Source organism: Elgaria multicarinata, chromosome 10 (assembly GCF_023053635.1).
Source record: "Elgaria multicarinata webbii isolate HBS135686 ecotype San Diego chromosome 10, rElgMul1.1.pri, whole genome shotgun sequence".
Lineage (NCBI taxonomy): Eukaryota > Metazoa > Chordata > Lepidosauria > Squamata > Anguidae > Elgaria > Elgaria multicarinata.
In genome coordinates this window covers 78639898-78784076 of record NC_086180.1, presented here as the reverse complement: position 1 = coordinate 78784076, position 144179 = coordinate 78639898, and the positions used below count along the sequence as shown (strand labels likewise).

Here is a 144179-nt window from a genome sequence, read left to right as displayed (position 1 = left end):
TGTCCATATGGATGCCAAGTTTCAAGGCAATCCCATCATCCCCTGATTTTGGGGGAATTTTTGAAAATCGGGCACCCCATTCACACCCCTTTCCATAACTCCGTCAATTTGCACTTTAGAAACCTCAAACTCGTCACCATGAAAGCTTATCCAGTGATACATACGCACGCCGAGACTCAAGGCAGTCCCATCATCCCCTGATTTTTGGGGAATTTATGAAAATCCAACACCCATTCACACCCCTTTCCAATAGCTCCGTCAATTTGCACATTAAAAAAAAACTTCAAACTCACCACCATGACAGCTTATCCAGGGATACATACGCTGCACGCCGAGACTCAAGGCAGTCCCATCATCCCCTGTTTTTTGGCGGGGCTTAAACCTGCAGACCTCTCAATGGGGCCATTTCAAAGGAAATCCCAACATGCCATGAATTGGGGAGTAGAGATCAACCTATATGAATCTTCTTCCACACTTGAAAAATGGATTTGGAACTTCCAAAACTCCAAGTGAGCGCAGGAAGGACTTCTCCCCTGAGTCAAAGCCAGACACACACAACATCCCTGTAAGGCGGGCAGGGGAGGAGAGAGGGAAGGCAGGCAGGCAGACAGCAGACATTTCTGGGGGCATAAGGAAGTGAGCCAAGGATAAGCCAGTAATGCATATAAAATGGAATAAATAAATAAATAAATAAACGAAGGAGGGGTGGAATTAAAAGCAGCAGTGTTGCTGAATAAACAGCAAGAAGAACTTTTTTAAAAAGGCTATATCTGTCTTTTACCAGCAATAGGGGGACATGCCCAGGGGAGGGGGAAGCAGCAGCTGCCAATTTGACTGGTGGTCAACCAGTCTTTTAAGAAGCAAGGCTGTCAGTTCAACTCATGAAAGCCATTGCTCCACCGCTAAGAAGTGGAACTGTCACTTCAACTCATGATAGGCATCGCTCCACCACTAAGAGAAGTAGACCGCTCACTTCAACTCATGATAGGCATTGCTCCACCGGGTTACTCTCTTTGGAAGGCTCTGATGGCCTTCCAAGTACAGGAGAGAGTGGGGGCACGTCCACAATGAGATGCCCTAGGGGAGCTCATCCCCTTGCACCACATCTTTTCAGTTGTTCCCCAAAGTTAGGGTGGGTAGCAGTGCTGTGTTTCTATCTCTTATTATTGGCTTAGTATATGATTTCACAGGTTGTGTTTGTGCATTTGGTGGGGCTACTGTTTTAAAAAACACTGGGAAAAGTCCGTTCAGACTAAGAAAGAAGTTTCCCAGAATCCCAAGTTACCCGTTTTGCCTATCCCCTCCTCCAACTTTGGCATCATGTGATCATGACCGGGAGTTGACTCTGCCCCTCAGCAATCGAAAAGGTAATCTTTTTCCCGCCTTTACCCTACTTTTTAAAAAATTCTAGCGCGCGACCCGCACCACGCAGAGAGGTGAGAGTAGTCTCAAAATGACCTCCATCCATGACTGTCTAAGCACAAGAATTTTCAGAACGATAGCTTAAAAATCAACCCAGTTATCCCCGATTCTTTTCCGCAATGCAATCCTATGGGCGAAAACCGCCGTTTGACCCGCGCTGTCCCTGTTTGTTGACCCGATTTTAAAAAAAAAAAGCACGCGACCCGCACGACGCAGAGAGGTGAGAGTATTCTCAAAATGACCCCCATCCATGACTGTCTAAGCACAAGAATTTTCAGAACGATAGCTTCAAAAACAACCCAGTTATCTATGGGCGAAATGTTTCAAGATGGTGATCGGAGCGCTCCGCGGAAAGAGAAGCGCTCCGAAAATGGTCGCTTCTCTTTGCCTTGCTTCTAGGGGTCCGTGGTCCGCTTCTACTCTGCCTCTGGGCAAGGCGGAGCAGGCCAATTCGCTCCTGCTTCTGCGCTTCTAATAGGAGCGGAGCACAAGCCTACTATATAAATAACAATAACAATAATAATAATAATAACTTGCAATCCAGCAATGTAATGCAACATTCAAATCACAATTTAGAAACTGAAGGATATACTATAGTGATGGAGAGTGACCTAGAAAGGAAAACCTCAGCCACGGCTCCCAAGTAGCAAACCAATCTTGCTAGCATTGTCATCGTTGCAGAATGCATGTTTAAAAGGAAGGGGCGCCTCCTTTAACAGTTCTCCTGGTGATGAAGGCCGTGAAATCTGTATCACGTGCCTGCAGTTACATCTTATAACTAACATACTAACATTTTTTAGGAAAAAAGTATGGAGAGGCAGAAATAAGAAACCGTCAGATAATTCCTGCCCTGGTTCACAAAACATAAGCATAAATGCTGCTTGATGTCAGACTGAATCACTTTTAAGTCAGAGAAAAGGATAATTAACAAACACTCGTGTGTTAGCAGAAGCTGCTTTGATCAATACGCCACTGGTAGCCAGCCTCGTTCAAAGCCCATTAGATAAAGTTAATGGCTTCTGAGGTAAAACATGTTCTTCAACACTTTTGCTGCGAATTCCTGGAAAAGGAAATTGGAGATGTTTGCCCACTTCTTTAGCCCAGGAGGTGGAAGTCCATAAAGGTGGTCCTCTAAATCTCTTTCGGGTGGCCACCTGCTCTGGCTGCCTAGCATGAAGTGAGAGGTCCTTTCCCTACCTCTGAGAGGGAAGGTGGTACTCTCATTACAAGTAGTGGAGTCAAGGCTCACAAGGAGAACTGCCAGGACCTCCACTACATCACCGGTCCGAGCGGGTGGTGGAAGCTGCCCAACAAAACTTGGGGAGAAAATTCTTGCTGCAAAAGGAATAAAAGGTCCCCCAGTATGGGTCTAACACAATGCTACCCAGAAGAACCAAGCTCCATTGGATCCAAAGTCCTCCACCCCCATGACCTGCCCTTGGCAGGGGAGGAAAAAAATATGCCAGCTAGGAGCCTGCAGCCCTCCCAACCCCGCTTCTGTGTTTCCAGCACAAGCCCAGCAGGGCTTTGGAATTGGTGGCTCCATTACCTCAGCTTCTCCCTCCCCTGCTCCACAGGATCACTTAAAATTCTACTATATGAATAGCAATTCATATAATATAACAGTGATAATATAGCAATTCTACTCTTCTAATTCTACTAGAATGCTACTATCTGGGCTTTGGCATTCTTTTAACTCTCTTCGACAGAATAATAGAGGATCTGAAATATCTATACAAGCCACAGTTCCCTTCATTTTGTTATATCTGTCAAGTGTTAATAACAGTTGTTTGGAGGTGAGAGAGGGAAAACTCAATCCTGTCCAATGGGCACAATTTCCATGATTAAAGTCGCGCGCGCACACACACACACACACACACAAGATATTCATCCAGTGGAACAAAAAATACTGTCTTTGCCTGTGGTGCGAAAACAGTTTTTGGAAGAGCCATTTCAGTTGGGAAAGTGTCAGGGAGGAATGGGTTAAACACACATGCACACATCACTGCTTTAGCCTTTTAGTGCTGATCTGTCCCCACCCTGTGGTCACTAAACACACACACACACACACACAAACTCCTCCAGGTGCCTACTCCGAAGGAAGCTCGGGGGGTGGCGACAAGAGAGAGGGCCTTCTCTGTGGTGTCCCCCCCCCTCAGCTGTGGAACAATTTCCCTGACGAGGGCCTCCTGGCGCCGACATTGTCATCTTTTCGGCACCAGGTCAAGACTTTTCTCTTCTCCCAGGCATTTAGCAATATGTAATGACCGAGGGTCTGTTTTTTGGCTCATCATTTTTAAAGTTGTTATAGTGGTTTTAAATGTTTGTGTATTTTGCTTGTTTTTGTGGTTTTTAATCTTTGTATATTGTTTTTAAGTGTTTTTATCTTATGTGAACCACCCAGAGAGCTTCGGCTATGGGTTGGTATACAAATGCAATAAATAAAATTAATAAATAATAAATAAATATATGGGAGATCCATGCATAGCCACATATCAAGTTTGTCACTGATTCCATTGAAACTTAAAGTGAGTCATGATTAACTCCTATTAGACTGCATTTAATGGGTCTCTGTCAAAACCATCTTTTGGTGGATCATGCCAAGTGGACTTAACAGGTAACGGCTGACAGGTAATTTCCAATATTTCATTTTAAAAGAAATTGCATATACACCAGCAGCCATTAGCACCTATTGAGCAAATAGCTATTAAATGTGCTCTGTTGGAGCACTACTTGTTGAAGCGTGAACCTGTTCCTAATCATAGAGGAATCTTTTTTAAACACTTGCACTTTTCCTATCAACTACTTTTATCCCATCTAAACAAAATGTTCTCCTATACAAGTTTCTGGGGCAAGAGGATCCAATGATGCTCAAGCCCCATTCTTTTGCCAAAGATATTGAGCTTCACCAAGAATTCAGCAAGGTTTAGAGTCTACAAATCAAGACCCCAGCTAAAGGGTTGCAGGGATATTCATCCGTTGCACACTTAAATGAGGTTTTACTTTGACAATGGAAATCAGTAGGCAAAGGTATTGAGCAGATCACTGAATAGACAGGAGGACATGCAGGGCCGGTGCCAGACTATTTTGCGCCCTAGGCAAGGTGAGCTACTTTCACCCACCCACCCCCCAAAAAATGCCAACTTTGATTTTTAAGAACATATGTTCCCTGGAAAAAATAAGAAGCACAAAACTTGAAACTGCTAAATTTATTTTAAAGTGCAAGAAATACGTCATGCCAATTATAGCAAACAAATTGGAAAGGAACATCTATGGGTCTTAAATGCATTATTTAATAGGAATATCACCTCCAAATCATCCCCCCAACTCACACATGCGTGCACACACACACGCACTCAGCATCACTCACTCCAAACAAACACACGTATGAACACATGCATTCACTCAAAGACCCCATGTACCCCGTTCACCCATACATTCTCTCTCTCTCTCTTCCGGGCACATTCCAGAAGTCCGAACGTGGAGCCGCCCCACCCCCACCCCAGCATCCCTGGTTTCGCTTCGGCTGGTCGGGCACGGGGCGCCATCTCACCCGCCCAGGCCCAGCTGAATCCTCGGGCCAGGCCGGCTCACAGCCAACGTGTGTGATGCTGCGCTGCGCCCGGCGCCCCTCTTAGCTTGGCACTCTAGGCGGCCACCTGAGTGGCCTCTATGGTAGCACCGGCCCTGAAGACATGTGGAATAGTGGGGAAACTTGAACCGTGCTTATGTGAACACTTGGGAGAGGGCATCATGGGACAGAAGGAATTTACTTGTGACCATGGTTGGGTGCCTACATGTGTGCCAGCCTCCATTCCTAGGAATTTAGGAAGCTCCCTTATACTGAGTCAGACCATTGATATCTAGCCCAGTATTGTCGACGCTGACTGGCAGCTGCTTTCCAGGGTTTCAGGCAGGGGTTTTTCCTGCCCTACCTGGAGATGCCAGGAATTGAACCTGAGACCTTCTGCAAGCCAATCAGGTGCTTTGCCACTAAACTTCTTCCTTAACAAGTATATAGACAAATTAGAACAGGTTCTGAGGGTGGCAATGAAGATGGTCAATGGTATGGAAAACAAGTCCTATGAAGAAAGGTTGAATTGACTGGGCATGCTTAGCCCATCAAAGGCACATCTGACAGTGGATATGATGGCATTCCACAAATACCTGAAGGGCTGTCACTCTGGATGTCAGAGAAATCCACAATGGAATCAAATGAATTCAGATTTCTATGAATCTGACCCACAGATTCCACAGCAGAGTGGCTTTTCCCAAGTCGCACAGAGTCTGCAGACTTGTAGACCCATTTTTTTTACTTTCCAGAATTTTACACAAATTTAATCATAGAATAACAGGTAAAAAAAAAAAACATGGGTCGAAAATGTGCATTTCTTCCATAAGCTAAAGCATGAAAATGCACATGGGGGGGGGGGATTGTGCATTTGTGCAAATGTAAATTTGCACAAATTTGGGAATTTGAAAAAAAACCAAGTCCAATTCCACCAATGAGAGGGTGATGGAATGAAAGGCACCTGACAATTTATGAGACGCAGACGGAACAGGTTTTACAAAACCTGTGTATCCCTAGCTATTGCACAGAAGAAGGAAAAGACTTGTTCTCTGCTGCCCCAGAAGGCAGCACTGCAGCTACTGGGCTTAGCCTGTTTTGAGGCTATTTTGACAAAGTCCAACTCAGATTACAACACTCAATTAACAGGAGGGGCACAGAAGAGGCAAAGTGCATTTCTGGGGTAGAGGAGCAAGCAGAGCGATGCGTTTCACATTAACCCTCCCATTCCAAAGGATGTCCCTTTCCCCTGAAGTCGGTCCTACAGATTTTGACAGTCAACTCTCAAGTAGGTGTAGTTAGTGTTGCAATGTTATCTTAGCTTCCCCTTAATGATTCAGTTATGATGTGTAACTTTTGTGAGGAGCTTACCTGTGCTCGCCACGCCCTCTGGCACTACGTATAGCCCCTCCTGCTCTCAATCTGCCCCATCGCTGGATAAAATGGTTACATTCTCTAATCCTTTTGTCATCTGGTATGATGATGGTCTCACTCTCCTCCTTATACCAACTGAAAGTGTCAGAATTAATACAGAGCAATAGCCAGCACAACCTTAGGGGTCAGCCACCTCCCAACCTCCCTACTCATCATTATTCATCATCATATGCATACTAATTAGGGCACGACAGAGACTTTTAACTCCTACTAATGGTGACTTTTAACTTGCTTTAAAATGTGGGCCAAACAAAATTCTCCAACATCCCTACCCTCAACAGACACCTGCCTTTAATAACAATAATAATATTTTTAAGAAAAACCTTCTCCACTTTAAGCAGCCACCATCTTTGCTTTTTATAAGTCCCAGAAGTTGGGTGGACTTCTGGAGTGCTGTGTCATGGGGAAAACCCCATGGCCACCAACAGGACCTGCGAGTGTAACCAATGTAAGCCCCCAAGGTCTCCCACGAACCCTACAGGCCCAAGGAGCCCACCCCCTGTGCTTTTGCGTGAGCTGTAGCTCTGGACAGGCCTTCTGATGTACGGATTCTGTTAAGTCCGTTCCATCTACGTTTGCAGGTTGTCAGGTATCTTTCATTTCATCTTCTGCTCATTCATAGAACCAGATTATTATTATTTTTTAGGGATGTACAAGTATTTCGTTCCACTTGCCCAAGGGCACATTAGCACTAATGAATATTAGCGCAAGTGTGCACTTGTGCTGATATGCATTAACGCTCATGCAAATTTGCATAACCCCACCCCAAAAGTAAAAAAACCCAACTTGATCTGCGGAATCCATGTGACTCAAAAATGTAATAAATAAATAAAAAACTGGTCTGCTGCAGAATATGTAGATTGGATTTATAGAAATACAAACTCGTTTGAATCTAGTGCAGATTTCTCCCAAATCCCTCAATCCTGATTAAAATGGGTCAAGCCCCAAAATTAATCCAGAGTTGTAAAGAAACTGTTTACCTCTCAGCAGGTAAATCTGTTACATGTTGGTGTCAGGAGTAATTGAACTCACCCAACGCACAACTACTCCACCTTCCAATGGCGGCTTCCTGAACTGTGGGTAGGTGGGAAGACTACATTATAGAAGCATTGTACATTCTAAAGGGATCTTCAGTGCCGTACTGTAGACTATTCCTTTGTTCAAAATATCGACACAGTGATTCATACCATCCAGACCAGAGGGCAAAAGAAAAGAATAAGAGGAACAAAGCCATGGATTGTCACCAGAAGAGATGAACGATATAGTAGTAGCTCATTATCAATGATATAAACCTCATGTTGTGAGAACAGTGAGCAGTGAAATGACACAAAATCTTTAACTGGGGTGCATAATATAGCTATGCAAGTAAGACCTGCAACTACATCTGCCATCCATTAGGGGGGGTGCTCTGCTCCATTTCGGATCCCCGAATCCGAAGCGAAGTGGGCCACTCTGCACCTCCGATGCCCAGTTCTGGAGCAGAGCAGGGGAGGTGCGGAGCGGTTTGGAGCAGTTTGGAATGGTCCAAAGCAATTCAGAATTGTCCGAAGCTCCGGATCCACATAAGTGGGAGAGGGGAGCTTACCTGGCTCCCCCGTCTGCCGCTGCTGCAGTCCGTGCGGCGACAGCGACAGAGCCAGGTAAGTGGGAGAGGGGCTTACCTGGCACTGCCGACGCTGCCACAGTCCGTGCGGCGACAGAGGCAGAGCCAGATAAGGGGGGTTACCTGGCTCCATCACGGTCCGGGCAGCGACTTCAACTGAGGCCCAGGCCCAGGCCCAAGCCGCCACCCGGATCGCAATGGAGCCAGGAAAGTGGGGGAAGGGGTGCTTACCTGGCGCCACTGCCACAGTCAGTGTGGCGACAGCGGCAGAGCCAGGTAAGGGGGTGGGGGCAAGCCAGCTAAGGGGGAGGGGGCAAGCCAGCTAAGGGGGAGGGGGGCTTACCTGGCTCCATTGTGGTCCAGGTGGTGGCTTGAACTGAGGCCCAGGCCACAGTTGAAGCCAACGCCCAGACTGCGACGGATGCAGGTAAGTGAGGGGAGGGGGGCTTACCTGGCAGCGGTGGTGCTGTCCGTGCAGTGGTGGTGGTGGCAGTGCCAGGTAAAGGGAGGAGGGGGGCTTACCTGGCGCCGCTGGTGCCGCTGTCCATGTGGCAGTGGCAGTGCCAGGTAAATGGGGGAGGGGGATCTATTCAGCCCCCATTTTGTCCCCCCTTCCCCACTTACCTGCCTCTGTCATCCAGAGCAGATTGGTGGAGGGTCAGATCGACCCAAACCAGTTCAGGCCCGATCCAGTTCAGGGGGGGTGTACAGTCCTACCATCCATGCCCTTTTCCAGGATACTCCATATAACCTGCTAGGTTTGGGGGGCTTTTCCCAAACAAACACTTGGCTTTCTGTGGCCATTGAGCATATTCAGTCCTCATTGGGTTGTTTTGACATTTTTTTCCCTCCCTTCCTTACTTATTTATTTATTCATTGCATTTCTATACTGCCCAATAACCAAAGTTCTCTGGGCGGTTCACAAAAAGTTCTCTGGGCCGTTCACAAAGTTTTTTTCCCCCTCATGTGTGTTGTACTTCTGCAAACCTCAGGGTTCCCCCGAGTCTGCTGATCCACCCCTCTCATGAATGAATGGTGTTGTTTTGATTACATAAAGATCAGCCCTCGAAGAATAAGTCCACTAATTGTATATGAGACTAAAGGCAATGAAACTCCTTCGGTGATGCAATAGGTTGCCTCCTCCAAGAGTGGGTCATTCTGTAAGGATCATTACTTCATTGGTGTGTGTCCTTAAAATGGACACTTCGTTTTGGTTTGTTCAGACAGCATTTGCTTTGTGACAAATTCCACTGATTTCCATTTGTAGCTGTTCGTTTTTATTCTCCTGTAATTTCAAAGTGAGACCCAGGTGTTCATGTGCCTGCAAGGTTGGTGGCATTCATCCAATCGGTGCAACGTTTTCAGGGTTTCTACGACCCCTCCAAGGGAACAGATCTGCCAAATCCCAGACAGATAGGTAACTGGGTGTCCGTTTTATAGGCGCAGGCACACAGACTATTAAAAATTGCATCTATTTTTAGTCTAAGTCCTGGACACTATGTACTCATGGAGATGAATTTGTGTTCAGTTTCAAACAATACTAAAATCTCCTCCTACGGAAACCCAACGGAGGCTAATATTTACAGCTTTGTTTCACTGCATGCCTGAGCTAAACCAGAGTGAAGTGGGGAGAAATGTTAATGAACATTTTCATAATTGTCCAAATTATGTGCCTCGTGTGGCGCAGAATGGTAAGCAGCAGTTACTGCAGCCGAAACTCTCCCCACGGCCTGAGTTCAATCCCAGCAGAAGCTGGTTCTCAGGCAGCCGGCTCAGGTCAACTCAGCCTTCCATCCTTCCGAGGTCAGTAAAATGAGTACCCAGCTAGCTGGGGGAAAGGTAACCGTGACTGGGGAAGGCAATGGCAAACCACCCCGCTACAAAGTCTGCCAAGAAAACATCAGCGAAAGCAGGCGTCCCTCTAGGAGTCAGCAATGACTCAAGTGTTTGCATGAGAGGTTCCTTTCCTTTCCTTTTCCAAATCAGCAAGTTTCCAGAGATCAGCAAAGTAATAATTCCTTTCATATTTAGGAAGCAGTGCCTTGATTAGTCTGGTTGACTTCATCAGAAAACAATGACTCTATCAGTTCACCCAGTGATCCCTCATTGGCTAGGATCAGCAGGAGCCCTGTCCAGAAAACATTGCCTTTGCTCTACTTTGGCTTTACGCAGATTATGGGGGTGGGGAGTCCTATAACTCCCAACATGATTGGCTGGAGAATGGTGGGAGTAGCAGGGCCTTTTGTGGGGGGGGGGAGGTCTAAACATACATAGGATTGCACCTTTAGGGTAGAACAGCTATTGGAACATATTTTATTCAACACTGCTTCAAAACAGTTGCTATGCTTATATAAGCATGAATATATTAACATTTTGAGGCAGTTAAATGCTCCTTCTATTAGGAAATGAGCATTTATTCATTTATACGCCGATGTCTTGCTTACAGCACACTGCTGGTTTGGTTTTGAAATGTAACTTCAATTGCCATCGTACTATAAATATTCCCCTGAAAAAAGCACAAATTTAAGGTGGAATCAGTGAAAATAAGGCTCTGAAATTCATCTCTCACAATTATACTAAAATCTTGTTTAATTCATCCTTTCATAAAATATATAAACTTTTTTTATTTGAGTTATACTACAGTTAAGGATATATGGACCAGCACACAGGAATTACTTCTGGGGACCATCCAGCTAGCCCTAATAAATGGCTCCCAACCCAGAATCTGACCCTATGAATGGCAGTTCATAAGCCAGTTGTAGTGCAGTGATTAACATATTGGTCTGGGACTCAGGAGACCCAGGTTCTAGTTCACACTCTACCATGAAGCTCACTAGGTGACTTGGGGCTAGTCATTGACTCTCAGCCTAACCTACCTCACAGGGTTGTTTTGTAGGATAAAATGGACAGAAGGAATCCATCTTGAGTTCCTTGCAAGAGGAAAAAAGGTAGGATATAAATGTTGTTATTATTATTAATTTAATTTGGCCCGTGAGCAACAGCACTAACATTTAACTGTCTCTCTACTGCGGCCTTCCCCAAGCTAGTATCCAAAACCATTTTCCCCCCTGACCATATGAAAATAGCCGGGGAGGGAGAGCTGGTATAATAAAACTTAAGTCAAATTTTTAATTAAAAAGAAATCTTCAGTGCAGGTATCATGATGATCAAAACCAATGCCATGTTATGAAAATTACAGAGCCTAAGTCAGGCTACTGAGGGGGACCCCTTTTAACAGGCATTTTTAAAAGGGAAAAATAATAGAGTATTAGTGAAGTCTGCTATGAAAATCACAAGTCCTAGGCCCTGGCCTTGTTAGCCTATTCAGTAATCTGGCCCTGACCAAAACAGCCTTGATCTCCATCATCAGAGGGGGGGAATAAGTGTTGGGCAAGTATGGATATTCTCAACTGTTTGGCAACACTTCCATGAACCATCTGAATGGAGTTCATAGACCACAGTTTTAGAATGTCTGATCAGGGAACAACTTGACTATTCCTACCCATCTGCCACTACACAGGCTCTGAGCACCAGACCTGGCCGAGGCTACTCCCTGCTCAAGCCAAGCACCACCGCTTGATACGCCTGAGGCAAGGGATAAAACCCACCTTCCTCCAAACTATGTGGAGAAAGGGGTTAAAATGGAGAAGGATTTTAATATATATAATAATGCGCTGTGAGTTATATCTGCTTAGGTGAATGATTGTCAGAGTGGGTGTTAAATGTGTAAACTTAAGATGATAAATGCCAAACAGACACGTGGGATTTTTGTGGTAGTTTTAAAACAAACAATCAAAATTTATTTTTAAAAGTTCACAAGCTTTGTTTCAAATAACAACATTTAAAAACCTTTTTGTAACCTTTCATACAATCCTGTCACTCATTCACATACGTGCTTTCCTTTTTCTCACACAATCACTCTTGAACTTTCTTTATTCTCAGTATTGATTAATATACATCCACTACGTGCACACCACACTCTAAAGACACTACTCACTACACTGACTCTCAAGTTTCCCAGAACTTAAGTACCATAAACACAGACAGCACTACAGACTCTAAGAGTCCCTAACAAGTCCCCTCGAAAAGATCTCCTGAAAAGATCTCTCAATCCCCTCAGTCATTCCCTTATATATCACTTCTCCCCCCTGCCAAGACATTCTAACTCCGCCCACTCAGGCCAACATTCTAAAAACCACAGACTTACAAACCGCAGACATACATTTGGAATTGACTTGTGGGGTGTAACGCCACACCATCCTCCATTGTACTGCTGTTGTCATGGAGATTTTGTCAGTAAAAACCTGCCCATCGTGGCAGCATATGCAGCAAGAGTGACTGGGATGAAGCGGACAGATGGTGGGAGCGTTCAAGATGTTCCTTAGGATGTTCACCACCTATTGTCCAATATGATGCTGCCCATATTGTGAGCAGCAATGCTGCTGAAACTTGTAAATATTCTGTCCAAATCTGGGCTGTTCATAATTCCCGCATATATAAGGAGCCCTAATCTGATCCACCAAAACTGTAATACATTTGTGATTAAAACTGACATTTCTTATATGCTCGTTTCTTTTCTTTCTGTGCCTGCAAGGTTGGCTTGACTAAGCAGCCCAACTCCTCCAGATGGCCTGAGCCTGGTAAATTGCAAGGAGAACTGGTAGGAGCTCCAATGCACCAAGTCCTTTGAAGAATAGGCCATGTTCATGTTATTGCTTCTGCCATTTGTTCCTTCACAGCAGAGGTGGGAAACTGATTGTCCCATGACGCGACTGCTTTCCAGCTCACCCTCGGGGGCTGGATGATGATGATGATGATGATAACAACATAAAATACAAAAATGTTCTAAAATACATAAAGGTGATTAAAACATATAAAACTAATACACTGTTAAAATAGCAGCCAGACTTCTTAAAATTTGACTGGGTAGGCTTGCTGGAAGAGATCAGTCTTTATAGCTTTTCTATATTCAGAAAGACTGTTAAGTTGGTGAATCTCTCCCAGCAAGCCATCCCACAGTCTGGGAGTGGCAGAAGGGAAGGTCCTCTGGGTAACGGTTGTCAGCCTAGATTTCACTGACTGAAGTCAATTCTTCCCAGAGGACCTGAGTGTGGGGGGTGGGTTGTATGGGAGAAGGTGATCCCGCAGGTAACCTGGACCCAAACCATGTAGGGCTTTAAAGGTGATAACCAACACTTTATACTTCACCTGGAAACTAATTGGCAGCCAGTGTAGAGATTTTAAAACTGGTGTAATATGGTCACTCCTATGTATACCAGTGATCAGCCTGGCTGCCATATTTTGAGCTAGTTGAAGTTTTCAGACTAGGCACAAAGGTAGCCCTATGTAGAGCACATTACAGAAGTTGAGCCTCGAAGTTACCAGTGTGTGCACTACCGTCTTTTGGTCTTCCGGCTCTAGGAAGGGACACAGCTGGCGTATCAGCCAAAGCTGATAATAGGCACTCCTGGCCATCGCATTTATCTGAGCTGTTATTTGGAGCGACGGATCCAGAAGGACCCCCAAGCTGCTAATGCAATCTTTCAGGAGGAGTGTAACCCCATCCAGAACTGGTTTACACACCTCCAAACCCAGGTTGGGGCCTTTGACAGTAAGCACCTCCATCTTGTTTGGATTCAGCTTGAGTTTGTTTTTCCTCTTCCAGCCCATTACCGCCTCCAAGCATTCATTCAGAGGAGACACACTATCCTTAGCTGACACTGTTGTCGAAGGCATAGAGAAATATATTTGGGTGTCATCAGCATACTGATAGCACCCTGCCCCTCTCCCAATGGTTTCATGTAAATGTTAAACAGCATTGGGGATAGGATGGTGCCTTGTGGTACACCATACAACAGCTCCTTCTTTGAGCAGCAGCTATCCCCAAGCATCACCATCTGGAACCTCCCCAAGAGATAGGACCGGAACCACTGAAGCCTAGTGCCACCAATTCCCAAACCTCTCAGGCATTCCAGAAGGATACCATGGTCGATCATATCAAAAGACGCTGAGAGGTCCAAAAGCACCAGCAGGGACACACTCCCCCTGTCAATACTTAAGCGTAGATCATCCAGTAAGGTGACCATAGATGTCAGGGATGGACCCTCCCTCCAGAAGCCCTGCCCTCTTCCCCTTGAAGCCCCACCCCCTGTCATACTAGAAAGAAAGTCCAGTAGGGAGATTCAGGAGATTAATAGTAGTAGTAGTAGTAGTAGTAGTAGTAGTAATTGCATTTTTATACCGTCCGATAGCCGAAGCTCCCTGGGCGGTTCACAAAAACTTTAGCCTCTCTCCATAACCTACTGCCGAAAGAGAAAAGCCCTGCTCTTATCTCCATTCAGTGATTGAAGATAAGAGTAGGGCTTTCCTCTCCAGCGTTAGAGAAAAAAATATTTAGATGGATTCAGTAAATCCCGGCCACTCGTGTGGCTCAGAGGGTGGGGCAGCAGCTCGCCATTGTACGGATTAGTCCGAAGTGATCTGAAGTGCTTTAGATCAATCCAACCCACTTCTGACCAATCTGGACCATTCTAGACCCAATCTGGATTTGGACCAATTCGGTCTGAATCACCGTGCTTCGTTTCGGGATTTGGATTTGGAACTGAAGCAGTGCACAGCCCTAATTTTTAGGCACTTTAAGAACTTTTTCTCTCCTGCTTTTGTGTGACTTCCCATGTGTAGGTTTGAGATGTTTGGGCAGGCAAATAAGACTTTGTTAGGCCTCAGGTGTTCAGCATAAATGTTGTAATTTAGATCTGAAAGAAAGCCTAACCTCAAATAGCTTAAAATACTTGTAGATAGATATTTGATGGATACCAGGTCTGCTGGTCCAATTAATATTGGTTTTAGAACGGATATTGCAGGGTTGCTAATGCTAAGTATATGTATGTATTGTTATTTTTTGCCCAACCATTGAAGGAAGGACGTGTATTGTGGTGATTGATGGATGAAATTCTTAGGGCTTCAATGTCTTGGTAAAGTCCAGAGGACTTCTCTTCTGCTGAATAAAAAGCAGAGCCCTCCTTCGCATACTGATTTGCATTTTAACATTCTAAAACAGGTTCCAATCTGGGCTGTTTATGATCCTGTTGGCAACGGGCACATTTGAGATGACAAAATGACTGACAACCATATTACTATGCCCATCTTTATAATCTTCTTTGGCGGAGTACGAGTGACAGCTTACCTAATACCTGTCACCCTTCATCAATTAGTTGTAAACCATTCAGAGACAAAGGTGCAAATTGGATCAAAGCAGACACAGTTTGCGAGGCTCGGACATGCTGTACATTTTGAAAATTCGGGCATGTCTAACAACAGGGCCTTTATGAATTATTTAATTAAGTATTTCTAATGGCTCTTCCTCTAAGGAGCTCTGGGAGGCATACATCTTCATTGTCACAATAACCCCGTAAGTTAGGGCCATAGAAACTAAAATAGTAATTGAAAATAATATATAAACTCTGCCCTTCCTCCAGGGTAGCCTCCCCTATCCTGGGACAGATCTACACCTTCTGTCAAATCCTTATGATCCCATCAAGGCATTGCTATATCCCTTTTCCAGATTTACACCTCGTAGGACACACAATGACATTTGTTGCAGTGTTTTGGATAATGTGAAATAAAACGCAGGAAATAACACTGTGGAAGGGGAATATGCCCCAACAGTTATCAATACACTTCAATACCACTATAAAGCAGTAGTGTAGATCTAGCCCTCATGTTCTCTAGATGTTTTAGACTACAAACCCCATAATCCCTTACCATTCTGGCTAAAGCTTGTGGGAGTTGTAGTCCAAACCATATGGTGGGTTCCATGATGTATATCCATGCCAATAGTGTAAGTTAGTTTGAGTCGTAGGCCTTAGCTAGATGGGGCTTTATCTCGGGGCGAACCCCGGGATTGTCCCAGTGCGTCCACATGACGCAGAGGGGACCCCAGGATCAGGGAGGGATCATCCCTTCCTTGCCCGGGGATAGAGCCCTACAATTTGGGCCTGGTTTTTCCGCAGTCCCAGGCTGATCCCGTGACCGCAGAACATGTGGCCCGTTGCCGTAGGTTGACCTGGCTCTGCACGATTCCTCGCGCGGAGCCACACATGGTGCTCAGCGCTCCTCAGGAGCACTGCGCCCATCGGGGGTGGGGTGGGGGAACATGGGGGAAAAAAATTAATTTAAAAAACCTACCTTTGCGCACGAGCATTCGTGCGCTGCTGTTTATTTTTTAAAAAATGGCAGGCGCGACGCCTCTGCTCCTGAGGTCGTCACGCCTCACGTATAAACGGAGGAGGCTCTCGCATTAAACACAATGCGAGATCTTCCCTCCTCCATCGCGTGATAAGAGGTAGGTCTAGCTAAGGCCCTAGTGACCAGCTCAAAGTCATCCAATGAGCTCCAGGAAGGACTGAGGATTTGATGCCCAGATTGCTCTGTCTAGGACAGCACATCAGCTCTTTCACTGATACCAGTGGTGGTGGGATGCAAACTCATTGCTGGGAATTATTAGGAAAACTATTTTTTAAAAAATAAAGCTACCAATATCATGGTAGCCTTATGTAAATATTATGGGTGCCCAGAGATTTTCTGTGGTCTGCATATATAGGCAAAGCAACCTGATTTGCACCTCCTGCTTTAATACATGGATCAGAAGGCAGTTATCCATTTTTCTTTTTTCTTTTTTACTTCTGTGAACTTTGTGATTCAGCTGTCAGCTCAAAAAACATACCAGGAATGCATAATAGGAATGACCTGCCTAGAGAAGGTGCTCCTGGCGTCTGCATTGTACTCCTTTCAGCGCCAGATGAAGACCTTCTTATTTCCCCCGCATTTTAGCATTCCAGTATTTTAGCTCTGCTGATTTAAATCTGTATTTTATATCTCTGCATTGCTGCTAGTTTTTATTCTGGTTGTACTTTTACATTGTCATTTTAAGTTTTGATATTCTATATTGTTTTATGCTGTACCCTGAGATTTTAAATTTTGTGAACCACCCAGACAGCTTTAGCTGGGGCAGTATAGAAATGTAATAAATAAATACATTATTTGGGATAAAATGCATTAAAAATAAAATCACAGATGGATACAGAAACATGATGATCTTATGATTGAATGAGCACATGCGAAACTGACACAGGCCAGAAATAGGCTACTCTTACATCCCTAGCAAATGCACAGCTGTCTTTGGAGTACAGCAAACAACTATGATTGCCCAATCTCATTTGCACTGGAAAAGATGCAGAAAAGAACAACCAAAAAGATCAAAGGACTGGAAGACCTCCTGTACGAGGAAAGGCTAAAGTGTTTGGCGCTTTTAGAGGGGCCTTGGAGGAGACATATTTATGCATGCATGCAGGTATGTATAGATGTATGCATTAGTAATACGTCTATACCACTTACTATAATAAAATCTATATAAAGTGTGTGTGTGTGTGTGTGTGTGTGTGTGTGTGTGTGTGAGATTTAATTATGAGAGAGAGAGAGAGAGAGAGAGAGAGAGAGAGAGAGAGAGGCCCTTTCTACACCTAAGGGTTATCCCAGGAAAATGGAGGGATCATCCGTGCCTGCTCCTGGGATCCCCTGTGTGTCAGTTGGATGCACAGGAATGATCCTGGGATGATCCCGGGATATAAGGCTGGTGTAGACGTGCCCAGAGAGAGAGAGAGAGATTTCTAACATTACAAAGGTTTATAACATTACAAATTTTATGGAGTGTCAAGAATGAGAGCTTTTCCTCAGTCTTTCATAAACTTCATTTATTTATTTATTTATTTATTTACAATATTTATATACTGATCCCCATTTAAAATTTGGAGTGGTGGACAAAATAAAATAGAATAAAAACACATTAAAAGTACATTTTAAAAGAAACAAAGTGCAAAATAAACCACGGCTGGTCGTTAAGGGAAGGCTTCCTGGAACAATTATGTTTTCAGGTGGCGCCGGAAGGAGTGGAAAGTTGGTGTCTGCCTGACCTCCAGAGGCAGGGAATTCCATAGGAGGGGGGCCCCACCACACTGAAGGGTCTTCCCCTGGTGGACTCCAATTGCACGATAGGTCTATGTGGAACCACCATGCCCTCAGATGACCGTTTAGGGACATGGTCATAAATATAGTGCAGTATCTATAGTCTTGATAATGTGGTTGAGTGCCACACAAAATTGCATAGTATTCTAATTGCGGGAGAAGTAGTAGCAGATTGAAAAGTGACCTGGACGTAGTTGTGTCCCTTCCTGATGCACGTTTGTGCCACGTGTTGTTTTGGAGAGCTTGGATTGCATTAGAAGCGGGAAGGATGAGCTGTTGCCTCTGGATTCTTTTCTTTCTTTCTTTTTGGCTTCTTTTTTCGCTCGGCTGACAGCATGTGCACCATTGATGGTGCGCAGCAATAGAGGTTTAAAAATGACAAGTCAGAGCTCTTGCCACATACACACAAAAAGTCACAGAGGAGAAGGACGGGATCTGCCTTTCAGCTGCATCCATTTCCTTCGCCTCCTCTGCTCATGCCTTCAGCATGCCAACTGGCAAAGGACCTCCACTCACCCTCAATGCCCTCCTCCGTTCTCACTCACTCTTACACAGCAGTGCCCAGCAAAGTGGCCCCTTGATGCACCCACCCACCTCATGCCTCTCTCCTCCTCCTTCCTAATCTTTCCTCAGTGATATTGGTGGCAAGGGTTCATTTTACTGAGCAGCCATGCAAGACAGACTGAGGGCTCATCTACACCAAGCAGGATATTGCACTATGTAAGCGGTATATAAAAGGCAGGAGCCACACTGCTGCTTTATAGTGGTATTGAAGTGCACTGACAACTGTTGGGGCCCATTGACACAGACCATATACTGCTTTCATTCCACTTTCATAGTGTTATATCCTGCTTGGTGTAGATGTGTCAATGGGCCCCAACAGTTGTCAGTGCACTTCATTATCACTATAAGGCAGTAGCATAGATCTTGCAGTGCACTTCAGTATCACCATATATAATAATTATAATAATAATTATTTATTTATTTGTTTGTTTGTTTGTTACTCGCCTCTCCATCTGGATCGAGGCGGGGTACAACACAAATACAAACACCATAAAATACATATAACTAATTAAAACATTTAAAACTAATACATTATTAAAAGCAGCACATTATTAAAAAAGCATCTTAAAATTCAGCTGGCCAGGCCTGCTGGAAGAGATCAGTCTCCCAGGCATTTAACAGCATTTAACAACGCTAATTTTGTTTTCTAACAGCCCCCAGAACTGTTGTTTTTTAAATGGATACTGATGTCTTTATACTGTTGTTTTTATATTTCTGATGGTTTTTAAATTTTGTATACTTTTTAATTAGGGATGTGCTCCGCTTCTAGTCGGACCGGTGAATTAGAAGCGGAGCGGGGGGCTTCACCTGCCCTTAAGGCGGAGGCGAAGAGGATTGGGGGGCCAGCGGAGCGTGGCGAAGAGGATCGAGGTGAAGGCGGATCCTTCGCCTCGATTCGGAGCTCCGCCGGAAAGGTAAGTGGGGTTTACCAGGCCCTGCCGCTATCGCTGTCGCCCATGTGGCGACAGCAGCAGGGCCCAGTAACCACCACCCCCGCCCTCCTCTCCCTTACCTGCCTCCGTCCGCAGTCCGTCCGCGTCTTCAATTGAGCCCGCGGTTCAACCGCGGGCTCAATTGAAGATGCCGACGGACCGTGGACGGAGGCAGGTAAGGCCCCCCTCCCCCTTGGTCCCTTACCGGGCTCTGCCGCCGTCACCGCAGGGGCGGCGATGGCGGCAGGGCCCGGTAAACCTCCCGCCCTCCTCTCCCGGCCTTACCTGGCGCCACTCCCCTCCACTGCGGAGCTCCGATTCGGAGCCAGAGCTCCGCGGCGAAGAGGAGCGGAGTATGGGTGGAGCGGCGCGGAGCGGAGTGGGGGGTCCGTGCACACCCCTATTTTTAATGTTTACAGCTTTAACCTTTGTGAACTGCCCAGAGAGCTTCGGCTGTGGGGTGGTATATAAATGTAATAAATAAATAAATATAAATAAATAATTTTATGGCAGTAAAGCAGTAGTGTGGCTCCTGCCTTTTATATACCGCTTTCATACTGCTTTCATTGTGGAATGTCCTGCTTGGTGTAGATGAGCCCTGAGAAAGGAAGACGACTTTTCTGGAAATGGCCCTTGACAGCCACCATAGTTTCCAATATTACATTTATGACAATAGAGAGGCCCTTATCCTCATTAAAGATGGCAGCTCTCAGGGAGGATGGACACCTGCCAGGCATGAACAGACAGGTCAGGTAAGTCCTGGCCTCTCATGCGGCTCAGCGGTTGGGGAACAGCAGGACACTTTCACTTTGGATCAGGCCAAAGCACTCCATACCCTATCCTACCCACTTCGGGCAGCTTTGATTTGGGATTTGGATCAGGAACCAAAGCAATGCACAGCCCTGGAGAAAAGGAGGTACTGTTTTACACCACACATAGATAACTTAATAACAATTTTTAATTTTTTTTTAAAAAAAACCTCATAGATGTCACTGCCACAAGATGTGGTGGAGGTGACTAGATAGCTTTTAAAAGTGGGTAGACATTTCCATAAAGGGTGGGTTTATTAATGGCTATTAGATATAATAACTAAATGGAACCTCCATATTCCAAGGCAATATACCTTTGAATATCAAATGTTGGGAGCAAACTGCAAGAGAAATTCTTGTTTCCCTTTGGCGCTTTAAGCTTTCAGGAAACATCCCATTGGCTAAATCCTGGGAACGGGATGCTGTTCTAAATAAATCTTTCATCTGATCCAGCAGACAGCTCTAAATTCTAACTGGGGTTTTGTGGGAAGTCAGGGTGATTCAGTTCCCTAGTAAGTTTATAATAGTACAAGTAGGGTGACCATATTTGGGAAACCAAAAAAGAGGACACCTAGTGTGTGTGGGGGGAAGCAGCTTTCTGAGTCCTGCAGAAAGTAATTTATTCCCCCGCCACCTTAAAGAACCCGATTGGAGTGGAGGAGGGGAAAGGATTTCATTCTGCACCACCACCATCCACTCCAATTGGGGCCTTTTCTATAATGTCCACGAATGACCCACTTTCCCCTTTAAGACCTCAATTGGAGCTCGGGGTGGGGGAATGACGTGCCTCAAGAAAGCATGTCATTCCCTCCTGCCATGCTAATGGCAGCCTTAAAGGGGAAGGTGTGTCATTCCAGGACATTATTGAAACTTATAGAAAATCCCCCCTGACACCATGGAAAGAACAAAAACCAGGACAAATCCGGGGAAATCCTGACAGTTGGTCACCCTAGTACAAGACATGTTAAACATTACGGTGAAGGGTTGACTGGAGACTTTCCTCCTGCATCACTAACATTGCTTTTTGTTTAATCACATTTTATCCTGCAAGCCATAAACATTTCCAAGCCATAAACAATTAGGATGACAGAGACATGAGCAGAGATGATCCAAGACATGTTGGTGCCTGCAGCAGAAAAATCCACATTCACACACACATCACCCCATGGGAATGAAGAGATAATAATTAAATAAAGTGATCAGCATTTTGCTATCTTTTAATAGCACCGCCGAATCCGTTGCTTGAAGTGGGTGTCCTCATCCTGGCTAATGACATCATTGGGATTGGTTCAAAACTCAGGATTTATTAGCAGGGAGGAAAAGAGCAATGGCAATTTGCAAAATGAATAAGAACCCAATTGCAGCTGAACAGTGGAACAGGCAAGACTCTGGCCTCAAGCTAATCACAACAAACTATCGCGGGCAGTGACAGAGCTATTATGAAAGTGTCAATTATTGGGGGAGACATGCATTTGGGGTCTCTCATTCTGGAGGGGAGTTTAGAAAGGTTCTGGGAAACCATGTGGACAAAAGTGCAAGGTGTTTAAATATAACACCTCGGAGTGGGGGAATGGGAAGGAACCATTGGCATTTAAAGAACAGCCATTAGATATGGCAGCAGGAAGGCATCATAATGACTGCACCCACCTCCTCTAAGCAATGTGCTATAGACATACACGGTTATGTATATGAGCACTTTGGGAACATATGGGTAAGTAGTAATGAAATCTCTCACTGCAGGGACTCCGCACTCTAATTTAGTATGACTTGTCCACTAACTACGTGACAGCTTTGTAGAATAAATTGGTTCTATTATTACATGCCTGGTTGTCGGTGCTGGTTGGGTGTGTGTTTTATTTAAAGTCTCAGTGTGTGGTCACTTAGATTGCAAACTGTCTTAGATGTTGTACTGTGTGACTTTTTCCCCCCTTTACTTTTCCCACTGCATGGCTGCAATCCTAGGCCATAGCTAGACGGGGCGATATCCTAATAAATTCCTAATAAATCTGGATTTTTTCCTGGCATTTGGACTCTACCATGGGCCTGAGGTTCAACCGTGCTGTGATAAAACAATTTAGTGAAGACACAGATCCTCAGCTGCTTTGCTTCCATAGATATTCTTCTGGGCAATAGAAGGGAATTTTGTCCACCTTAGTTAGATTTATTCATTGAAAACTCAGGCTTGGTTTTATTATTTCTTTTTTTAAAAAAAAAAACCTTCTGCTGCAGCGAAGCCCATGGCCGTTTGGAACTAGATTGACGTCTATCGTTTCACGTTTGACAAATGTTTTGAGATTAAGGAACTCTGGGTTGTTGCTGTTACTGCTAATGTTACTGGCAACATTTACCACCACCACTACCAAACATAATAATACAAGAAAGCTCAGCAAGGTTGAATATCGTATATCATGCCACCAATTGCGCTACAAGATTCCCAATATGCCATTGTGTGTTAACGGTCATTACACAGAGAGAATGAGGCTTGGGTTACATGATTTCTTTGCCTTCTTTTGTTGTCCACTTGGGCTATCACATCACACATTCATCTGGCCCAACAAAACTATCATCTTACAAATTAATCTCCAAACTGAGGTTGTATTTTTGCTTTATTGCCAGAGGGAATTCTCACAGTAGGATTCCCACTTCCAATAGGTTTTTCAGGATTACATTCTATTTAATTGCTACTATAGGACAGATCAGGGGTGAGCAGACTCTTGCCCAAGTTCATGTGACTCTCAAGCTCATTTCAAAAGCCAGTGGGGTCTGGTGGCTCCGATTTCAGTGGGGCTATAAAGAGTTCCGTGCATCTCTCAGCACAGAGAAAGGGACTCTGCTAAGGACTGAGCTGGGGCAGGGAAAGGATGGTTGGTCGTCCCAGCATAAGCCACTTGCAGCCCACATCCCCACTGTTACGTCTGTTCTCAGGAGGATGGTCCCCCAGGTGAGATACCTCCTGTGGGTGGGTCTTAGGGGCCAAGCGCTGCTCCCTGGAGAAACCCAAGGAGGCTCTGTATTCATGTACTACATGATCAGTTAGAGTTAATATCAAACTTATATATCCCAATATAATCAATCCCTTCCAAGATCTAAGAACTGGCCGTCAGTATCCCCTCTGGATGTTCTCTGGATTCAGTTTTAACACATCTGTCATCAGCTCACTCAGTGGCTTCATAGGGATATTAATTGAATAGCATTGGGTTGTAGCAAAAGGCCTGGGGCTGAGTTAGCATCTCCAGCTGTCATCCACTGCACATGTTCAGACAGAAGGAAACAAAACCAGTGGTAAATCAATCCTGACACTCCAGCCAGATGTTCGTTAGGTCAGGTGTGGCTTTGGTTATCTCAATTAATTGGCTTGGGATACAACTAAAATTGTTTAATCAACAGACTGCACAAATAGAAGACAAACTGCTCTCTCTCTCTCTCTCTCTCTCTCTCTCTCTCTCTCTCTCTCTGGTTTTTCTCTTCCTTCAGATGCTGAATAAAATAAAAATAAAGAGATCCATCATCCTATGCATCATTAGAAAGACATTTCCCAATTTTTAAAACTATTTCCATTGGAAATGAAAAGGAGAATGAAATACTGATTTGTAAGGATGTCTTAGGGTGCAATCTTACTCATGTTTAGACAGAAAAAGTCCTACAACTCCCAGCATTCCTCAGGCAGCCTGGCAGGTTGGGGAATGTTGTGAATTGTAGGATTTCTTTCTGTCTAAACATGCATAGGATTGCGTCCTAAATGGATCTCATTTAATGCATACATGTTTGTTGTTGCTATTTTAAGTGTGGAGAAACTGTGGACCTCCATATGCTGTCAAGATTGCAAACCCCATCAGCCCCAGTCAGCATTGGCAGTGGTCTGGGATGATTTATTTATCTTAAAAGACCATATAAAATGTAAACGCTTAAAAATATAAAATACAAACCACATTTTAAAAGCTTAGAATGTAATGTACAAAACACAATAAAACCTAGGAGCAATGCAGAAATTTAAAATACAATAACACATTTAAAACAACAAAGGTAAAAGACTAAATTGCCTTGGAAAATAAAAAGGTCTTAATCTGTCATCAGAAAACACCTCAAGTGGAACAACAGGATTGTACTATAATTGTGGTGGGCATTTTAAGGATGACAATAAATCAGCCCTTGGGAAGGAGAAGGAGACTCAGGACAACAATAAAGAAAAAACAGAAATACAGTGATTTGGGATGGTTTGAGTAAATGGTGTCAAAACCAAGGAAAACCGCTCGTGTTGGATCCATATTTATGTTGGATCAGCTGCACTGGTGGATGTGGGCTTTCCCTCTGCCTCCTTCCCATGGCAGCAACTCCAGCCCCCTGAAAATACTACACAGAGTTGGGAGAGACTCACGAGCTGTAGTCTGGGGTGGAAGATCCCACTGTAGAGTGACCTTCCTCAAGCACAGCCCTTGTTCCCGCAGAAGGCAGATCCTACTCCTAGTGTGGAAGCATGTTCAGTGTAGCTACAGAACCTTTTCCCTAAGACTATAACCCTGGCTGCTCCCACACCAATCTGCCCAAGTCTTTGGTCCTTTCCTGCTACCACAGCGAGCAGAGATGTGGAAGGTGACAATTTTGGGAGAGGACTTTTTCATTGTGGTGCCCCACTTGTGGGATTCTCTGTCTAGGATGGCCCACCTGGTGCAGATCTTTTCGGCAAATGATGAAGATGGGTTTGTTCTAGACTTGGGGGGGGGGGAATCAACCTTCTAAAAGCACTTGATCTGGTTCTTCCACTCCTTTTAACTGCTGTTTTACAGTTGTTTTCCACCTCTGAATGTTTCTCTACATCATCGTTGGTATTGTTGTTTTTAATTTTGTAAACTGCCCTGAAATCTTACAGTATTGGCAGAATCGAAATCTGTAAATACATCAATAAGAGCCTTACTAGATCAGACCAAGGGTCCAGCTAGTCCAACATGCTTTTTGCAGGAAGGGTCGGCCAGTTACCAGGCTCCATTCAAGTTTGAGTTCTTGCGCAAAATTCTTATTTTGGTAAATTCATTTTAAGTCAACAGAATTACTTCATTTTTACACTACTTCACCCTCCAAAGAAAAGTGTGATCCTTTGATTAGTGCAATGGAGCTTATTTTTCCTTCTGATGACACCTCCGTTCATAGCTACGCGCCTTGAGTTTCAAAAACAACTCCTCAGGAAGAAATACTGCTATCTATTTCCCATTTTTGCCAGTAGCAAACGTTAGGCTCGTTTCTTTCCGGGAAGCTATTTTTAAATAATTTACCCAGATGTACACATTATTTAGAATCTGCACGATTTACCACAAAACAATATGCTAAAATGAGGTTTCTTAAGAACGTAAGAAGAGCTGATTGTAAGCCTATGCGGCAGGGCCTTGCTATTTACTGTTTTACTCTGTACAGCACCATGTAAATTGATGGTGCTATATAAATTAATAATAATAATAATAATAATAATAATAATAATAATAATAATATCAGTTCAGACAAAAAGCCTGTCTAGTCCAGTATTCTGCTCCCACAGTGGCTAACCAGATGCCTGTGGGAAGGCCACAAGTAGAACATGACCATCCCACTCATGTTCCCAGCAACTGGTATACAGAGGCCTACTGCCTCTGATATCGGAGAAGCGTATAGCTGGCATGAGTAGTAGCCACTGATAGCTTTGTCCTCCCTCCATTTGTCTAATCCCCCTTTATAGCTGTCCAAGGTGTTGGCATCACTCCGTTATTCATACTCACTTGCAGCATATTACATTAGGGGGTGTGTGGCGTTACCCACATTTCTATTCCCTTAGGTATGTCTGCATGAGTATGTCTAGAGAGTGCGGAATGTTGGACTGAGTGGGTGTGGCTGGTGATGCTGTGGAAAGGGGGGAGGAGTATATATATGGGGAGCTGAGTGGTCTGAGGGGTTCGGTTGGTGATTGAGTTTGGAGGGTAGATGTGTTTAGCTGAGTGATTCCTTGTCAGGAGTTGTGTGAGGAGTGAGTGGAAATAAGATCATAAGGACTAAGGATTGTTATTATTAGATTTGTTTCTACCAGTATTCTTAAGAATAGGCAGGAGTTGAATAGAATTTGAAGGAACTAAGAACTGTAAACAACAATAAACATTTTCTTTATTTTGCTACCATAAAACCACGTGTCAGTTTGGCTGTGTCTCCTGCTCTATTGGTTCATAAATAAACACTTCACATTAAACCTTCAGCCTGCTATAGTCACAGAAAAGCCTTTTCCAAATCTCCTTACCTGTTCCCTCTGCTATAAGGGAAAGGTTATACTTTTCTTTTTACCCCTTCCTCGGGTATTTAAGTGGTGGTGCTTAGCCTGAGGGAGGTGTGTGAGGTGGTGGCGTTGCATTGTGCACCCAGGGAATTTTATTTATTTATTAAAGGCAACCATTTATTTAATATTCAAGACACTGATGTCTTACTCTGTGCGGTTTGCTTGACAGCAGGAGGGCTATTGCGGGTGAGAAGGAGGAACTAGGAGACACTCCTCAAGCCCCAGCATTGGTGGGGCTTTGTGGTGACCCTGGCCAGAGGAAGGGATTACAAGGCAATCTTAGCCTTCAAGCCCCCCCCCCTTCCTGGCCTCTTTGAAGCACGGTTCCTGGCAGAGGGGCTCCCAGCAAAGTGATTCCTTTTCACTCCTGCTGCTGTGAGCAATGGCAGGCTGTTGGGGATGGCAGCAATAGAGCAGCTGGAGGGCATTCCTGCTGTATGGGTGATATTTTGGCACGGTGTGTGCCCAGTATCATTTACACATGCCTCGGTGCGAGGTCAGTTGGCCCAGCCGCTCCAATGGAGGCCAAGTGACTGAGGCACCGCAGCTCCCAGCAGAGCGATTCGTTTTTGTTCCTTCTGCCAGGAGCAATGGCGCTCTCTCAGAGGCAGCGGTTCTTCAGCGTGGCAGTAGAGCAGCCAGAGGGCAACCGGGGGACCATTCCCGCTGCGTCTGGATCCCTACTCAGTGCCCCCCTCAATTTGGCACTTATTGTTTGAGACATTGGGGTGTGCCTCAACACACCCAGCACATCCCATATGCATGCCTATGACATTAGTCTATATTAAATTATAGTTACTTTGTGTGAAATGCACTCCCCCATTACCCAAAATATGTTCACAATACTGGGCCAAAGATGTCATTCGCAAGTGACACTGGAAATATTTCTTTGACACAAGTGTATTTCTCAGGAAATGCATTCGTATAAAGCAAAAAGAGACTATGAGGATAGATTATAAAGTCAAATGTGATGTGCTGGGTGGAAAAGCCCCGTGAGTCATCATTAGATCTGAGTTCACTTTTCTTTTCTTTTTTTAAGTTCAAGGTCATCCCAACCTATTTCTCCTTTCACTTTCAATAAATCTCCAGGTTACTTTAAAAGATCACCAAGCAGTTTGAAGAACTCCTCTGATCAGCACAAGTTTGTCATCACATTTCTGAGGTTAGTAAATTATTTAATTTTATTTCACCATCCGTGTACTTCATATTTTCAGCGGGAAGACATAAGCACTCTTCTTTGACAGCTTTTACTCCTGAATATTTTCTCTTCTCCCAGGCAGTTAACAGCATATGCTGAGTTGTTTTTTAACTGACCCCAGAATAGTTGTTTTAAATGGATATTGTTGTTTTTATGCTTTTGATGGTTTTAATTTTTTGTAGATTTGTTTTTAATATTCACTGTTTTTTAACTTTTGTAAACAGCCCAGAGAGTTTCGGCTATGGGGCGGTATATAAATGCAATAAATAAATAAATAAATATAAATAAATAAATACTCATACCAGGTAGCAATTTCATTTGAACCCTTCAGCAAGACTTATTCCTTGCTTCCAGATTTAGACTCTTGGTAAATTCATATTAAGCTTTTACTCATGAATACCAAAGGTTGAAATGCTTTAAAACCCACCATTTGTGCCATAAGAGCCCTCTGTTAACTAATCTAGCAGCTTTTAAATGTTTTAAATAAAATAAATATGTGGAATTGGTGTTCAGGCCTGTTTTGGGATGCCCATTGAGGATCTATGGTTTAAGATGCAAAAATCTAGTCTTCAGGTCACCGGATCATGTTGTCTGGGAATGATGGGAATTGCAGCATGGCACATTTGTTGGGTACCAGGAGCAGGGAAGTCTGCTATATTTTAGCGTTTAAGCATTGCAATTACCTATCAGGTTGTTTAGATACTATTTCGTGTTTGGTGCTAGGAGCTGCTCTGAGGTCCTGCTTGGCCCTAAGGTGGGATGTAACATAAATAATAAAATTAAGAACTTGCAGAGGTTGCTTAAATAATACTAACATAGTGTGGCATAGTGTGACAGCAAGCCAGTGTTTCTCTTTCCCCTCCGAGAAAGGCATGGGTTTATTATTATTATTTTAGAAAAAGCAGGCTAACTTGTAGTTGCCAGCAGCAGCAAACCTTAGTGAGTCACAGTGTCCTGACTACTCTATTATCAGATGACCCCAGAACCCGGGGGGGGGGGGATTCAACCATCTCTCGAGGAGCTTGTACTGCCCCATCAAAGGTCAAGCATCCACAAGCTTCTCTTCACTGTAAGTTCCTTTTTTCTGAAAAGTGACAAAATGCCAAAACTTTCTATCCAAATTGCTCACATTTCTGCTTCAGGTCTCGCTGGAAGCACATCTGAGGAGATGCCATGATGTGTGCATGTACTGTGCGTCAAGGCTGTCAACTAATTGGCTGGTAATTAAATAGCCGACTCTGAAGTACGTATTTGATGAGCAGTTAAAATAAATACTACACAACTTCAAAGGAGGAGACTATCATTTTGCTCAGTGGGGAGATCAGGGCAGCCTTATCAGCAGAGAGATAGAACACAGCCTGGAAATTTATAGTGGCTTCAGGTAGGGTGGGGATTTTTGTTTAAAACTCTGTGTATTTATGTGTAAACCTGTGTATTCAGCATCCAGAGATGCGTCATACCATAAGGTATCTGTCAACTTTCATCCAGGGCTTCAGGTGTGCGTCCTACAAGATAGAAGTAACAGCCAGAGGGCAAAGGGGAGAAAGATATATTCTTTTATATGGTGATCCTTTTTTCCTCCCAGTTCTCCCCTGAACATACTCAAAATTAGAGAGGAGTAATTTCATGCTTTCACCCTATCAACCTCCAACTATTGCTCCCTTGCATCATCTGTACTCAGCAGAGGAACAAAGGAGGCTGCCTCATATTGAGTCACACCATTGGCCCAGGATTGTCAACACTGACTCACAGTGGATCTCCAGGGTTTCAGGCCAGATCCTTTCCTAACCCTACATGGATCCAAGTCAGGGACCTGGATCCTTCTGCATCCAAACCATGAGGTCCAGCACTGAGGTATTCCCCGTAGCGAATGATCCAGGTGGTTAGAATATAGACAATAGCACCTCCAAAAAAGTTTTGCAACTTGGAATTCTCATGTTCAGTGTTTCAGCCAGGATCTATGCCATTCCCCCTTCCCAATCTGGCATTTCTTCCCTCACTCCTATCAACAGAAACTCAGCAATCTGTGTGAGCATACTTGGTCCTCATTTGCGGGGAGGGCCTTTTTTTAATGTCCTAAAGATATTTTTTGGGTACATCTGTAACCCTCGGAGGTTTCCCCACACAAGCTGACACCTCCATGTTGTTTCTTAGTGACCCTGTTTTGGCTACAATGCTGTTGGCACCTTACCACCTGAGTTTGCTATTAAAGGGAGTGGTGTTGATCTGGCACTGCAGCTTCACCTCTCCCGCCTTGTGTCAGACCCTCGTTCTTCCGAAATAATAAGTTCCATGATTGCTCCTGACAACATCTGGGACCCAATACTGATGTTCCATCAATCTACAAGTTGAAATTGAGACTATTCTTGACTCTGTGATTCATTCTGCTCCCTGGAGCTCATCTCATTTGATGTATACATGTTTCCCTTCCATTTATTCATGGTTTTAAATATTGTGCTCGAAACCCACTATAGTCATACATTTCCCAAACATGAGTCTGCAGCTGCTTTTCAACATGAGAGAAAGAGAATGAGAAATGAGAGAACCTCTTTCACTTAACCCCTGCAGGCCGATGCTGTGACGCATCCTGTTTCTTTAAACCTAAATACTGAGTGAGATAACTGAATGTGACAGAAGAAACCTATGATGTATGGGGGGGGGGGAGATAAATTATATGGTTTTCCAAGGATAAAAGTGTTATTTAAATATTATCATAGAATCCGGTGTTGAAAAAAACACAGCCTGCAGCAGGAACCCAGCATCTCTGGACAGCCATCTCCAACATGGTGCCCTACAGAAGTTTTGGACTACAACTCCCCAGATTCCTGACCATTGGCTATGCTGGCTGCGAATGATGAGAGTTGAAGTCCAAAACATCTTGATGGCTCCAGGTTGCAGAGGACTGCTCTAGATATTAAGGTATAAGAAAGAAAAGAATCACAATGAAACTATTCAGGTAATTCTGCTCCCGCCCTGTCTGTGGCACTTAGGTTTTAATTTTATTTTGTTTATTTACTGCACTAACTGCCCAGTAACTGAAGTTCGTGGGGCAGGGTACATTAAAAACCCTTACTACAAATATTTTAAAAAATAAAAATAAACCAGCACAGAAGAAACAAAAATAGCAAGGAATAAAATGTTTACCGTATCACAAAACCAGATTAAAACCACCAGCAGCATAGAGTATTAAAAGCACTAAAGGCATTCTTAAAATATCTGGGAGAATACAAAGCCAAAATGACCATAACTTAGGCGCCAGTTGTTCCTCTCTGAGGAGAGTGCACCACAAACAAGGGTGCCAGCACTGAAAAGGCCCTCTTTCTTGTAGTCACCTGCCTCATCTCATTTGGCAGGGGCATCTGGAAGAGACTATCTTAATATCCTGGTAGGTAAGACAGTGGCCATACAGGCAGTTGAGACATTGCTGGTCACTGTGTAAGAAAGAATTCACTAATAATTTTCTTGATACAGTTTATTGCATGGACAGGTAGTAGTACAGTCCTAGGTGTACAGTCCCTATAGAACAGGAATGGGCAACCTTTCTGAGCCTGAGCGGTATCTGTAGTGCAGGGTTGGCTGCCACCCACCCACACATATACAACCTTTCTGACCCAGATATACAACTTTTCTGGCCTTGACCTTTCTGGCCCTGAGCGCTATGTTGCAGCTGCATACCCACACATTTACCATGCACATATACACATGCTCTCTCTTTCTCTCTTTCTTCCCCAACATCTCAGTGTACAGGCAGGGGGGAGTTTCAACCTGTCTTCTTTGCCCACTGAGATCTAGGGATGGAATCCATGGGGGTGGGAGAAGCTTTAGCCTCCCTACCCTCCAGCGATGCATCCCAAAATCGCTGTGCCCACGGACCATTAAACTGTGGTCCCTGTTTCTCTGGCTCACTCCCACCCAGCCTGGGAGGGCAGGAACCTGGTTGACTCCAACTACAAAGGATGCTGCTTCTGGTGTTGTTTTGGATTCATTGTCCAAGCAAGGACGGAACCAGTTACCTTGGGGGGTTTGTGGGTTCTCCCACACTAAAGGCATTCAAGAAGCAGCTGGACAACCATCTGTCAGGGATGCTTTAGGGTGGATTCCTGCATTGAGCAGGGGGTTGGACTTGATGACCTTATAGGCCCTTCCAACTCTACTATTCTATGCTTCAAGGGTATGCCTTGCAGTAAACCAACCTGGGCAGGATCTACACTACTGCTTTAAAGCGCTTTATAACAATTATAAAGCGCTTTAACTGCTTTAAAGCACTATAAAACTGTTATAAAGCACTTTAAAGCAGTAGTGTAGATCCAGCCCAGGAGTTTCCCATAGCTTTGGGGTACCTGTAAATTTAACATGTTTGTGCCTAAGGGCAAAAATATGCAAAACCTTAAACATACCTGTAAATTTAACGTGCATAATGTGTGTCTTTTAAGTTCAGCTAGCATTGGGGGTGTCTCCTGCTTTCTCACTTGGGAGCATGTACTGCTGGAAAACCCCTGATGTGATGTCAGTGCCACTTTGTGGGTTTCCCTGCCCCAACAAGGGGTAGCCAGTGAAGTGGGGAAAACTTGTAGTGCCACTGGTTTCAAATCACACATGTTATGGTACTACTAGATGATACGCGAAAGGGGAGTAGAACAGGAGATGTGGGGCTTCTCTTTTCAGCAATGCAGCTCCCACTTTATCTCATTCTAGCCTTACCCATACCTAGTAGGGGTGTGCACGGACCCCCCGATTCACCCCGCGGGCCGATCCAAAAATTTCAGATCGGCCCGCTTCGCTCTGCGCTGCTCCGCGCCGCTCCGCCCATAGTCCGCTCCTCTTCGCCGCGGAGCTCCGGCTCCGAATCGGAGCTCTGCCAGGTAAGCCCCCCCTCCATCCTCTCCCTTACCTGCAGAGACCAGGGGGGGCTTACCTGTGTCCGTCCGCGGTCCCTCAGCTTCTTCAATTGAGCCCGTGGCTCAACCAGGAAGTCTGGGCCGCAAGTGTGGCCTAGACTTCCTGGTTGAGCCGCGGGCTCAATTGAAAAAGCCGAGGGACCACGGACAGACGCAGGTAAGGGAGAGGGCGGAGGGGGCTTACTGGGCCCTGCCGCTGTCGCCGCATGGGCGGCAGTGACAGCGGCAGGGCCCGGTAAACCCCACTTACCTTTCTTGCGGAGCTCCAGATCAAGGCGAAGGATCCGCCTTCACCTCGATCCGCTCCGCAACACTCCGCCGGGCCCCCAATCCTCTTCGCCTCCGCCTTTAAGGTAGGCGAAGCCCCCCACTCCGCTCCTGCTTCTCCAGTTTGAGGAGAAGCGGAGCACATCCCTAATACCTAGTAATATAAAGAGTTCTGAGTCTCTTGAGCAACTTCTTACAGTAATGTCTGTGCATTTAAACTTTCTCCACCTCTCTAGCCTATCCACCATTTTCGATCTATCCTACATTTTAAAAGTGAAGTGAGAATACAATTTTGCATGGTGAAAGAATCTTAACATATCTACGAACATCCACCACCGGCAAACAGAATAACCCATTAGTGATTACAGTGCTGCAGTTTTATTTTCAGTTATTGTGATGGAATGAAGAGGTTGCTCATAATTAAAAGTCCTACACCCAAAGAGTATGAGCCATACCATATCATCGCCCTCTTTGTTCCTGATGTAGTCATGAATCCTTTCCATTCTTCCAGAGCAGCATTATCACAGCACGTGAAAGATACACGTCAAAGACCGAAAGATTCCCGCTGTTCCCTGTGTTTGCTTTTCTCTATGGAACCACATAACTGTGTGGGTGGCATGGCTAACAGAATTCCAATGAAGGCAGAGCGGTCTGCTTTGAAAAGGAGTTACCATACATAACCTGGATGAAGGACTACGATGCAAAACTTGAGGGGATCGCAAACACGTCATGGATCTGGTAAAGTTTCTAAAATAGTTTAATCAACTAGGAAACGGGGCTAAGGACACATACTTTGTTCCACATCAGAAAATGTACACCTGCGGGAAGTGGGAGACCTGCATAGCCCAGATCCTGGCACATTAGTAGCCCTGTCCAGGCATTCTCCTGAACATGTCGGGGCTTAAAGTGGATAGAGGGTCTGAGCCATGCAATCTGTCTCCATGTGCACTAGCTCCACCCACTTCAGTTCACACGTTGCCATGTTGAACCCGCAAAGTCTGAACAGAAGCTCTACTCACGCTCACTTGAACACAAGTAGAACTGTGTGTGATCAGGGACTCTGATAAAGCAAACGAAGGTATATGGCTACTATCGTTCTGTGCAGTGTTATTTACATGCATCTCAAAAAGAAAAAAAACTACTCACCTAGGCTATGAAACACAACAGTTCTTAAGAGAAGTGGAATGAGCAAACCACTTTCCATTTAAATCAGCTTGCTCATTCAGCCAGCTGATTGGCTGTCAAAGGTTGCAGCCAAGGAATATTTGCCTGGGGCTAGTAAGTAGTATTCAGTTATAGCAATTAAAACAAACTTCACACAGTTCTTTGAGATTACAATGGAATGCCTGCTAGAGCTTCAATTTTCCATTTTGATCAAGCCATTTTATTTGACTTTGTTTCAATATGAATAAATCCACATCACTTCAGCTCTTAAGTTAGCTAAGGTGAATGGGATGCGTGGCCTGAATATTCTTATGAGTCATGGTGTTTTGCTGAGGAACGTAGAGACATGGGTCATGACATGGTCTTGCCATTGAAAGGGGACAATGTGTACTGATGTCAATTAGGCTGTTCTTTTTCGAAGGCCACCTTGAATCACACTTAGAGGAGGAAGATTGATCGGCCCAGTTGCAATGGGGAGAATGTTTGTGTGGAGTCTGGGGGCAGTATCCCATACTGGCTGTGTACCAACAGGATCTGCCACTAGTGCAACGAGGAGATAACCCTTCTAAAGCAACCAGAAACAAGCGGAAACTCTAGTTTCACAGAATGGAGCGCTACTAAACAATTTCCAGGGTTGTTTTAGGCAGTGTTAACTCCCCGTTGCGCTAGCAGTAGGTACTGCTGGTGCAACAGAATGAGCAGAAGCCCAACAGTACTGGAAACTGGCCTGTACTTTGGATTTTAGAGGAAAACTGGACTAATATTGCTATGAATCTGTTCCAATCTGTGTGCTTGCTTCTGCTTACACATTGCAGTGGGTTGTTTTTATTGCTCCATTCTTCAGCAAAATGGCAAAATCAGTGAGAATCTCTTGCAGAAATCCAAACAAACTTTATGTGAAAGCAGACCCAAAGGTTTAAAAAGTGTCCCATGCCATATTTTGGGAAGAGGGGGTGAAATAAAAGAATAGCAATGTCTAATCAGAAGTATTCCCCCCTCCCTGCTGCAGGTCTCCACATGCCACCCAAGTCTACTCACCTTCCAAATCTATACCAGTGGGTTGTGGAAGAGTGGTCAAATGACATTGGATTTAAGCCACTGAGTTCATGGACCTCACTCCAAAGTAAACATGCTGAAGAATCAGCAGGGGAAGGGGGAACGGGAAACCCTTTTTTTAAAAAAAAAAACTACCTTTGTCATTGGTGCACTTGTGCGCACATGGCCCCTTTAATCTAAAAAAAAATGGCGGACGCGACAGGTCCTTCAAGCAGCCCATCGCATCTTACGTGTAGACAGGGGCGATGGCCCACACTACTTTTATCGTGGGCTGGCCCCTCCTCCAAACTGGATTCAAAGGTAGGTCTAGCAAGGCCCCCAGAGTTCACAACTAACACCTAACCATGGTTCTCTTCATGGTTAACAACCCATAGTTAAACCATAGTTTCAGATTTGCACATAACAACCCACAATTCAACAACCCATACTGTGGTGTGTGTTTTTAAATTTCATTTCTATACTGCCCAATAGCCAATGTTGTCTGGGCAGTTCAGCCAGATCTACAGTATGTCACATAGGACAGCACAGTTCTGCCTGTCTTTCAAACTAGAAGGGCTTGTCACCAGCTCATTGTTGGGATCGTTACTTGTTCTGTTCTACTGGTGTTTCTGATTAGCACCAGCGAATCTCACAAGATTTAGACAACCCATATAGATAGAGTGGAACAGGTCTACAGAGGTCAGACAAACAGAAGAAAAGTATTGTAGATTTAGATTTCCAACATATCCAGAATCTCAACAGTTGCTGCTCTTGATCCAGTTCAATCTTGTTTACTTACTACCATTTCCATATACTGCTTTATCCAGAAATTGTTTTTTTTTTAAATGTTGCTGATTAAAGAATACTTCCAGCATCAAAAGTCATCATGATAAAAGTGGTCTTCTGTCAAATTGGGCTTGCATGCCAGTGAGTTGTGCACCTGCATCTGAAGTAGTACAGTCTAAGAAGGACTGTACCAAATGATTGTTCCAAATATGTAGATCAATTCCAGCCATCCTTCCTAAGGCATCTAATGGTTAAAATTAGTGAAATATATTCGGGTCCGAATCCAACAAAAATGAGTTGTGACCAAGTCCTAACGAAACCAATGCTGTGGGTTATGTGCAATTCCCATTGATTTTAGTGGGATTGATAGTGCACTTCTATGCATGTTTACTCTGATGTATGTCCCAATGTGTTCAGTGCAGCTTCATTCATTCATTACATTGTAAATGTGGGTTACTTAGTAACTGCTTCCCCCCATTCCAAACGAATTGAATTTTAAACCCATTACATCCATTTTTTCAAATTCAATTTTACAGAAATGTTGGCCACAAGTCAAGTGGTCCAATGACTTTTCAGAGTGGCTTCAGTTTATCTTGTCAAACATATGCTTGCATTCCAAAATCATGAAGATGAAAATTATCTGAAATAACTATAATTGAAATGCATGCTAGTGTGAGGCAGAAAAATGACAATAAACTCTGCTACGCAGTTGGGCCTGCAGAGCAAAAATAGATGGATGACTTCCATGCAGTTGTTGAGTGTACCACTTATTTAGAGACAAACTATGTACAACAGAATTATGAAGTGTGTCACTGTAGCCTGAAGGCAGCATCTGTTGGAATTATTGGGTGTCTCATTTATAATTCATCTGGAACAGATTCTCATTGTTCCTGATGTACAAACTGCAGTCCACATCGGCATTATATATTTATTTGCTTCCGGGGATTTAAAATAATATTTCCATCACAAAACATGCTCTGAATAGCCTAAGGCAGGGGAGTTAAGTTACCCATTCCTGATGGAAACTTGTCCCCATATCTGCTTAAGAATTGCCCAGAGACCTTGGATGAATGAAAATCAGGAGTGAACAAGGTCCTTCACTTATGGCCCAGATATAATCCAGTTGACTGGCTGATCTTTTCTGGATTAGTGTCCAGTGACAACTTTGTAGGCTCAAGACAAGGGCAGATAGAGTGAGGAGGAGCGCACCTTAGTGCACACCGCAGGGCAATTTAAATCTCTCCATCCCTGTGCACTGAGATGGGAGAAGAGTGAAGGGGAGGTGCATGGGGGTTGGCATGTACATGAGGCATGCATGTGGGCACAGCCTTCGAGGGTAGAGAGGTAGCCCACCTCTGATAGATCTATTTATTTAGAAGATTTATATCCCATCTTTCAACCAAATAATCCTCAAGGCAACGGAGAACAGAGTACAATAATACACACACGTATACACGGGGCAGCTGCACTGGCAGCAAGCACCGCCACCCCCAAACAAGGAGCTTGCCACCCCGGTTGCTGGCAGACAAAGCTATCCCCACCATTAAGCAGGGGGAAGTGCCCACATGAGGTGGCGGAGCAGGAAGAACTGTGAATTCAGCTGCTCTCCCCTCACCCTGCCCCAGTCCAGGAAAATGAAACAATAAAACTGCTTCGTCTGCTTGCAGGTTAGTAATATGCCACTTAACTAGCTTTGTTCATCTGTTTGTTGCAATTTTATACCACCTTTCTAGAACAAACCAAGGCGGTTTACAAAAATTCAGAAAAGAATAATAATCAACAAATACAGACATAGTAAAAGTAGGGTGACCATATGACCGGATTTGCCCGGGAGGGGGGAATCCGGATTTTTTTTCAAAGAGCAGTTCTAATGGGAATTAACAAAAATGCTTATAATTCCGTCATTTTTTAAGATAAAGACATGAAACTTGGCATGATGGTAGCTCTTAGGAAGGGCTTTAGTCATGCCAAATTTGAAACAGATCCGTCCATCCATTGATTTTTAAAGAATTTTTTAAAAATTGAGGTTTTAAAAATATTATTTTTAAAATCATCATTTTTAAAGATAAAGAGCTGAAAGTTGGCACCATGATAGCTTATAGGTAGAGCTTTAGCCATACCAAATTTGAAACAGTGTCTCAGAGCCTTGTTTTGGTGCAGGCAGAGGCGGATGGCGGTGGAGTTTTTTTAAAAAAACAAGTCACCGGATGCAACCAAGCTATAAGCTGTTGTCCTACCCCCAGCCACAGGGTACAAGTGCACAGCCTGGCTGGATGGTTGGGAGACTTTGACAGAGAGAGAGAGGGGGTGGGGGATTATTTGAGGCTGGAAATGTTGGCAGGCTGGCATAAGGCAGAGAGAGGCTTAAGGCAACCCAAATGCACCTGTAGCTTGGCCCTGAGGCTGGCTTGCCATGCAGAGTGTTTTAAGAGTGCATCAAAGTTGTGTGGGAGGAGAGGAGGTGTAGGTGGCTGGTGGCAGAGGTTTTTAAAGTATTGGGCAAAATGCGGGAGATGATGATGATGATGATGTAAGAGTCACCAGACATGACCAAGCAATAACCTGCAATAAACAATATCCCAAGCCACAAGTGTGCAGCCTAGCTGGACCATTGGGAGACTTGGGGGGGTGGGGGGAGAGAGAGAAAGAGATTGTTTGAGGCTGGAGGCTTTGGTTTGGCTGCAATGACTTAGAGTGAGAGACAACAGAGGCTGCACAGACAACCCAGAGATATCTATGGTAACTTAGTCCCATGGTGCTAGCATGAAACGCAGGGCATTAGGGTCTCAGAATCACACGTTTGTGCAGGAAGTAGACAGGAGCTCTAAGTCTGGATGTGCGAAGTGGTTCCAACACACAAGCCTTGAGAAGCTAATGTATATAAGTGAGAAGTGTGAATGGGCAAAGTAGTGTTCACTGCCACAACACCGACCCTAATGTTAGAGTAGAGAAACTTGTGACAATTATACACAAGCTTTTTTTAAAAAATGAAATTTTAAAAAGCCAGCCATCCGGCCGGCCAGTAGCAAACCCTGTTAACAACAACAGCAGCTTGCAATGAGTGAAGATACAGTCAGAAAAGATATTTGAGGGAAGGGGAGAATGTAACACACAGAGTACAGCAAAAGCTTCAAAGTACAGCAAAACCTACAAAAGTAGGAGTGAGTGAAGTTAATTTCAGATACACTTGTATCTCTCACTTGTTCTTTATTTCAGTGATTTTACATTAAGGTGTTATGTAGAACAGATTTGTCTTAAATGTGTGCTGTAAAATCAGACATGTGACCAAGGCTATGTTTGGGTGGGCACGCCCCCTTGGTTCTGGACACGCCCCCTTGGGGGGCGACCATGTTGTCCTCCTTTTTGGTTTCCAAAATATGGTCACCCTAAGTAAAAGGTAAAAAAAAAAACATTCAAAAAGGCCAAATTAAAAAGTTATGTCTTCCTGAGTGCAGAGAGAGTGGAGACCAGTTGAAATACCAGAGGGAGTGTGTTCCGGAGTTTGTGAGCATCACAGGTGAAAGCCCTTCTCTACATGCCCAGCAAGCAGGCCTCTGCAAGTCAGGGTGACTTCAAAAGGCCTCTCCTGCTGATTTGAGTAACTGAGCAAGATCATACCAAGATAGCCAGGGCCAGATTGCTACGTTCAGGTAGCCAGGCCTAAGCCATTTAGGCCTTTAAAAATTAAAGTCAACACTTTGAATGAGCCTGAAAAACAACTGGCAACCGGTACAGATCTTTCGGTATTGCAATGAAGTGATGCTGATTCCGTGCACCAGTTCTCAACCTAGCGGCTGCATTTTGGACCAAGAGAACCTTCTGGAAGCTCTGCAGGGATAGGGCTCAAGCAGAGCTCATTGCAACAGTCTAACCATGATGCAACCAAGACTGACTCAGACATGACCGCACCGGGTGCACCAGGCATACTTGTGCAAACATGCTCCTCATCACCGCTTGACCCACAACCATTTGCGATCTCTTGCATTTTAAGCATGTTACGTTCTTCTCCGGGGCTGCTGCATAGAAAATTAGTGTGCTGATTTCTGCATTTTTTAAAAAATGTTGCCTTTTAAAAGATGTGGCAGCATCTTATAGCATTCATGAAGACAAATCTTCTCCACTGGTAAAACTGCCCTTTCAACTGGGCAGCCTGCCCAGCCAGAAAGACTCCCTTCTAAACTATAACTAATGGCTGCCTCTCTCACCTCTTCCCTTCAATTATTTAGGTGTCCCCCACACTTAGATTGGCTTCCTGCTGACAGTATTCTGGAGCGTGTCTATTAATCATTAACTGTCTCTATGCCTCCTTTTTCTTTCTTTCTTTCTTCTTGTTTTTTTTACATGGACTCAGGACCAAAAATAGAACATTCTTTTTTTTTCCAGATGGGCAAGTGACAGCTCTATGCTTCAGAACTTCACACCTTCTCCAAGTGATCCATGAATGCTCAGACAAGCATGATTCCTGGATCATATGCCGTAATATGAAATGAACCTATATAAACACACACATGGGGCATGAAAGAGCCAGTAAATACCTGGCAGGTATAGTATGCACTTTTTTAAAGCTACAGATGGGTCTGCCAAAAAAAAGTGTATAATATAAGCACAGATCCATACTTACCTGTTTGGGCCATCACATGGGGTGCAGGAGGGTGACCTGTAGCCGCTTCCTGCTGTGAAGCTGGCCGAGGAGGCTGTAGAGCCCTGTTGCAGGAAGGGACCACCCCCAGGGCTAATCAGTCATGCTCCTTGGCTGTTAGATGCAAAGCCAGGGGGTGGACATGGAGGGAGAGTTATTATGGATAGATCGCAATCCCCAATTGATGGGGCTGGGAAGGAATTTTACCTCTGTACAGATGTAAATAAAATAATAATATATTTATTTCTTACCCGCCTCTCCCTCTGGATCGAGGCGGGGAACAACATCAAATACAATATAATACATAAAACTAGTTAAAAGAGCATATAAAAACCAATACAATATTAAAATAACAACCACAACATATTAAAATTCTTAGGTTTAAAATTCATCTGGGTAGGCCTGCCAGAAGAGATTAGTCTTTATGGCTGTCTTAAACTCAGAAAGCGTTTAAGACAGCCATTCCACAGTCTGGGGGGCGGCAGAAGAAAAGGTCCTCTGGGTAACAGTTGTCAGCCTAGTTGTGGCTGACTGGAGTAAATTCTTCCCGGAGGACCTGAGTGTGCGGGGCGGATTGTACGGGAGAAGGCGATCCCACAGGTAACCTGGACCCAAACCATGTAGGGCTTTAAAGGTAATTACCAATACTTTATACTTTGCCTGGAAACTAATTGGCAGCCAGTGAAGTTGGTGTGATATGGTCACCCCTTGGTGTACCGATGACCAACCTGGCTGCCATATTTTGAACTAGTTGAAGTTTCTGGACTAGTAACAAAGGTAGCCCTTGCAGAAGTTGAGCCTTGAAGGTACCAGCGCATGCACTACTATCTTAAGGTCTTCCAACCCTAGGAAGGTGCGCAGCTGGCATTTCAGCCGAAGCTGATAGTAGGTACATTTGCAGGGGGGTTGCCTCTCTCACCATAATGGCTGCCACACACCCAGGTTGCAGGACAGGCCCACATGGTTGGGTCAATAATCCTGCCACTGCCAATGTTAAACCAGCACACCACCTCTTTCCCCAACCACCATTCCTTTTCATTCTATTTAGCATCCACAGATATATTGTTCCTGTTGTACTGGGATCCCCAATATGCATGCTAAGAACATAAGAGCCCTGCTGAATCAGACCAAGGGTCCATCGATCCAGCACTCTGTTCACACAGTGGCCATTCAACTGTCGTGCAGGAACCCACAAGCAATCCATGCTAGGGATAAAGCTGCTATTTCTGTCTGTTGAGGAAGTGGTTCCCTCTAGTCCCCTATACTGAATGCGGAATCTTGATGAAGTATTAACTGCCCATCTTGGATTTGACAAACCTTCAATGTTAAGGGAGGAAGTACACTTTCACAGAGTCCGGGACTGGGTGGGGAGAAAGCAGCAATTAAATACCTCTCCTCCACCCTTGGGCCCAAGCTTCTCTTTCTAATTCCACGTTATTATCCTAGCAGGGAATCAAATGAGTCTAGAACTTACATTGCTTAATAGGAAATAAGTTATTTAGGGTGACAATATGGAAAAGGGGACAGGGCTCCTATATCTTTAACAGTTGTAGTGAAAAGGAAATTTCACCAGGTGCCATTTGCATGCATGCAGCACCTGGTGAAATTCTCCCTTCATTACAAATGTTAAAGCTGGAGGAGCCCTGCCCTCTTTTGTATCTGGTCACCCTAGTATAACTCCTGCAGCTTTAACTGTTGTGATGAAGAAGGATTTTCACCAGGTGCTGCATGCATGCAAATAACACCTGCTGAAATTCCCTTTTCAATACAACTGTTAAAGATAGAGGAGACCTTTTCATATGGTCATCTTACAAAAGGTGATCTCAAAAGGGCACTTGAAGTGAATGAAAGAGACTGCTATCATCTACTTCAGAGTTTCTCTGGTCTTGGATTCCTCTCACAAACTTTTTGGGGCAGCTTGCATCAACTAGTGGAGCAGTAATGACCAGTTAATAAAAATGCTTTACTTACTCATTGCTAGTACTGTTGAGATCTGGAAACTGGGAGTTCAGGACAGTGTTTGTGATCAATTATTGTACAAATAATGGCCTGTTGTTTTCCTTAGGCAGATTTTATATACCACGTGAGAAAATAAGGCCCGAACCCAGGATATACCTGCTCTGTATGTAAGCCTCTATATGTAGTTTGGTTGTTGCAAATGAACTGCATGATGGAATTGGAATAATGTGTGTGCCTGAATGTGCTGTAATGCTAAAACTGTTATATCAGCAAGGAAAAGCTTAATTGGAATTTCTAACTGTCAAGACCACTTGATATAGTAGAAGCCAAGCTAGCTTGATAAGGAGAACTGACTGACCATCCAGGTCAATCTGACATTGCCAGAAGAGTTATGGGCCATCTGTTGATAAGGTATAATGAAGACATTTTCTTTTATCTGTCTTTGTTTTGCTTTAGAACTTTGCTAACTGCTAATTGGTTAAGATGCTACTATGTATAAATGTACCTGCTTTTCACACTGCCAGTTGAGAAGTTCTTTGACTGTAGGCTTTTCTCCATACAGCTGTATTACGCTCAATAAAACAGAGTTGTCCTAAAGTGAAGTTTTATCTTTGACACAGGGAAACAAATGAAAATAGCCCATTGCATTAAAGTCTGGATGGTCTGCAAACTGCTGTGGGACCTGTTTCTAAATGTTTTTAGAAAACAGAAAACCTTAAGCACAATTTAGAAAAATTCTTGAAACACAGCAAACAGAATTTAGAAAATGTGCTTAAGCAACAGTCACTGCAAGAGTGGATATTGGCTTCACTAGAGCAGTTAGTTATGGGAATATAATAATAATTTTAAAAATCTTTCTTGCTAATGCTAAAACTTCGGCAGTCCTGCCTAAACGAAAACCTTATTCTGTAGCAGCTACTCAAATTATACGAATTTTCTGTAACTTCATGTGAACAGGGCCAATGGGACCTTTCCATTGTTTAAAAAGAATAACAGAAGCTTTCGGCATGTGGAAAACTAACAGATTCATTCTGCCACAAGCTTAGAAAGAAGAGTGAATCATCTTTCAACTGAAGTTCAGGAGACAATGTTAGCCTGATTTAGAGATTTATGCTCAGTGGGATTTTGCAAAACAATTCTGTCAGAAATCTGGACATTTTTAGATAAATGGAAGTGCTACAGTTGTTTAAACCACAAACATTTAAAACTAAAATACATGTCCCATAGCATAGCTTTTAAATTAATGTGTTTTTTTAAATAAAGGTTGAAAGTGCCTCTTTGCATGATTTGAAAGTAGCCTTTTGAGTTCATTTTCTGCCAGAGAGACATGCTTTTAAAAAGCTCATTTTCTTACCTCCAGCAGTTATCTCTAGCTGCTGCCTAGAGGTAGTATTGGAGCAACCTAGAGTTCAGGACACCAACTGCTTTTTAACATGGCAGTCAAGAAATAAAATGTAATCCTTCTTCTGATCAATAGATTATTTGAAAACAAGCAGCATGGGAATCCTAAGCACCTTCTTCTTCCCAAAGCAATGTGACACACCATGGAGGGAACGGTGGTGTCTGAGGCCTTAGCTAGACCTAAGGTTTTTCCCGGGGTCGTCCATGCCTGCTGCAAGGATCCCCTGTGTGTCATTTACATGAACAGGGATGACCCCGAGACGATCCCAGGATAAACCATAGGTCTAGCTAAGGCCTAAGCATCTCCAGCATGACCAAGGCATGGGTGAAGTTGTGGCAGCCTGAGTCTTCAGCAGAATCAGCCTAAGACATTTTTCTGCCAGAGGCAAAGGAAAAGGTGGCTCCCCACCCCTCCGCTCCATATCCAGAAGCTGACAAGACAAGCAGTTGAACCTTGCTTTAACTCTGGCTGCCTCTACCGCATCTGAGGGAAGCTTATGGGGTGTAGGGTAGGCTATGTGGGACATACAGCACCTTGTTACTACTCTCCGCTCACCAGGATCTGCCAACTAAGACAGTCATTTCATTCTGTACAATGGTAGGGCCGGCCCTGGTCTTCATGGCCGCTCTTTCCCTTCCCTTTTACTCTAGTAGTGGCAGTAGAGTTGGCAAACAGCACCAACTTTCAGGGCCAGCTCCAGATTTGAGATGGGACCATCTGGTTGTCAATGATTTTAAATGGATACTGTTGTTTTTATACTGTTGTTTTTATGTTTTTAAATTTTGTATACTTTTAATGTTTACTGTTTTTAACTTTTGTAAACCACCCGGAGAGCTTCGGCTACGGGGCGGTATATAAATGTAACAAACAAATAAATAAAATAAATGGACAGTTAGGGCAGGTGAGCAGAACCTACCTGAGAAGGAAGGTGATGGTGGCAACCATAGCAGCAGCTGCCATTGTAATTGTCCACAGTGCACCAGACCAATATAGCATCACTGAGTGGGCCCTGTGGACAACCACAATGGAGGCTGCCTGGTGCTCATTATAGTGCTGCAAAAAGAGTCCTAGTGGCATCAGTAGTGCTGAGCCCTCAGCAGCTGCCTAAGGAAGCCACTTGCTGACGCCAGGGCTACCAACGATGCTCCCATTTTAATGGCAAGGAGAAAGGGAAGGTGTAAATCTCGACAGTACTGAGCCTGTCATTCTGGGTCGATTCATACAATCCTAAAAGTGGGCTAAAATGTTGGTAGAAGAAATGCAGTTTTGGTTGGGACATTCAGGTCCTGTCCAGATGACATGCTAACCTATCGTGGATCACTCAAAACCAAGATCCATAATGGGTTAATGGGTTGTGTGGCGGGACATTTCCCTCTCCATGGTGGGTCAAGTACCCACGTCTGCTACCTACCTTCTGCAAGATGGTTAGCAAGCATCCACAGTAGTTCCTGTGTCATCTGCAGGAAGCCCAGGGGGGTGGAATTGACCCCGAAATGACGGGAAAATGCAAACAATGGTGGCAACCAAGAGTCCACCAGCATGAGTAACCACTACTTCCAGTGATGCTCTTGCCACTGCAGACATTTTCTATGGTTGTGCAGCCCTTTCACTGACTGTGGAGGCTGCCACAGCTTGAGTCACAGGGTCTACTAGAATGTGGAGGCACGCAGTATAGTAGTTATGTGACAGGCACAAGTGTCATGGTTTTTCTATCCCTCCCTGCCCCATGGATAATTTACCGTCCCTCCCCCTGTGATTGTGTGAACAGAGCTTCAGTGACTGGGTTCACATATCACACTAACAAACACTGAGTGGTTGAGTTGTGGGTTATCTGTTGAACTCTGAGTTAGCATGTTGTCTGAACCCAGGACATTTTCTGCAGGGTGGCTTATTTTTCTCAAACAAGCCACCTTGACAACCCATAGTTGGGTTGTTCAGGGTGGTTAGGAAGCCACACTGCATGGTTAACAAGTAATCCAATGCACATTTTCTTGGGAACAAGACTCATTGAGCATAGTATGACTTACTTCTGAGTAATCCTGTATTTGATTCAAATGCACTGCATGTGTGCATTTGAATCAAGCAAGCTCTGATTTCAGGAACCGGGTCACATGTGTCACAAAAATATACAGCTGTAATATGGGAGCCAAAGATTTTTTTTCTTTTAATAGAGGTGTGCTGCTTTCCTCACATTTCTATAAAATGGTACATTGTTGTTGTTGTTATTATTATTATTATTATTATTATTATTATTATTATTATTATTAAGTAGAACATTTTGTGTGAGCTCAATTGTTAACTACTTACAGAGATTAACATTTCAATTACGTACACACAAATATATTTAGATTATCTTCTCCCCTATAGTTCCCAGCCATTTTGTAGTGATATTTTCTGCTCACAGCTACCACATCTTAACCTTGCAATGACAGCCGTGCAACCTTAGCTATTTGCTCAATAGATTATCTGGCAGAGAGCACTGTCTGAGCAGTTTGGCTGGGCTCCTTCCCTGAAGATTAAGCAAACAACCTCTGTGACATCCATCCCCTGCAACGTTTCACAGATTAAAATGGGGACACTTGTATATTTGTACCACCTATTCTCACACCAAGATCACTACCATAGGACCTTCTCACCCTCAATTACACATTGAGGCTCTTCTCTGTCTGCAACACCCTGCATTTATCCAGCAATTTTGCAACAGCCTGTCCTGCACTGGCATCTGAAGCAGGTTCTGTTAGTATACAGAGCCTAGCAGTTTCCTAAGGAGAGTGAACAGAATCTCACCATGGATCTGGTTGTCCGTCAATTAGAATATTCTGAAACTTGTTCAGAAATGTTGAATCTCTGGAGAGTTGGTTATTGGGGAATTAAAAGAACATAGTTCATTGTGACATTTTAGTAGCTTGTATTTACAAGCACATCTACAAGAGACAGAATGTATCTGCAAGTATTTTATTTCAAGGGATCTGGGGTAGGGAATCCCTAACATCCTGCCAAAGGCAGAACACAGATAATTTGATGTCACTAATTTCTCCAAAAGGTAGGAACAATCCCTGGTAAATAAGGACGACTTTGAATGTATGCATATCTCTAGCCCATTCTTCGATTCAATTCAGTCCCAAATGCCACCAACATGTGAATCAGGGTGTCCACAGACTCCACAGGATTACTGTAACAGTCACCAAAGTTAATGAGACTCTAGACCATAGCATGATCACAGTAGAAGCATGAATCTTCCTTTCTTTACGAAGTATTATATCGCAGCCTTATTTTTCAATGGGACTTACTTCCAAGTTAGGACTGCAGCCTTAGGGCCAGACAAACTAGACATGACTTTAAATGCATGAATGCTTTTAAAGATGCCTTTCTAAAAACACCCACGGGTGAGTCCAATCAGGATCTGAAAAGCAGCATGGGGGGAGGGGGGGTTAGCTCTTTCTTCCATGCTATGATTTTGATGAAAATTGTCATCCTCCCCCAAAGCTATTTCCCCAAAGAGGAGTAGCACTTTTGTGGGCAGATGCAATTTTCAACAGGAGAGTGGCGCAGAATGAAAATTTATAAACCCACATGCCCACGCACCATATTCCCAATCATGATAGTACCTCCATGGCTGTTATTTAAAAACTTTTTTTAAAAAAAGACATGTTCGAAGTATTCACACATTTAACATCACACCATTTCTAGTGGTGGTCATATGTTTAAGGTGCTATCTAGTTTGCCCTAAACTCACATGGTAGAAACTTTCTGGTCCTGTGAATCAGGCAGTTCCCAGTGACTGATCCCATGCTGGCTTTACAGCTTTATGGCAGTGTTCCTCACTGCAAGGCCCAAGGGCCATGGGCAGCTCCCAAACACCTCACACCCCTCTGTGCAGCAGCTGCTCACTCTCAGGAGGGTCTCTCTAGCTTTGCTTGTTTGCTTTAGCGGTGAGCCAGCTGCTGGGCTCTGGGATACTGGAGAAGGTTTGGGGGCAGCTTTGGGGCTCATTAGCTGCAAGATGGGGCAACACTGAGTATAGCAGAGCACTCTCTCAGTGACAAGAAAAGGATCCATGCCAATTCAAGGACCCAGGGGGGATCTACACTATTGCTTTTAAAGCGCTTTAAAGCACTTTGAAAATATTTTGAAACCTGTATATGCAGTGTGTCCTGGGCCCCAACAGTTGTCAAAACTGTTATAAAGCGCTTTAAAACACTTTAAAGCACTTTAAAGCAGTAGTGTAGTTCCCCCCCAAGTCAGGGCCTTGCTAGACGAGGCCTTAGCGCGCCTTGAGACCCGGTTTCCCTGCTGTGCGTCCACATGACGCACAGGGGAATCCGGGCCCAGGCCGCACTGAGGCCTCCTCCAACGCACCATAAGCAAAGTCGCTTATGGCACGCCTTTTTCGCAGCCCTGGCCTCAGGCCGGAGCTGCAAAACGTCTAGGAAGGTCCGCAGCTTTTTGCGGCTACTCACTTACTCGCGAGTAGCCGCGAAAAGCCGCGGACCTGGCACAGCGCTCATACGAGCGCTGTGCCCATCGGCCCGGGGGGGGGAGAGCGGGGCAGGGGGAAGGATGGCAAGGGGGGATGGCAAGGGGGGAGGGCGGGTGAGATAGCGCCACACGCCACCGCCCGAGCAAGCAGGCAAGCGGCGCTTGCCCGGGCAATGCCGCCCCATGCCAGGCCTTGCCCGGGGAAGCGCCTGCTTGCCCGGGCAAGCGCCGCTCGCCTGCTTGCCCAGGTGGCGGCGCGTGGCGCTCTCTCACCCCCCCTTGCCATCCCCCCTTGCCATCCTTCCCCCCCCGTTTTAAAAAAAGGACTTACCAGGCGGCGGCCCCTTTAAACTTTAAACTAAAAAATAAATAAATGGCGGACGCTGCAGGGATCCAACGTCCCTGCGCGTCCAGCGTCTGGAATCTGCGGCGGCGCGCGCTAACGTCAGCACACTGCCGCCCCGCCTCCCTGCCAGGATAAGCCGGCAGGTCTAGCAAAGCCCTCAGTTTGTTGGAATTTGCCTGCCTGGTGACTTGTTTACAGACTGATGAGTCTGTAAATTTATTTATTGCATTTAGTTATTGCATTTATATACTGCCCCAATAGCCAAAGCTCTCTGGATGGTTTACAAAAAATAATGAAGATCACTGCTCTATGGTCTTCTGTCCTCCCTTAGTTTGATAATAATCTTGTTCACATGATCACAGAGGGGGAAATAAGCCACAGCCACACATGCTGGGGTGATTTGCGTGGCTTGCTGTGTCATGCAAACCCATTAAGGGTGGCTTGTTGTCATGGTTAACAAGCCACCCCAGAACCCTACTACAGGCCATGGGTTCTGGGTGACTTGTTAACCATGGCAATAAACCACCCTACCAGGGTTCGCATAATGCAGCAAGCCACACCAGTGAGGGTAACTATGCAAATCTCCCTGGTACATGAAGCAGAGGAAATCAGCCACTGTGGGTTGTTACTCCGTCAGTGATTGTGCAAACCTGGTCAATAGTGAGGGAAGCCCAACAGTCTCTGGACTATTTGTGTGCCTATCCCTACCCCTCTTTGCTCCACATACTTGCCAACTTTGTGGCTATTGGGGATTTGATCTTGCCAACAGCACCCAAATATCTACACTTAATATCTTCCCACACCGGCCCTTGCAGAGATTAGCGCAATAGCGCATCTCCACTGTGGATGTTAAAGAAAAAAGAAAAAAAGGAAGGACTAGTAAGACATGGATCTTTTGCTGGAAACCATTGTAATTCACCTCTCAGGCCTTAGCTAGACGACAGGTTAGCCTGGGCTGATACCTGGAATCGCCCCTGTGCGTCCAAATGACGCACAGGGGATCCCGGGCTCAGGCAGGGGTCAACCCACCCTTGCCCCGGGGTAATGGCCTCCACTTGTAGCCCGGTATTTCCCGCGGTCTCGGGCTGAGCCCAAGACCGCAAGCGTGTGGGCTGTTCTGCTGCTTCTCCCAGCTTCGGCGATTACTCGTGAAAAGTCGGGAGAAGCTGCACCCATCGGGGTCAGGGTGGGGAGAGAGATCCGGGCCGGGGGGGAGAGATCAGGGCTGGGGGGGATCGGGGAAGTTTTTCTTTTTAAAAAAACAATACTGTTTGTCGCAGCAGCTGCTGCCCCTTGGAAAAAAGGGGGAAATGGCAGGTGCGACAGCTCTCTACTAGAGTCGCCTCGCCTGACGTCAAGTCGAGGGCGGGATCTCATGTTATTTACAACACGAGATCACGCCCGGATTTTACAGTAGGTCTAGCAAAGGCCGCAGTCTTGACTAGGGGCTCATCTACACCAAGCGGATATTATTTATTTGTTATTTATTTATTTATTTATTTATTACATTTTTATACCGCCCAATAGCCGAAGCTCTCTGGACGGTTCACACTATGAAAGTGGTATGAAAGCAGTATATAAAATGCAGGACCCACACTACTGCTTTATAGTGGTATTGAAGTGCACTGACAACTGTGGAGGCCCATTGACACATACCATATACCACTTTCATAGTGGAATATCCTGCTTGGTGTAGTTGTGTCCTGGGCCCCAACAGTTGTCAGTGCACTTCAGTACCACTATGAAGCAGTAGTGTAGATCCTGCCTTTTATATACCACTTTCATAGTGGAATATCCTGCTTGGTGTAGATGAGCCCTAGGTAACAAAAAGAGGGTTTATCTGTGAAATAAGGTAGTGAAGCAAAAATAAGTGGCTAATGGGTCTGTACAAACTTCCTTTGATGAATCATTCAATATGCAAGAACTTTCTGGTTTAGTCTATAAAGCCAATATAAGGGAAAGGAAGCATGAGAACAGATTCATTAATCTCTTTGAAGGACCGAAAGGGCCATCACAGAAAGGGCTATAAATAATAAGAGCCGGAGGTACTGATCAACAAATAGCTGAATTCAGGAAGTGAATCCAGGCAGTGTAAAGTTTTATTCCATCAGAGATAGCTGTACTTTTCCCAGCTATGCCTGGAATATGTGATGAGGTGCTCCAAAGTATCACTTTACATTTATTGAAACAAAGAAGAATCTTGTGGCACCTTCTGTTGTCTCCTCCCAAATCATTATAAACTAGAGGTGGAAATGGTTCCTTCTTGCAGTTTAGAGGTCAATCTTCTTGAGCTGTAACAAGGCAAAGGGGGAACCTTTTGATGGCACAACAGCCCCCACCATGCCCACAAACTCACATAGCTGTATAAAGCCCCCTTCAAGTTCAGCTTCTGAAATACAGCTCCACTGGACCTTGAATAGAAGTGCCGTTCCTAAGAGCCAACCGTACTGCAATTCCTCAATTCACACAACGGGCTCACTGTTTGGATGCTACTTTGCAACTGCATAATGGGCATATAGGCACCACTTGGCTTTACATGAAGTTGTAATGTTTTTATTGAACATTTCCCTGGGCATCTGGTAGGTGGGCAGGGTGTGGGTGTGCAATTTCTATATTTAATGAACTATTTCTATCCCACTGTTCATAAACTATATCGGAACAATAAAAACAACCAAATCCTTCATTAAACACACCCACCAAACACTAAAAAAGGAGGGGAAATGTTGTTGTTAAAAAAAAGCCACTACAGCAAAATAGCCGTAACATATGGGATATAGTAGTCAACTTCAATTTTCGAGGGCCAACTGGAATAAATGTGTGTGGCTGAATTTTTTGTTTACTACGGAAGGTTTGTACCACAGAGAAGGTACAAACCTCCTTTAGAAGAGAATTCCACAGCATAGGGGCTGCAACAGAGAAGGCCCAGCTCTTGGCAAAAGCCAACATACCCTTCCTAAATGCAATCTGGAGCAGAGCTGTGGCCATATACTCTCTGATAAAGATTAATAGTGATACTAATTAAGTTGGCTGAAACCCTTCAACTGGCCCTCACAATTAAGGCAAGTTGAGAAGGCAAGTTGTAGCAAAGGCCTGTCCAAACGTCTTTTCTGCATCCTCAGGTGAGATCAGCTGAAGCGTATTCAATCAAATGAATGTGCATCAATTTAGTTATGCTAATATGAAGCTTCTGACAGCCTTGCTCATGTCAACTAAATCCCTAATCTGAAAATATTTTTGTTCACCTCAGGGACAATAGTTACCCATTGCTTGGGAAACTGCATACCTGTTATTACAACACGGAGTACTGAATATGCAATAGTTTGAGCTGAGATGGGAGAATTTTGGATTTCCTTTTAAAAGCAAGCTTCTCAGTTTCATCTTGCAGTTATCCCCCTCCCCCTCCAAATGTGTGTGTGTGGTTTGTTGAAGAAACCACCATTGAATGTGGAATGTAGACTTCTAACTAATGTACCCGGTCTGGCTTTTCCATTGGGGGAAAATAGGGATCCTGTCCAGGGTGGTCTTGATAAGGGGAAAACCGCAGGGTGGCTCCACAGTGGTGCTAGGTCATTTATATGACGCAGCAGCCACTGCAGAGCGATCACAGGGCTTTCCCCGATGCTCCAAATTTTAAAAGTCGGGGACTTAGGCGACAACGGCATCTGCTGTCTGTCACCTTGCTACGGTGTTGTGTCAGAGGGGTGTCCCGACCCTGATTGGTTGCCATTGCTGGATGGGGAGGCGGGGGTGGGCCAGCCAGTCGAATGGCCACTGGAATGCCTCTGTGCTTCTCCGGCATGGGCAGGACACCCATGCTGGAGAAGCGCGTAAAGGTTGCGGCGCCCATACAGTGATGCACAGTTACGTGGCAGTGCACAGGCACAGCAGCATGGGTACCATGGTACATGGGCACAGTAGCAGCAGTTCCTTCAGAGGTAAATCCCGCACTCGCTCCTTGCTGTGGAGACAACTGGCAGGAGCGCAAGTGCAGGATAGCGGGGGCTCAAGGCGCCAATGTCTTCAGCAAGTGAGTCAAGCCATGTGCTATGCTAGAGGCAAATTGTTGATTGAATGTTTTCCCTATTCTAGTCCTTCCTCTGTAACATTTCAGAGCATAACTCTGACACAGCCACGGTTGCAGAACATATCTATGGTGGCGTTTAGTAAGGCTGTGCAGCATGCTCCATCAATTTAGAGAAATCTCTATTAGGTACAGTAGACTTGAGCCAGAAATCCTATTGCTTATCACTTCTGCCATAAAGGGTGGGGGACTGGAGTCACGGCGAAATTCCTAGTTGATCTCAAGGGTTGTCTTTGAGATTAAGTACTTTGTTCTTGATTTGGAGCAGTCGCAGAGGGGATTTTTTTGGCACAGCTGCGGCAGCAAAGCATGAGCTAGACTATGAACAACTATCACCCCAAAACAAAGCTAAATGAGTGTAAAAATTACTGACAGCTGTTGTTTTGGGGGGGAATACACAAACCTTAGCGGCCCTTGTGCAGCTACCCTAGCACTGAGTAGTCAAATCAGGTTTTGTTGTTGTTTTAATAATCACATGTCTCTGAATGACGTTGTCTGCCTCTCGCGTGTCTTCCGCACTTCTGGCCTTTGTTGCACAGTGAAAAAAACCAGGAAAAGTCTGGTTGCTGCTTTCTCCTACCGGACTGAATGGGCCTCATTACTTCCTGTTTTCAGGAAGCAATGTCGCAGTGACGTTAGGGAGCCACCCATTTTGACCTAGATGTGATGGGGCTTGTAGTTTGGATCTAACTCATTGTCCTTTGTCCAGCTTCAATTTACAGCCTCTTAAGCATGTTTGCTTGGAAGTAAAGCTCAGAATACAAGAAGACTTACTCCCAGGTAAATGTGTATAAGGATTACAGCCTCAGATAAATTATAGAGCAGCTATTTCAACGGTGTTTTAATAATAGTGACCAGCGTTTTATATTATTTTATTTGTAAATGCTCATGTCTTGTTCTAATCTTGAGCTCAATCATTGAAATACTGACTATCTTTTCAGGTTTATACTCCAATCCTAACCATGGGCTCATCTACACCAAGCAGGATATTCCACTATGAAAGCGGTATATAAAAGGCAGGAGCCACACTACTGCTGTATAGAGATATTGAAGTGCACTGACAACTGTTGGGGCCCATTGAGACATACTATATACCGCTTTCATACTGAAAGCGGTATATAGTATGTTGCTTGGTGTGGCTCCTGCCTTTTATATACCGCTTTCATAGTGGAATATCCTACTTGGTGAAGATGAGCCCATTAGTTCCATTGCTTTTTAAAAAGTTTGCTTTTGAGTAAGAGTGCATATGATTGCAGCTCTAATTACCAAACATACAGGAGGTATAGCTGGGTGAAGCTGGAGGAAAATGCTGATATTATCCATAACAGATGGTCTTCTCTTAGCTTGACTGCAGGCATGTTATGTGCTCCACGTATCTAACATCTTTTGAGTTGCCATTTCAAATTCTGTTGTAACATTACTTGCCATAACAATTTTATTCAATAGCAGGGCACAGAAAGCTTGAAAGAAGTACATTGGAACATGTCAGTGAGCTTCCTTTCTCTGGTTTTCTGTTTTTACTATGCTTTGATTTCTGGTGAGATATTATTCTATGTTAGGTAAATTATGTAGCTCATAGCTTCAGACGGGCTTGGATCTGGCAGACCTAGGTTAAAGTTAAGTCCCACCTTTGCCATGGGGTCACTGTGTAGCCTCGGGCAAGTCTCTCAACCTCAGTTTCTCCTTCTATAAAACAGGAATACTAACTTGTCCCGTGAGGGGAAAATGTAAGGTACATAAAGCGTTTTACAATCTTTATTAAGCTATGAGCCATAAAGGCATATTAAAGGAAGAGAGGGATGAGGAGAGAAATAATCATAGAATAGTAGAGTTGGAAGGGGCCTACAAGGCCATCGAGTCCAACCCCCTGCTCAATGCAGGGATCTACCCTAAAGCATACCTGACAGATGGTTGTCCAGCTGCCTCTTGAATGCCTGTAGTGTGGGAGAGCCCACAGCCTCCCTAGGTAATTGGTTCCATTGTCGTACTGCTCTAACAGTCAGGAAGTTTTTCCTGATGTCCAGCCAAAATCTGGCTTCCTGTAACTTGAGCCTGTTATATCCTAAGGCCAAGGTCCAGCCAGTTAAGTACTTAGAAATTCTATTAATTTAATGAGGGATATTTAAGTACAACTCCCCCATTGAAATCCTTAAATGCTTAACTTTGGCTGAATCATATGCTAAAAATGTTGATGTTAGGGAAGACAACAAATGGAGGAGAGGAAGGCAAGGATATGGCTAACAAAAAGAAAAAGAGAAGGCATGAAGGAAGCACCTCTAACAATGGTTAGATGCAAGTAATAATGGTATGATTTAGCCACCTACACTTAGACTTTGAGGAAAATATGATGAAGTTTTCCTTATCTAGCTTTTAGGGGAGCTGAGAATTTTTAGACAGCCACATTCTTTTTAAAAAGAGAAGAAACGACTCCATTTGACATTTTACCAACACGGCTGCAGTTACAGAAGATAAGGCAGATTTTCTTTAAAGCTGAAGATGAAATAACACTGCCTGTACCACTGCCAGCTGGCAAACCATGCTGGAACTTAGAAATGAAAGGGTAATATTTCTGTATTTGCATTTCTGCAGCAATAGCTAAGAGCAGAAGTGCTGTTATGTCTCTTGTTGATTTGCTACATTTCCTAGCAGAAAATAATCCATACAATATATTTGCAATTTTGTAATGCCTGATGACTTCTTAGGAAGACTGTTCACACATCCCTTGCATAGCTCACAGAGATTTTATGGTTTTATTTATTATATTTTATACCCCACTCTAACCTATTGGCTCAAAACAAGTTTCAGCAATTTTATCAAAGTTATCGCTGTCCCTGAAAGGCTCACGATCTAAAGGAACGTTCTCAGTAATATTCTGCAGCATGAAGACTAACACAGCTATCTAACTGAAAATTTTAACAGCCAAGAACTTCATTTGTGTACTGTGTGCACTGCCAAGTCAGCAAGGAGTCAACTGAGTTGGCAGTGTGGAAGTGAAGCACTCTACTGTTGTAGTAAGCTACTTCTGTTTGACAGGGTAAGTGCAAATTCTTTGTAAGTAATGTATATAGATTGCTTAATATGCGGAAACAAAGGCGGACGTAAATAAACTAAAACTAATAAATTCCTTTCCACTCACTATTTCTTGTCCCTATTATGTCCCAGATATTAAGCTATCAGGTTTAATTCTTACAATGCAACCGTGATAACATTAAGTGAGATAACCTTAATATTAGGGGTGTGCTCCGCTCCGATTAGAATCAGAGAATCAGAAGCGAATTGGCCTGCTCCACCTTGCCCAGAGGTGGAGTAGAAGCGGTCCACGGGCCCTTAGAAGCATGGCAAAGAGAAGCGGCCATAGGAGAAGTGCTTCTCTTTTCCCGGAGCGCTCCGCCCACCATTTTGGATCATTTCGCCCATAGGATTGCATTGCGGAAAAGAATAGGGGATAACTGTATTTTTTTTAAGCTATCTTTCTGAAACTTCTTGTGCTTAGAGAGTCGTGGCTGGGGTTCATTTTGAGTCTACTCTCAACTCTCTGCGTGGTGCGGTTCGCTTGCTATAATTTTTTTAAAAACGGGTAAAAAAAGCGGGAGAGGTACCTTTTTGAAGTGCTGAGAGGCAGATTCATGATCACATGATCCCAAAGTTGGAGGAGGGGATAGGCAAAACTGGATACTAGTAACTTGGGATACTGGGAAACTTCTCTTTCTTAGTCTGAACAGATTTTTCCCAGTGTTTTTTAAAACAGTAGCCCCACCAAATGCACAAAAACAACCTGAAATCATATACTAAGCAAATAAATAACAGATAGGAAACACAGCACTGCTACCCACCCTAACCTTGGTGAACAACTGAATAGGGGATGAGGCCCCCTAGGGCATGTGGATGTGCCCAGTGCACACACACTGTGTCCTGCCCTTGGAGGGTCATCAGAGCCCTCCAAAGAGTAACCAGTGGAGACTAATGCCTATCATGAGTTGAAGTGGCAGGTAGCTTCTTAAGACTGGTACTTACTTAGGGCCAGTCAAAAATTGGCATATCCCCCTCCCCCTGGGCACGTCCACTTTCCTCTTACTGGTAAAAGACAGACATAGCCTTTTTTTAAAAATTCTTCTTGTTGTTTATGCAGCAACACTGCTGCTTTTAATTCCACCCCTCCTTTGTTTGTTTGTTTATTTATTATTTATTTATTTATTCCATTTTATATTTACACCCCATAGCCCAAGCTCTCCTGGCTTTTCCTCTTCAGTGAAGTCAGGCAGGCTTTCATTGTGGTTCAACTCCTTATTGTTGTTGTTATTATTATTGCTATTAATATTAATTAGTACTGCTATTATTAATGTTACTATTGTTGTTGTTGTTGTTTAATAATGGCTGTGATCACAGTGCAGTCAATCAACTCTGAAGCAAGGAGCACAAAGCTTTACTCTTATCCTCCTAGCCTCCTAGTTATGGGATGCAAAAGAAAAGGCATCTCTCTGTGCTGCTCCCGCCTCACAGGGATGGTTTGCATTACTGGCTTTGAAACTATCCTTGGCTCGCTTCCTTGTGCCCCCAGAAATGTCTGCTGCCTGCCTTCCCCCCAGGGTGCTGCTGTGGTGGGGCATCTACCGGGACTGACTCCCCCATACTAGATCTATGGCATATCTCTGCCTGGCTCTCTGCCCGCCTGCCCTCCTCCTCTGTGACCACCTCACAGGGATGGTTTGCAATGCGTTACTGCTGGCTTAGAAAGAAACAAGCCATCCTTTGCTCACTCCTTGCGCCCGCCTCGCAGGGTTGGTTTGCAATGCGTTATTGCTGGCTTAGAAAGAAACAAGCCATCCTTGCCGCACTTCGTTGTGCCCCCAGAAATGTCTGCTGCCTGCCTGCCTTCCCTCCCTCCTCCCCTGCCCGCCTCGCAGGGATAGTTTGTGTGTGTTTTGCTTTGACTCAGGGGATAAGTCCTTCCTGCGCTCACTTAGACTTTTTGAAGTTCCAAATCAATTTTTCAAGTGTGGAAGAAGATTCATATTTAGGTTTATCTACTCCCCAATTCATGGCATGTTGGGATTTCCTTTGAAATGGCCCCATTGAGCTGTCTGCAGCTTTAAATTCCTGAGATACTGGGGTGTCCAGTTTTCAAAAATTCCCCCAAAATCAGGAGAGGCTTGGATTGGCTTGAGTCTTTGAATGCATGTGTATACATCCATGAGGTGTCATGGTGCCGAACTTGAGGTTTCTAACGTGAAAATTGACGTAGTTCTAGCATGGGACTTGATTTGGGGTGAGTTAAAAGGTTACATCCATGAGGTGTCATGGTGCCGAGTTTGAGGTTTCTAACGTGAAAATTGACGGAGATATCGAAAGAGGTGTGAATTGGGGTTATGGGTGATGCGTTAGAGGTTAAAGCCCCACCAAAAATCAGGGGATGATGGGATTTGCTTGAAACTTGCCATAAATGTGGATCTAGATGGCAGCTGTGAGGGTGCCTGCTTCCAAGTTTTTATCTATCAAAATGTCAGAGTAAATCCCATGTCTGAAAATGGGGTGTCCGATTTTCAAAAAATCCCCGAAAATTAGGAGATGCTTGGATTTGCTTGAGTCTTGGTATGCGTGTGTATACATCCATGAGATGTCAATGTGCCAAACTTGAGGTTTCTAACTTCAACAGAAAAAAAGTTGTAGGTTTTTTTGGATTTCAATGCAAGCCTATGGCGGGGAAAGCGGAGCTCCGATCCGGATCCGGAGCTTCGCAGCGAACCGGAGCGGACTATAGGTGGAGCGGAGAGGACCTGATCCGGAAGTTGCAGATCTGGAAGAGAAGCGGATCGGGGGGGTCCATGCACACCCCTACTTAATATACTGTATTCTCTCCAGCGGGTTGATCAATTATTCTCAATGGTAACAGGATTTTGAGAGAAAAACTACTATGAATATATGTACAATATGGATTAATTATGACAGATCCCAGGGATAACAACCCTAGAATTCAGTTCAACCTCTCATGTGCTCACATGGAATGGGATTGACCAGAGACTGGAGTGGGTTCAAAGCAAGCCAACAGCTCCTCACAAGATCAGTGATTCCTGTCTCACTGTCTTTCAGTCTTGGACATATATAATACGCAGACATTATTTTCAATTCTCTTACAGGGAACCTTGGATGCTTATCAGGTTTTTGTGTGATAAGCATCCGAGCAAATCAGTAATGGTTGAACAGGTTACTTAACTCTATCGATCTACACCTGCTATGTATACCAAGTTCCAGCAAGCATATTTTAGGTGCATTCTAGGAAAGCTCTCAGTCCACACAGGGTGATGCTTAGGCTAATCAACCCTTGCCATTGTTTGTGAGCTGTCTGGAACATGCTCCATAATCCTTTGCAATGCACAGGGATTCATAGTTTATGTGTAAGGATTTCCTCAGCAAACAAGTCAATGTGTCAATGGTTCCCTGAAGGGAGAAAATATACAATACTAATGAATACAAAAGTAGATTGCGTTCTCTGGTGGAGAGTTCACAGTTCTATTAATGTATAAAGGCACTTACTGGTGAGGTTTGTTTAGCACATCACCCTGCCTCATTCACAGAATTTCCCTGTGGGGGATGGGACTAGGCAATGATGTCTTCCACTCATAACCCTCCCAAAATTCCCCACCATTTCTTCCAACACAAAGTAGCAGCAAGCAGGTGTGGCTGAAACAACCTGGATTTTTTGTTCGTTCTTGACCACACTGTTACCTGGGATAAACTAGAGCTTACATGGCTAAAATAAAGTGCAGCACTTCATGGTTGAGATAGCTTAATGTCGTGGGGACCATTAAGATGGAACAAATCTGGTGTGATGGCATGGGAGGCTGCAACCTTGATGAAGCTAAGCAGGTCTAGGCCTGTTCAGTTTCTGGAAGGGTGAATACCTGGGAACCCCATGGACATTGATTCCTGCATTGAGCAGGGGGCTGGACTCGATGGCCTTGTAGGCCCCTTCCAACTCTATGATTCTATGACTCAGGAAGCTGATTCTGACAGTTTCTACCTGCAGCAACCAGGTGGATTCTGGTAAAACAGAGTCCCCTTGTATGTTTACCCACTATACTATTATAATTACAGCTTGATTTTGGCTCTAAGCAGTCTTTGAAGAAAAAGATGCCCTGGCAAATGGCATGAGATCTTCAATAAAACAATATATGATGCAGCTGGAGCTTTGTTCTTGGGCATAGATTGACCCACCAATAAGCTGCTCTTAGGCCCAGCCTAATACTTTTAAAATGACTTGTTGCTGACAAGATTCATCAGCAATAGCTGCACTTGAATGCAACTGCACAATAAAATGGAGCTAGAGACACACAGACAGCACCGCCTGAGCAACTACCATCTGATCATATGTCTTAGCTAAGCAAAGGTCAGCACTGGTTCATTCCCTGACTCATCCTTAGTACTACGGATATTTTTCCCATTTTAGACAAGCCCACAGAGTGATAGCAGCTCTCTAAAAGAAAGGGCATATAAAGGCCACATTTAGACTACATAGTTAATTATTGATCATTTGCTAAGACTTTTTCCAAAATACAAAAAGTGCATGCTGCAAAGACTGATATGCTACACTTTGTGGACTACAATAATATTAAATAATACCACTGCCAAGCCTAAGCTCTTTCATGGACATTTTACAAAGCAGTTAACAATCTTTTTTTATTGATGCATATATGTTTTATGTTCAGAGTCAAAACTATAAAGGCGATAGAGATACATTTTAAAAGGTGGGGAAAACACCAAAAAGGATAGGTAATGAAACTTTCCCATGTGCCTTTATCATCTTTAATGCATTCCAAAAATTGGGTTCAGATTTCAGGAACTGCATCTTCTTTGTTTTGTTTCTGGTACCCTACCTACTCCTCGGTCATCTGGTTTAATCATAAGCAAACTGACGATGTGGACTTGGATTTGTAACTGCTAGGATTACTCTTTTAGGTGAGTCACAACTCTTGCTATCCATCTATTGCCCTAATGTTAAAGTCCATATGGCAAGTAGATATCCTAAAGCAAGATTTTTAAAGGAAAAATGTAGGTAATGCTCAGAACTACATTTTTATATTTAAACATCTTCACAAAAGGTGAGAATGACCTTGCAATTCCAGAATATGTGTGCACAATATTTCTTTTTTGGCATCTTCAAAAATAAGATGGACAGACTTATAGATTGATTTACATGTTTGTTTGTTTATTACATTCTATACTGCCCAACAGCTGAAACTTTTGGGCAGTTCACAAAATAAAGCAGAATAAAATTAAAGGCAAAATCTGCAACAGTGCAAGATCTAAAAGCACTAACACTGTTTTTAAAAACCGGAGGACTAAAAAGCCAGAGCAAATAAAAAGCTCATCATTTGGTGCCAAAGACATAGGCACCAGGCAAGATTCTTTGAGGAGGGCATTCCACAACTGAGGTGCCACCAGTGAAAAGGTCCTTTCTTTAGTAGTCACCCACTTCATTTGGTGGGGACACAAATTTTTAGCCTACATATTTAAACCAGTTTCAATTATGGTTTCCCAAAGCACTCTGGAATTTAGTTTCACAAGGATCCTTTTTTAGATATACTTAATTCTTTCACAATACTATACTTCCAAGGTGGGGAGTTATAAGAACTTACCCTTAAGAATTTAACAGAACTTATCACCAGAACTTAATGTCAGTACAGAGAAAGGGACTTGGCCAGCACTGGGAGGATGACCCATTCTTCCCAGCACTGGCCAAGTTCCTCACTTTGCATGACACCAAGCATCCCCATGAGGGCACTGCACAAAGCAACTACGCTGGTCCTGGGAAGAACAGCTGCACTTCCTAAGACTGGCTGAGTCTGCCAATGGCCCACATCCATCCTGTTAGCTCTGATTAGAGGTAACAGGTTGGGATTCCTCTAGGGGGTGGGGCTTGGAGATCAAGCCCTGCCCCCTAGAGGAATCCATGGCTCTGTGGCCCAGATTATGGGCCAATGCATCTGGATCCCTCTCTTAGATCTATCACTGTCAATGGAGGCATGAGTAGCCTCCATGGCAAAGAGTGCCTTTTTCCAACTTGGTTGGTCACCACTTACAGCTGTTACTAGACAAGGATAGCCTGGCCACAGCAACCCTGCATTGGTAACCTCAAATTGGATAATTGCAATTGTGGTTGGCCTGGGAACTGCAGTTAATGCAAAATGCTGTAGTTAGGCTGGTAATTGAAAGAGCCTGCTGGAACATGTTTCACCAGTTCAGAGTTGCTCTGGCTGCCAATAAGCTACTGAGCCAATTCAAGGTGCTTGTTCTGACATATAAAGCCCTACATGGCTAAAACTGTGTATACCTGATGGAGCACCTTCTCCCTTATGTACCTGCCAGAGAAACTGGTAAAACAAGGATCCATGAAATCAAAAAGAGTGTTGTGTCTCAGCTTACAGAGTCTCTATCAGCTGTCCATGCAAAACATTCAGCTTTCTCTGACTGGGAATCCTGCCAGCAGAGACGCTCAAGGTTGCCCAGAGTAACAGGCAGTAATAAGCAAACTTCCAAGACAGTTTTACAGAATCTAAGCAGCAGAGATGCGGAGGCAAAGTCAGAAGTCCAGTCTAAGGTCCAATCATGAAAATCAAGGTCAGGAATTCAAGATACACAAAGTAGCCAAAGATACAAAAGTTGTTGCCAGTGCTGTGTGATTCCTTGTGCTGATTTTTATACACACCCATGTTCAGCTGTGGCTCATTAATGAACCTTCTGTCTCAGCTGGCTATATAAGGGTAGTGTTCACAGAACTGAATTTCTGGCCTGCAGTCGAGGACTCTTTCTCGCAGGCCAGATTTGCTCCCTCTGCTTCAATTGCCATCTTTCCCAAGGGCTGGGTAGATGCCTTGCTTCTGGCTCAGAATCTGTACCATTGGGGACTGGAGGAGGTGAAAGAGGATGGCCTTCACTGGGCACTCCTGAGGGGCCTCCATCCTCATCAGCTGCACGTCCCCTCTCCTACTGCAGCGCTGCCTCTGTAATATCCTTGTGGGGAGGAGAGTCCACAAATTTAGGTAAGTCAGGCTCCTGCTCAGAAGAAGACTCCTCAAGAGGGGCCGTGACAAAAGGATCTTCATGATTTTTCAGATCCTCCATGGACTGAACCATAACAATCTCCGATCCACCACTTGTGGGTGCCACCACGGTGCAAAAACATGGATTTGAGGCAGGAATCCTCATGACTTTTACAAGGTAAATCCCCCAAACCATAATCTAATCACAGAGCACATGTTAAAGAACATTTGATAGCTGATTAATAGGTGGAGATTGGATGGCAGTAATAAGAATTGAAAATGAGCTCTCTCTTTCTTTCTTTGCCTCAGTGGGCAAGAGAGTGTAATCAGAGATGACCCGAGGCCATTTACAGGTGTGATACATTTGAAGATTTATTTATGTCACAGCAGATAAAGAATTTTGCACAGTGCACCTAAAAAAGATATCCTAGAGTTGGAAAAGATGCAGGAAAGGGCAGCCAAAATGATTAAGGGCCTGGAGAAACTCTTCTGCAAGGAAAAGATAAAATATCTGGGATGGTTTAGCTTAGAAAAAAAATGCAGCTAAGGGGAGACGGGAATGCCCAGCGATATGATTGCACTGCTTCAAAAATAAGTGCTCCTTGGAAGGTGTACTTTATTTACAATAAGGTTACATTGCAACAAGCTTAGAAAAAAGGCAAGTACAGGGAGACATTGTACAGGTGTACAAAAGTATGGGTGGTACAGAGAAAATGGATAGGGAGACATTTTTCTCCCTCTATTATAATATTAGAACCCAGTTCCGGTCACCCCATGAAGCTAATCAGTGGGAGATTCAGGGCAATTAAAAGGAAGCACTTCTTCCTACCATGCATAAACTGTGCAATTTATCACCAGGACATACAGTGATGACCACTAACTTGGATGACTTTAAAAGGGGATTAGGAATATTCGTGGAACATAAGGCCATCAATATTGTATAGGCATCACAGTCAGCAGCTAGCTTCATTATCAGAGCCAGTACTTTGGCCACATAATGAGAAGACAGGATACCCTGGAGAAGATTCTGATGCTAGGGAAAGTGGAGGGCAAAGGGCAAGATGGATGGATGATATTCTAGAGGTGACGGACTTGACCTTGGGAGAGCTAGGGGTGGCGATGGCCGACAGAAAGCTCTGGCGTAGGCTGGTCCATGAAGTCACGAAGAGTCGGAAGCGACTGAATGAATAAACAACGTCTATGGATACCAGTTGCTGGGGAGCACAAGTGGGGCATTGTTATTGTACTCATGTCCTACTTGGGAAATTTTCACAGGCAGCTGGTTGGCCACTGTGTGAAGAGAATGCTGGACTAGGCAGATTCTTGGTCTGATCCAGCATGAGAGAATGAGGTTTATGAGATGCATGCACAATATGCAATTAATCAGAGATTACTTTCAGAAAAAATATAAGACAATGATTAAATGAAAAGTGAAACGTTGAACTTGGATTAAAGTGTAAGGTTATGGGGCTGTTAACATACACAGGTTACGACATGCAAAATTAGCTATTTTGCCCTTTATAAAACCTTAGGTTTGGCCCTGTCTTTCACCAGCTGGATGGATGTGGACGTTACCTGTGGTACGATGGGGTTTGGGGGGATTTTTCTTATAATCCATATAATAAGAATCCATATTTTTGCACTGTGGCGAAACTGTGATTTTCATGGTTCAGTCTGAGGAGGCATATGTGCCCTATGATATGCTGGTGTTTGGAGGCATTTTTCTTGTAAAAATCATGAGGATCCCTGCCTTGATCCACATTTTTGCACTCTGGTGGCACCCACGAGTGGCAAATCCGTGATTTCTTTTGTTTAGTCCATGGAGGCTAAAGTGCTGTGATTTGATTGTGGATTATTATTATTAATAATAATAATTGCATTTTTATACTGCCCAATAGCTGGGCAGTTCACAAAACTCCCTGGGCAGTTCACAAAAACTAAAACCATTCAAAGTATAAAACAATCAGTATAAAAACATGATATTGGGGTGGGGGGCGGTTGTTCTGTAAAAATCATATAAAATCAAGAGGATCCCTGCCTCAGATCCACGTTTTTTAAACTGTGGTTTTAGCCCAACTGATTTTTATGGTTCAACCTGTAGGGGCATATGTGCTCTGTGATTAGATTGTGGGTATTTTCCATGTAAAAATCATGAGGATCTCTGAGGATCCATGTGTTCACACTGTGGCTGTGCGCACGAATGGCAGATCCTAGATTTTTCTGGTACAGTTTGTGGAGCTCTGTGGTTGGATTGTGGTTCGGGTATTTTCCATGTAAAAATCATGAAGACCCTTGCCTCAAATCCTTGTTTTTGCACTGTGGAGGCAGGCACCCGTGTGCGGTGGATCCTGGATTTTTCTGGTACAATCTATGGACGCAGATATGCAAACTGCCCAGAGAGCCTCGGCTATGGGGTGGTATACAAATGTAATATAATAATAATAATAATAATAATAATAATAATAATAATAATATGCTCTGTGATTGGATTGTGGATTTGTGGGTGTCTTCTTTAAAAATCATATGAAATCAAGAGAACCCCTTTTGATTTCATGGATCCTTGTTTTACTTGTTTCACAGGAAGCCAGATTCTGGCTGGACATCAGGAAAAACTTCTTGACTGTTAGAGCAGTACGACAATGGAACCAGTTACCTAGAGAGGTCGTGGGCTCTCCCACACTAGAAGCCTTCAAGAGGCAGCTGGACAACCACCTGCGTTAAGGTGGATTCCTGCATTGAGCAAGGGGTTGGACTCGATGGCCTTATAGGCCCCTTCCAACTCTACTATTCTAGGATTCTGTGATATGATTTGACTTTCTCCCTCTGCCGGATTTTAAGACCTAGGGGGGATGCCCTGCGTTTGGGGTGCAAATATGTGGCAATCCAAGTGAGGGTTTTCTCAATCCAGGCACCTCGATGATGGGACTCCCTCCCCACTCAGCACTGGGTCTTGCAAGCTTTCGGCACTGTCATGCCCCGCTGAAGCTTTTAGGTTTGAGGAAGGAGGAAAGCATTAATCTTGTTTTCACATTTCTCCAAAGAGGTTGTGGAGCAGGGCGGGACGTTCTTTCTTTCTTTTTTTAGTCCATGCCAAAAGGGTTCCAAAGCCAGCTGAATGGTTGCAAAAGCTGTTTAGTACTATGCACGCACTCCTTCACCCCATCTAATCTGATGCCAGAGCTCAGTCACACTGCCTCTCTGTGGGGAATACGCAGTCCCTGCAGACCGTTGAAGACCCGCCGCCTGCTGCCGGCACAGCTGCATCGCCACCTTCTCCTGGTGGAACCAGGCTCTCTGTTCTCCGCGTTCTCTGTACGATGCGCGGCTAGTCTTGGGACGGCGCCCCCGCCCCCTGGAGGCAGCGCATGGGTGTGTGTGTGTGTTTTCTGCACAGTGACTATCTAGCAAAAAAGGCTAGGAAGGTAGTGGCAGCGGGCGCTGCCTGATCCCAGCCAGACATCGCAACCTTTCTGAATATTTCATTGGAGCTGCCCGCCGGGATGCCCCGCCACTGACCGCTGCAAAGAAGCTCGCTCTTTGCCCCCTCATCATTGTATTCGCCGCTTCCTTCCTTCCTTCCTTCTTTCATTGTTCAAACTGGGCTTTATGCTTTGTGAATAACCTTTCCACTTTCTCTCTCTCTCTCCCCCTTCGCTCGGCTGATCGTGCCCTTGTCAAAGAAAAACGTCGAAAGCGGTGGGGTGGAGGGGCTTCTGAACTTTTTCTTTTTTGAGCGCCTGGGCTGTACAGGACTATAAATACCTCATTTTCTGGGACTTGGAGCACAATAAGCAACTTAGAAGAGAAAGCAGGAAGGATCGGAGGGAGAGAGATTAAAGAAGCGTTGCAAGATGAAATCTCAGCCCAAGCTTGCTTGCCGGGATTGCGACTTTTTAAGTGCGATTGCAATTTATTTTTTAGAGAGACTTTGCTTAGCGCCACTCAATTGAGTTGTCGGCGAGGTCCCTTGCACGGCTTTGCAGAGGACAATCAGAGCGGCGGGGCTGACCGAAATCTCTTTGCGACGCGTTCTGTTTGGTGCGTTTTGTTTCCGAGAAAAGGTTTGACTCGCCTTCACCACGCCGATGCATTGGTAAACTGGAGAGGAGTTGGGGGATTGCAAGATTTGAGGGGAGGGGGCTCCTCCCAGCCTGAACATGCAGTCAAAGAGGGCATAGAAGAGGAGCCAGCAGCGGCGGGGCCCTGTGATGCCTCCCTGAGGTGCTGCAGCCCCTCAGCAATTCGCTGTTGCTTCAAGGCGACCCATAAGCTTGCTCCGGGGCGTAAAGTTTTCTCCCTTCCCGGTTTTCGCCGAGTGGCGGAAGAGGCATGCCGCCCCCCGCCTTCCCCTCTGCAGGGCCGCCTGAAAGCTTCCCGCTTCCCCGGCGCCTGTGACCTCTCGCCGCCCCCGCCGCGGCTGGAAACTGAGGGGAGCTGGCGGCGGAGCAGCGGGCTGAGGGGGACCTGCATGGCCGCAGCCGGAGAGCGCAGAGGGTGGTGAGCTGGGCCGGCTGGAGGAAGAGGAGGAGAGCGCCCTGAGGAGCTGGCGCGAAGAGGGATTGCTTCGCCCTTCTGCGAAGAAAGGACGGCCAAAAGAGAGGAGGAGGAGAAAAGGAGGAGGCGGCGGCCGCGGCGGCGGCGGCAGCAGCAGCAGCAGCAATGTGGCCGAGTGGAGCGGCCGGCAAGCTGCCCGGTCCACGGGACTCGGCGCTGCGGAGGGCAGCGTTCTCCGGCAACCTCTCGGCTCTGCCCTTGCACTTGGCGCCGAGTGGAAGGAGCGTGCGCGTTTTCATCAGCGCCAACCCCGAAGGTAAGGGAGGGAGGGAGGGACCGAGGGCTGCCCTTCTTCGCCCCTGCGAACCCCCGAGTCTTCCAGCCACAGCCTTTGTCATCCTGTTCCCTCAGAGCGGCCCCTGGCTCTGCTCTTGGCGGGAGGATTTACGCGGCCCAGGCGCACGCCGCGCGCACCGGAGTTGAGGGGGCACTTTTCACTGCGCCCACTTTCCTTCCCTAGTAAACGGGGGCCTGCGCCCCGCCAACGTAGATCTGCGATTGTCATCCCTCCGTCTTACCCCGCCGCTTCCATCTCCAGATCGAAGCAGACAAGTGTACATCTTCAGCCCTGTGTTGACCAGCGTTTTGTGCTGGGTGTGGGCTGGCTCGCTCGGGCTGGAAAGCTGGTTTGTATTACTGTCAATGTACAAAAAGACAGCCAATATTCAGACTTAAATCGCGTGTCCTCAACTACACACGTATCCATTTTCAGCTTTCTGGATGGCCAAGAAGTACCTCAACCGTTTGGGAGTAGAGTACCTATCTTCCTGCCCCACCTGTAGGGAAAGGCTCCCTCTTAGACATTTCTTGCCATCTGAGGGTTGTGAGCTTAGGCATGGGGTGTGCCCAAATTTCAGCTTTCTGAGAGGCATCAATCATTTGGGGTTGCACGCCTTGCCCTCCATTTCTGGGTAGAGTCTTTTCCCCCTTTCAGAGTTATACTAATTGAGGGTGTGTTGAACTGCACATGTACCAAATTTAAGGAGTCCAGCTCTGCAGAAAGTATCCTAACAATTGCAATACCATCAAGTTGGTCGGTAAAGTGAGGCAATCTTTAGTTCTGGAGCAAGTTGCCACTTGGGACTTGTATAGTATTTAAAGTAACATAGTTTGTCTTACAGTTTCACTTCGTTATGTATGCCAGTCAGTGAGTACTTTCTAAAAGTCAGAAACCAATATACTAGTACTGTTTTGTGGTCTACTCTTTTCCCCTGAAGACCCAGCATATTAGTGCCATAGTTAAAGAAACAGATTAAGTGACTATTGAAATCCTTTCCAAACTGACTTAAAATACAATAAACTAACAAGTCCTTGTCAGTTTTCCAGCTGTTTTCTGTTGGATAAACAGGTGTCTCCCTGCTGCTCCCCATTCTCATTTTAGTTTAGCAGCTTAAAAGCACACTAAAAGATATTGCCACCCAGCCTGGCTGCTAGCAAGAGACATTCTGACTTGCCTGCTTTTTATTGCCATATTCATTCTCCTAGGCTGAGACACAGCAGGAGGAGAGACTGTCAGTCCTCTAAAAACTGGGAGCTTGGAAGCTGTAGTACATGGTGTCCCAGGAAGCACTGGCACTTAGCCCATTACTTGCAGGAAGAGCAGTGGAGGATGAGAGGAAGATGCTTACAGTTCCTCTGACGAAGCCTCCTCAGTTCCAGTGTGTGGAGCACTTGTGTATTTAGTTGCTGCTGTGTGGGCATAGAGAGGTCTCCTTGAGCAGTTATTGCTGCCAAAGCAGCCCCCAGTCCCCAGCTGAGTTAGCTGCTCTACCAGAGGCATGTTCATGGGTCAATAAAAAGCCTTCCAGGCTCTATACAAGGAGCCTTAACTTCCTTTTCTCTTCTCATTTTCACTGTGATTCAATCCCACTCGTTTAAAAAGCAAACCAAAACAGGTACACGTACAGCTTTGCTCTTTGTATCATTCTGCAGATGTAGCCATGCTTTGCTATGAATACAAAATGAGAAGGAACCAAGGCTCAAGAGCCAGCACTAAATTCTAAGCTTTTATTTCCAAATAAAACCTTAGAAGAGCCACAGCTGTAATTCCAAGAGCAGCCTGACACTTCATTAGCTTATTTTCTGTGGTCGTTAAGTTAGCAGAAACATGAACCTGATACATATGACTAAAGCGGTTTTTATTTTGCCATGTATGTTAATATAGCTAGTAGTTACAGGATTCGATTGGGATTGCACGTTCTAATTTTCCCTCTTGCTTCTGACAAACTATGGTTTGCTACTATAAGAGGGTCATGTGATGGGCACAAGCACATGGCTTGTACACATTAGCTAGAGCCATTCATGGTCTGGCGTTACGCCTGAACTAACCCACAGTTGCATATTCTTTAGGAACTTTGGGTTTGGGTTCTTTTTTTTTTTCATAAAAACATTTTGCTCAAAACTTTATTCTAAGTTAAGATTTATTTAATAGAGGTGTAGTTCACTGAATAGTGACCTACACAAGACTGTTGAAAACAGAGTGGGGTAACCTCCTAATAAAGGCTGAAAAGAACAGAATATTGTGATTTGAAAGAAAAGTCTGAAATCATAGTTGAGGACCTGCAGCTCAGTCTATTGAACCTTTTATATACATTTTATAGTACAATGCAATGAACAGTGAACAATCAATGTACTTTCATTTCCACATCCTACTATCATAACACACCCAAACAACTTCAAACAAACAAGAAGTGCTCCCTTAACTTGAAACTCACCTTTCCCACCACCACCCCGCAACAGCCTTCAGCTAATTTTTAGCCTAAAGTGAATTGCGTGGGTATTATCAACTTGATTTTGTATTTGTTTTCTTTAGAGCGATTGAGTTTAGTGTTTTCTTCTTTTTAAAAAAAAAGACAGGACGATTTCCTTTGCATCTGTTCGTCTTAGAGTGAGAGAAAAGCAAATAAGTAAATATGGGGCCCATGTTGCCAGTTAGGATTATAGGTAGTTCCCAAGTCTTAAAAAGTTGAAGATTATTGGATTACTAAGTTAAAGCTTTCATTGATTACCTCTTACACAATTTAAAGTAGAAAGTAATAATTGATGAAGGCATATGGATTTTTTCTTTTAGTTCCTATATTTATATAATGCAGGAGTGAGGAACATAAGGCCTTCCAGATGTCTTTGGATTGCAACCCATCATCCTTCACCACTGGCTATGTTGGCTAGGGCTGGTGAGAGTTACAGTCTAAGAACATTTGGAGGGCCAGACATTCCCCACCCCTGATATAATGCCTTTCAACCTTAACAGCTCCCAAGATTGTTTACAACAAAACAAAAACAATTCATAAAACAATCCAAATCTAAATCCACCAAGGACGAACCCTAACCAAATAGCAAATTATTTATTTGCACTAATCAGTCCACATACGTGTACAATGGTACAAACATCTCTTTTGCTAGATCTACTGGACAGCTAAATATGTGCATGTGTCATGGTTACACATGATGATCTACAGATGGCTTGAACAGAATTTCTTATACATAGGTAGTAGCCATGTAGGAAATTAATTAACTTGGGAACATAGGAAGCTGCCTCCAATGAGTCAGACCATTGGTCCATCTCAGAGCCCCATGAGGTGAGGTGAAGCTATCACCTCAGGAGGTGGAGGGGCAAATGGTGCCATTACCTGCCGCCTTCAAGAGGGCCTGCTGCCACCACCAGCTGCTCCAGAGAGCCCCACCAGCTGTTCTTCCGCCATGGCATTTGCCCCAGTAGGGGCGGCACGGCATTCCGGAACAGCTGCCCTCCCTCTGTTTTGCTCTGAGTGAAACAGAGGAGTGATGGCCTGCCCTCAGCCATCTGGTCTATGGCTCATGCTGAGAATCCTTTCAGCTCCACTCAGAGGGCAGGCAGGTGGACTCCTCAGAGAACCAGCCAGGCTGAAATGTCTGACTCTGAGGGAGTCCTTCCTGAGAAAGGACACCGCCAGAGCCAGGCATTTCAGGCAGCTCTCTGAAGAGCCACACTGAATGCTTCCTCAGCTGGTGCAGCTCGCCATAAAGCCTCTCTACCCTTTGGCTGGTGTGGCTCAACACAGCAGTGGTGGTAAAGGGGTAGGAGCAATGTGGCAGTGGTAAGGAGGTGGAGGCATGGGAGCGGTAAAGGGGGGTTGACAGCAGCAGCAGTAAAAGAGAGGCAAGACGTAGGGGCAGTTAGGGGAAGGGGGGGCACAATGCAGCAGTGGTAAGGAGAAGGGGTGGGGGTCACAACACATATGCTTTCCCACTTTGCACTGCAGCTGGTCCGTCTAGCCCACTATTGACAACACTGACTGGAAGTAGCTCTCCAGGGTTTTATGTGTAGGATCCTTTCCTAGCCCTGCTTAGAGAAAATGGGGATTGAACCTGCAAGCTATCTTCCACATGCAGAGCATGTCTTCTATCACTGGGCTATTTAAGTACCTTTCATATAGTGGTCTATTTTCGACATAATGATGAATCATGCAAGGCTGCAAGGAGAAGAATAGAATCATCCACTTTCTGTTTTTCACTAACTTTAGTTTATTGTTATCTCCAAAAAGGGCAAACTGGATAGTTTAAACTATGGTTTATTAAACAAACCAGCATCAATGTATGGTTTAGGATACTGGCTTGTTAATTTACTAAAGTTTGGACTAACCACAATTTGCCCATTTCAGAAAACAACTGCTACCTTTTCAGCACCATTTTTGGCTGAAAGACAAGATACAAATTAATGAACGAATAAACTACAGGTAGTGAAGAACTGGAAATAGATACTCCCAATTTCATTTTCACTTCTGAGAGGGGCATGCAAAATCAAGACTAGTGCCTACTCATTCACTTACAATTAAAAACAATGATTTAGCCTTTTCCAAGACTATTATTTAAGAAATGTAAGACTACAATTCCAATCATTTCTGATCATTTGCCATGCTGGTCAGAGCTTATGGGAGTTGTAGTCCAAAAGTCTGGAGGGCACCATGTTGGGGAAGGCTGGTTTAGCATTACATTAAAATGGGCCACTGAGTCAGACTGCTTTTAAATCTACTCATTATTTACTACTCTGTGGATCTCCAAGTCCATAAGCCAGTATATTTGCCAGTCCTGTTTCCTGTGGTCTCTTAATTGGAGGTGCCAGGGATTGAACCTGGGGTCTTCTGCATGCAAAGCATGTATTCTATGGCTCAGATTGATCCCTCCATATGAGGATTCAAACGTATGCGCTTGGGGCAACTTCTAAATGAAACCATTGGGTTGGATCCAGATTTAGGTGTGTGCAAATGGGCTCATGGAAGCAAACCTCCCATTCCTCCCCATGGCAGACGGCTGAATACACTACACAGAAGATTGGGGTACCCTGTTGAAGGGGGTGAGCTGTGGCATGGAGGGGAGAGGATCTCCAAAATCAGTGGAGGCACCTTCCCATTAGCAAAACTCCACTCATGGAAGGTGCCTCTGCCCAATTTCCCCACACACTTCAGCCTGTCCCATTCAGCAGGGTCCCCTGACTCTATGTAGCATTTTGTGGGGACTGGAGGAGATACAATGTGGAAGAGTGGGCAGAAAGTCTTCTTCTGCCAGCTTTACACACAGTGCCTTATCTTCATCAGCTGTGCAGCAGCCTTCATTTAGTCATCCTTTACTTCCCCCAGTCATCTCATTAGTACAAGCAATAACTGAAACTACTTAAAATGATAAAGTAATAGGTCATGTCTAGCAAGGATCCTAAGATCTGATAACTTTAAGGCTTAATTCTGTGCACTTACTTGGGAGTACATTGCACTTTTCAGTGAACTTTGTTCTGAGCATACAAGTATAAGATTAGGCTGTACATTGAATGGATGACAAAGATTAGGCTGTACATTGAATGGATGACAAAGTTCTCCCACCATTCCTGATCAACTGACCTAATAGTCAGTTTTATTGCCCATCATCAGTATTTGGGAATCCAGTTCTAGTCATTTAATTACAACATTTCAGTTTGCTAAATATTTTGGTTAGAGTGATCAGCTGTGAATTTATTTTAAATTCTGACAGTGCTGAATTTTTCCCGTGGTCTCTGGATCGTCCCGAGACCGTGGGAGGTGCGGGCGACCATCCCGGTTTTGTCCTGGTTTCCCCTTCCCTGCCCAGTGTAGACATGCCCTCTGTCATGATCCCATTCTTTACTAATCAGAGAAGCCAAGAACTCCGAAAGAATCTTAAATTGGTCTAGCATAATTGGTGTGAAAAGAAGAAAGTTAAAAAGTGCTATAATTTATAAATAATATTTACTTGAGTGAAGAGTTGTTTAGGTTTTTAAATATTAGCTGCATCCAATTTGTTCCTCCTAAGTGCTGACAACCATAATTTACTCTCAACAGCAGCAGGATTTCAGGCTAACAAAGTATTGGATATTCAATAATTTGTGCATGCACAGAAAATTTAGGGAACACTATTTTAGTTCAATTTGGGATACTGTCTCAGATTGGCAAAAGTGCCTCCTTTTGATCAAGCAAAGCATTTCTGGTATTTAATATAATATAAATGGGATCACCATTGGAGGTTTGTAAGCTGAAGAAGTGCTAGAGAAGTGATAAATAGTGACAATAGTGGCTATTAGGAAGAGGGCCTTTTCTGCTGTGGCACCCTGCTTGTGGAATGAGCTCCTTAGAGAGGCTTGCCTTGTGCCTAGGTTGTACTCCTTTCAGTGCCAGGTGAAGACCTTCTTATTTTCTCAGGCATCTTAGCATTTTAGCATTCTAGTCTTTTAGCTCTGCTGCTTGAAATCTGTATTTTAAATCTCTGCATTGCTGCTAAGTTTTATTCTGGTTGTACTTTTATATTGTAGTTTTAAGCTTTTGTGCTTTATCTTGTTTTATGCTATACTCATGGTTTTAATTTTTTTGGAACCACCTGGAAAGTTTCAGCTATTGGGTAGTATAGAAATGTAATAAATCAGTAAATATGAACATCAAGGTTATGCATTGTTAGTCATGACTTAAATTAGGGATTGCTGTGCTATTGTGTTGGTTCAATTAGCATTTCGTCTTCATCGTTTACATGCATATTGTGGTGAAATATTTACTAGGGAGTTTTCACAAAAGATGTCAGTAGCAATAATAAATGGTATCACTTGGGTTGTACAGCTAGGGAAAAATGATTCAATCAATATTTCTTGTGCACAAGAGTCTATGTTTCAATGCATAATTGAATAGAACACAATATTGCCCAGAAGTAATTAGTAACAAGCATCAAATATGTAAATCCCTTTTTTCTTCAGGCAAGGAAAAAAACTGTTTTGTCTGCAATAAAGATATATGCTAGAGCAGTAAGCCATTTCAGACCTGGAACCTACCTTTAATCCTACCTACCTACAACTTGGAATCCACTTTTATTTTTTTACTATATATGCCCATCTTTGTCCTTCTTCTGTCTTTATTTATTTCTCTCCCTTTACAACTCCTTGCCTAGCTTTTCTTTTCTTAACAATTAAAAAATAAAAACAAATTGGGTTGGTGCCACTAGAGTAATCTTACATGAGCCACCAATTGAAAACAATTTGATCAATCCCATCATCTTAATGTTGTTCTGCCTATATAGCCTCAGGGGCTTTCTGGTGAGAGGCATAGCCAAGACAAGGAAATTGGTGAGGAAGGTATAGGGTTACCACCTCTTCCTTTGGCTGCAACGTGTACCTTTAAATCTCCCAATGCAGTGGGAAAGAAAAAAGGTTTGGAGCACCCTACCTGCTTCCTTCCTGAGAGTGCTGACCCAAGACGTTTTGCTACCTGTAATGGAGCTCTCTCTAGAGCCAGCATTTCAAAAAGTCTTGCTGCACCATTCCAATAGCAGTATCTGCCCGCCCTTCTATCCCATGGATGGATAACCTGTTGTTAGAATCCAACTTCCATGTACCTCAGTCAGCATGGCCAATAGGCAGGGATGATGGGAGTTCTAATCTAACATCTGGGGGACCACAAGTTCTCCACCCCAATCTGTCATCTACACACACACACACACAGCCAGTTACTTCATCCTGCTGTAGGGCAGGGCCAGGTGCTACTGGGTCCTGTTGTCCACCCTTTTCCCTCAGCTGCTATGGCAAACAGGGAGGCAGATGACATGAAAATCAAGTTACTGATTTTTCTTGACAAAAGCTCTCTGGCGCTTTTAGAAGTTGCATGACTGTCAGAAATTCAACTTATTTGTCATTTTCCATCTCAATCTTGGGAAACATTGGACTTGTTGCATTTCTGCCTGCAAGTAAGGTGTAAAGGGTGTAGCTGTAATCTTACTCACACTTACCTGGGAGTAGGCCCCACAGTACATAGGATTGTGCTGTCTGAGTTTCCGTCAGAGAGAAAAAGCAACAATCTTACTTCAGTGTAAGATTATGTTAACCATGGGAGTGGGAATATGATACAACAGAAACATGTTTAACCATTTTTATCTCCTTAACATAAGAGGCAAATGTCTCTTGTCATTTCTTAGATCCCACCGATTTTATGTCATTTTCAAAAGTGTAATTCCCAAGTGCAGATTTCCACACTCCCACGGGATGCATGATGGAAGATGCAAAACTGGCAGTTGCATTGTTTTCATATCCTTTTAGCTCTCTCCCTGGAGTTTTGGTAAATACAAGAACAGTATTGAAGGTATAGACTCTTAGCAGCAGCACAGTGCGGATTTGGGGTGACAGAGACTGAACTGCCAAGCTTTCCTTACCAAGAGAGATATTATGTGCCCCTCAGTAATTCCCTCAGGACAAAAGCTCAGTATTTAATGAGAAGACAAAATGTATTGTATGCAAAGGGGCACCTAGGCAGCCTCTCCTGGCATTTCGTAACTAACAAGGAGTGAGTTCCCTTTCTTTTCTTAGTCTTCAATAGATTTTATTTTTATTTTATTTTATTTATTACATTTCTATACCGCCCAATAGCCGGAGCTCTCTGGGCGGTTCACAAAAATTCAGATAGCCTGGCCCCAAGCCATTTAAGGCTTTAAATGTTAATACCTGCACTTTGAATCGGGCCCGGACCTGGACCGGCAGCCAATGAAGCTGGAGGAAGACTGGTGTGATGTGGTCTCATTGGCCAAATATTTCATGCTTGGAAGCAACATGGAAACCTATTAACTGTCCTCTTGAATTTTAAGTAGATAGCTCTTGAATTGTAAGCCATTTTAACTTGAAGCTTTGTTACCATGCTTCTAAAATGATCAGTCAACACTAGCAGAGGTGGTAATATGCTTAGTCCTGTTTCATACAGGATGAATTTATTGTTTGAATCTGACTTTATTCACACAAGTATTCACACTTTCAGCATCAGGACATTAAAGCAGTTTTCTTTGTTGATTTTAATTTCATAAACTGCACAACAAATGTACATCTGATAAACTCAATATTTGAAGAACTTTTGGGCATTGTGGAAGTCTCAATGAATATTAATTTTACTGACACCAGAAGAATTAGAACTTGTAATGTTATGACTCTCTAAAACTACTGGCCTCAGAGAAGTCCCAAGTTATTTTGGCAACAGTGCTTACAATCTAGAGTACAGGAAGATGTTTGACTATTTCAGCCAGAATAATAATCAGGGAATATTTTTAGAACTCACAGCATTTTCATTAATGTAAGCAGAGTTTAAGATAGCTACTTTATCCTCTTTTCTGGGGATTTAATTAAGGGAGGATAATAAAGGATCAAATTGGACGACAGAGTCAATCATGCTGAAATTCACAAAAATCAAGAATAACTCATATAAGCATAAAATTGGAAGGGACTTCTTGGTCATTTTGGTCCAATCCACTACAACTATAGTTATCATCTGTTATGCCTAATTATTCATTTATGGTATGTGGGCCTCTTAAATGATGTCAGTAGGTGGGCCCAGGGATGAGGTGTGGTGGCTTACCTGCAATCTACAATGCCAGTAATGGCTCCTTTAAGAGACCAAAAAGGATTCTGATAATCGGAACAGTTCTCACTTCTGGGTTTGCTCCTGGCATCACTACCTTTATCCATATCCTTACTCATCACCTTCGCTACCAATTCTTATTTCCTTGACTCACAAGTCAAGAGCTCTCCTCAGTAGCACTGCCTATTAACCCATGTGGGCTTTTTCCCTGGAAGTCATCACAGAATGTGGTGCAACCTTCTCTCTTTGTTCAAACCCACCTTTTCCATTAAGTGATATTCTGTCATAGGGTTGTGGGTTGGCTCGTTAAACCACAGGCCACCCTCGCTGGATTCGCACAACACAGCAAGCCTCTCTTGCTGGTTTCACATGATACAGTGAGAATAATCATTCAAATCCCCCTGGCAAGCGCGGCAGAGGAAATAAGCCACTGTGGCTTATTTTCCCCTCCATGATCATGCAGGCACGACCTTTGCCTCAGTCTCTTGGTTCACGTCCCTAACTGCAACAGAGCCTAAATATATGTAACTGCATTTGGGGGAGACATGATTGGGGGTTTATAGAATTATTCATGGTGTGCAGAAAGTACATAGAACATTTTTCCTTTTTTCCAACATAGGACTTGCAATCACCCAATGGAATTGGCGGTAGATTTAGTGCAGACAAAAGCAAGTATTGGTACAAGTATGAGAGAGTGGGGGAGAGAGAGAGTGGAACAGCTCTAGCAGGGCAGATCTGGAATAGAACTGCAGAATCGGTTTCTCCACATGCCATTTAACCCTTCTCCCCATGAAAATTGCCCCCTGCCAAAGATGTTACTGGGACCTTTAGGAGCTTCTCTCCCAAGGTAAGTAACAACTTCAGAGAGAGCGATTTTTTTCTATGAAAATGGCACTGGGGGAGAGGAGTTATAACCACCCCCTCCTTCACACAGTGGTCCTAATCCAATCAGGGGGCCCCTGACTTCTTTATTATTATTATTATTATTATTTTTAAAAGATACGTTATATGAGATCGCATTAGTGTATCTAGCATGGAACATATTTTTTATTATTGCCTTGTTCTGGAGCAAGTAGCAAATGCATATTAAAACTTGTGAGTAAGTTTTAATTCTGCTGTACTTACTACTCCATTTTGATAAGCCCTTAAGTATTGCTAATGAAGAATGTTTACTGCTACACAGCATCTGTGGACCTTTAGAGATTTTTAAGGATGATGTAGTCTGTGTATATTCTTTAAAGTTGACTGGTGGCAGAAAGTGAGGTTGGTGAAGCAGGCGACAGCAGAACGGAGGAGGAAAGATGGAAGAAGAGAACAGGGGAGAAAAAGAGAGGCAGTGGAATAGTAGAGCAAGTCAGACATGCTGGCTGGTGGATGATGAAAGTTGTAGTCCCAACACATCTGGAAGGCACTGGATTGGGGGAAGAAGGCAGCAATAGAGGGAGGAGGAAAAGCTACAATTTAAAGCAGCAGGAAGAAAGTAACAAACCCAGTGGGAAGGAACATTGGGCAAGCATTTTCCTTGGGAGGCCAGCAGAGCTTATAAAGGGACTAACACAAACTTCATGGACGTGTGGCTCGTGATACCACCCAAACAAAGGGGGAAAACACCATGCTTGAATAGGAATCAACCCTCAGCAGTCCCTGCTCATGTTTCAGTGCACCTGACTGCTCATCACAAGCTTTAAGGAGCCCCAGGCAATGAATTTTGAGCCCTAGGTAGGATAATACAATCGCTCTCCTGAAGGAAGTTGCCATTTAGGTTAATCTTAAATTAAGCCGCACAGTGAAGTAACTTGTGGGGAAGTGATAATCTTTCATTTAGCGGTTGTTGTCATTCTTGATCTTCACATTGGAAAACATAGGCTTTGAGCTGCACCTTCTCCTGGCATACATCTACAAAAGGTTAGTTGAATACATTTTGTTGCCCAAGTATCCGATTTTTTTTATAGATTGGCATTTAATATTTGTTTGCATGATTGTCTTTTGATGCTTAATTACTTTTAATGAAGGAAAGAAAGAAGGAATTGGGCCCATGGACAAGGAGAGGAATTAGGCCCCCTCAAGCAGCCCAATCTAATATCAAAAAACCTGCAACTCAACAGGTTTTGATGTTCAGTGGGGCTGCTCAAGGCCCACCCCCCCACCCCCGATTCATTTTCAGAGTGAGCAACCTGCTGCTCACCCATCTCTATTTTTAATTGCAGTTGGGTTTTTATGTGCCTGATATGCAGCATTATGAAAATGAAAAGATAGACAGACAGATGGAAGATGGGAGGGAGTTAAACTGGTACACTTACCAGCAGCAGCACCTTATGAAATCAGGAGTCAACTAAAAAAAGGTACTGTAATTAGGTCATTCTTAAACTGAAGCTGGGTCTGGAAACTCTTAAGTTATTATCTTCTCCTGAGCATTTTCCACAGCTACATCCACTGAAAGAAACTGTATTTAGCATTCAATTTGCTTCTCTATAGTTGCTGGTTTAAAAATGTGCAATGGGTTCCTGCTAGCACAAAGATCACTGTGCTAAATTTTGTACTCTTCTATCATATGTACTTAATAAACTGAAACCTATTGCAGTCGCATGTAGTGAGACATTTAGACAAAATTGTGGCCAGTGTGCGCAGCACTTTGCAGATAACATCAGTTGTATCCACGCTGGCTTGGATGCCATAGTTGATACAGGTCTAGTGGATGTAACTTTGGTCTCTGCTTTGATACTTTTCAGTTTGTACAGCCAAAGGATGTGGATAGGATCCTTGGAAAGGTGAAGCTAATCATTTGTGTACTGAACCCTTGGCTTTCCTTGCTTATAAAAGCAGACCGGGGTCAGGGGGACTGATTGAGTGGGTAAAGGTAGTTGATAATGCCTCTTTATAGCAAGGTGTGATTTTAACAGTAAGACCACTGTTAAAATAAAGCTCATTGTGTTTGTTAATTTTCATCTAGACTCCAATATTCCATGTTCAGGCAAGGTGGTAGAGCATGTAGTTGCTTCTCACCTCCAGGTATTTCTGGATGAGATAGATATTTAGATCTGTTCCAATCCAGCTTCAGGCCTGATTGTGGGATAGACACTACTTTGGTCACCTTATTTGATGATCTATGCCAGGAACTGGACAAGGGGAATGAGGCCCAGCTGATTCTGCTAGACCACTCGGCAGTTTTCACTACCATTGACCATGATATCCTTCTGAGGTGGGTCTCGGAGGCACTGTTGCATGGCGTTACCCTTCTTGGTTGGGTGATTTCAAAAGGTTGTGTTGGGGAATTCCTGCTTTACTCCATCGTTGTTGGCCTGTGGTGTCCCTCAGGGTTCCATCTTGTCCCCTATGCTATTTAACATATACATGAAACAGCTGGGAGAGGTTGCCTGGAATTTTGCCTGGAATGCAACCAGTTTGCTGATGATACCCAGTTCTATCTTTCTTTTCCTTCTAAATCTAAAGAAAGTGTTCTCATTCTAAATCAGTGTCTGATGTCAGTAATGGACTAGATGAGGGTGAAGCTTAAGCCAGACGTAACAGAGGTGCCTCGGATTAGTTGAAAAGTTACCTGACAGAGTGCCTTTTCCCATATGAGCCTGTCTGGGTTTTAAGATGTTTGGGGTAAGCCCTTCTCTTAGTACTGCAGGCATCAGAGGCACATTTAGTGGGCCTTCTCAGTGGCTAGATTGGTCTCTGCTGAGGAAGGCTAAGTTGACCCCCTCTGCTATAGGGCAAAGACATTTTTATTCTTTGACATATAAGCTGGCCTGTTGGGTTGGGAACTGTTTTTAATCTTTTATTGTTGTGGATTATTTATTTTATTTTTAGAGTATTTGTTTATGATTGTTTTACCAACATTTTTATTTTAAATTTTGGATCTTTCTATTGTCAGCTGCCTTGAGCACCATTTTCTTGGTGAAAAGATGGGGTATAAATCAAATAAATAAATAAATAATGCCAAAGATGGGATGAAACTAAAAAGTCCATATTTGTGCCAAGACCATAAAAGTTATACATAATTGTCCCGGTCCAGCAAGGGACATAATAAGCAACCTTCCATGGGCATAACCAAGGTGATCACCAGTTTTTATACACAACTATATACACTTACTTAAATGGCCATGGCTACAACTAGATTGGAGCCAGTGTCATTTAGCACTTCAATGCCCTTAAATGGCAGGACATTTAAAAGCTGTGGGACAGGGACAATTCCTTCATGGTGAGAGAGCACTGGAGATCTGTTCTGTTTTTACAATATATGTGTTTTTGCAAACACAGAGTAGAAAAAAGACAGGCTCAGAAGCAGGAAGTGTGAGTTCTAAAACAGTTTCAGATCCCCAGATGCAACAACAGATCTAATAATAATAATAATAAAATTTATTTGTTACCCACCTCTCCCTCTGGATCAAGACAGGGTACAACACAAATACAAACACCATAAAATACATATAACTAATTAAAACATTTAAAACTAATACATTATTAAAAGCAGCACATTATTAAAAAGGCATCTTAAAATTCAACTGGGTAGGCCTGCCGGAAGAGATCAGTCTTTACAGCTTTCTTAAATTCTGGAAGACTGTTAAGTTGACGAATCTCTCTCGGCAAGCCATTCCACAGTCTGGGAGCAGCAGAAGAAAAGGTCCTCTGGGTAACGGTTGTCAGCCTAGTCTTTGCTGACTGAAGTAGATTCTTCCCAGAGGACCTGAGTGTGCGGGGCAGATTGTATGGGAGAAGGCGATCCCACAGGTAGCCTGGGCCCAAACCATGTAGGGCTTTAAAGGTGATAACCAACACTTTATACTTCGGCAGCCACTGAAGAGATTTTAAAACTGGTGTAAGTTCCCCAAGGATGTATCTTGGCAGTCAGCCTCAAAAGCAAAAATTGCTTGATGATAGTATATGCATGATAAATAGATTATAATATTAATAATATCATTTATTATATTTATATCCTACCTTGCTTCTTGCAAGGAACCCAAAGTAGCTCACAGAATCTTCCTCCTCCTCTCCATTTTATTCTCACAACAACCCTGTGAGGTAGGTTATGCTGAGAGTCAGAATGGCCCAAAGTCACCCAGTGAGCTTCATGGCTGAGTGGGGACTTGAACCCAGTACTCCTGAGTCCCAGTCCAATACCCTAACCACTACAGCACAGGGTTCTCATTTATTTATTTATCATCATTTATTTATGTGTTTATTGTGGGCATGCCACTGTTTACTTTTAAAAAACAAAATTCATATTCAAAACAGCCTTCTTCCCATCATCTACCCTTCCTTACTCTAGTCCCTACGCAGAATTCCTTGTCTCAGGTCATCATCCTTCTCCTTCCTTACTATTTCTTTCATTCCAGATGGGCCTTTTAGACAAAAAGTAGCCCATTTCCCTCCATCCAGTCACACAACTTAAAGAAGGGATGACTTTGTATAACAAAAGATCAATTCTTCATATTAATGTTCATTGGAACTTACATCTCCATGACAGAATTATGATTATAAAAGTTGAAAGGATATATTAAAAGGAAAACTCAGTTAGTCTTGGATTCAACGGACACAATCTGTATAGGTGAACTTATATATGAATTCTCCTACAATGCCTTATAGATCTTTAATTTAACCAAATTTCATTGCTGGAGGCTTTATGGTATACAAAAGTAATGTAGGATAGTTAAATATAGTATACTCTTGACTTCATGCCTGGAAATGCTTTGTGGGAAGTTCTTGATCATGTCCAATATTTATTTATTTACAATATTTATATACTGCTCCATATCCAAAAGGTTTTGGAGCAGTGAAAAACAAATAGAATAAAAGAATAAAAACACTATTAAAATTCCTATTTTAAAAAGAACAGGGTTCTATTTATTTATTTATTTATTATGTTTATATGTGTTTATTACATTTTTAGCCAAAGCTCTCTGGGCGGTTCACAGAAATTAAAAACAAAAATACAAAAATTTAAAAGCATAAAAACAGCAATATCCATTTAAAACAGCTATTTTGGGGTCAGTTAAAAACTCAGCATATGTTGTTAACTGCCTGGGAGAAGAGAAAAGTCTTAACCTGGTGCCAAAAAGATAACAATGTTGGAACCAGGCAAGCCTTGTTGGAGAGATCATTCCATAATTGGGGGGCCACCACTGAAAAGGCCCTCTCCCTTGTTGCCATCCTCTGAGCTTCCCTCGCAGTAGGCATTCGGAGGAGGACCTTAGATGTTAAAACGCAAGTTCTGGTAAAACTGTGGCCAGTCATTCAAGGATTGCTTCCTGAAACAATGTTTTCAGCAGGTGCCAGAAGCAACACAATGTCTACCAGACCCCCAAAGGCAGGGAATTCCATAGGAATGGGGCCACCACACTGAAGGCTCTTCTCCTGGTGGACTCCAATCAAATCATAGGTCCATGTAGAACCACCAGAAATATACCCTCAGGTGACCTCAGGTTGGTAAGGGAGAAGACACTTCTTTAGGTATCCTGGTCCCCAGTTGCGTAGGGTTGTACACTAGTACTAGGACCTTAAGCCTGGCCTGGTAGTGAATAGGCAGCCAGTGCAGTTCCCTCAGCAAAGGAGTTGCATGCTGAAAAGGGACAGTTCCCGACAACAACTGAGCTGCTGCATAAGGTATATTTAACTCCCTCCAACTTTTTTAACATTCATTTTATGGGAATCACTTGTGCTCATTGAATCTGTTCCGAAATGCTGCGTAGAAGTATACTGTTCTTTGTTCACCTGAGGTGTACCTTAGTAGGAAGAATCAATCTGTGAAATCTGTTCTTTTATTGAATGTCACCCATGACAAGTCTGTAGTGGCTTAGGATGGAGGTAGAAATGCTGAATAATGGTCACAGTGCGAGCCTAGCTTTGTAGCTTGCTTTGCAAACAGACAGACTAACAACACAAACATTGTTTCAAACATCGCTTTTTTCCTTCCCTGAATGCTTTAAGTAGGTTGCCTGCCATTTTGAAAATAATGTAAAACAGTACATGTATGTTTGTTCGTGTTTTCACTAAACATTTAACTTAAAAGGGAATTAAAAAAAAATACTGGTAAAAATGTTGGATGTGGGGGGGATTGTGATGTTACAGGTACAAACCCAATAGCATTTTGACATAACTGGCTTTTCACCATCCAAATGGAACCACTCCAAAATACTACAGAAAATTGAACATACATGCTCTACAAATTTTATATCCATCATCACTACATTGCTACATGCCCAGAGAGATTGTTTTCTCTTTGGTTTATTGGTGTTCAAAAAGAGAGATATAGGATTGGCAGAATATTAATGAATAGTTATAAAAGCATTATCCATTTTACTAAGCTGACTTTTAGGGTTCAAAACATAAATCCTTCAGTATTTTAAATATGAATGGATAATATGTTGAGACTCATTAATTCAACAGATTCTTTCATTGTGTTCATCTGCTTTCAGCTGTAATACTGCTTCTGATAATAGTTATGTTGTTATATTTTTTGTAGAAATCACCAGGAAACATGTTCAGAGCACAAAGAGTACTTGTCTTTACAAATTAATTTTGATTGCAGTAATTCTGGTCCTTGTAGACTTTTCTGCTTGCGGCCTTTAGTCGCAATCAGAAACAGTATTCTTTGCTAGTAATTTTAAAACTAATTTGTAGCATCTCTGCTGTCCTTGCTTTAAAATCATGCCAACAAGGATGATTTAAAATATATAGCAAATGACTATTGTCTCGGGATATTCATGTGCCAGAATCGTGGGTGTTGGAAATTAATGTACAGAAATCCCTTTCAAAAGTGCCCTGTAGTCTTATCCATTCAGCTGCTTGAATTCTGCAGCATATTCTCTGTACCAAAACACAGAAATGGGTAAATGTGGAACAAGCCTCGGATCTTCTCAGCATACAGTAATTTTATTTCTTAGATTAGAAGGGTCAATTGTGTCCTGAGTCATTAAGAGGCATCTGTCACAACCTAGAACAGTAATTTCCAAATTCTATGCTGGAGCACTGTAGTATAATATGAGAAACCTGCTAGCGTGTCATGGGAAATAAATAAATTAAGTAATTAACAGCTCTTCCAAGACCAAAGTACTCCACTCACAGAGGAGACTGCCTTGTGCATCTCTTTCTGATTTATAGCTTTGTCCTTGCCTCTTCATTGAGTATTATTTTCTGCACTGGGTATAATTTTAATATTCTGTTACTCTGAATATGAATCTCTGCATGAGTAGATTCTCAGGGCTTCCTTCCAATTAGGACACATGCCCAGAACAATCACTCAAGTAGCAGGTGGACTCCTGAGAGGACTGAGTAATTCTCTTACTTTAAAGGTGTTTTTATTTTTTGGGTGGAAGTGTGTTGTGTGTCTTTAGTATTAGTATTAGTATTAGTTCAAGAAACTCTGACCAACAACATCCAACAAAGTTACTGTCAGAGGGCATTCAATCAAGTATCTCAAGGTACAGGTAGGAATAAGGCCCCGTGATTGTCAGGAAGTGATGCCTCTAGAGTGGGCAGACTCCATATAAATAATAGGAGACTGGCCTTCTGCCCTTGCCAAGTTAACAGAGAGCCCACTTATGTATGGTGCATTTCAGGATCCTCCCATTGCCCTCCAGTTAAAGCTGTTACTCATATTTCCTGTTTAGGTGCAGTGTATGAATGAAGATAGTTTGGAGGAGGAATAGTAAAGACGGCCTGGAAGCATGCTAACAATAACTATTCCTTCAAGCACCTCTGACCCGGAGGAGTTTCCCTGTAGCTGTGGCTTCCAGTTCTGATGGTCTGCATTTGCAGATCAACCCAAAGGGCAAAATAAAGCTACATCTCAGTCTTAGAGATTGGTCTAGGAGCTCAATGGCCCACCTAAGGAAGGGGTCTGTATCTGAAATAGCAGTTTTCATTAACCAATGGCAGCTGGCATGGTGGTAGTTTCCCCAATATTGGGAAAGTAATTTGAGATAGGTTTTGTAGAAATGCAAATGACTGCTATTATTGTGGTATTATATGTGGAAACAACTGCTGCCATAACATTACAAGACTGGCATCTTTATTTTCCCCTGGTGATGTTCAGGAGCTTTTTGTAACCTGAGCAGTACACAGTGATTCAAAGTAATTTCTCTGAGAGAAATGCTGTTTGGTGGGAATTATTTGTTGCTGAGTATTGTTGTGTGTGATTGAAGCCTCACCTTTCCCCATACCTCTTAACAACAGATTTAAGTGAACGTTACCACACACTCCTAGTTCCAAACGACAATGGACACAATAGATCATATCCAGCATAATATACTAAGGAATGTAATCAATTACCTTCCTTTTCCAATTAATTATATGTTGTGTCTCGTTGTGTTGTTTTTGTTGCTTGTAGTTTAAAAACATTTTTTAAAACTTTATTTCAAATTAAGTTCCACGTGTTTTTAAAAAGTGCAGTCCCCGGCATATTTGCTCAGTCAGAATTATGTCCCCTGTGTTCATTTGGGCTTATTTACTTGGTAAGTTTGTTTAGGATTGCAACCTAAAACGCTTAGCATGAAGAGAGATGTAACATGTTTAGAGCAATAGAGCCAACTTGGAGGAATCCTCATTGGGCACTACCACAAAGGGAAAAGAAGCCATGGTGGCTTTTTAAAAACAAACAAACATGCATGCTGGTCATGAGATGCCTACTTAGCATAATTACCCTCACCAGGCATAGGTTGTCATGTCATAACCCAGCAGGGGTGCGTGGCTGGGATGCTTTACAAACCACCCAGCAACCCTAGAACAAGCCATGGTTTTCCAGGTGGTTTGTAAACCATCCCAGCCACCAACCTTCACTGGGTTCAGACATCACACAACAGCCTGCGCCTGGCAAGAGTAATTATGCTAATTAGGTGACTTGCCACTGGCACCCACCAGGAGAACAAATAAGCCACCATGGCTTATTTTCTCTCCATGATCATGCGAATCCAATTATTGTGTTTAACCGAAACGTCCCCTTTTGCTGAAGGATTGAAACAATCAGGTCAGCAAGTTTGTAGCAGAAACTAGCTATGATTGGCACTGATTAGCTGGTGCCCATTATCTCCCCAAGAACAGTGCTGAAATTTTTTAAAAAAAACTTTTGGTATTAATTAATGGAAGAATAAACAGATAAAAGGCCCATTTGCCACCTCTGTTGCATCCTGGAGTAGCTATCCAGTGGTGTTTTTCCAAGTACTTTGGGAGTTGCTTTCATCTATTGCAATAAATCCAAAATTGGAGCCCTTCAAGGCCAGTTATGATGAGTTCACAAGACATGTCAAGGATCAAATCATCCACCTTTGTGTTACATGAACACTGCTATTGATGCAGTATCTGTTGAGGTGTCCAATACATCGTCTTATCCTGTTTTGTGGGACCGGTTTCAGATTTTGAAGGCTGAGGATGTACACAGAATGCTTGTATCTGTGCGATCTATCATGCGCTCTCTCAACCTTTGCTCATCATGGCCCTTGAAGCTACCCATGGGGGTGGGGGGTATGGATCAGGAGACTGGTAAATGCATCATTGTATGATGGAGTGGTCTCGACAGTTTTGAAGAAGGCAGTGGTGCAGCCACTCCTGAAGAAAGCCCTTCCTGGATCCAGAGGTGTATACTAATCATCACCCAGTCATAAATACTCCCTTTCTAAGTAAGGTGCTTGCTTACTTACTTAGACTCATCACATTTTATCTACAGATGCTTCTGGGTTAAACTGATTATCTTGATCCATTCCAGTCTTGCTTCAGGCCTAGTTTCGGGAAGGAATCGGCCTTAAAGCCCCATCACAACTGGGTTGAAACACGTGGCTCCCGTTGCTTCTCTGTCGTCACTCCAACATCGCTTCCTGAGAACAGGAAGTAATTAAGCCCATTCAGTCCATTAGGAGAGAGCAGCAACCAGACTTTTTCTGGAGGGTTTTGCGGCGCAACAAAGGCCAGAAGGGGCGGAAGACGTGCGAGAGGCAGACGATGTCATGTGAGCAATTTGTGAGTGCCCAGTAACGAGCGTGCAGTAAAGCGCTCATCGGATGGAGCTTTTAGTCACCCTTTCTAACTTTTGATACTGTTGACCATGGTATCCTCCTGAACTATCTCTGTGAGTTGGGAGTTGGAGGCACTGCTTTAAGGTGGTCAATTCCAGGGAATAACACTAGGTGACTGTGCCTCGGCCCCCATGCCATTGAACTGTAGGATGCCAAAAGGCACTATTTTGTCCCCATAACATTTAGGTGGAGCCATTGGGAGTGTTTATTAGGAGATTTGGGGCAAGATGTCACCAGTGTGCTGATAACACATACCTTTACTTCTCTGTAAGATCCCTGTCAAGAGAGGCCATGCATGTTCTGAACTCGTGTCTGGGTGCATTGGGCTGAATAAGGGCTAATATAATGAAATTGAATCCTTATAAGACTATGGGTAGGTGGTTCCCAATTTCAGGAATTGAGTTCTTTACCTGTTCTGGATGGGGTTGCACTCCATCTGAAGGAGCAGGTCTGTAGTTTATGTGTGCTCCTGAAGGCTCTTTGTCACTGGAGGCTCAGGTGACCTCAATGGCTCAAAGTGCTTACACTTCAACTGGTACAACAACTATGCCTGTTCCTAGATAGGGATACCTTAGCCACTGGTTCTTGCACTGGTAACCTCACAATTAAACTACTGTAATACACTCTATGTGGGATTGACTTTGTGCCTGGTTTGGAAGCTACAGCTATTTAGAATGCAGCAGCTAGAGTCTCAGTGGGGCACTTACAAATTACACCTGTGTTAAAAGAACTGCACTGGCTGCCAAGCCATGCTCAAGTTCTCTTGTTAACATACAGAGCTCTAAACACCTCAGGATCAGGGTACCTAGCAAGACTGCCTTCCCCTCTAAATTAGGGTGACCATATGAAAAGGAGGACAGGGCTCCTGTATCTTTAACTGTAATGTAGAAAAGGGAATTTCAGCAGGTGTCAATTGAAGAGGGTGGAATTCTCTCTTCATCAACACAGTTAAAGTTGCAGAAGCCCGGCCGTCTTTTGTATCTGGCCACTCTACTATAGCTAGTGTAGCTTTAACTGTTGTGATGACGAGGGCATTTCACCCACTTCAATTGACACCTGCTGCAATTCCCTTTTCTACATTACTATTAAAGATACAGAAGCCCTGTCCGCCTTTTCATATGGTCAGCCTATCTAAATATCCAGCCAACCTTTGAGATCTTCAGAGGACACCTTGTTGGTCATCCCATGACTGTTAGAATGTCACCATGTGACATCTAGAAAACCTTCTCAGTAGTGGCACCCACTTGCATTTTGGGAGGCAAAAATGTGACTTTTAAACACCTCCTTAAAGCATACTTATTTAAGCAAACTTTCCCTGGCTTCTAATTGATATCATGATACTGCTCTATTTAATTGTTTTTGATTGTTGTTTTTAATTATACCGGTTATTGTTTATTTTTGTTGTACCTGTAATGACTTATTAATTATTTTAATAGTGATTTTTAATATTTTAGTAAGTTAGAAATTTTGTTATATCCAGCAGTATAGAAGTATTGTATTTAAATAAGTATATATGTGGCACTTAAATTTTTTAAAAAGGCAGTCTGTCTATTGCTCTAAACATGTTTAGTTCTCTGGTATGTATGTATTGTGGAGCTGGGTGTAAGCTGGGCACAGAGTCCTCTTTTTATAATTCTTCACCCTTTGGTCCTGAGAAAGGCAGAGTATTTTCAGTCATAGAACCAGTAACTAGCTTTACAATAGCCTTTTCCACTAAATGTATTTATATATACAGTACAGTTTGCAGGATGGAGCAGAGGAAGGATTGAACACAAACTGCACAGCTTTTCGTGGACTTGCATTGCAATTTTGTGCATATCTGCTCAGAAATAAGCCACACTGAGTTCAGTAGGGCATCCGCAGGTAAATGTGTACAGGATTGTAACGCAGAGCCATCATTACCTGTGTAAACATGACAATTTTCCCTGTCCCACTATAGTCTGTTCAGACACATTTTGTAACATAGTGGTGATTTTATCGTACTCTGAGTTGCCAGTTTTTCAACCAACCACTGTAGGTACGTTTTTAAGAGCAAGTGATCTAGAAGAATTAGGTGAAACTTTTCACATGGAGAACCATTATCACCTGCTAATCTTTCCATATCAAGCTGCTATTAAAACCACAGCACCAGGAACCAATTAAAAGATTGGCAACCCTAATCATACAATACAATCTGGATTTGCCATGAATGGAGTTTACTCACAGGATTCTCTGCTGGAAGGAGGGGGGAAAGTGATTTTTCACTCATTCCTTCTGCTGCAAGCAGCACTACATGCCATGCTATTTGAGGAGCTGAGGGTCCACTAACGCTCTGAAGCCCCTTTCCAGAGTCTAAGAGGGCTGTAAATGGAAGTGAGAATTGGCAGTACTGTCTCTCTCCTTCTCCCCCCCCCCCCCCCAATCCTTTCCTCCAGCAGAAGCGTCCAATGAATCTGAGTCCCTTCTACAAATGGAAGGAACATGTTTGGATTCTTTAAGGCTGCAATTCCCAAAAAACACGTACAGGGAGTAAACCGCTTTTAATATAGTGGGGCTTAACCTCTGAGTAAGCATGTATGGAATTTCACATCCAGATTCTGGGAAAACTATTATCTGTGAACACTCTTACATAAGCATTTAGTCAGACTTCAAAGAACCTAAAAGATTCTTAGCTCATTCTGCATTTTTAGAGACAGACTTCTATGGATTTCAGAATATCTAATTAACATGATATAAAAATAACTTATGGTCCATTTCCATTTTGGCAGCAAGAAAAGGACATTTAAGTATCTCTTTTCCTCTGCAGAAGGCTGCTGTTTAAAAACCTCCCATCTGACATAGCTTATTTTGTTTTAGTTGTTGTGTTTTATTTAAGTAAACTAATCTCACAGACTTCCTACTGTGAAAAGGCAGGTTAGATTTTTATGTAATTAAACTAGGTTATCTGTCATCCAGGCTAATTAGTTTATTCCATTTTAATTATGTGCCATTGCCTTACCCAAGCACAGAAGCATCAGGCACTGGGAGGAGGAGAGGGTGGTTGGTGATGGTGAGTGGGTGTGCAGAAATTCTTAACGCACATTCTGTCACACTCTTCTAGTTTGGCAAATGTTTCCCCAAGAAGAAATACCCACCTTTAAACAGAAAGGGCTCTTCTATCTTCTTTAGTGATTTATTGAATAAATGCATTCACTCTCAGATACATCTGAACACAAATCTAATTCAAAGACTGCAGCCCCAGTAGAGCCAATTCTAGTGCTGAACAGTGGCCAGCCGTAGCCAACCCAGATGCCGAAGGGAAGCTCACATGCAGGCCATAATGGCAATGGCATTTCTCCTGATTTGGCTCATCCTTTGTTTGAATTTGTTAACTGCTAAATGTCATGATTGATACATCTGATCAACATGACTTTTGATCCTCACAGTGGGTATAAGATTGTGCTGACTAAAGTGGTATCGTTAGTTGACCTATTCATACAAACTTGCATTCTGTGGGAACATTGAGGACCCAACTATTACTACATGGAGCAGCCATGTACCTTTTAGCATAGTTAGTCCACTAGACCAGAACACAGCCAGAGTGATAGACTTTCTTTTAGTCTGCTTGGAGCCATTTCTGAACTGACAGAGCAGAAGGGCAGACCCACAGAAAGACTGGCTCATTTCTAGACCCATCCAGGGCCTTGTTTTCTCCCATTTTTCTTCATTTAGTAAAGTACTTGTTCTTAACTAGACTCCTTCAACTAGCCTCCTTCATATCAGTCCCCCTGCTCAATAACACTTCGTACAACTTGCCATGTCCCCAATATCATTAAACGTGAATTCTCCATCCATTCCACATCACTAGCTACTACTGCCACTGGTGAGGTCAGGGAAACTCTTGGCATAAATAAGTCAAGGCAGGAGGTAAGTTGCACATCTACAGCATGCAGAGAATCAGAGTGGTGTAGTGGTTAAAATGGGGAGATCCAGCTCCCTATCCCTGCTCAGCCATGACGCTTAAAGGGTAACCTTGTGCCAGTAACTCTCAATTTAGCCTATCTCATGGGGTTGTTGTGGGGATGAAGGAGAATGACTGTTCACGTTATCCTGAGTTCTTTGGCAGAAAAATGAAATAGTAATAGTAGACATTATGTAGGAAGAGGGGGAAACTTACAGTGGCCCCTCTTGTTTCTTGTTTTGTTTAGTTCCTCCATCTATGAAGGGCCAAATACAGTGAGGATGGATATCTTGGTCAATGGATGGGGTGCTGAGAGTGCTGTCTTTGCACCTTTCTCATGGCATCCCAACCAGCACAAGAGGGGCTGAAATGGCCACCTGTTCAGTCACCGCTTTAGGTGTGGATTTCCAAAGGTAAACAGCAGTGGTGGGGACTGTAACTCCCATTAGCCTAGCAAGCATAGCTAACATTCCCCACCACTGGTATCCAGGCATATTTCCTTTAGGCTGGTTTACACTTTGAAAGGAACAGAGCTAAAGCTGTACGAGGGACAGAGCTTTTTCTGTTGTGATGTTAAGGATTTGTAATGGTCTCCTGAGAAAAGTCTGAATGGCCCCTTCAGTGCTGTTTTTTGAACAGGCATTCGTAAGTGCTGTGTGGGGGTTTTTAAATATGTTTGCTGCTGTTTTAAATCTGATTGTAGGTTATTGAGCTATTTAAAACATTTTAAAATTATTTTATCATTGTTGGGACCTGATATAAGCTTTAGATGAAAATGCATGCCTTAAATCTCTCATGGCAAGTGATCTCAGAGTCAAAAGGACTGGCTGTGGCCCTGGTGTGTGTGTGTGAGTGAGTGTGTGTGTGTGTGAGAGAGAGAGAGAGAGAGAGAAAGCATCAAAACTAGATCCAGGCTGATAAAATCCAGTTCTCTTGTTGTTTATTCGTTCAGTCGCTTCCGACTCCATGAAGCCACGAAGAGTCGGAAGCGACTGAACAAATAAACAACAAGAGAACTGGATTTTATCAGCCTGGATCTAGTTTTGATGCTCTCTCTCTCTCTCTCTCTCTCTCACACACACACACACACACACACACACCAGGGCCACAGCCAGTCCTTGCTCATATATATGGGTTTACAAATACAGGTTTGTCATTGCTTTTCCGCAGTTTACATTTTCAAGTGTTGAAATTTTCTTGAAAGCAGAGTAACGTGATCCATTGCATAACCAGTGCCGGCCAGCAAAGTGAAGTGCCCTTTACTTTATTTATTCTATTTTTTATTTTTAAAGTTATTTTTCTGTGTAACTATTAATTTATCCATTTTTGCTTAATGGTTTTACTTACAGACACAAAAACTTTACTTTTTAAGTACAGGACGAAATTTATTTTATTTATTATTGCATATAGATCCCACCTTTTTCCTCCAAGGAACCCAAGGCAATGTGTACATAACCGTCCTCCTCTCCATTTTATTCTCACAACAACCCTGTGAAGTAGGTTGGGCTGAGAGCCTATGACTGGCCTAAGTCACCCAGTGGGTTTCCATGGCCAAGTGGGGACTAGAACCCAGATCTCCCGATTCCCAGTCCAACATTTTAGCCACGACACCATAGGAAGAAGGTAGGGGGAAATCTAAAGGGAAGGGAATAGGGGGAAGGGATTACAATTTGTATTTCATTGGGAAATGAGAAAAAAAAGCAATCTAACCTGTTAATAACCAAAAAATGTAATTTTTGTCTCTGTTACATTGCACTAGAAACCCTTAAACATACTTCTTTTTGTGAACCGCCCAGAGAGCTTTGGCTATTGGGCAGTATAGAAATGAAATAAATAAATAAATAAATTCTTATCTATAACAGCTGGACTGCTGTTAGCTTTTGGATTGTCTTCTCTTTCTAGAGATATTGCTAACCTTAAGTGTGTGTGTGTGTGTGTGTGTCTGTCTGTCTGTCTTATACACAACAGAACTGGGTTGAATTGTTGGGAATGAGTGTTAAACTGAATATTGGTAAATGTCACAACAAGCATTTCATCTTAACAAGACATTCCCTACAGCATAATAATCAGATTGCTCCATTACGCTTGTACTCACAGTTTTTAAGATTAGTCTTCTCTCCTGCATAAACCTACAGTACTATAAATATAAATCTGTCAAAAATATTGTTAACAAGCTTTTTCTTCCTTTGCCTACAGATACAGTAGCTGAAAGAAGCGCATTACGAGAACATGTGTATCCTAAGCTGCGGGAATTCTGCAGGGAAAACTATGGACTGGAATTTCAGGTAATGTTTTCCTCATTAAATATTTACATTGCAATGCTCATAAATCCATTAAACAAAATGTGTTGTGCAGTGTTATAATAAAGAGCACTGATATATCATTTCTATGCAGAACTTTTGTAAAAACAACAACAAAGGGCCATTTGCAGACAAGCACACCCACACCTCATTGTAGCCCTCCTCTCTCTGTGTTCTTCCCACCCGCAGTCTGACTGGCTCTCAGCCACAATGTACTGTATGACACTGTAACAGGAGGATGGTGCTTGCCTTTGATCCCCAGGCCACAAGAGTGATTTCCAGACACCTTGGGGAGGAGGGGGATTTACATTACAAGTAACGGCCAGCACACTGTCATGTGAAAGTGACTTAAGGCTAGCCAGGGAGGGTGAGTATAGAAGACTCTTAACATCCAGCCCTTTGCATAGTCAGAGCTGAGATCACATGGGCTGGATCATTTCATAAACTTTTAATATGGACGTTTTCACTCAGGCATGGTTTGGTACAAGTTTATATTTCTTTTTGTTCTCTTCATTTGGGCAAGACTTCCATTTTCTGGAGAAAACCCTTTTGCTTCTAATAACTTCCTTGACCCTGCTGTTTAGTTATGCTGGCATCCTCTTGAACTTGGGGGTACCTTACCTGATCTGCAACATGCATTCCAGCTGAGCTTCTATTATTGAATAATCCCCAAATTTCTGAAAAGATCTCGCCCTCTTGATTTTCAGTTTCCTTTTTTTAGTTCCTTCATTTTTTGAGAAGGTTCTTGGTAACCTCTAGAAAATAAGCTTGCAGCTAAAGCCCCAACTTGGCTGTCTGTTATTCTTTTATTTTAAAAGCAGACATTTTAGTAATAGATTAATTGTACTGTTGAGTTATAAAGGCTCTGCTACATCCTCAGTTATCCAGGCTACACAGCCCGTTTCTTTAAAGCATCAATTTATACATTATCTTTTTTTGTATACCTCAGATGTTCTTATGAGTAGACTTTAAAAATATTAAGTGTGAACATACAAATTGGGATAAACTTGTGTTTGCAAACACTTATATTATACACATACACTCATTAAAGAGTCAGGCTTAGCTGTGGCTTCCCGTCAAGTATACTGTCAGTAGAAAACCTGGGTTTGTCACTGTGTAATGCATTAAAAGGTTCAAAGATAGCTATTACAGTGGTGTGCTATGCTTCTGTAGCTAGAATCACCACCAGTGTTGCAGTTGCAGCAAGATGTCTCGCACAAAAGCTTCAGTGCACTTTGCCCAAAGGCTCCAGTACTGACCCCTTGAAGTCAATGTCTAATTAGGTACTGCCAATCTCAAGTTGGATATTATTCATCATAGACAGTTATTGACTCAATAGATTTTATGAGGCATCTTTGTAATAATAGTGGTAGCCTTTGCCTAAGGGACAAATTACATATTACAATTCAGCCACAGGTAACAAAGGACCAGCACCTCCTTCTCTGTTGCAAAGTTCTTCTGAAGAAGGGGCAGAAAGAAAGCATTGCTTAATCCTTTCCTGCCAGTTATTTTTCCACTGAAATTCCTCCACCCCTCTGCTTTTATTCCTGAGGGGTTCCAGACCAAAGGTGGAGCTTAAAAGCAGCAAGAAGGGTAAATTTTCAGGGAGAAAGCCTCTGGGAGGAGCAAAGGATTAAACATTTCCTTCCTGCCAATTCTCTGATACAAATTGCACCCTCTAAGGGTGCTTCGCTACAGAGAAGGCGACATCGGGTTTTATACATGCCCCTGGTAATGCTTCTAGATGGAAGGCTTCTAGTGCTACCAATCAAAAAGCATTGTGTAGTTATTCCATCATTTCCTCAAGTTTTTTTTATTTCTGGTAAGAAAAAAGACAGAAGAAATGGTGGGGAAATCCAGGAGGGCTGCAAATGGAACATAGACCCCCCCTCCCACCTAAAATTCTGTGAATAAGGCAGGGGAATTGAAAAATAAAACCCTCTTCAGGAGCACCCTAAAACAGGACGAAGGTTTCAGCTTGATAAACATGTTACTTACGGAACCCAGGCCTCTGCCCAATTTGAAATACATGGAAAACAATCGCCTGAATGCAGTCTTAAAAGATTTCCCTCGTTCTAAAAATAAAAGGGAGAGCCATCATTGTGATTTTAACTGTGCATACAAGAAGCCTGAATATTCAGGGACGCCTCCTTAGGCAGCTGACAACACACATACCCCTACTAGCCATTTCGTTCACATTTTCTGAAATTGGGTTAGGAATGTGATCAGACAAATCTTTCTTTCACATTCCTGCATGAATAATTTCAAATTCCTTGGAACAAGTTATAAAAAAAAGTGCAGAATTTTGTAAAGGAGAAATGAAATACCATGCTAGTTCCGTGGATTATCTGTTCTGTATTTGGGTTGTATGTCAGTCTGTTACTGGTTTTTTTTAGAATGTGTACAGTATCTAAGGCAGTGCACATAAAACAAAATAAAGACACAGGCTCTGCTCTCAGGCTTATAATCTAAGTAATGACTATAGCACATAGGGGAAGGGAAATGGAGGGAAAAGATAGAGGAGGGAGATCAGTTTGAGAATGCCAGAACAAGGAAATGACTTATTAACAGGCATTAAAACACAAAGCACAGCTGGTGCTGGAGAGGCAAGGTGAAAAAAGGTGATGTTCTGGTTGATGGCTTAGGGCCATCCCTTGCCTTTGCAGACAGAATGAGCTCTTATCACACCTACTTTTTTTTCTTGGTACACACCCGCAATTTTGACTGGCAAGTGCTGCTCCCTTTCACCATCGTAGCTATACCTGGGGACTCTCTTTTCATTTGTTTGCTCTCCCATTATTGCGCCCTTCCCCCTCCATTTCATTGGTTCTTGTGGGGTGATGGACGTGGGAGCCTCCCCCTCCCCTCGCTCTAAGTGGGTTTGAGCCCTGGCATCTTTCCTTTGAAGAATGAAGGTCTAGAGGCGGCCAAAGGAGAGGCCACGGTGCAAATGGGAGCAGGGAGGGAGATCCCAAAGCTAATCTGAGCATATTTGAGACCCCCAGGATCTTTGCCTGTCTGGCCCAAGAAAGCATTTCTGTTATTTAAGGGCGGGGGCAGGTGGTTGTAAAAAGAACCATATTTTATTGGTGGATGGGCAGCAGCCAGATTTTAATCCAAGCTCTTTTCCAACACCCAACAGCCCACGAAAAATAAATTATTGTCTTGCATTTCTTGCTGCTCTTTGCCAGTCATTCCATGCAGCTGCCAGCAAGCCTAGAGAGAAAGTAGGAAGGAAAGACTTGGAGAAGACAGGTTGAAGGTGGGCACCAGGAGAGGGAACCCCATGCGCTGGAGGCGGAGAACCCCATGCGCTGGAGGCGGAGAACCGCCCAGGCCTCCCCTTTCGTCAGCAAGACTCCATTAGCACACGCCCCCAACAAAGGAAAAAGCAAGATAATTCAGACTTTCCGCGCACCAAAATAAAACGCAACAAGGAGGGAAGGGGGAAGATGAGTGCAGGGCAGGGACAATGTCATATGAGTACCACGCTGCAAATCCACATACCAGGCATGGCGAGTGTGTGATAAATCGCAGGTGTGATGGAGCTCAATAGCTGACACGTGAAGCAGAGTTGTTTCAGAAAGAGGACAGAATCTCCTATATCTTCCAATTATCTGATAGCAATTAAAATATATTTATTGGTCACAGTTGGTATTATCATTCTTCTTCATTGTCTCTGTGCATCACACACAGGGGCTCTGCACCTGCCCAGAAGGAAACTTCTCTAGCTGAGCTTTTTGGCAGGAACCCTTCCCCACCATCCCAATGTGCATGATCCAGTGAATTCCCACCTAGTCCCTCAGTAGTTCTTCGATTGATATTGTGGTAGCATCATATAGGGGACTTCTCATTGATTTCTTGACTACACTGTTTTTTTCTCATTTTTCTCCTAGATTTCTCAGTTCTAGCTGTTTTTGTTCTACTCTTTCTACCCTCTCATTTCTTTCTCCTTTTGTGTAACGTTTTTGTTTTCTTTCGGTTCACTGCAATCTCAAATCATGGCCTTGCCTTCAGGCATATTGCCTTGAAGGCATCCTTTAGGAAGTGTGTACATTCTGGAAGTAAATTTCCCCCCACAGACGGCCATTCCTTGTGCTTAATCTGCCTGGGTGAAGGACATATCATGGAATCCTGCCACCATCGTACGTCCTTCACCAAGCAAATGCGCAAACATCGTCTGACAGACTCAGATCCATTCTCTGGGAAAAGGCACTACAGGCTGCAGACAAGCCAAAAGTTCCTCCACCGCCCAGGCAGAGAAACATGGGTAGTCCTGCTGAAATAAGGAGGCTGTTAACATCACCGCCATCACCTACAGCTCCGGCCCTAACCCCGGGCCACTTTGTCCCCTTCTCCTCCAGCCCGGGCCAACCCTCCTGCTCCTGGAAGATTGCTGGCAATTTTTTTGGCCAAGAAGATATCATTCCTCTCCCTGCTTCAGTTTTTCCATTTTCCCTACAGCCAACCTTCAGCTTTCTGTTACCACTGAGCAAGCTCATTGGGATAGCCTTGCTGCTTTTTTGTACTTTTACAAACCTTGGAGTTACTAGAGCCTGAGTCATCCAATGAAGCTGGTTGATAGGAGATTCAGAACAGTTAATAGAAAGTACTTCTTCACATAGTGCATAGCGAAACCGCCGAATTTCCTGCAAGATGTGATGATGGCCGCCATCTTGGACAGATTTAAAAGGGGATCAAACAAATTTATGACTGCATGATAGCTATATATTACTTCCAGTGTTAGAGGCAGCATACTTCTCAATACCAGTTGTTCAGGAATAAAGCAGGAAGGTGCTATTTTGCTCATGTCCTGCGTATGGGCTTCCCATAGCCATCTGGTTGGCTGCTGTGGGGACAGAATGCTGAGTGCGCATTCTATCCCCACAGTGATCCTATCTATCATAGCTCTTCTTATATTTTTAATGTGATTGATGTTCCCAGTTTGGCAACAGGTACATCTATAATCAGAGCTTGGGCTCTACTCTGGGTCCAATACTTTTGGCTGGCCATTGTCTGGCTGACTCGGGGGAGGAGCAGTTAATTTCTCTGGTATCACGTTGAGATATGGGGGTGAGTCTGAAGCACAACAGTGAGAATATCCCCTGTCTCAATCCTTCTCCAGTTCCAAGCTCAAAATGAAAGAGGTCTTCCCTAAGCTCACACTGTGTTTGGAGGCGGTCAGCCAGAATGCAGCATGAGGTCAGGGACATTCCCTAGTGCTCCACTCTCATGCTTGCCAGAGGTGGGACAGGTGCTTGCTATAACAGTAATGGCAATTGAATCTATGTATTGCATGAGGGTTGCATCCCTCTTGTTGGTTCCATGACTAATTGGCACAATTATCCATTATATGTAGAAATTTGGTTCTTCATAATGTGAATGTACATATGCCCAGCCAATTTGAGAGTATTTGTAATTATCCATTAACAGAAAGAGCAACGTGATTGACAGTAGACTCCTCAGTAGATTTTTTTATCCAGGGATAACTGTATTCTATTAATTATCACCATTCTTCCAGTTTTCCGATATCCCACAGTATCTATGTTGCCTTCTAATGCTAGACACTCTAACTTACACATGTTGGCTTTGGCTCTTCCAACCTTAGCATACAAATACCTATATATTTTATCCCTTTTCATATGTGTTTTTTCATGCAATTTGGGCTATTAAACCTTTGATTATTTGCGTGGCTAGTGTTTCTATGCGCTTGTTATCAACATCTATCCTGTTGAAGGCGTAGAATATTCAGATCATTGTTCCTAAGGGATGAATTATCTTGAAACAAATGCTTCTCAGCTCCTACTGATTTTCCCTACAACAACAGTGTGTTAACACATAACGGTAAAGTAACCGGGACTAAGTCCTTATTTTATACAACAATATGTGTGCATACCCAATCAGGCATCACATTATTGCAGTTCAGTGGCCAAAAATATTGAATTGAAATGATGTGATTATGCTTGGCACATGAAAACCAGAACTGGGACAGCAGTATGCCAATTTGTGCTGAAGGCCACGCTTTTCTTTCTCTAGTTTCTATCTTTTTAAAGGTCAGTGAATTGCTTTTGAGTAGCACAAAGTGTGAATTCTGATGTTAAATAAATGTCAGTTTTGGAGGATTATTATAGATTATTTTAAAATTAAAATTAGTTTCCCTTCAGTATAAATTGATATGGAAAAAAATGTGCAGTTAACATTGATTGTTGTACTTCTTGGGAATCTTATAGGATTTCTGTATATCACCCATATCTGCATTTTCTTAGACATTGTTCCATTTTTGGATTAAAAATCTACAGTAAATATTAATATTAATGGGAAATCCAATCATCCTTTCCTTTTAGAAGTTTCAAATATTGATGGTATTAAAAAAAGGTTCCAGTGAACCTTTTCCTCTGGGGGTAAAAGGTCCTATGTGTAGGGATATATCTATACTACTCTCCCAGGCATCTTTAGAACCCTGGGAATGATAGTTTTGTAAGGACTCAGAAATCTTTACCAGAATTTTCTTCCCCTTCAGCAAAGCACACTTCCAGGATAAAACTAGCGTAAAACTGATATATGTGTGGTATAGTTATACCAAGCATTCTCCTTGGGAAATGTGTGATAATCACCAGTGGCTACATTGACAGCAGCAGCATCCGGTGGCTCACTGCATAGGGCACAGTGCTGGGAAGTAGGAGATGGGAGTTGAAGTCCCACAAAGGGTAAAGAGCAACTGAACTCCAGCTCTTCTTTTTTTTTAAAAAAAATGGCGGCCACAATGGGTACAATGCCTGGAACATCGCATGGTCATGTGGACACAGGGTGACGATTCCGGAAGCAGGTAAGTCCGGGATCGCCCCCTCTCCCTCCCTCTACACCCTTAGGTATAGAAAGGGCCTAAGCTACGCAGAGTAATGGGGGCTCTAGCTCCTGGAAAGTTTGCAGAAATGCAACAAAATTTAATATACCACCACCAAACACACTACTGGATAAATGTGGGACTTTGCATTTTTATGGAAAAGTGAGGATTTATGCACATGTGAAACAAACCCCATCATAATGTAATTTTTTCAGGGTTTTTTAGGCTGCAAACCTATACTGACTTACCTTGCAGTACATCCCATTGAACTCAATTTGGACTGATTCTGAGTAGACATATATAGAATTGCACTGTTAGAATGTTACGCAAATGTCAGAGAATGAAGTTCACTGCAGGCATTTGGAGCATATGCCGACTGAAAAGTTTATTGGATTTTATCATATTATTCCTTGTTTCATAGCACATTGTTGGTACTAAACAAATGATAAGATGACAATAGCAGCTTAAACCCTTCTCCTTCAGCACTCCACATGTAGTCTAACCTATTTCCACAACTCTGCTTATTCCTGCTGTTCCACAATACTATCCCGCCCTCCCCACAAATATCCCACATACTTCATCATGGGGAAGGACTTTTTATCTCATTTCCACATTGGAGCCTTAATGTGTAAACTGGCTCGAAGAATTCACAGGTGCAGGAGAAAAGATGTGATCTAGCAGCATGCCAAATATATTGACCAAAATTACTTCATTAGGTTTTGTTTCTTTAAATAGTGCCGTGCCGTAATCTACCCTCTATCTATCTGAGCTAAAATATGAAGTGAAATCTCACTATATCACTTAAATCTCTTTAAATAAATGTAGCAACTCCCCCTTTTTTTTCCCTTCTTCTTTTTGGCTTGTTTTTTGCACACACTAACTTGCATCTTATTAACATTATTCAGATTTGATCTGTAGGGACAAAAAGTCTGAACAGCAAGCCATCTGTCATTTTATACTCATCGCGACTATTGCTTCCAAAACAAAAAAATATTAAGTATTTAGAAGAGCAGCATTACGAGTATATGACCATGTTCTATTGGCTTGTTCTTTCTGGAAGGAAAAGGATTTCCAACCTGGCTTTTTATTTTTTATTCTTTTGCTTTTGAGCCAGCTGTTCATCTTAGGTGGTGAGGCTGGGGTCTGCCCCTGGGCTTGCCCAAAAGTGCTGGGCTCTGCATGAAATCTGCTCCCAAATGATGGGCTTTGCCCTCAGACTACCAAACTCTGTGGTTCCATGCCAAGGTACCAGATTTTTTATTATTATTTCAACAGTTTGAAACCCACGTATAAAGTGTTCTCTTGCGAATGTTGTGATTGCAAAATGTAGCACAGAATTCTTTCCCCATTAGGCAGTTAGAATACTAAGAATAATTCACTGTCTTTATTTCAAAAGATTCTAGCTCTCATAGTTATAAATCCAAGTTAGAAAGTATGATGGTAATTAGAGGTGTGCATAAGTGAATAGTTTAGATCTCTAGGGTTCAGGGAGGAAGCTCAGTGTCCCCACTCGCACTGCTCTAGTTCCCTGCTGTTGGTATAGTTCCCTGGTGGTATAGGCTGTGGACGTTAAGAAGAAAGAAATACACACATATACACATCTTCAAACCGGGGCACTGCAATGGAAATACACACTTGCAGGTACAAGACTGATATTAACATAAAGACCATTCCACACACTACACAACAACAAACAAATTCAGACTGAGTAAACTCAAAAGGATAAGGAGGGCTAATATTGTGGAACAGTCCAGGATTTTTGACTAGTACTTATATGGTATGATGCATGTACATGCTTTATAACACCTGTTTGTTTAAGCCACTGATGGGATTCTTTGCAGTGTCTACCATAGGAACATAAGGAGAGCCATGCTATATCAGACCAAGGGTCCATCTAGTCCAGCACTCTGTTTACACACTTGCTGTCAACCAGAAACCTACAAGCAGGACACAGGTGCAACATCACCCTCCCACCAATGTTCCCCAACAACTGAAGTGTATAGGATTACTGCCTCTGATACTGGAGGTAGCATATAGCCATCAGACTAGTTTAAGTATGTGCTGTGTGAAGTACTTCCTTTTATCTGTTCTGGAGGTAGCACATAGCCATCAGGACTAGTAACCATTGGTAGCCTTCTCCTCCAGAAATGTATCTAACCCCCTTTTAAAGCCATCCAAATTGGTGGTGATCATTACATCTTGTGGTAGCGAATTCAATAGTTCATGCATTGTGTGAAGAAGTATTTCCATTTATCTGTTCTGGATCTCCCACCAATCAGCTTCATGGGATGACCCCGGGTTCTAGTATTATGGGAGAGGGAGAAAAATGTCTCCCTATCCACTACACATAATTTTGTAAGTGCAGACCCAAGCTGGCTATGGGCTCTAGCACTTGTGACTGACATCACACTGGGGGCCTGTGTGTCAGCCTGGAAGCTAGTTAGAGCTACTGAGGTGCAGAATGGGACAAGGCAGAGTGGAAAATGAAGTGTAAGTAAAGAGAGATGTAGCCAGGCTGTAAAGGCAGAGAGAGAAGCTGGAGATAGGGAAGAGGCAAGCCTATTGGAGAGAGATGGAGAGAGTAGGAGGTTGGGTTGGACTATATGGAGCAGAGAAGCACAAAGTGGATAAATTTTGGCTGAGGATCAACGGAGACCTTAGAGAGGAAACCAATGGGACCAACAGAGACCTTAAGAAGAAAAGAAGGAGAAGCTTGAAGAGCAGCATTGCAGAGGGGTCACCAGAAGCACCATTAAGATCACTAGAAGCCCCTATATGGAGACTAAACTGGAAGTGAGCAAGGGGTCAGTCTCCACCAGACATGTGCTAGCAGAGACAAGAACAGCCAGAAGTGTGGTGGGCCGTCCAGGAGACGAGAAACACAAGCAAGAAACCCTAGAGAAGGAGTTAAAGACCCAAGATGGAGATGCAAGGTTTCCACTGTGAGCCAAGAATAGGTCCCTTTTCAAAGATAGGGTGAAAGAGTTTAATATCCTGAGGGACTTGGATATACTGTACCTGCCCCACAACTTGGAAAGGGGGTTCTTTCTTTTTAATGCTTGATATGAAGAGAATAAAGGACCCATAATTTGCAAGCAGTCTTGCTGATTTTCATATCAGGTCGTGGCGAGGGTGAGTTTTGGGTCCCATTCTGCCAAAAGTCTGTGACAAGTTATATTCATACTTTATATTTTAGGTATATGCTTTTTTTTAAAAAAAAAACAATCTTGTGTACAAATAAACAATCAAAAGCACTGAAGAGGATGTCCAAAATCACTGAAAGCGTGCTGGTGTAATTGTAGAGAATTACTAGTATTCCCCATACATAAAGGATTCAATACTGCATATATATCCAGAGCTTGTAAGAGCCAAAATAGATGAGCTGCTGGAGATCTGTGATCAGATTTCTTATGGGCAATTGTTAGTTGAGAGCAGCTCAAAGGGGCCTGAATCAGTTGACGGAACCGTGATGTGTCCTGTATATAGATACCTGTATGTTTTCCCCTATTGGGCAAATAGGAAGATTTAGGCTGTGGAAATGGCATGGTGGGGAAACGCTCCCACACCTAGCACCACTGCCCTAATCCAGGTCAGCTCACCTTCCCCTGCAGCTGCTTTGAACTAAAACAGAAACAATGCCCAAACACCAAGAGATCCAATCATGGATCTCCCAGCCCCATCTCTAATTTGGTCCTAAGCCTTTAAGGTTCCGAAGAACTTTGTCAAATAGTCAACAGCAAATTTTATATGACTTCTTCGTTACTATGCATCAGAATATTACATTATAAGGTAAATTAACAACAGTGCTGTTTGTTGGATTTCCAGGTCATCGACCTGTATTGGGGAGTCGAACCAGAAGAATGGGACAGTCCGGATCTCCAGAAAACTCGTATGAGGCTATTAGAAGATTGCCTGAAAACATCTGCAGGTCCATGTTTTGTTGTGGGTATAAAAATAATGTTTTACCTAATTAACCAAGCATCTCTAGTGCAGTTATCGGTCTTTTCCCCAGGTTATATTTTTCTTTTCTGACTGGGCCTGATACTGTAGATGCTACTTAGTCTATTATATAGCATATTATTTCAGTAATTACACTATATCATCATCATCATCATCATCATCTCCATGTTGCAGATTAGGAGAAGTGGCCTGAGGCTGAGTAACCAATGATTTATCTAAATCCATTTAGTAAGCTCATGGTTAAGGTGAGATTTGAAAGACAACAGTGGCAGAAACAAAAGGATGCAATAATCCTGACATGTTAATTTCTTCCTTTTGCATCTTTTTGCTATGAACTTTGGCACTCCCCCCCCCCTTTTGCTGAGTTGTCATTTGCATCAGGGACATCCTGGCTCACAGCCCATTCTCTTAGCCATTACACTACACCTCATCTTGTCCAAAAGTGCTCTGGGGCTAAACAGATGGACACATCTTTGTAAATATCAGTACTGAAATAGCTCAGTGCTAGGACACCTGCTTGGTATGAACAAAGCCCTGGTTTAATTCCTACTAACTTCAGGATGACAGGATCCACTGACAGTCAAAATAAGCAATACTGAACAAGAGGAGCCCTTTGTTTGACTTCGTGCGAGACAGCTTCATATAGCCCCAAGCCCAATTTGCTATGAATTAAATGAATGGTAGTGAAATCTTGCTAGACAAATGTGATTTCTTTTCAGCTAATAATACACAGAAAATGTATGCCATCAAGTTATTGTCATTGAGTATGCAGTGTAAAAAAAGACTTTCCAGTGCATAGTTTTAATTTCTCTTCATAACTATAATTCTTAAGGTTTGTATAATTCTCTAAGAATGTTCAAAGGGCTTCATGTACATTATCTTTTGTAATCCGCCCAGAGAACTTTGGCTTTGGGGCAGTATATAAATCATCATCATCATCATCTTGTAATCCCAATACAACTCTTTAAGGGAGGTCAATATTTTTATCACCATATTGCAGACCAATGAGAGTGGGTTGCTAAAGTCACCTAGTAAGGTTATGGCAAAGGCAAAAAATTAAACTGGGAAGTTCTTAACTTGTAGCTCAGTCTTTTAACCCTCATACTAAACCAAATGAAATTGGTGTTAGCTTTCCAACAGACCATAGAATGCCTGGGAGTGAACACTGTATGTGCTTTTGTTTCATCTCTCCTTGAAAAGCAAGATTTCTATTACTGTCAGTGAATAATGCCTCTCTTTGACCAACTCTAAGGAAGTAGCCTGTATTTTTAACCCTTCCAAGGTAGACTAGCTTAACCTAACACATAGGGCTTCCACACACAGTCTTCGGGGCGCCCCGAAAGCGCTTCAGGGCGCCCCGAAACTCCTAGTGTAGCTACCTGGTCAGAAGAGATGGAGGAAGAGACGGCGACGGTGGTGAAAAGTTCCCAGGGCTCGGTGGCTTCCTTGCCGCCGAGCCCAACTCCCCGCCGGCCTCCTCCTGCTGCCGGCGAAAGAGCCACCCGGGTTGGAGAGCTCGGCGGAAGAGCCCGCCTTCTTCCGCTGAGCTCTCCAACCCGGGTGGCTCTTTCGCTGGCAGCAGGAGGCCAGCGGGGAGTTGGGCTCGGCGGCAAGGACTCACCGGAGAAGCCGCCGAGCCCTGGCAACTTTTTGCCGCCGCCTCTTCCTCCGTCTCTTCTGACCAAGTAGCTACACTAGGAGTTTCGGGGTGCCCTGAAGCGCTTTCGGGGCGCCCTGAAGACTGTGTGTGGAAGCCCCCACAGTCAAAATGTGTTTTGGCACAAATCAGTATACGTGCAGTTTATGGTCTGGAACTGTGTGCTAATTACCCAAGGACGACGTCAGGGAGAGAGAAGCACATGGGGAGAGTGGGAGTGAGAGAGTTACAAAGATGGAGAGAAAGAGGAGAAAATAGACAAAGGGCATGTCTAGACCTGGGGATATCCCGGGGATTGCCCCGGGATCATCCTGTGCATCCACATGATGCACAGGGGATCCCGGAGGCAGGGAGGAATGATCCCTCCCTTGCCCCGGGATATTGCCCTATACTTTAATCCCGGTTTTTCCCGCAGTCTCGGGATGATCCCGAGACCACGGAACATATGGGCAACCGTCCCGGTTTGTCCCGGCTCCTCGCGAGCTCCTCCTGAGGAGCTCTTTGCCCATCAGGGATGGGGTGGGGGGAGCAGAAGGGTGTTTCTTTTTTTAAAAAAAAACCTACCTTTTTCGCTGAAGCACTCCTGTGTTCATTTCCGATAAAAAAAAAATGGCGAGCATGACGTCCTCTTCCTCCCGGGACGTCACGCACTGCGTGTAGACTGAGGGGAAGGATCTCGCGATCACCATAATGCAAGATCCTCCCAACTCCCTTCCGGAAAGCCAGGAGATCTAGACATGCCCAAAGAAAGAGTGAGAAGATGGGAGAGAATAGGCAGGCAAGAAAGTAGTGTGTGGTGAGACAGAGAGAGAGGGAGAGAGAGAAATGAGTAAAGAAATAAATAGAAATAGTTAAATAAATAAATAAATAAATAAATAAAATATTCTCCCATGGTTTGCTAATTGCAGCTTGGAGAGGCAACTCCCATGAAAGAAATCACCAGCATAGTTTTGTGGCAGAATACTTCACTGTGGACACTTATCAGCCAACTTTTCTAAACAGCCCCTGAAGAAGGATTGTCACCATCTGAAACGCTGGGCTATTTGTGAAGTTTTTTCTTAAAAAAAACCTTTTTAACAAGAAAAATAAAACATAAAGAATCTTCTCACCAGCACCAGAGCCAACATCTTCCTCCTTTTGCACATACTTTTGGTGCTTCTCCCTCCAACCCATTTTAGCTAGTTAGCAGACTGTAAAAAAGGGTTAGGAGCATTAGCCAAAACATAACAATAGTCTTCTAAATAGATGCATTTAGCAGGGGAGAGAATTTTTTTCCTTTCTTCGTCTTAGTCTCTGTGCAATCCTACATATGGGTTCTGCTTCCATTCAGGAAACTTCTGTAGCTAGGCTAAAGTTTTGGTGGGAGCCCCACCCCACCCTCTCATCACAAGCTCAAAGAGGTGTGGCTCTTGCCTTCCCTCTCAGTTCTCTTTGAACCATCACAACAGCAGCTGTGATCTAGGCTAGAGCAAACCAGTGTTCATTGCATTTCTATCTTCTTTTTTCTTGTTATTCATTTTTTCTGTCATTTCAGGCTTTTTTGTTTGCATTCTGACTTATTTTATCAGCGTTCATCTTTGGAACCCCTCTTGGGCTAGAGACCAACTTTCTTCTGCAAGAGCCTGTCTTGTGGAAGTAAGTTGCCGCCTTTATACGCCCACAATCTCTGAGCGTTTCTACACAAGTGATCATGATTAGTCCCTTACAAAAGTTTGTGGGTCTTTTATATGATGTTGTCAACTTCCAGGACGTCTCCCATGCTTCTGCCCCACCCCCTTTTATCCCGCTTTCAAAAGGACGGAGATAACCCAATAAGCAAGGATAATCCAAAATATTGGCAGCACCATCTAGTGGCTGAATCATGAAACATATAGAACTTTGCTCAGAAAGGAAATTCTTGATTCAAATCACCTGTCTGCCTTTGTAAAGGAGCCTGTCTTTATCCCACAAAGAATCTGGAAGCAGAAGGCCCAATAAGGATGTGGGATTTTAGCCTGCTGTGGTGAAGCTCTCTATCTCCTCTGTTTAGGAGAAATTCACCTTGTGGAATCCTGCAAACATTGCCTTCCTTTCACTAAACAAGCAAGACAAAAAAGGGGCTGTGTAGCTTTGTTCTCTCCTCTGGGAGAAGGTGATTCAGGCAGCTGACTCTGCTAAAGGCTGTGTGCGGTTGAAGAACCATTGTGCCTTTTTGTATTTGAAGATTGTCATCAATAGGAATATCACATAATGGGCAGATACATGGTATGCTCCTTAGCCAGCAAATTAACTTAATTAGACAACTTCACTGAGATTTTTGTTTGCCTTTAAAGTTTCTCCATACTTTTAGATCTGAAAGGAAAATGTAGACATGGTCTTTGTCACTTCTTGGCAGTTTCTGTTTTATGTAGATGTAAGGTTTGCTCTTAATTGCTGGTTATGCCAACACATTCACAGAAATTAAATTGTAGCTTATTTCTAACAATTTTCCAATCACATGTTGAATTTTAAAAGTTTAGAGTGCAGACTGAATCACAGCAGTTGTTAAAAGGATAGTAATAATTGCACTCTCAGACTCTTCAGTCTTAGAAGTACATAAACAGCCTCTGTATTGTGAAGATACTTTCATATTTACTTTTGGGATCTGTTAATCGGTATGTTTGACAAGGTTGCAAGCAACAAGTTTCTTTTATAAAAAGCATGCAGAGAATGTGGATTTAAAAATGTAGGTATTATCACAGTCCAAAGACATGGATAAGCAGTTAATATAGTTCTGTGCTGTCTTTCTTGTCTCGGAAAGTCTGTTCCAAAGTTTAGCAGATTCATTTGAAAGCAATAGAAGATATTTCTCTATTCATAGCAAATGCAACAAAGCAATTGAAAAACAAAAACTGTATCTTAGGAGCATACTAGAAGTTCTTCTTCATGGTCTCTGTGCATTCACACATTATGGGCCCTGCACCTGTGCGGAGCCACAACTCGGAACTTCTACAGCTAAGAGCGTTGTTTTGGCAGGAACCCTCTCCCACCGTCCTACTGTGCATGCCCAGAGGGGGTTCCCGCCCATCTCCTCAGTTCTCTTTCGACCGCCTTGCTGGACACATCTCAGGAGCTTCTTTTTGGTCTTTAAAGAATTTTTTTCCAGAGCGCTTCTTTTCACTTCTCCATTTTTTTCTTTCGTCTTCTTCGTTTTTTTCCTACAAAGACTGGGTGGGGGGAGGAATCTTTTTCTTTTCTCCTCCTCTCCCAACAGGAGTTTCAAGGCTTTATCACCTGAGCGCATGGCACTAAAGGCACCATTCATAAAGTGAGTATGTTGCGCCAGCAAATTACCTCCTGCTGATGGCCTTTCTCCATGCCTAATTTGCCTATGAGAGGGCCATATTATGGAACCATGCGCCCATTGTATGTGTTTTTCAAAACAAACCAGGCGCAACTGCTCTGATCACCTCAGAGCTATCATTTGGGGACAGACCCTTCCGCTGTTGACCCAAGGAAGTCAATGATGGAATCTACTACTACTCAACAGGGATCTTTAACTCTAGCCACAGGTCGATTGGATCCGCAAACCCCGAGCTATTCTTTAACAGCAACCACTCCGTTAATACCATCTAAGAAGGCTAAATTGCATGAGTCTTCTAAAGATAAACCAAAACATAAAAAGGGGAAGAAAGACTACTTCTAATGGGGCCTCGAGGCAAAAAAAAAAAAAAGGTAAGAAACAGCTCAAGGGGAGCCATCTGCCTGCTCCTAGATCAGACCTGCAAAGTCGAGATGTATCAGTGCCAAGACAATCAACTCCAACAGCACCACGACCAAACAGTTTGAGACCTTTCTCGGTCCCGATGCCGCAAAGGACCTCGCCCCCTTTGGAGCGGGCATATATAGTGTCGATGTCAGACAGCAACATTTGGAATCCATCACCCCAGCCATCGGCGCCGCCATCAACTTACAGACTCAGCACTCTCCACACCTTCTCGACCAGGCTCGGCCATCCTCACCTCAGTCGATTCACTCCCAGGAGTCCCTGCATTATAGAGACAGGTCCCTGGTCAGAGAAAGAGATTAGGATAGGGACTCCACCTGGTCCCGTACTCTCAACCAACATTCCTACTATGATAACTGACCACCTCCCAGTAACAAGGACTTCCCTTATGAAAGAACCCAACTTACCATGGATCTCCAAGACCAAAAGACATGATTGGCTGCACCACATCGTCAGCCATCCTCCACAGTTTCATGTCTGCCTGAATGGCCATTCTCACCAAAACCACCACCAGTCCTCTTCGCCTACCAAGGGCTCCACCTCAGAAACCTCTGTTTCTGAGATCGAAGAGAGTCCCAAACCACCCATTGCCACCGCCACTGACCTTCGCCGCACCTATCGGCAGCGATCGCGGCTCTATCTCATCCCAGTCCATGGATGATTACGTCTGAGATTCCTCTTCGGTGGTCTCGATCCCACTGTCGATAACATCCTCATAAGATGCAGTGGAGACACACGACGGCACATCACCATCGTAGGATTCATTCCACTTCCCAGACCAAGTGCTTCGCATGGCACAGGCTTTGGGCATAGAGACTCAACAACAGGCTGAAAAGATACCAAAAACAGTCTTTGATATCATTTACATAGAAGCTATGGCGCCAGTCTCTATTCCTTTCCTCTCGAGGACCAAAGCGACCAAGCTAGGATCTTTCAGGACAAGGCCATGAAGTTCTGTCATCAGCAACTCAGCATGACGAGACATCAAACTGACTGTGGTGTTAAGGCCATGATCAGTGCCGTTACACTGCGTAGACACGCCGGCTTTGCTCTGCGGGCCTCACCCCAGAATCCAGAGCTCACATAGAAGACCTGCCCTTCAATGGCAAGGGCCTCTTCAACATGTCCATGGATGATACCATCGACTCGATACAGAAGGTCAAGGTTATGGCAAAGAAAATAGGTATCTCCCAAAGATACCAGCAGTCCACCCCTCCTTGGCAACACAGATAGGGTAGAACGCAATATTCCTTCCAGTCCTGTCAATACTCACAACGAAATTCTCGCTCCCAGAAGCAATTTCAACATAAACAGGCCCCCTTGGGACAGTACCGACAATCCAGAAACAAAGGCAACTCAGCCTCCAAGCGGTGGCTTTGACTACGATCCACCTTTCCTGCTAAGCGTGGTGCCTGTCTCCTGCAACCGTCTCTCCGCTTATCTGAAGAACTGGACAACAGTAAGTTCAGATGCCTGGGTCCTCTGCATCGTGTGGTCCGGGTATGCCCTAGAGTTCAAGACTCTACCTCCCGTTGGCACTGTTTGGGCAACTGCCTCATCAGAGATCCTGTGAAAAGAAACATCATCATTACTTAAAAAAAAGGGGGTGTTATGGGTCATCTTTGTGTTATGGGTGGAAAGCACATCTTTCCACCCATAACACAAAACACCTTTTTCTCCAGATACTTCTCAGTGCCCAAACAGTGCCCAAACAGTATGGGGGCCTTCGTCCCATACTCAACCTACATCATCTCAACAAGTTCATCAGAATGTTGAAATTCAGGATGACCACCTTAGCCACAACCATGCCACTTCTGTGGCAACACGTCTGGTTCACATCGGTCAGCCTCCAGGATGTGTGCTTTCGTATCGCTACAACACCAAGCCACTGTAGATTCCTGAGCTTTCTCATAGGCACTGACATGTTCCACTTCAACATTCTACCCTTTGGCCTAGCCATGGCACCAAGAGTACTTACCAAGTGCATGGCAGTCATCTGTGCTTACCTACGTCGATGAGGAGTCGAAGTATGCCCATATTTAGACAACTGGTTGATAGTGGCATCCTCAAAGTCATCACTCCAAAGAGTAACGTCCACAGTACACTCAGTCCTTGATACCCTGGGTCTATACATCAACACAGAAAAGTCAAAGTTGTCTCTGACTGAAAAGATCACCTTGATTGGTTCCATCCTCGAAGCCGAAATAGCCAAAGCATACCTTCCTCGACGCCAAGCCAATGTACTACTAATTCTCACTTCCAAGCTTATCCAACATACGACCACGACTGCCTTCCATATCCAAACACTATTGGAGCATATGGCCGCAACTGTCTCCATTGTTGCATGGCCAAGGCTCCACATGAGGCCACTTCAAAACTGGTTCCTCAGGTGCTTTCCACCAGAAGCCAACGCAAGGAAGTCCGTATCTGGTTACCGACCATTGCCACAAACTTACTTCGGTGGTGGACCAACTATGACAACTTACTCCAGGGTTTACCCTTCACCCCTGCTCCCCCCTTGAGAACCCTAACAATGGATGCCTCTCGGAGAGGCCAGGGTGCCCAATGCGATCACCTACAAACGCAAGGTCTCTGGCCGACACATCAACATGCTAGAACTCTTAGCAGTGAAAAATGCACTGTGAGTTTTCAGAGAATACCTTTCCGGCAACCATGTCCAGATACATACCAACAACACAGCAGTACTATGGCACCTGAACATAGGAGCACCCGTTCATCTCACCTCATCAATCTCACCGTGGACATTCTGAACTGGTGCATCAGCAACGACACATTCCCAGCCGGACCAACCTCCTGGCTGATACTCTCAGCAGGGATTTCTCGATATCCCACAAGTGGAAACTCAGCCTTGACGTCTTCCAGTTCCTAGTAGACAAATGGAGCCTGCCAAAAGTGGACTTGTTTGCAACTCACCGCAACTCACTTTTCATACCCTTGATGTTAGAAGAGTCTTGGCCTTCTACAAACATCGTACATCAGATTTCTGTAGCTCCCAAAAACTATTTGTGTGCTACGGAGGGGCAAAAAAAGAACAGCCAGTCTTTTCCCAACAATTCGCCTCCTGGATAGTCCATACAATCAAATTAGCCTACCAGGTTGGCAGACTTAGACCTCCCCAGTCCAATTACGGCTCACTCTACACATGCTGTGTTAACATCAACAGCTTTTGCACATGGAGTACTCTTACCTGAACTATGTCAAGCTGTCACATGGTAGAAGTCGGCAACATTCATAAATCGTTACTGCCTCGACACCAGTACATGACGGGACTGCAACTCTTGGCATGCAGACCTATCTTCCATACTGCACTAACCATCAAGCAACACGGATTCTCCTCTGGTAAATTAGCTTGCTAATCTCCCATAATGTGTGATGCGCAGAGACCACGAAGAAGAAAGACAGATTGTTTACCTGTAACTATAGTTCTTCAAGTGGTCATCTGTGCATTCACACAATCCTCCCACCATCCCCTCTTTGGTATCTACTTACCTTGTCAACATCGATTGACGTCCTTCTTGGTCTTGAGGCCAACAAGACAGTCTCTAGGAACTGAGGAGATGGGTGGGAACCCCCTCTGGGCATGCACAGTAGGACAGTGGGGGAGGGTTCCCACCAAAACAGCGCTCTTAGCTATAGACCTTCCGAGTTGTGGCTGCACACTGGCACAGAGCCCATAATATGCGAATGCACAGATGACCACTCGAAAAACTACTATACAGTTACAGGTAAACAACCTGTCTTTACAAGAAATCTCTTAATACTTTCTTCTTCAGATATTTTTTAAAATATTTTTTTTACATATCAAAAGCAGCTCAAGCAGATTGTGAGTCTGAGTAGAGGAACAGCAGGCAGAAAGAGGCTGCTGAACTGTTCAAGTTATTTTTTCATTCAAAATCACTTTAGCCAAGTGTGTTTTCACCCAGGCATCCCTGATGGTAGAAACAACACTGAAAAATAGGATGGAAGGGCTAAGCAGACACTCCTTACATGCCCTTTCTTCACTCAGATTTGCAGCCTGTCCATGCTGCTTTAGGTTAAAAAAAAATGTGCAGAGAATCACATCGTTCTTTTGTAAAGTTTGCCCCTCAGATGAAAATGCTGAATTACCTGTTGTCATCACAGAGATGGGACTAGGGCAAGGGTCTCCAATGTGGCTCCTATAGGCACCACTGTAGGCAACTGCCAAGCTGTTTCCCTCTCTGCAAGTGAGTGGAGCTATTCCTCTGTTCACTTGCACAGAGATGAAAAAGCCCCTTGCTGGAAAACAGGTGGGCAGATGAAGTCCTACCACCAGCAAGGACACTTGGGGCAACAGTGCCCTTGGCAGGGTTTGATCTTTGCCACATGATTTTTGACGGGGCGGGGATGGGTTCTCTCCCTATTTAAGCCATTGGACAAATCATCTATATGCTTTTATCGATGGGATGGGGGGGGGGGGGAGAGAGAGAGAGAGAGAGAGGAGGCAGAGGGAAAGAAAGAAGAGACAGAGGATGAGAAAAGAGCCCAGGAGACAGGGAAAAGCCAGAGTGGATAGCACACACATAAAATTCACATATAAGGTGGCACTCCTAACATTTTTCTGATTGGCCCCTACTCCTCTACAGCAGTGAATTTCTGGTGGTAACTGGGCACTTTTGCAGAAATCCATATGTGCTCAAAGGCCTAAAAAGCTTGGAGACTCCTGGATTACGTTTTCGACCACGTACATTCAGATGGATCACTGAGGTTGAATCTGAGTGCAACACCTGTGATTAGCTCCTACAAAGTCAGTACCTCAATACTTCTAACAACCAAGAGTGATACTTAGCATGTATATATCATTATAAGAAATATTTGATGATGTGGGCCTTAAGTCAAGTTGACTAAGGAAGTATCTACTCTGGACATGGGCACACTCTCCCTGAAAGATCAAGTTCATACTGTGGCATTATTTCTGGTCCCAGCACTGCTTCTGATATTCCCTGTAGCAGCTGTGGCCCAGATTGCCTGCTATTAGCTTCAGTTAATTCAGCTGCTACAGCCGATACTGGAAAATAGAGACTTTAGCGCTGTAATTCAAGGTTTGACAGCAGTTCCTAGATTTAGAAAATGTGATGGACTACTGCCACTTGATTGTAAACAGGCACATCTCAACACATGTATATTCCACCTATTTTGATACACCTGCATAAATTTGTGTCTGGTCTTGGTTCAAGGTGTTGGTGTTTTATTAACTACTAGCTGATATGCTCAGCATTGCTCGGGTCTGTGAATAATGTTTATAACATTTATTTGATATATAAATTTCTATGCAACCTGTTCATCTTTAGGTTGGTTGGTTTTTTTAGTTTGGTTGAGTTAGTAAATTGTTTTGTTAGAATAAATGGGAAGTTGTGTTGATAAGAACTGTATTTTAAATTAGAGCTTCGTGAAAAAAGCTTTCTTTTTTCTTTCTTTCTCTCTCTCCCTCCTTCAACGCCTGGCCAGGGCCGCCTTGAAGCTGTTGTCATGATTTTCCTTGTCCCCACAGAAAACAAAAACTACAACTCCCAGCAGGCCTTTTGCCCAGAGCTGCGACCGCTGTCCCTTCTGCTTCTGATGGGGCCTAGTAACTGAGGCAGCCAACCCAGGTGCTCTCCCTTCAGGACCAGGATGGCACGCCACTTCCAGATGATGGCTGCCACAGCCTGATAAATCTTCCCTCCCACCCAAGGCTATTGAAACAGAGGAGTGAATGGAGGAATGACTGACAGCTAAGGCTAGAATGGAATGGTGGGCAGAGTTAGTGGCAGTTGGGGGAAAGTCAGTTAGTGGGGGCTGAGTTAGGACAAAGAGATAGTGATGCCAGTACTACACCTCCTAGCATGCCTTTGGTGGCCCTCAGGTGACCATGTCCTCTGAGAGGCGCTTTCCTCCTCTCATGGCTAGTGCTGCTCCTTGACACAGCATCGAGGAGTAGCATCGCCAAGGAGGGGAGGTAAGCGGCTGTCAGTGGCCACGCACAACTCCAGCCAAGTCCTGCCGGGGCTGCCTCAGCTTGCACTTCTCACCCACGAAGTGCTCCATCAGGAGCCTGTACTGAGGGGCTGGGGCTGGGACTGGGCCGGGCACTTGCCCCTCTTCATCAAGACCATTTCTGGGCATACACAGAGTGCTTCCCTCTCCTTCCCTCCCCCCCCTTACGGGTGAAAGCTGTACGTGTGCTTCCCTCAGTTTCTGAGAAAACCGTTATCAAGACTGGGTGCCTTTGAGCATGTCCAAAGTTCGGCCTCTCAAAGACATTGCTGTTGTATCTAGTTATGATTTTAAAACCACACATGACAGGTGGAAGGAGGCACCGCAAATGGATGCAACCCATTTATGTGGGTTGTTTCTTATTATGTGGAATTGAGTTGACTGCTTGGGACTGAGCTTAGGAATCACAATGGCCGCCAAAGGCTAGTAAGTCTGGCCTCCTGCCCAAGGTATGCTGGGAATTGTAGGCGTAAACCTAGGTTTTTTATTAAATTCTTTAAAAATACTTAAACCCCCAAAATTCATGTTTTTAGTTTTTTCCTGATCCATGCACACAAAGACCAGTGGAAGTGGGTAAACATTTTGGGACATACGTGACACACACATACTTTCCGTTTTATAGGTAGAGGTTTTGAAATAGTTATACTCTTCCTTTCAGTCAGAAGATTCTCAAAATGGCTCTTTTGACCCTTAAAAGTCTGAACAATCTGGGAAGTAATTGTCTCAGAGAATGTCTCCTTCCAATCCCTCTTGCCAATATTGAAGATCTACCAAAGAGACCCTGATGAAAATAACATTTTTGTGGTCCTGGTCAGAAGACACCTTAAACATGGCTTTAACCATGGTGAATAAGGCAAAAAGGCCCCCCACAAAGTTCTGCCCCCTTTGTGTTAGAGCACCGAACATCTTGCAGGAGGCGTGTGTGTATGAAGCCCATCTGAGGACAAATTAAGACCTTTCTCTTCTTCCGTTGTATTTTCTGGATGTCTTTCCTCTTTTGTTTACTTCTTTATTGTTCTGTTTTCAGTTTATATTGTTTCATCCTTGATTATTTATGATGTCTTGTGATTTGATTGTTTTAGTTTTCCGCTGTACACAGCCATGGGGATTTTAAAGATGTTAACGCTGATTGCTAGCCACAGTAGACACTGGTGAGCTAAAACAAGCAAGGCACTTCTATGGTTCCACTTAAATATTTTTTTTATTTGCTATTTTCACCTGCTCATTATATAAAAATACTGTGACTGCACCTTGAGAAAAAAAAAATGCTAGTGCAGCTGCCTCAGTTCACAGCAATCTTCACCGTTCTGACATTATATATGGACTTCAGCAATTCCTGACATACAGTATGTTCATAAGTAAGATGACTTTGAAATTGTCAGAGCAGGGATGGGGAAACTGGGAAAGGAAGTAAGCCCCCCCCTCCCCATCCAACCCAAGTTTCTTTTGCTGTTATCTCCATCACTGATAGGAGATAAGAGGGTATTTAAGGGGCAATTAACCTTAAAATACCCTGCAAAGAATTCAGCTGTTGTAAAGAAGTGAGGTGTGCATTTTGCAGCCAGGAGACCTGCTTATTTCTGAGCAGACATGCAAAGACTTGATATTTGGGGTACTATTTGAAAGTGCTGCTGAGTATTTTGGTCCTGTAGTCATGCAGGAGCCTTGTCCTGCTTATTTCTGAGTAGGCTTAAAATGGTGATAATCACATTTGGTCCCACCCACTCTGTCTTTACCCTCCCCCCCCCCAGATTGAATGCCCCCCTCCCATTTTGCAATTTGGCCTCAGTCTGAAAGTGGATCCCCACCCCCACAGGAGAGGAACCAGTACCCTGTTGAAAGTTTGCTTGTTTACAGTCAGGAAAAGCTTTTGATAATCTTCTAATTAAGACTTATTGTTCATAATTTGAAGATAAATGGAGGCTCACTTTCTTTTCTGGTGTTTTTATGGACTCTAGGAACTTAAGATATGTTACTCCCGACCTGTTTTCAGTTATGTGATGTATGCTACTTCAGCTGCACATGTATCTTCAGTAGCAGGAGAGGCTGCTAAATTGGCTTAGCAGTTGGAAGAACTCCGGTCCCAAGTGCTTAGCCAACTACTTCCTTTTTTAAAAAAAACAAACATCTTCAGCATACATGTTGTTCTTGTATGGTTCATCTAAAACAGTGGTTCCCAAACTTTTTCAGATAACCACCCCCTTGGTTCCACAAACTCATGCCGTGCCCCCTATCCTACACTATAAAAACCATTATTCAGAATAGTAGTTTTCAACGACCCACAAAGGAAGATAATAACAATAAAATTCAAAACAGTAACAATTAATTGAATATTTATTCAAAATCCGAAGCACCCGCCGCAGGCTTGCCGAGGGAGGGAAAAGAAAGCGAACGCCTCTGTAGGGTATTCTCCTCATTAGCATTTTGCTGCTTTTGAAACATTTCAATTCACCTTTAAAAGGACTCTTCTTAAACAGTATTAATACATGTGTGGATTCTTCCCCTATATGGCTTGGGACCAAACTACCTTCTCCTATAAAAATGTTCGTGGGTTTTAAGACCTTCTGGAAAGGCGCGTCTCGGAAAAGACCACCTCAAGTGACCCCCTGCCACCCCTTGCCTCTTAGCGCCCCCCTATGCAATCCCACCGCCCCCGAGGTGGCGATACCGCCCACTTTGGTAACCACTGATCTAAAGCGTTGCAATTTATTATGGTTTACATGACTGATGGGTCATTTATTAGAGACCAACATCTTCTTACGTAGTTAGCCATTGACCTTTGCACTTTGGGTAGAGAATCCTGGCAAGAAAATTGCAGTGGAGTTTAACACTTGATCAGTTTGCTTCTTCACTGCCTGTAGTTTGACTTTATTGGTAGGCATCTCTTTCCTCAGCGTGGCTCCAATAGCGCTGCTCAAATGGAATAGCCTTTTCCAACATGATTTTAGTCACACTGTTGTTGATATGCCAGTCCCATTATCAGGTAGGTTCAGCAACAGGCGCTCTTGCAGCATTGCCATTTCAATTTGTACAGGTCATTGCTTCTCCCCCGCCAATCCCCCCCCCCATACGTATACACATCACAAGGACACTCTGATGCTTCCATTCTTCCTAGTAGCAGAAAGGTCAATGGCTAGCAATCACTCACTTTGAACAAATGTCATTTCAAAAGATTAAAGGACCAAAAAAAAAAAATCCAGGTCATATGTGCCTAGTTTTTCAAGGAAACAAAACATTACATTGAGAAGCACAGAATGCTGGGTACCGTTTTCTCATTTTTAGGACAGACAGCCAAGGAGCAAAAAAAAGTATTGCTTATGGGTCATGATGTACTGTTATTCAAAGCCTGTCATTAACAGTGGGCCCTAAATAAGGGGGCACTGTCAGCCCTAGCAAATTCTGGATATACCTCAGATCAGGAGAACCACTCGTGATCATTCTGCAACTTAGTGCCAGGGCACTGATCTGTTAATCCGTAGACCCCTGCAGTCCCAGATACTTCTGGGGTCAGGAGATACCATGAAAAGTAGACCTTTAGGAACAAAAGACATACTGCAGTGGGTAGGGGGAATCTCAAAGAGCTGTGAGCCATGATAGCTGCGAGCCCTTTCAGCTCTTCTGAACAGTTGCTAGCACCAGCCCATTGTTTCGTACAGACCATGAGAAAGAAGAAAAACACCAAAGTGCTTATGGAAATGGCGGGGGAGGGGGGAGGCTGAAAAATTAGAGCCCGAAAAATAAGATTTCTGTAGAATTATTATTGTTGTTACTATTTATATTTATTTATGAATTGTTTAATGTTGTATGAGATTAGGGATGGGTAACAACCGGTCCACGTGCCGTGGCCATTTGTGTGGCCCACACCCAGTTCCTGTTTTTCCTGCCGCCACTCCTGAAATCCCAGTGATTCTGCTGGGAAAGAAAATGCGTTGAGAGAGCACACCTTGTTTCTAGTAGAATGGGGCCACCAAACAGCTGTTTGTCAGGCTGTCATAACTTGATTCTGCTGGGAAATAAGGCATAATGCTCCCTGCATGCCTTGTTTCACAGGAAAAGTGCTGTTGCTGCATAAGAAACTATGTTTCAGACAGCTGTTGGGTGGCCCATGGGGTGTCTGATTCTGCTCGGGAAACAAGGGGCACGGCTAGGCGAGGGGGGTTGAGGGGGATGATCTCGCGATTTTATGATCGTGAGATTGTCCCCCTCATCTACATGCAGCTGTGATGTCCCATAAAGGAGAGGACGTTGCGCCCACCATTTTCTTTTTGTTTTTTTAATCGGAAAAGAGCTCAGGAGCACTCCTGCACGAAATGTGTTTAAAACAAACCAAAAAACCTCACGCTCCCCCACCCCAACCCCGATGGGCACAGAGCTCCATGCCCCATGCCCAGTTCCTCGTGTTTATTCACAAGGAGCCGGGACAAAACCGCGACAGCAGGCCACACGCCCTGTAGTCTTGAGAGCATCCCGAGACAGCGGGAAAAATTGAAATTGAAGGGTAGAGCGATATCCCAGGGCAAGGCAGGGTTCGTCCCTCCCTGCTCCCGGGATGCCCTGTGCGTCATATGATCCCCGGGATAACGCCCTGTCTATACATGCCCCAAGTATGTTTCCCAGCAGGAGTGTTGTGAAACGGGCAGTGTGGCTACTTTCAGCAGTGGAGAAGGGTGCGACCATTACAGGGTTCTCTGGTGGCCAGTGTGTCGTCCCCTCAATACTCTGAAGTTGCCTAGAAGATGATAACCACCTCCAAAGTGACAAGATGCTGTACAATGAAAAGCAAATAAGTCCCTGTTGAGGCCTTAACACTAGAACAAGCAAGACACAAAAGGGAAAGAGGATATGAAAAAGATGGAATAAAATTGCACATACCATTCATTCACAAATAATTCTAAATACATGCCACATTTGTTCACTACATCTTATATTTTCCAAATTAAATTTGTCAAGATACTACTAAACCATTTTTTAAAAGAACAGCAATTTTTGGCCTTGTTTGCCTTTTAGTCACATCTACTCGTTAAATGCAGTTCAGCAAATTTAAACACTTTTAGAGAGCACTCCTGTGCATGTTTAAACAGAAAAAAGTCCTACAAATCCAAGATTAGCTAGCTAAGAATCCTGGGAGTTATAGTGCTCTTTTTTTCTTCTTCTAAACATCCATCAGAGTGCACCCTAAAAATTTGTATATAATCTTAAAATTTCAAAAAAAAAATTTTTTTTGTAATGCAACCTTTCCCAACATGGCACTCAGACTCCAGATGTGTTGGACTGCAATTTCCATAATCTATTTGGGGGATTATGGGAGGTGTAGTTCAACACATCTGGATTTTACCAGGTGGGAAAGGCTGGTGTAGTGGATCATATGTTGCTGTCTAACGTTGCCTGGTGTAGTGGATCGTATGTCAGACTTGGGACTAATGTTGCTGTCACTGCACAACCATGAAGCTCAGTAAGTGATATGGAGCCAGTTACTTTCTCTCATCCTACCCTCCTTCACAGGGCAAAGGTGCCCATGTACACCATCCTGAGTTTCTTGGAAGAAGGATACGTTAAAAAAAAGTTCTTACACTTTACCATGGCAATAACTCCAGTTGCTGAGATAAATGAATAATTATTTGCACAATAGCTGTTATACATTCTTAAGTCTAACAGCTGGTAATGTAAATAATTATACATTCTAATTTTCTGTTACTTTAAATACATTTTTAAATTGAATTCTTTGTTCTAATAGAGTGCCATCTAATGGCTAAATATAACAACAGGCAAGTTTTGTGTGAGAGTTTTAGAGAAATATCATTTGTTTCCGGGCAAAGTGACCCATTAGGTTTAATGCATTTAATGTAGGTGTAGTTTCAACCAACAGTTGCCATGGGTGCTGTGTGGCTTGTCATCTTTTCAAAGAAGACTTTCATTCCTTTGGGATTCAGCTGTCTAACTCTAATTTCATCTATTCACAGACAAAAGGGGAGGGACCAAAATTATCAACAACCAGCATATTTCAGTTTATAAAGCCCTTACTGACAATAACTAAATCTTAGAGACACATTTCTATCATTCAGAATGGAGAAAAACTGTGTTAAAGCCAGGAAACTAGCAAACTATTTGTGGTCAAGGGGTTGGGCCGGGGGAAGGGGCATGGGTATCTGAATAACCCCAGAGGACCAGGCTGGGACCCCAGACAGGCCAAATTTGGCCTGCAGGCCTGAGGTTTGATATTCCTGATTTACTGCAACCCAAGGATATTGCTCAATTCCTACATCGCATCTGAATGGCCCTGCAAGGTGGTGTTTTTACTCACCTATCACAGCACCACAGATTTCTGATTCTGGCACGTAGAGGGTATGCTCTGCATCCCAGGATGGAAAGTGTGTGATGCAAAATGTTACCACTACAGACAATGCCCTCTTGCTATTTGACAGAGCTTCAGTCTTGGAAAGAGGTAGCATTATGCTTCTGCATTGCAGGACTTTCTTCCCTCCCCCTTATGCATCCCAGAACAAGTTTATGAACAGCAAGGGGACTATACTTTTACCAATGTCTCCCTGTTGAAGGACTGGCATCAGACGTCAGGCATCTTCTGATTACCTTTGGTGGACAGAAGGGCCCTTCTCCTACCAACCTTGCTCACACACACACACACACCCCACTTGGGCTCCTTCCCAACATTATCAGGCCATCAAGAGTCCAGCCGTGCACTGCTGCCACTTGATACTGCTACTAGCCACACACACACACGGGCAGGTGCATTTACCCTGTTGGCAGCAATGCTTTTGGATGGAATGAGAATTACTGCTCAGCTCCTAACCACAGTTGGTAAGTGCCGTGTTAGTTTCCTCAAAATGCATTGCCATTTGTCACAGATCAGAGCCAATTTGCAGGTCACCTTCCTCCCATCCAAAAGTGCCACCACCCACCAAGTAAACACATCCAAGGGAAGGGGGTGAGTAATTGGAGGCAGTAGCTACCATTCTGGACAGGATCCCCTATAGCACTGACAGTGGTGGGTGTTGATAGTGATGGTGGGGTGAGCAGCATTAGCAATGGGGCCCTTTAGAACCCCTGATGGTGGTGAAAGCAGCTTCAGTGCTGTTAGAGACTTGAGGTTGATGCAAGAGAGTGATCTCCAAAGCAAAACAGAAGATCTTTCCTCAGGGGCACATTTTGTACAATGATTCACCAATACAAGTGGCACTCTTCCAGTGGTTGGAAGATTTGAATCTTACTCAGTTCTGATCTCACTCTACTGGTGGAAACATTTATAGCAGGTTTATTTTGGGAACGAAGTTATTTTCTACTACTCCATTTACCCTTGATTACCATCATTAATAATCAGCTACAGGAATCCAGTCAAGAGCAGCTACTATTATCTTCTTCATAAATCAGGAGGCTAATCTGCTACCTCAGAGTTCGTAGTGTGTGTTGTGTTTTCCATCAGCACCACAGGCCACCCAGGAGAGTAAAGCACACCATAATGAAAAGTCGTCTTAGATTTCAGTGTATTATCATTTCAAGCCCCCCCAGTAGTTCAGTATTTTAATTACTTAGAACAATTGTCTTCAGCATAATTTCTTAGCATTTTAAATAATTTCAGCTCAGTAATTTGACTTTTGCAGAGAACAAAGAGGCATTGTATAGAAATAATCAGGAATTCAACTTTTATTGATTAGCTGTAATGATTAGTGGTGCATTTTAAAATGTACATGCTTATATATTTGATTGGTCATTATTGCCTTTGGCCATTAAATTCAATGGGATCCACGTCCTACTACTTGCTACTTCTTTTATTATCCCAGGCTCTATAATTTTAAATGCTGTGTGGCAGACAGACATTTAACTGGCACAGATTTTCCTAATATAATTATTTCTTTATTTCTTACCCAGCTCTCCTCCTGGATTGAGGCGGGGAACAACATTAAATACAATATAATACATAAAACTGGTTAAAAGAGCATATAAAACCAATACAATATTAAAATAACAATCACAACATCTTAAAACCCTTATGTTTAAAATTCATCTTGGTAGGTCTGCTGGAAGAGACTAGTCTTTATGGCTGTCTTAAACTCAGAAAGAGTATTAAGCTGACAAATCTCCTCCAGCAGGCCATTCCACAGTCTCGGGATGGCAGAAGAAAAGTTGTCAGCCTAGTTGTGGCTGACTGGAGCAAACCCTTCCCAGAGGACCTGAGTGTGCGGAGAGGATTGTACGGGAGAAGGCAATCCCACAGGTAACCTGGACCCAAACCATGTAGGGCTTTAAAGGTAATAAGCAACACTTTATACTTCACCCAGAAACTAATTGGTAGCCAGTGAAGTGATTTTAAAGTTGGTGTGAAATGGTCACTCTTAGGTGTACCAGTGACCAACCTGGCTGCCATATTTTGAACTACTTGAAAAAATAATAACAAAACCATACGTGTAAAGCTTCTTTGCCTTGTCACCACAAGTTATCAGGCCTGCAAAACTATTTTAAGTAACTTTAATACTCATATTAAATCGTCCCTAAAGTATGTGGTGTTGAAGGAGCGAAAGTATTAATGATTAAAATATTTAAAATTCTCCTTGATTGAAATGCTATAAAAATGTAAGACTTAGCCATGAAAGGTCATTAAATTAGTCATCCAAACAGCTTATCACTTTCATGTATAAATGATCTAAGTACACCAGGGTAATGTACTCATTAAATATCTCCATTTTATGTGTGTCTTTTGCATGGAGTTTCAAAATTTCAGTAAAATAATGCATTCATACTGTAAATCTTTTACATGTGGTTAATTATTGACTTATCCCATCCTAAATAATTTCTGCCTTGCACCATTTTTTGCATTCTGTGGATATAGTCCCAAATACCTGCAACACATACAGTTAATTCGATTCAGTATATAACAAATTAATTAGACCAAGGTATAAGCAAGTATAGATTCTCTTTGAAGCTGCAAAGGGAATATGGGGTCGGAAACAGTGTCCTCCTTCCACTCTTGAGTGGCTGCCAAAGGGACAGAATTGAGGCACAGAGCAGCAGACCAATCTTGCTTATTGTAGCCTAAAAGTGGGGGGAGGGGACTCTTGTGTAATTTCCTCCTGGAGAAAATTAAAAGGCAAGGAATCGTTATTAAATTTTATTGTTACATTTTTCTTGCCGGGGGAGGGGAGCAACATATGGATTTTCTGTCCTGCCCTGCAGTATTTTGGGATACTACTGACCAGATCTGTCCACTGCTGTACATTTCTTATATGATCATTTTTAGCATATCAGTAGTTATTCATGCTGCCTTCAACTTTGTTATCACATGTCTTGACATAAGTAATTTCCAACCCATGCGGAATCATTTTTTTTTCAACATTTCCTTTTATTATGCTTTTTTGTGCTTGACAAAATCTTAATGTATGGGGGAATGATTCTCCAAGCAACATCTGTTGCATTGATTTATTTGATAGTGTTGCATTTTAAGATGAATATAATGCATTTTAGGATGAATATAGACTCAGATTTTGTGAAAATTCTTTTTACTTTATTTTTATTATAGTTGCTTTCGGTATCCCAGTACAATAGGGAGAACTGTGTAAATTGTATCGACAAAGAACAAAAGTGTACAAATTCTCTTATGGAAGTCTGTCAGAATAATCTTAATTGTAACAGCATATAGTGGAATTGTCAGGGCACACACAAAATATTTTGTTGGGAACCTGCTTTGAATAGGGTGTCTCTTTGGCTCAGAGCTTCAGATAGTCATCTCACTTCAGTTTGAATGCAAACTGGAGCAGTGTTTTGGTTCATTTTCTGAAGTTTCAGATGTCTCCCCATTGACTAGAAATCAAGAAATGTCTATAACTTTTTATGTTTTGTCAGAACTGGATGAAATTTGCAGATATTGTAGCCCCTTCTGAGAGGATTAAGCCTGCCAAATTTCAGATAAAAAAGTGAAGGAGGGCAGGTTTGAGGATTGATGTGCATGTTTTAAGCCAGAACCAATCACCAATAAATTGGGGTGGGGGCAGAATTGGATTATTTTCGCAGACATAGAAAGGGGATCTTTTAAAGTTTGTGGGTTTTTTAAGGGATTCATTACTCTGACCCACCAGTGGTTTTGTAGACAATTTGCTCTTGTGAGATGTATGCACAAACATGCACATAAAGTAGCATTTGGTGCAAACTATAAAACCCTACCTATTTGTAAAATCCTCAGAGTATCAACACCCCACCCTTTCATGCAGAAGGGGTGGGTAATCCTTTTTGCTATTTGTTTCAGAGCTGAAAAGCCCAGCTCATCACTGTGGCTTTAAGTTGGGAGCGCTTCCAGACGGAGAGTTCCAGCGCTATGAATTAGAAAGCATTGCGAAGCAGTTCCGTCTCTTTCTCCTTTACTGTGTTGTTGTTGTTGTTGTTGTTGTTGTTAAGAAAAAAGATGGACAACATAGGAGGGCTACAAGTGGAAAACAATAATGTCTGGACTCCTGTATAATTTTGTGAATGAGGCAGAGCAGTGGTGCAGTAAGAGCTGGAGTGCAGCTGTGTATCTAATACCTTCCCTCTTTGTAAAACCCGCGGACTATCCCCTGTTATTTCAGGCTTTCCTCCTGCCCCCGAGTCGAGAAGTCCAGCACACCGCTGTGGCTTTACAGTAAAGCAGTGGGAGAGGAGACAGCAGAAATGGCAAGATCACACACACCCCGCCCCCATCTCCCAAGTTATACTCCCTGGTTGGCTGGAGCTGGTTGTAAGTTGCTGGCACATTTAGCAGGAAGGCGGTGTCCTGTGTCCTCCATGCACCAGCAGCCAAAGAGAAAATGCTAGTGGAGCTTGATCACATTGTGGGGGACTCAGTGATTGAGTTGTATCAACTGAAGAGGCAGCAGCGGGACACCAAAATGGTGGTGGTTTCATCTCTGAACTTTGCTGCTTCCTCTGCAGCCAGTCACAAAAAACAACAACACTGAAAACACTGGAGCGGCTTCTGATAAATTCTTTTTTGTGTCCACCCCAGAAGCACTGGGATTGGAAATAAAAAGGAGAGCCCTGGTAAAGTCATTGCCTGGTGGGAAGCTAGGGCTGTCAGCCATGAAACTACACCACCCTCCCTCCCCTGGCCTGGCATTTTCTTTTATGGATAGCTTGCTTGTGGGCGGCCCAGGATTGTATGTCTTTTGGGTTTATGCAAAACCAACTTTAACCACCCTCAGAAGTAGGTCGAAAGCCTCAGAAATCGCCCACCTCACTTTGGACTGCTTCAGGCAAGAGCCAAAGCAGGCCAGTTTGGTTTGGTATTTGGTCCGAAGCGGAGGAGGACCCGTATTCAATAGCTAGTAAGCTGCACATTAGGGTTCTGCCCTTCTTCCTGATAGTTTTCTATATTCAGGCAGTTGTTTCCATGGGAGACATTCAAGTATGTGATCCCCACACCTGTAATCTAAGGAGGAAAGTTGTATAATGTTGTTCCACTGTATGTGTAGATCTGCTCAGAAATAAATGGATTTTTGCCCTCCCAAAATAAAAGCTACTTCATTATTGCTGGCCCACTTCAGGCTCCTTAATACTATAGATCATAACCTGTTATTATCGAAAGCATTTCAGTAAAGAACCTTCATCCTTTCATCCTTTCTTATCACTTGACACGCTCTCGGTGCTTCAAAAGAACATAAGGACTTTATTAGATTGAGGAGTCATTGATATTGGACATTTAGAAAGGTTGTTGTTTTATGAATTCTCCATCACACCCTGATACTATTTTTTCCAGACATATTTTCTGTTCTAACAAATGGTCCTCAAGAGTACTTAATAGTCACTAAACTTTGTAATGAAATAGTGTTACAAAAACCTGCAATCCTAAACACATTTATGAGGCCATAAGCCTCATTGAATACAGTTGGACTTACTTCCAAATAAAAATGCATAGCATTATGCTGCATGTTTTATTTTCAAAAGTGGTGTTTACATTTGCAGGCATCATTAAATTAGGGGCAGCTGATCAACCCCTGAAGATGGCCCCTGGTGATCGTACCAAATTTTAATCAAGATTTAATATTTTAAATCGCTTGGATCCAGAGAAGTCTGTGTGACTGAAATGCAAAATGGTTTTATGTGTGTGTGTGATATGTGTGTTGCACTTTGCCTTCCAGCAGCAGTGCTTTGTGCCTCATAGGGTGCTGTTTCAGAAGCTCCCCCAACCTCAGATTTTTTTGGTAGGTGCAGAAGAAGGCCATTGCTTGAAGGGGGAGTTGGAAAGGACTATTCCGCCAGCAGCCATTCAAACCGACTGTGCTAAAGGAGATGAGAGGAGAAGGAGCCTTGCTAAAAGACTTAATTCCCCCCACCTCTTCCCTCTATATTTCTTTTTTCTTGAGTTCTGTGTCTTTTTAAAATGTAAGCCTGTGGTTCCTATTTTACTGATTATTTCTAAGCCACTCCAGGAGGCTTTTTGACTGAGGAATAGGATAAAAATGCTCTAATTAAGTAATACATAAATAAAAGCCCCTATGCATGCACACGGTAACAGTCTTTCACCTCCCATTTGCTCTTGGGTGGATTTTTTTGGGAAACATATTCATTCATTAGACCTACCCCCACAACACAATACCTTGCACGTATATGCTTTCTGAAACCTTTATCATTAGGTAATGCAAGCTGACCTATTATCATATGCTGACCTATTGTCATAGAGTCCGTGAACAGGTTGGATTGTAATGTTCCAAACTGTTTTGGGGTTTTTTTTTGTGAACCGCCCAGGAAGCTTTGGCTTTTGGGCGTTATAAAAATGCAATAAATAAATAAATGGCATCCTAGAAGCCCCTCCATTAATACACATACTAGTTAAACTAATTAACATGGAACTCAATCCACTGCAAATAAATCCCAATGCATTTGTGTGCCTGTTCTTTTAATATATTTTCTTTTATTTATTTCAAGGAATTCTATCACATCTTATTATACTATACTTTAAGTTCCCAGGTTGGTTTACAGGAAATAAGGATAACAATTAAAATCCAAAATAATTGATATTGAATATTCATTGATGCTTAGGAGATCTGGAAATTCACAATGGATATGTCCCCATAGATCTGATATGTTTGTCACAATGCCTTCTAATACAGAACTTGCTGATGGCCACTGACTGAAATGGTTTTTAAAGGATTTGGGCCGGGGTGGGGTGGGGAGGGATGAATGATAGGCAAATGAAACCTTGCTGTGGACAAACAATCAGAGATAGTCTTCACCTTCATGCCTTTCTTGTGAGCTGCCAGAAGTATGTGGTTGGCCATTGTTGAACACAATGTTGCATTAAGGCCACAGCTAGACCTAAGGTTTATCCTGGGATCATCCAGGGTTCGTCCCTGCCTGAGCACTCTGTGTGTCACCTAGTTGAACAGGTTTGACCCCTGGATGATCCAGGGATAAACCTTATGTCTAGCTATGGCCTGTGTCTGATCTAGCAAGAAAAGTCTGCCACTCTGCTGTTCTAAGTAGCCACCATTTGACGCAGCTGCTTCAGTTTAGCTGTTGGTACCTCTGGATGGAAGCATCTGATCTTGCAACATATTCTGTAGCAATTCCTTCTTTGTGGTTTGTAGCTTAGGGAAGATCACTGTTTTTTTCTTTTTCTTTTACCCTGTAAACTTCTACAAAAAGCCAAAAGTTGTGCTAAACTGGGACATTATCACCCAGAAGCCTTTCTACACACACTTTTGTTTACTTGCTCTCTTGGGCACCGAAGCAACCATAGGTCTGTGAGTGAGGCTAGGGTTCTTAAATAAGAGAATTCTCAGTATCCTTGGCAAACTACAATTCCATGGATTCATTGGAGGAAGCCATGACAGTTAAGCTGATTTTAAAAGTAACATAAGTTTTCAGTATGTATATGCCCTGTTACAGTTCTGCTGTACCTCTAACTTCCCCAACTGCTGTGCCTTCTTCCTTCCTCCTGTTTCCTTCCTTTGTTCCTGCTTCTTCTAATTGGCCAGAAGCTATGTGCACAGTTCAATAGTTTGGCCATCCCTGAATATCCCATTCAAACATCCATAGCTTGTGGGTGATGGGTAAAACATATTGTCCACAGCAAACAAAAAATACTTTCCTTGACACTAAAAAGTAGGGTTTTTCTACATTTCAAAAAATTGCCTGATCCTATGCTACTTTTCTCAGCAGTTAGTCACCCTGGGATTAGTATAGTTTAACTTTCATGTAAGGTCGCAGCTGCTTCCAGTATTCCTTCCACTAATTCTTGAATAATTGAGAATACAATTATTTAATAGAATTAGAATGATAATAGATACTGTAGGCTTTCATACCAAGCAGGACATGTCTGAACTAGGAACCAAACTGAATATGTATTTAGCATTGTTACTAAACAATATTCTCTCTCTTGCACATACACAGGGCCTTCTGGGAGAAAAATATGGAAGTATCCGAATCCCAGGAGAAGTGGAATCATCAGAGTTCGAAATGATTCTGGATGCTGCTATTGAGGCAAAGCTGGAAACAAGGATTTTGGAGGAGTGGTATTGCAGAGATGAAAATGCAGTGCCACCCACATATTACCTCAAGCCAAAATCTGATATGCTGAAGAGCAATCCCAATATGGTAAATCATCTTCATGTGATGTTGCTTTAGGACATAGCTACACACTATAGTCATTCTCCCCTGGGAGCTATAGTTCTGTGAGGAGGTTAGGAGTCTCTAACAGAGACATCCTGGCAGCCTCACCAGTCTGCAGTTCCTAGGAATCCTTGGCGGGAAATCCATGAAAGTTAATTAGGTATGTTATAGTACAGATATAAATCTCTAGACATATATCTTATAGCCCCTGCTGCTATACTACTCTAACCTCTTCAACATCTTCCTATGTTGATGCTTCTCCCTTTTCTTTTTTCTCCCTCTGTTTCTGCTTCTATTTACTGGCCAGGAGCTGTGTGTAATTCAAGAACTCCAGTTTGGTCACCCTTGAATAAAAAGTTCAAACACTGCACTGGTTTGTAGAGATAGGGAGACATCCATATCTGGTGGCTGTTGAGCAAAAGAAATTGTTGATTGCAATCCAGTTCGAAGCTGGCACGAGTCTACAGCACATGCAGAAATATACACACCATTCCAATTGGCGTTCTTCCTGGCACTCAACAGATAATTTATGAGAATTAATTATCTTATTTCTCTGCTGCAGGGTCAGGATACATTTGTAAAGGAGAATGGGATCCCAACCCAAAGCTGTTCTAACCTCCTAAGCAATCTGCAAACCAGTAGATGCAAAAGGTGGTCTTCATATACTGTGCCAAGCTAAATTCCTTTGGATTTCAAATCGAGCAGTTAGATAAACACAAAGGGTAGTATCCAATGTTAATCCTACTTTGAGTAGACCCGTTGAAATGAATGGCACTTGTTAGTCATGCCTAACTTGAGATCCATTTATTTCAATGGTTCTACTTTAAGTAGGACTAACATTGGATACCACCTGATAGTAACTTTCTACAGTCGTCTACTATTTATGCAGGGGTAACCATCTTGAAACTGAACTTACTTAGCTCATTTTGGTGCACATAGAAGTGTCAGGGTTTGAAGGTATATAGTCTGAAGTACTACAGCCTGGTCCATACCAGATGTTTTGGACTATGACTCCCAGGATTTCTGACTAATGGCCATGCTGGATAGGGCTGATGGGAGTTGAAGTCGAAAACATCTGGCAGGCAACAGGTTGGGGAATAGGAATGCTGAAGTAGTAGCAAGTGTAGACTAGGCCCTGAAACTAGCAGCTGAACATGTGAACTGGATCAATTGAAAAGCACTGCATTTCAGGTGATGTGAAGCAATATGAAAGTCATATTGTGTACAAGTGATGGCCCATTACAACATGCATATTGTAACACAATTTGCAGTTGTCATGTTAGGGATATACAAGTTTCCCTTATCTTGAACATGAGTTATATTCCCTGTTACCGAATCTTCATGATTTATGGCCTTATCTATTCCAGACATGCCCTGAAATAAGGAGAAATATGTGGATATGGGTGATGGCTGGGGCAGCTTCATCACTGCTGTATTATTTTGGCTGTTACCTTAATACATTGCTGGTTGTTATCTTAAATATGACCCTAATTATTTGCAAAGGTATAAATTCTGGTATTAACAACACTAATTAACAAATTATTTTTGTTGTTTTAAAGATGGAAGCATCTTCAAACCCTGTCAGCGAGAGCAAATGGCAGGAGATAGCAGAAGAAATTAAGATGATGTTTAAGACAGCTGTGACGATCCTGTATGAAAAGGGGAAAATGAAACACAGTCAAGCAAAGAGATATCTCTCCTCTGGTAAACATTAAATGCAGGCACACAGTGCACAGACAGATGCATATTTAGAATCAACCATAGCATATTTTCATGATCAGTGAAGTGTCTACAAAAAAGGGACACATTTTGCTGATGTTTTAATTGTAATAATCATTTATAGTTATTAATAACAGTTCCTAGTTTTTATCTCTTGGCCATACTCCTGTGTGACCAGGAGATAGGGAAGACAATTCAGAGAGTACAAACTGCATTGACTTCTCCTTTTGGGGGGCCTGACACTGGTAGAACATGGGGAAAGGGCTGGAAGAGATTCAGGTGGTGTATTGTGGAATTATTCATAGGAGGTTTAGATTTCTTTTTACTCTTTTATTTCCCTCCCAGCTATCGAAGATGAATTTGATTTTGCCTTAGGAAAGCAAACTCCAGCTTTCCTAAAGAAATGTGTTTGCTACATTCGGAAGATTGCAAACATCGAACGTTTTGTTAAGATTCCAGAGATGGAGAAATACATGGATGTACTTCATTCAGGTGGAAAGTTTCTGCGGGACCCAGAAGCACTTGAGAAACTCACCAAACTCAGGGATGAATTTGTTCCTACCATTGTCGCTTCATCTAATTTGAGAGTCTACACTTCTGTTACACATTGCGACATCAAATACGGTTACACCCAAGAAGTGGAGAACCACTACATTGAAGGCCTTGGCAAACAGCTCTATGAAGACATGGTTGATATAATCCAAGCAACCCTGCAGCAGAATTTTGAAATAGAGACAGACTGGCTCTATGATGAAGTCCTTCAACATTCCTCACTATGTAGAACCTACTCTTCATTCTATGAGTACAGATGTGATGCTAGGAATATTATGCACAAATACATTCTACCTAGGAAAATGGGCCACATTAATCCTCTGATCGTATATGGAGGACCATGCACTGGAAAAACATTTTTATTAGCAGAAGTTGCAAAGAAGGTAAAACACACACATACATTCACGCACAACTATGTATTTGTTATGCTGTTGTAAACTTAACTGCAAAAACATGAAGCAGTTTTCTATTTTATTTTAAACACATATGCAAACCATATTTCATGTCAAGTAATTATAAATCTTCCTAGAGACTCCCCATTATTTCCCCCTATTCTTAGAACAGATTGGTACAAATATTGTGACTTTTCAAATACATCAGCACACCCTCTTTCCTTATTTCTCCTTGTCTTACAGTGCTAAGGGTGTGCTGATCATTTCAATGATCAGACCTTTATTTTGTTGAAAATAAAAGTATATTTTGCAAAGACATCTTTGCTTGCTTTACATTTTCTTGATGAATGGGTACAGTTCATCCCACTTATACCACCCTACCTGTGATTCTCAAACTTCCTACTTGTAAAGCAACCCTTTCCACGTCAATATATGCTATGGAAGGAATCTGGGGCATTTTCTAGTATGCACGGTCAGTTCACATAGGCCTCATCTACACCATGCAGGATATTGCACTATGAAAGCGGTATATAAAAGGCAGGAGCCACACCCAGCAGGATATAATGGTATGTAAGTGGTATATGTCAATGGGCCCCAACAGTTGTCAGTGCACTTCAATATTGCTATAAAGCAGTAGTGTGGCTCCTGCCTTTTATATACCGCTTACATAATGCAATATCCTGCTTGGTGTAGATGAGTCCATAGAGCAGTCTCTTGGTTTTTTGGCCCCTCTCATAGCCATTTGTGAACTGAAAGTGTACCCTGGAACATAACCAATAGCCCTCTGTGACTGTGTGTTGCAAGCTGTCTTTCATGCAAGCTTATCAGTCTTTTTTTTATTATTGATGCATCCCTGGTTACCAAGCACTACTGAATACCTCTCCCTGCTTACAAAGTCTTCAGATTCATTCCCCCTGTTCTATCACATAGAGAGAGGTTAGGTTTATTTCAGAGAGAACTGGAGAGATACAGACACACCCAGGTGCCTCCTCTGCTCCTGTGGTACCCTCCCTGTAGTGGGCAGCCAGGAATTTGTGGGGTGCAGAGCTTGATTCAAGGGGAGCCTCATGGTGGAACTCTACATACCTGATGCTCAAGAGGCTGGCTGAAAAGCAGAGAGCTGTTCACAACTGGTCAGCCTCAGGGAGTTTGGTGTGAGCCAAACTGAGCAGGCAGCCGTGGGACAGCATCTCCCAGTTAAATCATGGTTGTCTTGCAAAGAGCAGAGAATTCCCTGTGAACCAGTTTCTGATATGTTTCTTCAACATCCCTCCCAAAAGACTTAGATTTGAGAGCCCTGGTAAAGCCATTCTCTGATTAGAGCTATCCATTACAAAACTATGCCCCCCACCTTCCCTTTCATCCCCTCTGCCTGCCATTTCCATTTATGAAGAAGTTCTAGAACCTGGGGAGGTTCAAAAATGTATAAAATTTGGACAAAGAAACAATTTCCAAAGCAGGTCTGAAATCTTGGGACTGGCTGTCTTCGCCTCGGACCACTTTGGACCCAACTCGCTTCATATTCAGGGACAGTCTAAATATTTCCAGAGTGGGGGTGGGTATTCACCCTGTATTCATCCAATCCATGTTGTGATCCATCAGTTCCCTAGAGTGATGTACATGTGCAGAGTTACCCCTCTGTTGAAGTGAGTACCTACTCAAGCAGGAACTCTGTGTATGTTATAAAACCCCAAAAGAGCCTCTGTATCAGGACAAAAGCTACAGTCTAGCTAGGCAGCCATACAGTCAGAAAGAGGGCATTTATATTTTTTTGGAAACATGATGGAAGACAAAATAGCCCTATCTTCTTCCACAGGAAAGAGTGGGGCTCTGAACTGCTGCAGCACTGTTAATAATTTGCCATAATTAGTGAAAGAGAGAGGGATGGTTCCCAGACAACATTTGCCTCTCTCAGCGTGCTTTGGAAATTCTTGTTTCCGAAAAATACCCAGTTATCATTGGGAATCATTACTCACATGGATTATTTTCAGGGCATAAACTAAAAGTTAAAATGTAATGAGATTATTGTTTTTTGTTTTGCTGCATTAGTATTAATATTAGTAATGTTAATAATAGTATTTAGTGCTGCTTTTGTTATTACTAGAGTTTAAATTGGGTTTTTTTTCTTCTTGTGAGACACTGTGAGAACTTCGCAATAGGACAATCTATAAATATTGTTAATAAATAAATACCATTCACATGATTGATTGTGAGGTGGAAGTTCTACCACAAAGTGGTTTTCCTCCTCAGTTTTCCTGATATAAAGTGGTCCTGCAAAGTGCTCCTACATAGTAATGCTACAAGTCACCAAATTATGGAAATAATTTGGGTCTGATGAGTTTTCAAGGTGTAGTGTCTTCTGATTTTACAGAATCCACATCAGAAAGCTTTTACAAAGTGAGATTTGATGGAAAGGGGGTGGGGGTCATCTTATGGTAAGGCTTCCATCTCTGAAATTGTCATGTGTCTTAACCCTAATGATTTGTCCACCACTTGGTTATGAATCTTCCCTGAAAAAAATCCGCATGGGTAAACTGCTCCAACATGAGGTCACTTTATGTAAAAGCATGTCATTTAATGAGGCCTTAAGGCAGTCTACCCCAACTTGATGCCATGTTGGCTGGGAATGATAGGAGTTACAATCCAACACTTCTGGAAGGTACCACATTAGGGAAGACTGCCCTAAGACCTTGCTTGTTCTTATACTGGCCAAACATGAATTCACACCAGTGTCTTATATAGAAAGCATCCACTATAAGGATTCAAGCTTATCTCCAGAATGCCTAGAATAATTTGGTACATCTGTCTTTCCACTTATTAAACAGATCAACATAGAGAAGTAGAAGAATCAAAGGGTACTCCACATCAAACGTTTAATTGGAAATAGCAACCTAGAGCGTTAGAGAATATTCCTTGCGTTAAAATAATGATCTCAAAACTTTATTTGAATATCATATGGATAACTATGAAAGCATTTAGCTCGTAGGTACTGACCATTTTGCTAGGATGGACAACAGAATAATCATGTTTACAGCTGTATAGCAGCTGCTTTTGTTCACCTGTTTACTGGACCAGCCAAGTAGCTGCTTGTGGCTCCCACAGTTACTGGTAGGGAAAAGGAATGTGCAAACAAGGATGAAATAGTGGGGAAGAAGCACAGCAGACATAGACAGCTTGGTAGACAGCGCTGCTGCGTTTACTTCCATGGCATGGGAAATCCAAAGATAGAGACTTAGTCCTGTACTACTTAATATGTATGTGTATATATATATGTGTGTGTGTGTGTGTGTGTGTGTGTATATATATATATATATATATATATATATATATATATATATGTATGTGTGTGTGTGTATATATATATATATATATATATATATATATATATATATATATTCCACTTAGGTGTGATTTTCATAAATAAAAGCTAAGATAAAACTACTTAACGTTTGTTTGATTTCTACTATGCTTTCTTGATTTACATTGGTTCTGCTAATTCAGACATTAATCTATTTGTACTTCTACATTTGTAGGCTTATGCTTGGCTGAAGGAAGAAATGGGACCTGAATCTGACCCTGTAGTAGTTATAAGGTTTTTGGGATCCACAGAGATGAGTACAGACCTTAGGAATCTGCTTCAAAGTATTTGCGAACAGTTAGCAATTAACTATAGATGCCTCGTACAAAGCTACCCCAAAAAAATCCACGACCTCCGGGACTTGTTTATAAACCTGTTGAATGAGTCTTCATTTCATAGACCTCTGGTTATGATATTTGATACCCTAGAGCAGCTTTCAGACAACGATGATGCTAGGAAGTTATGGTGGCTCCCTATTCATCTGCCCCGTTCGGTGCGAATTATCTTGTCAACACTGCCGAACAAACATGGAATACTGCAAAAATTGAGGTGCCTTATACATGATGAGAATAATTATATCGAGCTGACTTCTAGGGACAGAAAGATGTGCAGTCAAGTTCTTAAGCAACAACTGCTTCAAATTAAGAGGAAAGTAACATCAGGGCAACAAATCTATGTCAATGAAGCTTTTTCCAAATGCACACTGCCTATGTTTGTAAACTTAACCTTCAGAGAAGTCCGAAACTGGAGATCTCACAAAGATGTTGATGAGTCTTCTCTTTGTGTTACTGTTCATGATAGCATAGAGCAAATGTTCTGGTCTCTAGAGAACAGCTGTGGGCCAAGGCTTTTGTCACGAGCCCTTGGTTATATCACCATGTCCAAATCTGGTCTGAGTGAAATAGAATTGGAAGATATTTTAGCTCTTGACAACACAGTTATGTTTGAACTAAATGAGAGCATTAGGCAACATAACCCATTAAGGATACCGTATGTCTACATTGCAAGACTGAAAGAAGGACTAACTGGATACCTGATAGAAAGGCAAGTTAAAAATGTTACCCTACTAGTGTGGGCAAACAGGCACCTGCACCTTATTGCACAAAAGATGTATCTTCACAATGAAGAAGATGTTCACGAAATGCATACTGTGATGGCTGAGTATTTTCTGGGTGTTTGGTCAGGAGGTAGAAGGAAATCTCTTTACAGTGAAGATCAATATCTGAACGGTTGTCTTGACAGCGACAGTAGGAGCATGAACGATGAGGAGAAGCACATCGTAGACCACATAAATTTTGATAGGCAGTCACCTGATCAGCCTTGGGTGTTCCAGTGTAATCCTTTGGAGCCTGACATCTTTTTTGTCAACCACAGGAAAATGACAGAGCTTTTGCACCACTTAACACGATGTGGGAAAACAGATGACATGCTGTATGGCATCATTATGAACTTCAGCTGGCTTTACACGATGATCAAAATTGGGCAGTTTGACAAAGCCCTCTCTGACGTGGAGTTGGCCTATAACTTCTCACAAGAAAAAGAGCTGAAGTTTCTTGCAACCACACTCCGTAGCATTAAATACAAAGTGATAAAATATCCAGGCACCCTCTCTGCTGAGTTGCAGCAGAGGCTCCTTCCAGTTGTTAGTTCCCTGCCTAAATTGAGACAGCTTCTTCTGGAATGTGACAAAGATGGGCCTAAATACTGCTCCATCGTTCCATTGCATTCTTCTATGGATGTGACTTATAGCCCTGAGAGATTGCCTTTATCCTCCAGTTGCACTCAAGTCACAGAAATCCTGCCTACCTTTAATCAAAGTACAGTCATTGTAGCTCTAGAAAATGGCTCTATCAGTAGCTGGGATGTAGAGACTCGGCAGCTACTAAGGCAAATTACAACGGCTCAGTCAGTAATCTTGGGCATGAAGCTTACAAGTGATGAGAAATACCTTGTAGTGGCCACAACGAAAAACACACTGTTGATTTATGACAACGTAAATTCCTGCCTTTTGTCTGAGGTAGAGATTAAGGGATCAAAGCATGGTGGAATTGGTGTGGGGTCCAGTTTTATAAATGGATTTACACTGTCTGTAAACCATGCACTTTCTTGGCTTGAAGCTAGCAAAGACATTACAGTGATCGATCTACTTTATGGATGGCCACTTTATCAATTCCACTGCTGGTATGAAGTGACTTGTGTCCAGTGTTCCCCAGATGGAATGTATGCTTTCTGTGGACAGTACCTGAATACTGCATCTATATTCCATTTAGGTAGTGGAGACAAGCTCGCCACTGTGACCTCTGAATTTTCTGGTGGTTTTGTCAAGTTTCTTCTTGTCCTTGATACAGCTCAAGAAATGGTGATGGTGGACAATGAAGGCGGTCTTTCCATTTGGAACACTGAGGAAATCGCCAATCCCCAACTAACAGATGATTTTGATTGCAAGAGAGGTGATAGCGAATTTGTCAGTATTGAACTTGCTGAGGACCAAAGTGCAATTTTAATATGTAAGTCACTCAGCATAGAGCTTCTTCACACAGGCATATGGAAAGTAGCCGAAAAGTTTAGAGCTAAACACAATGAACGCTTTGTTTCGGCTGTGTTGTCCAAAAATGGTGACTGTATTGTTGCTTCTATTGAAAATACCTCTGCCATTTTTGTTTGGAGGAGAGACACGGGACAGTGTATGGCGAGCTTACAAGAAATCTCAGGAAACATTGTCAAACTGATTAAATCAAATCACCATAACATGCTGCTGTCCTTATCTACCAGTGGTGTCCTTTCTATCTGGGATATAGATATTATAACTGCTATGTCCAACATTGACAAAACTGGCAAGCCAATTCAAAGACTGGTATTGCCTGCAAAAGGTGAAGTGATTTACACACTCGATGGGACTGAAGCTATACATAAATGGAACTTTGGCACTGGATTCATTGAAGCTGTATTTAAACATGAAAGCCTTGTTGAAAACTGTGTGCTGACTTCCAATGGAAAATTGATGATCACATCTGATGATAAATGCAGCCAGTATGTATGGCAAACTGGATCTGGTGAAAATCTCTTCCGTATTAATGGTCAAAGGATATGCCAGCTGTTGATCACACACAATGATCAGTTTGTTGTTTCCCTCTGTGAGCAAAATGCATCAAGAGTTTGGAGACTGGCTACAGGCCACAGAGTTTGCAATATTCTTGTTGCCTTACAGAATGCATTTATAACTACGGCTAACACATTTGTAGTTGGAATGACAAAAAATAAGGTGTTGGCGGTAAGTCTCTGGACAGGGAGTATAACCAAGAAATTCTGTTGCGATGATGGTATTACCATTGTTGATATTAAACTGATTCCAGATTGCCCTGATATTGTAGTCTTTATAACATCGACAGAAACTGTGAACATCTGGAGTCTTACCGAGGAAGTCATTTGCAGACGTGTACAACTACCTAACACTTTCTTAAAGACTTTAGAGGATTTTGAAATTTCACCCAATGGAAAACTAGGGATTATATCCCGGGGTGATGAGAATATCAATATCCTTGACCTTCACAGTGGCAAGCTTCGTGTTGTCCATGCTTCTGGCGTTATCTGGCGACAGAGGTTGTCTCAGGACGGCCGCTATCTTGTATACATTTGTTTTCGCACTGGTGAAGAGGATGATGATAATGGTGCGGTCTCTATCTTAATTGTAATGAGATTGGCAGATGGCAAAAACATTGGTGCTTGTTCCCTTTACAAAACACCAACTTCCCTTGCTCTTTCCCAGAGGCATTTGAATATTATTGTAGGCTTTGAAGATGGAAGCATAGGTACTTACACGGTTGTGGATCGAGTGGATGCAGCACTGAAAATTAAAATTGCTACTTCAAATAGCCGGCAAATTTTCAACAATGCAACACAAGTAATTAGACCGAAGTGTCACAATTATAGTTTCAAGGTGACAGCAGACTGTATATGGAGAGAGTCTACAGAAGTGTTTGCAAGAGATAGTCCCATCACAGTGACAGACCCAGAGGCAAGTGAAGCAACCCCAACCAAAAAACACAACTACTGCTATGACAAAGTCTGTTCTGCTATAGATTGCAGAGGGCATGGGTTCACTGCTGACAATTGATTATAAATGAATAAGCCAGTTCAACCTTCCACATAACAGATTGCTGTTTATCTCATATTTTAGTATAAACACATTTGAAAAGAGCAAATGTTATTTAATTAGGGGGCTGCAGTGTTTAAGAAAATATTCAGATATGAGCCTTGACTGAAAATCCCTCACAATATCATCACTTTTTCTTTTGCCATTATAGAAATTTTGAATAAATGTTTTAAAGCTTTTTGACAATAAATGAATATGAAATTAATATTTCATATTGGAATGAGGTAGCCCAACCATTTCTAAATCCAGGCGGCCATAAGCCTAAATCCTTGAATTAATACCACTTGCAAAAATGAATTTTTCCCCTTCTGATGGTGCAAACAACAAGACGTTTCATGTCAACCTGGAAGACTTGATGCATTCCATACACATTTGACGTATTAGCTACTGTGGTTTTTTTAAATAAATAAATAAATGGAGAGGCACATTCTTGTTAGCGTTTCGCCCGTCTAAGTCCCACTGATTTCAGTGAGAACGAAAGTTCGAAGTTCAAGCTCTCACACTATAATCAATGAGAGTACTGGTTCACTTTGCTTGGATTGTGTCCATTGTTTGAATGGAAATAGGATAAAAGCTGATCATTTAAAAGTACTGTGAGGTACTAAATCATCGTTATTGAAAACACTGAATGTTTCAAAACTTGTATGTCTGGACTTCAATTACAATTTTTTTCTGTTACTTAAAGTACAAATGATAGGGACTGCTTGTTATCTAGATCAACCTTCTCCAACCTGATGCGCTACAGATCGTTGGGAGGGGAAATGGCTGGGAGACCATGGGACCTGTAGTCCAAAGATCTGGAAGGCACTTGGTTAGGGAAGGTTAATCTAGATCATGAAAGAAAGGAACTTAAATCCTGACAGTGTTCTGTTTTCTGTGTCTTTCACACTGTATTTTAGTACTGTGTATAAGAAATAACATTTTCAAAGAGAAAGGGCATTAGGGATAAACAATCAAACCCCCATTCCATTATCTTTTATGTTAAAAAAGAAGATATCATTAGTTCTGTTGTAAGAAAGTCCAAAATATTCCAGCCCTCACAGAAATCTAAACAGGAAGCATTCAGACATGCTGTGTATTGCTCTTGATACTTGTAGTGTTTGCCTTACTGTCATTCCTGTTCTTTCCTGTGTGAAACACAGATCAGATGACCAAATACTCTGGGACTAACATTGTGCTTGCATGTGTTCTGAAAAATTCTGGCTGCCCCAAAGGGTTCTTTACTGTTCTACTTTGTAATGAATTTCTTACTTCTGTATACAGTATTTATGCCTCTTCACCTCCTGCTTTAGGACTATTCATGGCCTTTTTATAGACTTTTATCAATTTCAAGGCAGAAATACTGCCCTTTATGAAATACTGTTCTTTATTTCTGATTTCTTGGCTCACCTAAATGAACCTAATAATGACATACACACATTCTGACATCCCAACCCACAGCTCTATTAACACAAAGTACCTGGGATTAAAAAGTGGCTAATTACTCCCACTTCTTATGTGAGCTAGGAAATAGATGCACTGCCTGTCAAGTATGAATGGGGTGTGGGGGTGTGGGTGTTTATATTTATGGTGTGTTTCCTTTTAAAATAAATGTGAGTGGAGCTCTGATCTAATCACAGTTAATGCATATTTTAAAGTGTAAATGTGAAAAATGCATGCATGTGCAGTTCCTGTCAGGCAGTATAAAATCGGGGAGACAGCAGCTCCGGGTGCAGATTGGCACATGGCACTTGTTGAATCTAATCACAGACAGCACTTCTACAACATTTTCCAATGAAGAGATTGTACACGTTCCACTGGAAGTCATTAACTGCTGAATTCCCAAAAGATGAGGGTCAAGCAATGTACATACATGTGCGAACCAACCCTAAGGCGTTGTAGGTGCTTATATGGTGGGCCATTGCAACTGCTCAAAGTCACAAACAACAATACTGAGTTGGCATCACAAGGGCACTGTGTTGGTGTCACAGGCAGATAAGAGGAGCCTGGTATTTTAAGTTCAGAATGCCAGTTAACCTATACACAGGTACTTTAATTTAACTGAGCTGTGGAGTGGTTGTTCTTCCTGCTTATCTTAAACATGGCATGTCCTTGGCAAATGTTTCAAAGGATGTGAGTGAAACAGATTTCCTTTTTCTTTTTAGTCTCTGAAAACTGAACTCTGAGGCTCAAATGGTACATGAAAGCGGAATTATTAGTTTAATCCAGGGTTTGCCCCAATTATGCATAAAGTGAGGGTAGATGGCTTGCTTTTTAGAGCAAAAGGTTTTCATTTGGTGGACATACTAAACCCTCCCTACCCACAGCCTTTCCCCCAATGTCACTTTCCCCTGCTCAACTAGGTTCTGATACAGGCCAGGGCGGGGTGGGGAGCACCTTTGGGAGAGGAGATAAATTGTGGGTGCAAAAAAGACTCATCACCCCCAATCACACACCCCTTTTTGCTTTAAACATTTTACACATGATTGGGGCAGGCCCGGATTTAACAAGCAGGATTGCCACAGGCAGTTTTATTTTGAGCCTCAGTGACCAATTTTCCAAGGGAATGAATACCTACGCTAGGAAATAACTACAGTGTGTGAATATTCTGTGTAAAAGCCAATCTAGTATAT

The 144179-nt window shown here is 43.1% G+C and overlaps 1 protein-coding gene across 1 annotated transcript; it reads left to right on the top strand.

The window, feature by feature from the left end:
* Window positions 1-67594: 67594 nt before the first annotated feature.
* Window positions 67595-141637, top strand: NWD2 (NACHT and WD repeat domain containing 2). The gene is made up of 7 exons (XM_063135233.1): window positions 67595-67745; window positions 94477-94565; window positions 105250-105366; window positions 131175-131378; window positions 132953-133097; window positions 133458-134047; window positions 137590-141637. Exons 1-7 carry the CDS (start codon window positions 67595-67597, stop codon window positions 141526-141528), a joined length of 5235 nt encoding a protein of 1744 aa, XP_062991303.1. The 3' UTR covers window positions 141529-141637.
* Window positions 141638-144179: the final 2542 nt, after the last annotated feature.

Coding starts and splice junctions, on each gene's coding strand:
- NWD2 (XM_063135233.1), top strand. CDS start 67,595: ATGTGGCCGAGTGGAGCGGCCGGCAAGCTGCCCGGTCCACGGGACTCG. Junction 105,367..131,174: donor CTGCAGGTCCATGTTTTGTT/GTGGGTATAAAA, acceptor GCACATACACAG/GGCCTTCTGGGAGAAAAATA. Junction 131,379..132,952: donor TGAAGAGCAATCCCAATATG/GTAAATCATCTT, acceptor GTTGTTTTAAAG/ATGGAAGCATCTTCAAACCC.